This window comes from Talpa occidentalis, unplaced genomic scaffold, assembly GCF_014898055.3.
Source record: "Talpa occidentalis isolate TD23 unplaced genomic scaffold, MPIMG_talOcc4v2.1 talOcc4.6, whole genome shotgun sequence".
Lineage (NCBI taxonomy): Eukaryota > Metazoa > Chordata > Mammalia > Eulipotyphla > Talpidae > Talpa > Talpa occidentalis.
In genome coordinates, this window is record NW_023604972.1 from 26,477,545 (window position 1) to 26,599,440 (window position 121,896).

Sequence of the window (121,896 nt, forward strand, 5' to 3'; positions counted from 1 at the left end):
CCACATGGCACGCAGACCTCTCCTGCTGCTCCCCTCAGCAGTGTCTTCCGTCTTCTGCCTGTTCTGCTCCCTGCTCTGGCTCTGGTGAATTCTCTCACCCTCCTGCGTTTCTGACTGTACCCAGTACTTGTATAAATAAATAAAAATGAATCTTAAAAAAATAAATAAAATCTGGCTCTCTTAACCAACCACACTACACTAAAAAAAAAAAAAAGAATACATGCATATACCATGCATACATGCTTGCTCAGTTACTTAACTATCAGTCAGTGGTAAAGCTCAAACTGATATCAAGATCCTGTTCCCATACTTTTCAGTCTAATATGTCAAGTGAACAAGGCTTTAAAAGCTTCTTGAATTATTCATATGAAATGTGGGCAATCCTGTCCACTGCATAAGAACTTTTCCATTTGTAGACATTAGGACTTAAGACTTTTCTTCCATTCAGCCATCTCAATGACTAATTCCTGTACCATCAATTTCAGCAGTATGCTGGATATGGATCATACAAGTTCATGAAAGTCAGATGGGTGCATTGCTTCCCAAATCCATGTTCAAGGGTATCACACTGTTAGCTTGAAAAGGCCTCGGTAGGAGTACTTACACCATGGAAACAAGCAAATGTAACAAATGAAGGCTTTTAAGTCAGTTGATAAACATTTATCAGCATACCATTATTTGCAGTAGTAAACTTTATGCAACTTTAATATCAAAATAGCTAAAACTATGAAATTATGTCTTTAATATTATGTAAATATTAGGAGAGTAAAATATAGAAAGTCAAAGAAATAATTGTCTTTGAATGAAAAAGTGAAAATAGAGGAGTTGTTAGGTTTAACCATGAGATTTTTTCAAAAATAAAAAGGAACAGTGATTTGACATGTAATGCATATGGAATTTGTGATTGTAGTATATTTTGTTAATTATCTTTGCATATACACACAAGTAAATAGAAATAATCTACTAATACTAAACTCTAGCATAGGAATTCAAGGTCATTAATATTTCAGAAAACTTATAAAGGTAATCTGGCATTCAAAAATTGGGGAAATATGATAATTATTTCAATAGATAAGATGAAGATTTTGATAAAAATTTCAGTGATTAGGCATACTAGCTAAGGAAGCTCCATATAGAAAAATTCAATATTTTCTTTTACGTAAGTAATAATTACAAAATGTACTATTTAGATACAATCAACAAAAATACACTATTTTGAAAAAAAAGAGACACATAGGCCTGAAAGATTATGAAAATATTAACTAAAGATCTTATTTTGGGTAATATATTTTATTGCATTTTTAGACTGTCCCCTATTTATTTTTTTATTTTGGATATGTACTTTTTTTTTTTTAAGATTTATTTATTCATGCATACAAGAACCAGGGTACAGGCCAAATGTGCAGGAGGGTGAAGAGATTCACCAGAGAAAGAGCAGGGAATAGAACAGACAGACTGACTGAAATACACTGCTGAGGGGAGCAGCGGGCGAGACAGGAGAGGTCTGCCATGCCATGTGGGTAGCTCCCAGGCTGGCTGGGATTGAGCCCACACTGCAGAGGCTGCCGAAAGCTTCACAGTGCTATGTTCAACCACTTGTGCCACCAGGGAGGCCCTGTCCCCTATTTAAAAATTTTTTTTTCACAGTGAAATATTTAGACTATACAATGAAAATTATGAAAAGAAAATATAAAGACCAGACCTCATTCATGACAGAAAAAAAAAATTCAAATATCCAAGAGTGGCTTTAGTGAGAAAAATTAGATAAAGGTTAAACTTAGATAAACCTTACATGTAGAAGAATAAACAGTAGCAGGAGAAAAGGAGGAGAAAGAAAGAAGAGAAGAATGATCAGAGAAATATGAATTTTATTAACCTGTTGGCATGGGCAAAACCAGAAATAAATTAAAAATAACTCAGTGGAATGAGCATGTGTGCTTGGTTTTACTGATGTCTTAAAAAAAATGTTCAGTTTTTTACAACATGTAGAAATTACTTTAAGTTCATTTTAATATTTAAAAATACATTGCTTTGTCCACTTTCTCAAATGTTTCAGGGTTTCTTACAGGATGACCCTAAATTCAATATATAGTCCCCATCATTCAGGCTTTTAAGGTGTGCCTTGCCTTTCTTACCTTATATGAACTAGTATAGTCAGGCAGACTGAGCTACATGTCATTAGGTATTTCATTGCTGTGGGATTACTCTCAGAGTACAATCCAGTACATACTCGTCTACATGCTAGATCCTGTTGGGGACGTTATCATATATGCGGACATTTATGCATGTATTGATATATCGTATTGACCAGTGTTATTAAGCAGCACATGACTACAATGATATATACCCCTGTTTCTTTCATTGTTCTTAGCTCAACATTATTTACTTACATACTTATTATATTCTTTTGCCCTCCATTATCATAGGCACCAAGAGGGCAGTGATCTTTTCTGTTGTTTAGCACAATGGCTAGCACATATGTAGGTAATAAATAGTATCTTTGAATGAATAAATATGTAAATGGGAAAGTAAAATTGCAATACAATTTGTAGGAAAAATTGAAAGTCTAATTATAAATTAAAAATTGAATGGCAGTAGCAAAACACAAATATGATTGGTTGCAAATTTTTCTATCAAGAAATGAGCCATTAGTGTCTGAATTTGTTTACATTTTAATACCTCTCATTATTATTTTTCAATAAAATTTGCTAATCCCAAGCATATCACCTAATAAATAAATAAATGTTCTTGATGTAAAGTGAGGACTAGGTTGAAACCAAGGCTGCCTCGTGGGTGCAGTTAACAGCAGGCCCTACTAGTGGGTCTCCTCCCTTGTAACCTAGGACTCTCCCGTTATAACTCTCATGATTTTTCAGGATTAGGAAAACTATGCTGTGAAACATTTTTTATTGAAAGCTTTCATAATAGCAATGAACTTGCTCATGAATTCCCTAATTAGATCATGTCAGTTATCTTATTTTTGTGATTTCCTTCAAGGTCAAGCTTAAATAATCTTGACCCAGATTTGACATGAAACTTAACTAAAAAGGAATATTTTAGTGAATGAGAGTAAAATCCATTAATAATGAACTAGACCAAATATTGAGATCTATAAAGTGTCTGAGCCCCTCTGAACAGTTATTTACTTAAATCTGCTTATTCTCCTTGCTAAGGAATCATTTGGAAAGATGCACTAAAAGGAACCTTATTAATGTTACTTGCTTCCTTGCTTCCTTTTGAAAATAAGATTTTTAATTGCTAAGGAAATATATTAGAATTCTTGTTTATATTATTTGAGTGGAAAATTTAACAAAACTTAAATGCAAAATATGCATCCAAGTGATGAAGTTATTTGCTGCTTTACTGTAATTTTCTACAAATTCTGCAAGCATGGACTTAAACTGCTGGAGAGATGGTACTGGGATAGAGAAACAAAACTATTAAGAAGGGCTGTCTTTGTCTTTACAGACGATATGAAAGTTTCAAGTTTGTGTATCAGTTTTCCTTTCTTTTACTGCAAGGCAATATTGCATGTTTTTTAAAAATCTCAGATTTTGTGGTCATACTATCTGCTAACAGTTACTGATAGGCTCTGGTCTATCAGTTATTAGGTGAACAGTAGGAGAAAGTCACTTAGCTCTTTGTGACTCAATTCCTTTACGAGAGTAATAATAACAACTATCACAAAACATTGTTTTAAGAAATACATTCATTTTAAAAGTAATTTTTTGAGTGCATACTGTCTACCAGACATTGTTTCTCTAGACACTTCAGTTACATTAATGAACAAAACTGAAAAAGACCTCTTGCTATCACAGTACGGACAGACAATAAAAACAAAAAAGTGATAAATGAATAAAAACATGAACTATACCGAAAAGACATAAATTAAGTCACTATGTTTGTCACACATCCACAGGCAATGAACACTTTTACCCATCTTACTACGAGACCTATTTCAAGTAAGCAAGCTATCAGGATGAGAGATGAGTCATCAAAGATCTGTACAACTCATCTGCTTCAAAAGAGAAACCAGTAAACCAAAACCCCAGTCTCCACACATCAGCATCCACTGCAGTATTCTCATTCCTCTCCCAGCCTACCACCACTGGCTGGCCTCAACTCACCACTGAACAGTGATTGGTGATACCAGAACTAGATTTTCCTGTCCCATGTAGGATCCCTCTACTAGTTAACTTTTACTCTGGGCACCCCATTAAACTGGCTGTTTTCTCAGAACTCTGTTGCAATCAAAGGCTCTTCCTTCTTTTCTCTCTCGCTTTCAAAGTGTCAAAATGGCAATGACCAAAAGCCTCTTTCCCTCTCTTTTTTCTCCTTCTTCATTTTTTATCAGTACCTTCTCCAGCAAGTTCCCTGTCTAATTCTGGCACCAGTTTCCTGGAAAATACACATCGACAGAGACCTTTTGATAATTTTACAATTTTCCATCTCGGGGCATCAGTTCTCAAGCTAGATTGGAAAGACAATTCCATATTCTGGGAAACACACGAAGGGTCCATAGAACAACATTCACCACCAAATCTTACTATCAATAAATCCACATGGGCTCAATACTATCAATAAATCCATGCCCCTACCCCGCTGGGGCTACTGTTTCCTTGTTAAAATGAGAATGATGAATTATATTATCTTTAATACTTCCTTTTCTTTTACAATTTTCACTAAGTAAAAAAGAAAGGCAGATAATAAAAATGACAAGAAAAAAACAAAAATATGAGCACAGAAAATAGGGCAAAGGAGATCATAGAAAGATAAAACCAAGAGACGATCTGAAGACAAAGAATACTGAAGTTACATTGCCCTTTGCAAATAGATCTTTTCATAGGTGATATTTTCTATTTTAAAAAATTTTTGGATCTACTCTTGATTTAGCTGGCATAGTTAACAGTAGGCTTACTTTAAATCATCGTATTACATTTTTAGGAATTTCAGTTTGTTAATATCCTCAGGGCTATGTCTATGGTGAAAACCAGTTTCCTGTAATCTCTATTCTTCTATGTATGATCCCCATGGACCCCGGCTGCTTTTCCTCCCCTTTGTTGACAATACACACCCTTTCTCTTTGGTCTCCATTCCATCCCTCATTTGCCTCCTCAGTTTATCCTTTCTGTAGCTCAACATTATCTTGGTATACTTAAAGACAAACATCTGGGCCTCCCCTGGTGGCACAGGTGGTTGAGCGCCGCACTGTGAAGCTGTCCACAGCCTCTGCAGCAAAGGTTCGATCCCGGCTGGCCGGCGAGGGTCCCACATGGCGTAGCAGACCTCTCCTGTCTCGCCCAGTGCTCCCCTCAGCAGTGTGTTTAGTCAGTCTGGCCTGTTCTGTTCTCCGCTCTGTCTCTGGTGAATCCACTCACCCTCCCATGAATCTGGCCTGTACCCCAGTTCTTGTATAAATAAATAAATAAAAAGAAAAAAAATAAAGACAATCATCTGCCTTTTTGGTTTTAAGGTTTTTACTTCAAATCCCTCGGGAAATTGTCAGAACAATAAAAAACATAAGACAATTCAAAGCTTTAGGAAATCTTATGAAGTGTATGGAATCACTGCCCTCTGTCTGTATGACCAGCTGCTGTGACTGCTATGATAAGGCGGCACGCTGGATTCCAATGTATTTCTTTTTGTATTCTAACATTTATCATTTTTTAAAATTTTGTAGACAATATTTGCTTCCCCACAAGCCCTCAGACTGAGTCCCCTTAGAATTTCCTTCCCCAAGGCACCCGTGCCCCATCACCTCAGTCCCCTGTGCTCCTCCCTCCCTCCCTCTCATCCCTCTCCTTTCTCCTCCCCTGCAGGATGTCTTTGATTTATAATTGTCTGTTTTTGCTTTGTTGTGTTTTGTACTGTTATTATTTTTGTATACTGATGTCTTATTTGGTTCCCCTATATTCCTATTATAAGTGAAACCATCCAATATATTTCTTTTTCCTTCTGGCTTATTTCACTGAGCATAATTCCTTCTAGCACCATCCATGTTGCTGAGAATGGCATGAGTTTATCTTTTTTGATTGCTGAATTAATATTCAATTGTGTATATATACCACATCTTTTTCGATCCAGTCATCTATTTGGGGGCATTTGGGTTGTTTCCAGGTTTTACCTATTGTAAATAGTGCTGCAATAAACATAGGTGTACTGGTGCTCTTTTGAATCACTGTTTTTGTGTCCTTTGGGTAGATCCCTAGGAACTCTCCTACATTGCTGGTGGGAGTGCAAACTGGTCCAACCACTGTGGAAAGCTGTCTGGAGGTTCCTCAGTCTACTAAAAATGGAGCTACCATCCTATCCAGCAATTCTTAAAAAAAAAAAAAAAGATTTATTTATTTATACAAGAACTGGGGTACAAGCCAGATGTGCGGGAGGGTGAGAGAATTCATCAGAGACAAGCGGGGAGCAGAACAGGCAGACTGACTGAAATACACTGCTGAGGGGAGCAGCGGGCAAAACAGGAGAGATCTGCCACGCCATGTGGGGATCTCCCTGGCCAGCCAGGAATCAAACTCGTGCTTCAGAGGCTGCGGACAGCCTTCACAGCGCTGTACTCAACCTGCTGCGCCACTGGGGAAGCCCAATTCCAATGTATTTCTTTGGTATTTCCTGCAGCCTCCATCACCCTCCAATACATCCCCTTCTTTAAATTTAAGATCCTCTTCTCCATGGAACATCTTGGTGAAGAGAATGGGATCCTGCACAGACAGTGAGAGGTAAAACCATTCAGGTGTCCACTGTAATCAAATGTGTGTGTATAAACAGAAAGTGGTGTTAGCAGATCCTATTTTCCAAAGATGACACATCTCTCATCTCACATGGTCTTCTATATTAATTGGTAATAATGCCAAGTCTGTAACTTGTCCCCTTGACTCTGGATGAACTGTGACTAACTCAACTCAAAGAATATGGCAGAGATGAATTTATATGACTTCTAAGACGAGGTCCTAAAAAGGAGTGAAACTTCTATCTTGTCTCTTGGGTTATTATTTTATGGTATTATTGAGTGGTCACATAAAATTATGACTACTCAGGCCACCTTGCTGTGAAGAAGCACCCTGTAAAGGTGCTTCAGTTGGCAAACCCAGCAGAGGTGTCAGTATACAGTTAGCATCAATTATCAGTTGAGAATGCAACCCTACTGTGGTTGAGTCTTTCCAGTTAAGGCTCAAAATTTGAAACCCTGACTCATATTCCTGATGTAAGCTCCATAAGAATGATAAAATGTTTTGTTTTAAGCTGCTAAATACTGGCTTAATTTTTAAATGAAAACACAATAAGCAGAGATCAAAGCAATAACATGAGATCCAAGACCTCCTCCCTTCACAGATACCTGAAAACTGCTTCCATTTTTATTTTATTTTATGTTTTATTTCTAAAGAATGACTTTTAGCTTTTGTCCTTGCATAGATTACTAATAAAGCATTTTTTAAATTTAACTTGCCTAATATTGTTTTTATTTCCTTGCAACCAATGAATTCAAGTTGATTCTGCATTTCTTTGTGTTGAAACTGTACTAGTTCTGAAATACATTAGCTAAGAAGCATGTTGCTAGTAACTGAAATAGGAGATACACTTCCCCCAAATCTCCAACTGTTGCAAACCCCTCCAACCCCTTAGCTAGCACAGATAACAATGTAAATGGGACTCTGAACAGTTGTATTTCAATGGAGGAAAGAAAAAAATCATCAATACATGCAGATTATAGTGTCTTTTGCACTTTGAATTCAAGGTTCTTGTCCAAAGTTAATGCTAAAATGATGTCAGATATGACCTGGATTCATCAGGAATTCTTTCTCTCCATGTAAGTTAATAGATCTGTAAATTCATTAAGTTAATTATTATATGGACTTCTTTAAAGAAATTTTCATGTTATCGCAGTTAAATCATTTGATAAGTACACATATAAAGCTAGTTAAAAACACATTTTGTTTATTGCTGCTATAAAACTATATAAACAAGAACATCTTAAAGTTGGATACAGAAAATATTGCAGACCTAACTGAATTTATTCTGAAAATTATTTATTTGATGTGATAAACTGTGATGAAGGCACTATATGACATAATCTTCTTCAGTGAGTTTTTTCCTTTGTGTGCCAAATGAAAGCATAAATTCTACCAAAATACATTTTGTCTATAAATTCTTTGTGTGATGTATCATGATGTAATTACATAGGAGGGTATTATATATTTAGTCTTTCTCTTTTTTCTCACAATCATAAGAGTATTAATAGTTACTAATAAAGCAAAATCCAAACACAGACACTCCACTTCTAAGAGTTTCTCATATATAATGTGATTATCCACTTGAAAATGTATTATTATAATATGTAATATCAGTTATCTATATGTCTATATATGTATATGTATAGACACGTGAGAATTTTGTTTATAATGCAGACATTTTGTATCTGCATATATGTGGACAAATGTATTGATATTATGGCTTTTAGTTATGAATTTAGGATTAGCATATGCATCTAATCTAAGGACAGAGTCCCAGCGTCCTTCCAGAAATAACTTTCCTTCAGTCAGATTTTGCCATCTGAAATATTAATACAACAATCATCTTTTATTTTAATCACAAACATTTCCCCCTAATAGTCCGTGATTGCAGTGACTGCTTGCTTTAATTACCACATGACTCTTATGCACCACAAAGACAATATGCTTTACACACAGACAACATCATTTCCTTCAGGCAAGTGTACTGCTGATTGATGCTGGAGAGCCATTATTAGATCCCATATTGGCTGGACTCAAATACAGACTATTTATAGCAAAACAAGTGATACATATTTAGAAAGGAAAATGTAAGTGACAAATAGAACAAACAGTTGTAAAGCTTTATGGTGTCTCTATATAAATATAAAAAAGACTTACAAATGAATTAAGAAGATGAGATATATATATACACAATAGAATGCTCTCAATTATAAAAACTGATAAACTCTTATCACTTGTGACAACTTGGATGGAACTGGAGGGGGTTAAGTGAAATAAGTCGGAAGGAGAAAGACAAATGCTGAATGGTGTCCCTTATATTTGGAATACAAATTAACAAAACAAAGTGTCAGATAAATCCAAATGGTTTCTGGATTTGGGGTTCCTCATTCTTTGACTATGACTGTGAATGAATTCAAATTCATGTCTAAGCAAAGTAAAATTTATTAGAGACAGAATGAAAGCACACCTGGGAGGAAGTCCAGGCGGGAGAGCTCAGGAAAGAACAACTGAGACAAATGGGGGGAGACTCCTGGCTCAAATGGGTGCTGGGAGCCTGTTCACTCTGACCCTTTCTGGGGTTTCCCATGCAGGGGCTCCTAGGGTGTTGGTTCATTGGTCCAGGCAGGAGTTTCTAAGTCACTCCTTCCAGTGTGTAGTTTTAACAGCCCAGGCAGAAGGCTGGGGCAGGAATCTGCCTCCCCCACACTTTGTTTTATTTGCCTGCCTAGAGGTTGGGAGGGGCACTACCTTCCCCTCTCAAGAGCATTTCTTGTCTCTCTCTGGGCCTCACTGGCTCTGGCAGGTGCTTGGGTCCTGGCTAAAGTTTGCTATTTGATTTTTGTTTCTTTAGTTATTGCCTTCCCTGCTCTAATTGCTTTACACAAATCAATAACAACCCCTAGAAATGTGACTGTAGAATTTAGTCTACAGGGAGGGCGAGAAGGGGATACAAAGGACTATAGTGGAGAACTCTGGGTGGGTGGTGGGTGTGTGTGGTAACATACACCTGAAGTATATAATATTATCTCTAAATCAGGTATGTTGTAAATCAATGTTGGCTCAATTAAAAGATATTAAAAGGTTTAAAAGTGGTTTTTACATTAACAGTACATACTTTATACATATTGAATAAAGCAATTATTCTTATGAATTTTTTTTTTAAACAAGTCTCAAATTAGGGCCTCCCTGGTGGCGCAAGGGGTTGGGACGCAACCTATGAAGCTGTCTGCAGCCTCTGTAGCACGAGTTTGATCCCCTGGCCAGCCAGGGAGCTACTTACATGGCACAGCAGACTTCTCCTGATTCGCCCACTGCTCCCCTCAGCAATGTATTTCAGTAGATCTGCCTGTTCTGTTCCCCACTCTGTTTCTGGTGAATCCTCTCACCCCCTACACCTCTGGCCTGTACCCCAGCTCTTGTATGCATAAATGAATAAATCTTTAAAAAAATTAGTTTCAAATTGGTGACTGGTCGGCTTGTGGCAAAACCAATCTAATCTTTAAGACCAGCATCTCCAGACCTCTCTTTGCATCATCTTTTCTTTTCTTTTTTTTTTTTTTTTAAGATTTATTTTTATTTATTTATACAAGCCCTGGGTACAGTCAGAAGCGCGGGAGGGTGAGAGAATTCACCAAAGCCAGAGCGGGGAGCAGAGCAGGTACAAGGACCGAAGTACACTGCTGAGGGGAGCAGTGGGCAGCAGGAGAGGTCTGTGCGCCATGTGGGACCCTCCTGAGGTGCCTGGGGAGCAGCCAGGGATCGAACTGGTGCTGCAGAGGCTGCGGGCAGCTTCGCAACCCAGCGCTCATCCGCTGCGCCACCGGGGAGGCCCTGCATCATCTTTTCATTGTCTTCTGTGTGTGTCAGAGTTACCTCTGCTTCCTTTTTATAAAAATAAATGCTATTTCATTTAGGGTCTACCTAAGTAACTCAAGATAATCTTTCCAAGATCCTAAATAAAATCACATCTGCACAGAATGTACCTTATAAATTAATATTTACAAATTCCAGGCTGCTATCTTTGGGCAGACATTTTTTTCAGCCTTCAACAAAGACATTAAGCATCCCATGACCAATCAAGCTTACACATAAAATTATTTATCAGTGTCCTTATGAATATATGTATTTGCATTTGTTATTTAGGTAATGTATATAAATAAAGGACCTACCAGAGTAGGTCTCTCTTAACTCAGGAATTTATAAAAATAGCATTTTTTCTTGAGAACAACTTACCCTAAATTGAGACACACTCTAATTAAGTATATGTGTATGTGTGTATGTATGTATGCATATGGATACACACACACACATGCACGATTAATGTAAGGGGGTATACAATAACCTCTTTTTTTCCTGACAGAGTACTCCAGGCAATAATATCAAGAAACAAATTTTGTACTATCTGAATTCTCTCTGTAGAGCAGGCTTTTGCTGCAGACCACAATTGCCCTTGTTAAATATCTGATGCTTCTTGTTTCAGGGATGATCCAGCTTAGTAATTATGAACATGGGAATTGGAATTAGTCAGAAATGGCTTTAAGTCTCAGTACTGAAATTACTAGTTGTATGATTTTGAGTCACTTACTTAATTTTTCTAAGTCCCATCCACCATAATAATAAATGGGTTTGATAACTGTACATATTTCCTTTGATTTTTGAGACTGAAGAGTAATATAGAAAAATATTCAATGGAACTCTTGATATATACAGCAGCCATCCAATAAATATAATCTAGCATAAAATAAAAAATGAATAATTACATATTTATAGAATAAAATCATTTAGTATATGTTTAGGTACTTTCTCAACATGAGACTATTTGATCTTTATCTGTTAATTCCTAGGGTAGACTTTCTTGAGTTCTTGTATGCTCTGTAACTTTCTTTTACCAGATGGCTCTGTGTCTATTTTTAGCCATTCTGTGGGAATATAATTCTTTATTCAATCAATAATAGGCACGAGTTTTAATTACATTTTTTGAAGAGTTCTTCTCACCTTGGCAAAAGTTTTCCCATAGTTCAGAGGCATTGCTACCATGGCATTTCCTGTGCAACACCACTAAACCTTTCCTCAGAAAACCATATGTCAGGGAGTTTCTATTCCATCCCTTTGTACTCCTTGTTTGGGCTGTATTGGCTCCACTACACACTAAACATACTGACTTTTGCTTGGTATTTAGCCCAGCATTGCCACAGGCAGTTGCTATTGCATCAGGCTTGCCCAAAGTCTAGTTTTATCTCATATATTTTGAGGCCTGGAAATGGAATATCAGCTCTTCATTGCCAAAGGCACCACCTGAGGCTGTTGTGTGATGCAAGCATTTTCATCCCCTCCTGCTCTTTTTCTTTGAAATCAGTAAGGTTACGTGTAATCAAAGAACAAATATGATCACTCAAAGGAATTAGTGGCTGGTAAATTTAGAACTAACCCTTCAATGCGACTTCACACAGAGATTGTTTTTCATCTTTCTCGGCATGTCACAGAGTTCATCTAAATGAGAAGTACAAATGTTTTCAAAGACAACTCCACACACAGCTCAAAACTGTGAAATAATGGTGAAAAAGAAGTCTTTGGGTATTATCAGTTCCACCCACCTGACTTTTCATTGCTCTCATGGTACATTAATTATGTGACTTGAGTTTTTAATGATTTTTATATTACTTGAACTGAGTTACATCATTTAGGAAAAGACATTGAAGAATTAAGAACAAGTTAATTAGGGCCTCCCCGGTGGCGCAGCGGTTGAGCGCTGGGTTGCGAAGCTGCCCGCGGCCTCTGCGGCGGCGGTTCGATCCCCGGCTGCTCCCCGGCCACCAGAGGAGGGTCCCACATGGCGTGCAGACCTCTCCTGCCGCCCGCTGCTCCCCTCAGCAGTGTACTTCGGTCCTTCTGCCTGCTCTGCTCCCCGCTCTGGCTCTGGTGAATTCTCTCACCCTCCCGCGCTTCTGACTGTACCCAGTGCATGTATAAACAAAACAAACAAACAAACCAGCAAACAAATAAATAAAGCATGCCTCTATAAAAAAAAAAAAAAAAAAAAAAAAAAAATTTAAAAAAAGAACAAGTTAATTAGTGTATATTAACTGAATATCTACCATATGATAAAAATCATGGTAGGTTTTGGCAAAATAAATAAGATGATGTCTAAGTTACTCAAGCTGCTATAACAAAATGCAATTAGCTGTAGTTTACCAACAATAGAAATTTTTGTCTTACAGTTCTGGAACCTGGAAGTCAGAGAGCAAGGTGCCAGGATGATCAGGTTCCAGTGAGGGCACTTTTCTGGGTTGCTTATGCTAGCTTCTCATTGTATTCTCACCTGGTAAGGGAAGAACTGACTAGTTTTGTGACCTATCCCTAAAAGGGCACTAATCCCACTCATGAAGGCTCCATCCACATGACCTAGTTACCTTCTAAAAGCCCCATTTCCAAATACCACAAAATGGGATTAGCGTTTCAACATAGGAATTTTAGAGAGAATGAAATATTTAGTTCATAATAAATGAATAAAACTAGTTGCTGACCTCAAGGATTTCACTATTAAGTTGTAAACAAATAAGGCATAATTCAATGGAAACATACCTCTAAGGACATAAATTCCTATGTTAAAAACCTAGAGGGCCTCCCCTGGTGGCGCAGAGGTTGAGCACTGGGCTGTGAAGCTGCCCGCAGCCTCTGCAGCACCGGTTCAATCCCCGGCCACTGGCAAGGGTCCCACATGGCGTGACAGGCCTCTCCTGCCGCGCCCGCTGCTCCCCTCAGCAGTGTATTTCGTCACTCTGCCTGTTCTGTTCCCCACTCTGGCTCTGGTGAATTCTCTCACCCTCCTGCACTTCTGACTGTACCCAGTGCTTGTAAAAATAAATAAATAAATCTTAAAAAAAAAAAAAAACCTAGATTAGTTTTCTGAGAAAAATTCTACTTGATAGGTCTGAGTCTGCAGTATTACATGTGTCTGGGAAATACATATTAAACAGAAAGCAATCTTCATTTTTGCATTTATGGTTATGGTATTAACATAAGGAAAAGAAAAGTTAGGAGAAAAACAGAATCCCCAAAATCAGCTCAAGAGATTAAATGTGAAAACAGAAATTTCTGTAAATATCAATGTTTTTCATATCTGTTCCCATCACTTACAGTCTTTGGGGACAGAGACCCTTTTGGCCAGGCCAGACTTCCAGAACTATTAGTCCACGTGTCTCCTTATATCCCTGCTAGATTTTCACTGTGGTTCAAATATTGTCTCTCCGGGGCCCATTACTGACTCCTTCCCCTTCATTCAGTCAGTCTCGGCTCTGTGCTCTACTCCCTTAAATGCTGTCTTGACTTGAAGTTTTGACTCTTATCTACAGCATATTTATATCTTTTCCTTGGTCTCTTTTCCTGCATTATTAATATTTTCATCTTTGCCTTCTCCTTTGCTGCCCTAGTGAAAAATGTAAAGTTCATTATTACCACATGAAACTTTAGAAAACAACTTTATGAAGCTATTACTCATGGCATGAGAGTTGGCTCATAGAAGTGAATTTTATACAAAGACAAATATACATAAGAAAAATCAATAAGCTCCAATTTATTCAAATTAAAATGAAATGGAACAGTACTTGAAAAAGGACTCCATAGCTACATAAAAATGTGCCTGGTGTACTGGCAACTGATCAACTTTGATAATAACTAAAAACACTGTAAGTTTAGTAAAGAAAGACATGTCTGTGTCTAGATTGTTCTATTTAAAATGATCTCATGGGTTGTGAAGAACATCAGTTACAAGCTAAAGATAGAATGGATTTGAAAGATGGATTGGAAAGTGGAAGGAAAAATGGATTGGAAGTGGAGGCTATTCTAGACAAGGGAATTTTGTAATTAATAGTGGGTAGATAATTTATAAACTGAACTCTACTAACAGTAGGGTGAATGTAACTGAGGTATAATTCCATTAAAATTCTAGGCCTGGATCTAGCAATTCCTCTTCCCCTGTTTGTCAGGTAAGCTCCTTGACAGAATATAGAAAGTGTGTGTGTGCGTGTGTGCTTGTGTGTGTGTGTGTGTGTGTGTGTTTGTATACCAACAAGTTTCTTCATGAGGTAATGAGATACTGTTTGACTGTGGGCCTCTGTGCTGACTATGGGGATTGAATTCAATTGTAAAGTAATATAAATGTAGAGAAAAGAATATTACTATATTCAAGAATAAGCTTTCAAATATATTTCAAAGAACACTGTTAGGGGGCTTAGGGGAAATCTCATTTCACTTGCTAACATTTCTAATGCAGGTCAGGTATATAACCTGTTTCTGGAGAGGTAGGGAAAGATATGCTGAATGAGGCTGATTGAGAAGAGGCAACACTGAGGAGAAAATAATGACCCATCTACGACATATATAAGGAGGTTTTTGTTGATATTCACAATGCCAATATAAATATTATATGATGTTTTTACCTCAATTGTTGTTTCCAATTATTTTTATGGAAGAAAAATATCTTTAGGCAAATTAATTGTGTATCTATATATGCTTACATATACATATACATAATCAATTAGGACTTCTGGTACTTTATTTTTCTGGAGGAATTTTCAATATAAGATATTAAAAAAAAGGTAATGCACGCAGACCAATGGAACTGAATTGAAAACCCAGACATTAAGACACACATATGTGGACAACTAATCTATGACAAAGGAGCAAAGAATAAGCACTGGAACAAGGATAGTCTCTTCAATAAATGGCGCTGGTAAAACTGGACTGCTACATGCAAAAGAATGAAACTAGATTACTATCTATCTCACAGAACACACAAAGATCAACTCAAAGTGGATAAAAGGGATGAATGTAAGACCTGAAAACATACCATATATAGAAGAAAACATAGACAAAACTCTCCATGACATACATGTCAGAAACATCTCTAAAGACTGATCCCCCAAAGCAAAGGAAATGAAGGAAAAGATAAATAGCTGGGAATACATCAAACTAAAAAACTTCTGTACAGCAGAAGAGACAATACCCAAAACGAAGAGACATCCTACAGGTTGAGAAAAAATTTCTGCACTTCACACAACTGATTAGGGATTAATATCAAAGATCTACAAAGAGTTTACACAACCCAACAAAAACAAAGAATCCAGTCAAAAGTGGGCAGAAGAACTAAAAAGACACTTCAAAGAGGAAATGCAGATGGCCACCACGCACATGAAAAAATGCTCAATATCACTTATAATCAGGGAAATGCAAAGCAAAATTACGGTGAGATTATCACCTCACACCAGTAAGAATTGGCCCACCTTAAAAAAACTACCCACCACAAATGCTGGTGAGGATGTGGAGAAAAAGGTACCCTTTTACATTTCTAGTGTGAATGCAAACTGGTCCAAGCATTATGGAAAGCTTTGTGGAGGACCCTCAAATTACTAAAAATAGATCTACCATATGACCTAGCAATACCACTTCTAGTAATCTACCCAAAAGACACAAAAAAACATTAATTCAAAAGGAAACCCACACTCCTATGTTCACTGCAATACTATTTACAATAGCTAAAATATGGAAACAGCCTAAATGCCCAAAACAGAATGCTGTGTCAACAGGATGTGGAATGTATACACAATGAAATACTACTTAGCAATCAAAAAAGATAAACTTAACAATCACAGCAACATGGATGGAGTTGGAAGGGATACTGCTCAGCGAAATAAGTCAGAAGGAAAAAGAAAAACACAGGATGGCTTCATTTATAGGAGGAACACAGGGAAACCACACAAGGGATCAGAAAAAAAAAAAGACAAAATGGAAATCAAACATTGTATAAAAATGAACAATGACATAAAAAATATTTTTTTAAAAAAAAAGCAGTAATGAGAGGTGAACGGCAGTCTTCCTCATGATTCTTCATGATTTTCTATTGTGTGAATTAGTGATACCAACCAATAACAGCAATGCTCCATGTGTAAATCACAGAAAAGACATTCGAGCGCACCCAATGATTCTGCTTCTCACTTCCCAAAACCAGCCAACTAGGACCCAAATGCTATGTCTGATTCATAGGTTTCTTCCTGATTGTTGCGACGAGAACTCAAGCCCCCAACTCCTAAGATAAATTCAATAAATAATAAGTCATTCACCAATGAGAAATTTCTATGAAAGTTTGGGTTTTAAAAATATAAATGTATTTTGATTTTGCATTTTGTTGCATTTTCAGAATTTGTTCATTTTCTGCAAGAAAACCTGAATATGAGAAAAAAGTCCAAAACCGTTTTATCTACCATATATGATATGTATGGCTTTTTTTTATATTTTGGGGGGCTTTGGAGTAATTTTTATTTACACTAAAATCTACAGTCACAGTACCCTGGAAGAGTCTTAGATAGGAAGGTCCCAGAAAATAGACAATATATTTGTTTGGCTCTTGATCAGAATGCATTACATATCTTGGCTTTTTGGTTAAGGATTTAATGCTAAATTTATGCAAATAAATTGAAATAATGAATTGCCAGTTTTTATAAATACCAAAAATATGCAGTCTTTATGCAAATATTGAACTACCACTTAACAGCTAACATTCTGGAGAACTTTGAAGAACATGCTAATTGAGGATGTATCTTATTTGTATATTAATCTGATCTATAGATTTCAGCTAGCTCATTTTTGCTGAGCTGTATCCCTATTTGCTATGACACAGAGGAAACTTGTGTCATAAAACAAAGACTAACCTGGAAGTCATAACAGACGAGGCTCAAGCCCTAACTATGCCATTTCTTAAGAATATGACCCTGGAGTATCATTTGTCACTTTTTAATTTCATTTTTCACCTCTGAAAAAGATAACAATAATATTTATTTCATAGGATGATATGGAATTTAAATGAAATGGATATGTATTAATATTTTTCAAGGTCAATATATTGATAGTAATCATATTTAAAAAAATTTAATGTTGGTATACTTCTGAAAATTTAGGATCGGTGATTGTTAGAATAACTCAAGAATAAGGAATAATATAATTGCAAATAATCTCAACCATTTTAAGAAGATCCAGTATACTGCCCAAATCCCAATAAACTGACCTTGCATAGTCAATAAAATGTATAAAAACACATGATAAAATAATTACAATTATTTTCAACAACATAAAATTCCCAGTAAGTTCAGAGTATAGTGTTACAGGAAATGACACAATTTTACTTAGCGAGACATTTCTTGAGATATAAGCAGATGCATAGAATTTCATACTTGATTTGATGTGTCATCTCATAACCACAATAAAATCACCCAATAATTTCAATAAGGCTACAAGACGGAACTGTTATATTACCAATGGGCAAAGACAGCAAGTCATCGTGAAAACAACAGGAGTCGTCTAACTAGATATCCATGATTTCCTTATGCGAATTATATAATATTAGACACATTATTGATTTCTTTGGCCTCAAGTACCTTTTTTATGAAATGAAAGAAATAAAACATAACCAAGAGAGTCAACAGAGAAACATGAGTGAATATGTGTAATGTTCCTGGAAAAAAGTAAGCATCCTTTTAATGTTGCTCTATTTTCATCATCCTGAAAATATTTTGCAATTTTTTAATCTTATACTGGGTTTACAAAGCAACAGTTTTTGAAAAATATATTAGTTTAATTCATTAGCTTGCTGGTAAATAAATGGGATGTGAGAGTGAAAAGAAACAAATATTTCACATGCCAGGAACTGTGATAGTGCCTCGCATACATTATCTTGAAAGTGTTTCTAATATTTTATCATACATTAATCAGAGAATTTGCTTGCGCTAGAAAGAAAAGATTTCCAGAAATTAGAGGCAAATTGAGGTCCTCCTACAAATATAATCTTGATACACTTTTTTGACATATTCCTGAATATAATATTTTATTCCACAAATCACCCAAAGCTACCCTTAGGCTGGATGTTTAAATATTAGTAGTAATATAAGTGACAAAAGCAGTAATAATGACTTCAGTAGTAGTAGTAATAGCTATAATGTGTTGAAACATAATTTCACAATCATGGTAATGACATCTAGTAATTCCAATAAATCTACAAGACAGAGTTGTAAAGTTATTGATGGGCAAAGATAGCAGATCATTGTGAATGCAACAGGGATCTTGTATCCAGACATTCATAGTCCCTTTGTGTGAGTTATATGACATTGAACATGTTATTGAACTTCCTGGCCCACCAGGAATGCCTATTCCCACTCTCAGCTGCAAGAACAGGTGTTTCTTGTGCCCACCCTGCCTCTCTACTATTCCTTATTCACTCCACCAAGTGGGAGCAGAATGACATAACTGGTTCCTATGGAAGAGGGCCAGCATGCATGACTTAGTGTCACACTTTTCTCTTTTGCTAAATGGGTTTGTCCTCAACAAGCACACATTTTTCTCTATTCCTCCATGTTGCCCATGATTGGGAATAAAAATCTACCTATTTCTGAGATTCAAAATTGGCAGAAGCATTGCTGACCATTCAAGTCATATTTACCAATCTGCTCTCTGGAATTTTTTGACCTCCATTTTGAGGCCTGAACTTTTACTCTCAACCACTTCAGATCAGACCAGGATGAAGGGGGTAATATTAACTTTTTAGTGGCTTTGTCGATTCTTTCTCTCCCTCCTCCCAAAATCCATCAGTTATAAATATGAATTTAAACCAAAAGAAATAAATTTGGGGGATGTGTGGTTTAGGCCTTGGAATTCTGACCTTGGTGATTTTAGAGGCCAGCTTTAGGTCCAGATGAGTTTTTGTATTCTCTGACTTCTAACCTTATGCTATCTTGGCTGTGGGAGATGATCACAGCATGCTGTCTTTTTGTCCAAAAGTATCTGGCTATCTTTACCTGCATGTAAATATTTAAACAAAGGCCTCTGGGCATTAGAAGAGGTTTTCAAGGATGATGTCAATGACAAAGGAACAGTAAAAGAAGATGTGAAGTGGGCAACAGATTGTGGGCTCCTGGGCAAGGCAGGATGGGTTTACTCAGCTCTCCCAGTTGTGCAGAGTCTGGCAAAGACCCAAAGCTCCAGGTCATAGGTCCGAAAATGCTCCAGATTCAGGAAGTTGCAGCCCCCTCTGCAGCTGCAGGTTTTCTGAGGTGACGTGGCTGAGGCAAAATTTCCATTCCAAGGAGGAGTTTTTACAGGCTTCCTAGATCACAGTGGGCAAAAGAGTTATCTGCTGCTTTTAAATTTTCAGGCAGTGAAGTCCTACATATGCCTCTGAGCTCTAATGAGGTTTTACCTTTAAATTGTTATTGCCAGAGTTCTTTGTACCAGATGCGCCAAATTCCATTCTATATGTAGGGCCAAGAAAGTGACTATAGAAGGGAAATCATGAAGATTGTCTACAAACTTAAAATCAACCCCTAACCCCTACCCCATAGTTTTCCAGTGGAATTACCATGGTTAACTCCAGGTTGAGGGAGAAAACTTCAACAGGAGGCAGGTTTCTTGGCAAGAGGGACTGGAAACAACCATGATGGCACAAGACTGAAAATGCATATTTATAAGAGATTGTGCACCTGGTGCCTGAGCTGCCACCTTTGCAAACTTCTAAACTTTGTAAGCAGGCTAAGTGTCACTCTCCCAGACAGGAGGCCAGTACATAAATGGATTGTCCCTTCAGAAATGTGATTGCGGAGTACCAAAATTAACTTCTCACTGGAAGAGTTCTCCCAATCGAGTTTAAATTCTCACGTCATAGTTTTGAACACCTGGAACAGCTGAGTGGTGTCCTGGCAAGACTACAATCAAGAAAAGTTTCTTCATCACTCAAAAGGAGCTTCTTCTCTGGTCTGTGACAGTATAAACACTGGATTCTGGGAACTATTTTTTCTGGAATAACTGCTTTTCGAAGTGAGGGTTGGCTTGCTATTCTAATTTGAAGAATATGTTATTTTTTGTCTTATTAACTCTCTGAACTCATTTAAATGTGAGGCGCTACAAATTGTGGTTGAACTAACACAACTGATTTTGAGGCCTAAACTTTTACTCTCAATCACTTCAGATTAGACCAGTATGAAGGGGGTAAGACCAATGAAAGAATTTGACCGATTGTGGAGAGTAACATTGCATGCTGTAGCTGCTGACAAAACTCAGGTCTACCCATCATTCTAGCTGGGACTGACTCATTCTAGCTGGGACTGAACTGAAGAAGCTGGAAAGGATGAATTTTGCAGTCCATTTCTTCAAGCTTTAATTAAAAGTCAAGGAACTTGATTTCTTGAGTATGAAAGTGAGTTATAGAGTTAGACTTTAATTTCTTTTTTGAGCAGTTCATGAGAGTTTGCACTGAAATACCAGCATCTTGATGCTGACATCTTGGAGTATCTTAATGTCATTTAAGCTCACTGCAGAATCTCTAATATGTCGCCTTATGGGGTTAGCTATATTGAATAGGAAATAGAATAGGAAGTGAATGTGAGATTTAGGGACCAAGAAGCCTTGGATTGGGTTGAATTAATACATAATTTTGATCCATTTCAGAATTTTGGGAGCAAAATTTATATAGTCCACATGTGATTCCCAGAAAATGTTCAAAAGTGATTAGTATGTGGGAGTGATATTCACAAACTAAGTGGCTAGAACAATGCTTATGCATATAAAGTACTGCGTTTAAGTATTAGCTTTTTTTGTCAAATTTTTCTTCAATTCTCTTTCAAAGCTATTTGTTCAAACTTGTGAAGATTGTTCTGCTTATTTGAAATGATGGGAATGAAAGAGAGACTAAAAATTCCCAAGACTTTCCTTTTGCTCATGATCCTAACTGAAAATAAGCTACCTATAAATTACCCTACAGCATTTGTGAGCAGGACATTCTGGGAATATTGAGACCTCAATGCAGTTATTTTCTATTACCAAAACTTTACTCGCTGAGATGGTTAATTGAGGGAAGGTTATAGATATGAAGATATGGTATAAAATAGATAACCAGGGAAATGGTGGAAGTGAATGGATTAAGGAAATCTAGTAGGATCTTCAGGTTGCTCTAAGGGCTCATTTTAGAGAAAGAAAAAGAAATTCAGTGGAGGTGCAGTCTAGGTGAGGAACTGCATTTATCCAGGATAAGTGTTTTGAGAGGCAAGTACAATGGTCTCGAAATCAACACTGGCAGAAATAAGAGTAGCCTGCAGAGCTTGGTGAGACTAGGTGTTCCTAGTAAGAGATCCTGGTAAGGCTTCCACAGTTGCCTCCCAAGTCTTCTAAAATGAATGTTAACTAAAGGAAACTATTACTATACCAAAAAACTATTACACCATGACCACGTTGAGTTAATTTAAGGAACGTTATTATAAAATCTGTCAATAGAGTTCAGTATGTTAACAACTTTAGGGATAAAAATGACTATTCCAATAGATGATAAATACGCATATAACAACTTTCAGAAGTTCTAATAAAATAATTAAATTGTTATGAAGAAAACTACTTAGATATAATAAATACCTTATCAAAATCAACAATCATAATCATACATAGACACACTAAAACCATTTTATTTCAATTTAGAAACTGTGCAAGGATGCCATCATCACCATCATCTAATATTGCCAGTTTCTATCAAATGTAGTCATGCAATAAAATCATTTATAAAAAAATTACAAATAAGACTTCTAGATGATTTGATATTTATATACACAAAAAGAAAGAACTCATGCTAGAAGAATAACTGGTAGGATAGATAAGAAATTAAGTGTCTGAAAATTTGATAAACAAATAGGAGTTATCTCAATATTGTCTCTATTTTAGCAATGCACATTTTGCAAAAGAAGGAAAAGGAATATTTTCTCATTCATTCCTCAAAAATTATAAAATGCACATGAATGAATTTAATAATAAAGGCATAGGATCTATATGTATAAAATCTTATTGAAAAAAAAATCCCACAGTCAACTAATTAAACTAGATCATATTCTTGATTTGGAAGATTGAATATCATTGATATTCTAGTTGTTCCAAAATCAGTGAGTAAATATTAAAATAATTCTCTTAAAATCTTAATAGAGTTAAGCTCAGGGAAAGGAAAAAGAGGAGTTTGAGTGGAATTCCCCAAGAAAATTTTGAAAAATAATACTGAACAGAAACATTCTTACCAGGTATCACACACATTGCAAAACCTTTATGTGTAACCCATCACTGGCATTGAAATGGAAAAGAAATGCAGTTAAAAAAAACTGGAAAATTCAGAAATAGACCCCAGTATCTATGAGAACATAGCACAAGGAAAGAATTTAAATAAATGCTATAATTAGCATTACCATCTTTGTGATTCTCATGATCAAAATTATCATTGTCATCATCACACCCTTCCAATATATAGTTCCCGGCATTGAATAAACTCCTATCACAAATATTGCTCAAAAGGAATTGATGCAAAATGAAACATTATTAACCACATTATATAAGAAAAATGCATATGGAGAAATAGGTGGGGCTTTAAACCAGTTGTGGTATATTTGTAGATAAGTGAAGTCATGCATGTGGCACTCTCCACAGATAAAAGTATTATTTTAGTGTTATATTCAACAATAATATTTTATATGTTGCAAGGTCAGAAAAATACGAAACAGTAATGTATACTACACAAGATACATACATGTTGATAAACATCCCAAGTCATTATTATGTCTGTAGGACTAAACAAGACAATCATACATCTCCATAAGTTCAGCTGAGTTTATGTGGGATCAGAAGCAACAGCTAACATTTTCGAAACCAAATCTCTTTGGTAAAAATCTTTGTCTGTTCACTTAGCTCTATGAAAAACCATTCTGAGATAAGGTTACATTTCCCTATTTGATTTCAAGGAACGTACAGGTTTACACAAAGTGAACCCATAATCTGAATTTTTGGCTTGGTTCCATTACATACCACCTCATCCCATCTCTGCTTTCTCAGAGGTAATAAAAGAAAGTAGAACTTGTTCTACATTTGAAGATAAATTACCCATTGTTGATTCCTTATAAGCCACAGCATGTTGTTTACAGGTTGTATTAAGTTTTTATTTAGATCTTAATGGTCCAAAGTATTAAAAATGTTATATAGTCTCATTTACTTCTGATGCTGTTCTATCCCTTGAGATGTCAGAGTGCTACATACATTATTTTACATTTTATTGGCCAGGATCAGTTACAGTCATAGGGAGTAGGAAGTTGAGATAAAAGTTCACTACACTACCTGGTCTCTAAGTGTTATTTTAAGTTTTCAGATTTTATATGCACTTAACATGGCATATTTGGGGGTTTCACAGGAACTTTATTTTCTTGTTCTGCTTTTTCCAATTCTGTGGAAAGACTTGAATCATTCATTTTCAAGCCCATTTGTCATCCTATAGGGGCAATACCATAGCAGCCATAAGACTATTGTACTCATAAGTTTTCTATATTTGTCATTGAGAGTACAGATAATACAGGGGGCAAAATCAATCCATCTTTTTATTGGAAATTGTGTTTAGACATTAACTACACGTTTTAGAACCCAACGTTATTCTTTTATTCTATACCTCCACTTCGGATTGGTTCTGACTTCAAAGTTCCTCAAAAGTTGAATTACTGTCTATTATATGTCAAGTGTTCAAATGCTTCCATACCTGTTGTTTCACTTCTTCTGTACTGACTCCCTGTCATTTAGATATTATCATCCATTTTATTCATGGTAAATCATACTTAATCACAGGATTTTACCTAAGAACTCATGAAAATTGTCCAAAATTAAGTGTCCCTAATTTTTTTCTTTACAAAAATAAGACTACATACAGTCTGAGTTGAGACATCTAAATAATATCATATTCTTTTGTTATTCAGCTCTTGAACATTAAGAATAAATAACCATGCATTTATGTGTTAAAGATTCCTCTGTGGGAGAATTGAGCATGACATACTGTCTTTTACACAGTAAAAGGTTTAATTGATTATGGGGTCTTACTGGCAATGTTTCTGCAAACTAGTGAGGAGGGGCAAACAATAGACTGTGGTGGAGGTATATTGGAGCCTTGGTGTGGCAACATACACCTGAAGTATGAACCTATACTTCTAAATTACATACAGCTTTATAATCCAATATTACCTTAAAAAAAAAAAAACTACTACATTAAAAAAAATGAATAGATTGTAAAAATATTTTTAAAAATCCGTAAATTTTTTCATAGCAAAGGAAAAAAGTATTTCCTTAAGTATATATTTTCATTATTTTGTGGGTTTTGCTACTATATTATCATCAGCAACTAGAGTAATCTTGGTTATTGAAATTAGTTGCAAGTGACAGTGACATAACAGAAATCTATTTAAAGAGCACAAAACTAATTACTTGGCTTACATAACTGCAAAGTTCATGGACAGTTTTCAATTAAAGCTAAATCCAGAGATTTTAAGGCTGTCAGCAAAGCCTTGGCATTTTCTCTCAGTTTTTTTTTTTTTTTTTTTCTGGTTTCATTCTATGTTTGATTGTCCATGTGGTAGCAAAGTTGTCTCCTGAAAATAGTCCTTAGTATTTTTATCTCAGAAGATATGTATGTATAGTGACTGTACCTATTTAAAGTGTATGCCAAGTGCCTGGGTTGCTGTTAGGGCATCTTAGACCTGTGCCTCTTCTTGTAGGAAGTTATCAAGAATGCTTCTGAAAAGAAAAGAAACAGATTTTGGACAGGAAAAGTAATGTACGAAAAAAAATTTGAAAGATGTAGGATGAGCGCCACGCTGTGAAGCTGTCCGCAGCCTCTGCAGTGCTGGTTCGATCCCGGCCGGCTGGCAAGGGTCCCACATGGCACTGCAGACCTCTCCTGTTGCGCCCGCTGCTCCCCTCAGCAATGTATTTCATCAGTCTGCCTGTTCTGTTCCCCTCTCTGTCTCTGGTGAATCCTCTCACCCTCCCGCACATCTGGCCTGTACCCAGGTTCTTGTATAAATAAATCTTTAAAAAAAATTTTCGGAAGATGTAATACATAAAGCATATCATCTATTTTTATAAGGTAAATTTTAGTGTAACAGTATTGGATATATATTGATATATGTATATATAGAATAGGATATATATGTGTATATATATACACATATATGTGTGTGTATATATATGCACACACACATATCTCATGGGATGTGTGTATATATCGTGTGTATACATATATATCCTTAAATCTTTTAAATTTCTCTTTGAAATACCTTTACCATATTCGTTTCCATGTGTAAATGCATCCTAGATTTAACAGTGCAGGACATAATGAGTACATCTAGTGAACCACGTGTTGTTGGGAAGGAGAGAAGAGGAGTTGAGAGACAAAGGTCCTTGTAATTAGTCACCAGTGAAATATATTTGTTTGGTGGTCCATTGTAGAAAGTTGGATTCAGAATTGAAATGCCCACACAGTTCCATTTCAGATTTAATGTAAGGAAATAAATGTGAATCTGGAGATTCATACAAGGCTATTTAGGAAAAAACAAAAAAACTATTAGAAAATACAGTGGAGTTTAGCAAAATGCCAGGAGTTTAGGGAAAGAAATTAGGTGTCAAAGAAATTCATTTAAAAGGATCTGTTATGTAAAGAGATGGAAATATAAAAGTTTGGAATTCTTGGCCTCCCCGGTGGCGGTGGCGCAGCGGTTGAGCGCTGGGTTGCGAAGCTACCCGCAGCCTCTGCAGCGCCGGTTCGATCCCCGGCTGCTCCCCGGCCACCGGAGGAGGGTCCCACATGGCGCGCAGACCTCTCCTGCGCCCGCTGCTCCCCTCAGTAGTGCACTTCGGTCCTTCTGCCTGCTCTGTTCCCCACTCTGGCTCTGGTGAATTCTCTCACCCTCCCGTGTTTCTGACTGTACCCAGTGCTTGTATAAATAAATAAATAAAACTTTAAAAAAAAAAAAGTTTGGAATTCTTTCATCAGAAACATCTTATTTTATAGACATTTAAAACACTGAAGCGTGACATACTAAGGTATTATCAGGAGTGCACTACGCACATATCATTGTTAAAATAAATTTTGTCATTAAAACAAATAAATAAAAGCATTTCTTAAACCCAAAACGATAAAATTCATTCTGCAATATTGTCCTCTTTTCTTCTTAGGATTTTCCTAAGTTTTCACCACCCACAAAAAATATTGTTTCCTAAAGGTAGGATAAAAATTTTCTTAAGTGACATCTTTTTCAAGATTTTTACGACATCATGCAAACAAAAATACCAATCACACAAGGAAAGATTAATTTACTATTACATAAAATTTGGTAGGAAATTTCCTATCTATCAGAGGTGACTTCTTAAGAATTTGAATTTTATACATAACTGAATTCTCTGGAGAATGCCAAACATTCCATTCACTTATGGTTCTACTGATAAATTTTGTAGCATATGTAGTATATGAAAATATGAGGTATATACTTAAAATGCAAAACTTAACCACAAAACTTTGGATTTTTAGCACATTGCCTAGCATATGTGTCTTGTTTTTCTTGTTCGAGAATAAGTGCCAGCATTCTCATAATATAATTATCTCAACTATTTCAGCACATGATTTTAATCAGCAAGATTGTGAACCTGACAGAACTAAGCCCTCTGTGTCAATTAATGGAGATATTAATATTTCCTTTATTTAATTCAGCAATTTTTTAATCTGTTAAACAGATTGGCATTTGCTGTCACAGTTTTATTAATAAAATGACACACCATAATTTTACTTTTAATTGGTCTTAGGTCAACAACTCTGTAATTTTTGAAGCTCTCTCCCGCCAAAGTGAAAAATAATAACTGTTTACCTCCTTGATACAAAGAAAGAATAACACACATTAAGATTCTCAATTGTCTTTCTAGTCTAGATTGATCAATTCCTTCATTTCACAAAGATTTATTTAAAAAAATACTATATTCCCAGGACAAATGCCTACAAAATTTATTTCAACACACCACACTAAGATAAATTGTAAGGCAGATTTAAAAAGGAGGATAGTGAGACCAATTTACTTCCTTCTGTCTTCCAAGTGAAAACCCTTTCCAAGAGACAGACAACTTACCCAATATCTTCACTTCTTTGTCTAAGCATAGGATCACTGGCAGCCTTCTGCATTCTCTAACCTGAATAATTTTCAATAACTTTCTATATGATATAAATCAACTGTGTATAATTACTTGCTCATTTGACACCATTCCAATTTTTTTCAACTAGTTATAAAGCATTTGTGTGAGCACACACTCAAATTTTCATGTGTTTGCTAGATAAAATGGATTTAATTTGATACTTGGTTCCAAGTTATTGGGAATATTTATAGTGTATGTCTAGTGCTATCTGAAATAAAAAACCTAGATCCCACAGAAATAAAAATCTGAAAATAAAATGGAATTACCAAAGAGAAATGTCAAAAGCTCTTCTTTTCTGCCTCTGTTGACATTTTCCCTATATATTGTTACTATAACAACATGTGTTATAGTAATAAGAAGGTTGAATGAAATGGAAAGGTGATGTAAAAGATACTTTCTCTGTACAGGAGTCTACAGAATTGGAGAAAAGGTCTAATTCTATAAATTAAGCTGGGATGTGCAATTTTCAGTTCCCAGGATGCAGTAACCATTCATATATCTATCTTCTTCACATTAATTCAGAACTGTACTGGCATCACAACTCTTAATGCGACCAACTTCTTGGAAATAATAGCGCCTATGAGACAATTATGTACAGAATTGCTGTGGAATGACTGCTTCTTTGGGCATTAGCAAGGCTCATAAGAGGAAGTACCATATTGTTTAGTGATGAAAAGTTTACCAATAAGAGTCAGAAAAAGGGCATATTTCGGGTCCAAAGAGTTCATCTGTTAAGTACATTAAACACATAATAAGGACAAATTAAAAGGTAATATATTTCAGGTGAATAAATTACCTATATTTTCTCCTAGTAATACAAACTTAAGCCCCCAATTTCAATGAATATTTTTACCAACATGCCAATGGAGATGGAATAAGAAAAGGATGGATATATTCATTCAGTAAGTACATTACAATTATTAGGGAAATAATTTCAACTAGATCAATGGGATAATTTGATAAATAAGCATAGCTTTAGGTATTCAAAAAGAAGGACCCAGTTTCCCACAGCTTTCTTAATAAAGCACAGTGGAAATGTAAATCTCTTTTCAGGTTTATTTACTGAAGAACTGTGTTCACAATTCTTACATAAACACTCTCTAGCAATTAAGATCCTCTCACTTCCCATGCCAGCCTGCTTCCTTAGACTGCATTGCCTGAACTCATTTATACTATGCTTACAGTGTGTTTACATATCTGTTCTCAATCACCTACCTGACACACGCCACTACTTTTCACTTACCTGTTGAGAGTTTTACTAGTATTGACTTACCTTTGGGTTATTCCTGCTGTGACACTTAACTAGATCACTGTTCAACTTGCACAATAATCTAGAGAAAGGTATCCCATACAATTCAGTTATTATCCTCCATGGAACATAGCTAGTGACTACCTGGAGATAACACTCTCCTTCTAGAAATACAACTATTTTTCAACTTTATGATAGATTTGAAATTATAAAATTGTGACATTATAGTGACCATTAGGGCATAATGGCTCAAACCATCCACAAGAATGCAAAGCATATAAACCATAAATTTCTACAAGAATCACTAGCTTATTTGTCTCTTGTGTTTTCTGCTGCAATTCTCCCTCCCTCCATGATAGGAGAATGTGTAATCATAAATCTGTGTTGGCTGCAGTGTCAAAGCAAGATTACACTAGGGGAAGAATCAAGTCCTTGCTCTATTGGAGCCGACAAAGACAATAGCATCAATCTGACCCTTTCATAACCTCTATCTCCTGGACACATTCTCTCATCTCTCATGGAAAGTGTGAGCAGATCCACCTATCATGTTTTTGCCCAATAAAGTGGCATGTGTTTGCAGAACATCTTGTTTTCCTCTTATTCATATTTTGACTTGGCATTTATTGCAGCAGTTGGGTGGAAAAAAAAAAAAAGCCACAGTCTGATTTGTCTGCAACAGACAGTCTAATTAAATTGAAGGGGAGGGACAGATGCACAAAGCTGCTGAACTGTTCATAATACAAAACATGGCAGCTTCAGTTTGAAAAAATCTAGCAAGATGTTGCCAACAATTTCTGCTCAGTGAACTAGCTGAAGTATGTAATTATGTTAAGTTCCCTTATTTTAATTCCAATTTCACATATATTGCTGATGCATCTGAAAAGAGCTTAGAGGACCATTATTTGGGCTGTGATAAAAGAATGATAGACACATGATTCACAAGTGCTGTATCTTTTTTTATGACTCAGATTTTTCAATATTAAAAGTGGTATTTTTACAAAATAAATATTTATGCATAGGTTTTTCTTCATGTTTAAAAAATTTTCCCTATATGATTCAAATCAACAGCAGCTCTTTGCTACTCAGGAATGGTATGTAATCAAGAGCACCTTCTGCTTCTGTAATATTGAAAACCTGAAACAAACCTTATGAACATGAGCTCTCTTGAGCAGAAACAAAGACTACTTGGATCTCCAGTGTTTTATAATCTGTACTTCCAGTGTAACATTTTTTTTTTTTTAAGTTGCTGTGAACATTCATTTAGCTACAGTGGAATGCAATGCTGATCTCATGCTCATCTGTTTCTCTTTTTCATTCCATCCTACCTCAAAAGTTATAAAGGCCACAGACAATACCAACTATTATTGTGAATGTTTACATATTTGTAGATAATGCAGGCTGCATACAAAGTCCACTTTTTCAGAATAATTTGCAAGCTTCACACTCTCATTTGAATGCAAAAAATTTTAAGAGTCAGTTGATGCAATAATCATCATTTAAAAACATTTGGGCCTCCCCGGTGGCGCAGCGGTTGAGCGCTGGGTTGCGAAGCTGCCCGCGGCCTCTGCGGTGCCGGTTCGATCCCTGGCTGCTCCCCGGCCACCGAAGGAGGGTCCCACATGGCGCGCAGACCTCTCCTGCCGCCCGCTGCTCCCCTCAGCAGTGTACTTCGGTCCTTCCGCCTGCTCTGCTCCCTGCTCTGGCTCTGGTGAATTCTCTCACCCTCCCGCGCTTCTGACTGTACCCAGTGCATGTATAAACAAAAACAAAACAAACAAACAAACAAATAAATAAAAAAAACATGCCTCTATTAAAAAAAAAATAAATAAAAAAATAAAAACATTTACTGAAAAGTTGAAACAACACAAAGATTTCTAATTGAAATAAACTCCAAATAGTGCCAAATTCTTCATAGAAGAGAAGATATTTATGTTTGTTTCATCTTCAACAAAATTAAGCTGAGAGTAACAAATAAAACAAAAAAATATGACCCATGATCAAGAAAGGCAAGAATCAACGAAGATCTCGTGAAAAAAAATATATACAACATGCATGAAGAAATGGAAGGTTCAACAAAGATGTGGAAGTTATAAAAAAAGGAAATATTGTAAATTATAAATATATCAAAATAATATGTGAGCAAATGCTTACAACACTTTAAGGTTGTTTTAATAGGCAATACAAAATATATCTCCAATAAATAAGAGGAAATAAGGCATATTGTGACGATTTACCTATAACTGTTATTCCTACACAATAAATCTTACACAGAACTATATGAAACCTAATTAGAGATGACAACCTTAACACAAGCCATAGCCCCCACTCCTTGAAAACATATTTAAAAAATCTTTTGAAAGAGGAATAAACCCAAGGAACAAAGAGTGAAACATGCTGGAAGCTACAACCAGATGGAAAAGTAACAACTGATTAAATACATTCAAGAAAACTGCATCTTGTTGAAACAAGGAAACTTGAGAATCCCTCATATGACCCAATGCTTACCAAAGAATCAATGACTCAGGAACCGGCAGTGTCAGTTCTTTTGAGTTGGAATAAAGGTAGTGGAATAACATCAGAAGATTAATTGAAAGATTATTTTTTTTTAATTTCTTTATTGTTATTGAAGTATCATTGTCCCACATTCTTGCTATTGTTTTGACAGTATAAGTTTTCACCTCTCAGGTGTAGACACTGTAACACTCCCACCCCAGAAGCACCCACCATCCTCCATCACAGTCCATTGTGGTCTCCCTCCACCCACTTTCTCATCACTATCTCTCCCCTCCAAAACCACAGATCTATGGTCAGCTTTTAAGGGTTGGTTTGAAAGTTTTTGTCTGATCCTTTGTTTGGTTTTTCTATCTTCCACCTATAAGTGACACCATCCAGTATTTATCTTTCTTCTTGAAAGCTTACTTAGATTTTCAGGTTACCTCCCTTCCTCTGTATTGCTAAGGATCTGCTCCTTCCCCAGCACACACACTCACACACACTGCCACTAGGGAGATGATGTCATTTATTTTTTTTTTTAATTTTTATTTTTTGAGATGATGGCTTTTATTAACAGGAAAGGGAAAATTAAAAATCTCTGCTCTAAATTGAAAACTAGAGTACCACACGAAATTGAAGGGACATTTAAATACTCTATGTATTATCTCACCAGGATTTCAGAACTGGAAGCCATAATTATGTCCTCCAAATGACTTGAAAGAGTTTTCCAAGTAGTCTGCCAGCTCAGGAAAAATGTATTGAAAGTAATGACATCAAGGATCTTCCTGATAAGCAACACTGCTAGATGATCGCATAGGAAAGCCCACATGTGCAGAGTACCCAATTAATTTTTAAGATTCTCTTTTAAATATGAGTCTACAAAGATGAACAAAAATTGAGGCACATCTCTGTTATGAAAGACAAAAGCCAAGACAAACAGAACCAAGTAACAGAGAAGAGAGACTACAAAAAGGGGGAAATAACATATATGCACAAAAGGAACATGTAAAAATCAAAGAAATAAGTCCTTGTAAAATAGATATGTGATATTAGAAACAAACAAATATTGATTGGATGAATGGAAGATAAAGTTAAAGAAATTTTCCATAATATAGAGCACTGAAAGAACAAATAAGAGAGGGAAAAAAATAAGCTATAAGATAGAGGACTAATACAGAGTTCTTAAAATTCAAATAATAGGTGTTTCAAAAAGAGACAACAGAGAAATAGAAAGGAAGGGAAATAAAAAGGCAAAAAAATTCAAGAAAATGTTCTAGAGCTTAAAGTCATACCTGGAACTCTGTGCAATGGATGAAAATAACCTCACCAAATAGGATTGTCTTATGTGGACACTTAGGGCAGAAACAAGTTTGGGGTCAACATCATAGAAAACAATGTCAACTTCCTTTCACAAGTGCTTCTGTATTGGTGCCCTATATGTGTGCACCTCAGGGGCCCCGGTCAGCAATCTATGCCACTATGGATTTTTTTTTTATTTACTTTTAAAAACTTCCAACTCAGTTTCTTTTCTTTTTTTAATTGATTTTTTTTATATTTTTTATAACATTGTTCACTTTTAAACAATATTTGCTTCTCCCCACACCCTCAGGTGTAGTCCCCATAGAGTTTCCTTCATCAATGCACCCATGCACCATCATCTCAGTCCCCTGTGCTCGTCCCTCCCTCCCTCTGATACTTCTCCAGCTTCCTCCCCTGCAGTATGTCTCTGGTTTATAATTGCCTGTTTTTGCTTTGTTGTGTTTTGTACGGTTATTATTTTTTTTACACTGATGTCTTATTGGGTTCCCCTATATTCCTGCTGTAAGTGAAACCATCCGATATTTTTCTTTTTCCTTCTGGCTTATTTCACTGAGCATAATTCCTTCTAGCTCCCATCCATGTTGCTGCAAATGGCATGAGTTTATCTTTTTTGATTGCTGAATAATATTCCATTGTGTATATATACCACATCTTCTTGATCCAGTCATCTATTTTTGGACATATGGATTGTTTCCAGGTTTTACCTACTGTAAACAGTGCTGCAATAAATATAGGTGTACAGGTAGTCTTTTGAATCAATGTTTTTATGTCCTTTGAGTAGATCCCTAGGAGTGGAATTGCTGGGTCATATGGTCGCTCCCACTCTGGGTTTTTAGAACACAGGATAAAGAGAAGATCCCATGATGTTTTTGGGTAGAGGAGGAGGCTTCACGTAAATGTACTGAATTTCTCAACTGCAACACTTAGAGCTCAAAATAAGCAAAGTCTTGAAAACGTGGAGGGAAAAATATTGTCCAACTTAGAATCTTATAAAAAGCCAAACAAGTAATAGAAGCAAACAAACAAATAAATGACAAAGATATTTTCGTTCCTGCAAGTTATCAACTGATGTATTTCCCAATGTGCTGCAGAAGCTCCTGGCCATCTGATCCTGCAAAATCAGGAAGAAAAACAGAAATGTGAAAACCATGAGACCCATGAAACTGCAGATATGAATTAAGAGACAGACAAAGAGAATTCTCAGTATGATTGCATGATAAGGTATTAACATAAAATTCATCAGATCTATGGATGAACTGAAGTGGATAGGAACAGGAAACTTCTGGAAAGTATTTCTTCAAAAATGTGAAATTGACAGAAAAAATGTGATAAAATGAAATAAGACTTTATAAAATTGGGGAACAAATTAGTGATAGATAAGTAATAGGTTTAGAAAACTAAGCAAACATTAAAAATAGCAGTTATTAACGTTAAGGGGAAAAAGCAAAATTATGAAAGTAATCAAAATATAGCACAGCATCGGTTAAGAAAGCAATCACAAATCATGCAAGTTAAATAATGTGACTATTAAATATTAATGTGTGAATCATGATGTAGGATTGTGGGACTGCTCTATTAACAAAGCCTATGAAAATTTCTCTCTTTAAACTGTGTTCAGAATACATGAAAAAAAACTGCAGAAAGTAGAATATCTACATTAAGTATAGTATGTGGAGTCTTCTAATTAGTAATTTGTTGTAAACTAGTGCTGATATCTATGGTAGCTGTCCATATGTACATGGACCACTTTCTCAGTTCTTAATGAACATTTGTGTTTTCTGCATCTACTTGCTGGTCAGTCAACATGCCTAATTCTTAGTACTAGTCCCTGGGATCTACAAAATGTACCCTCAGTCTGCCTAAATCTTTGGGCTCTATTTGAAAATGGACTTTCAGAAACCAGTGATGCCACCTAAATTGATTTCAAATGCCACCTCCACCTAAAAACTTGTAGTTCTTTGAATCCTATAATTAGGACAATGGCAATATCATTTCGTGGTTAAAATCTTTGGGGTGGTTTAGAATCTGCAAGTGGACTACCTGGATTCAAGTTACTACCTGGATTCAGTAGAAGTTACTACTTCTACTGCATTAGGGAGTTGGTTAACCAAACTGAACCCAGTTTGTTGATTTATAAAGTGGGAATAATAGCTACTACTACCTCAAAGGATTAAATGTTAGGTAAAACAATCTAAGTAATGAGTGTATTGAAGTACTTGGCATTTAGTAAGTTCAAAGGAAGTCTTAGCTATTATTTTTATCTTCTCAGCTGTAAGTTTAAAGGTTTATCATTCCCCCTAAACAATCCAGCTTCTTCAATAGCCTGGGACACTGAGTTTCCAGTATTCCCAACTGTCCAGCAACTTGGAACTTGGGATTTTTAGGCAAATGGGTCTACAGGGGCTTCCTGTCACCTTCCAGTCATTCCCCAAAATAAGTCTGCAAATTGGATTAAACAGCCAACTTCGATTACATAGGTGAAAATGGTTTCAACACCCTAAAACACCTTCTGTAAAAAAAAAAAAAAAATACAGGACCATGTTCAAGCATAGTGAAAACAAAATGAAATTCCAAAGTTATGATGTTAACTTTTTATTAGATATATTATGGTCCTACATAATATTCTGGAAAACCTGAAAGGAAAGTAAATATATAAAGAAAATGAAAATTAAAATATTGAACCAATCTGAGCAAAAGAGAAAGAATAAACATAAGATTTAAAGAATCAACAAAAGTTTTCTATCTATAAGGACAGCATAAATACACATAATTAAAAGTCACTAATAACCTAAAATGTGGCTGCAATTTCACTGTACCTTTCTTCTCAGAGTCCTCAAGTACCAAGCACCTGAAAATAATCTGAAATATCTTTGTTTTCTTTTTAACTTTAGTTTACCATTGTTTTTGTTTATAATAAGATGCTGAGAACAAGAAAAGAGGAACTATTTAAAGGAAATGGTGCTAAGGACCTAACAAACATAATTTTAATTTGTGTCAAGGTATCTCAGAGTATTTTTGCAACTAGATGCAATTATAATGCGTAAGATATACCAGTAAATGATGCATATGACATTTTAAACTTGAATCACAGTCTTTTGTTTAGCTATTAAACAGTTTGCTACTGTTTAATAAGAAAAGCCTTTATTTGGTGAAATAATGAGGAATAACATTTTTTTCTCCTCCACTCATGGTTTGGAATCCAAAAAGCAGACTGAGATACAAATGAAAAGGGTAGTTAGACTGCCATCTAGTACACATTTTTCTGTATAGCATAATTTCCAAAGCTGTTTGAATAACATTTCTAGCATTGAAACAAATATGTGCTTAAATATTATTGTTTTTTAATGTATAGAAAATTATATATGGACTGTATTTTTTTACTCTGACAAGTTCTTCTAAATATGAAATATGAGTGTTTCAACTTATTAGTACTTCATTCACTTTGTTAACTGCTATTGTCTCCATGAAGGACTAGGAGAAACCTGTCTCTCATCCAAAGGCCTTTTCAAGTACCTCTGTATGTCTTTCCTTAATACATCTCCTTCCAAGTTGCCCCAAATCCCAGCATGCAAGTCAAAGCCAGAAACGGAAGATTCCCCCAGAGCCCATCTGTCTTCTGTGCAATAGTTTGACCTGATCATGCATCTCCATCCCTAGTTGCCAGTAATTCCCATGCTCAGGAAGTCCTGTTTATGACACACTGGAGCCTGTGACTACATATAAGTGGGGGCAGGGAAAATGTCATCTCCCTTTTACAGAGGTGTGTCTAACAAACTGGCCCAGTAAGAGTATTGTAATGTACTAGGATTTTCTTCAAAAACCTCATTTGAAATATTAACCACTTATTTTCTTTCTCTTGAAAGTATACAAGGATTTGAGCCAGCAGTCTCCCAGGATTCAACATGCTTTGTAAATGTACTTGCCTTTTATAAGAAGGCACTGTTTCATTGGCACAAGAACAGTAATGCTCATGACTAACATTAATGGAAGTATTTCCATTACTGGTTGTACTATTCTGTGACCTGCCATCTATTTGTAAGCCTCCTGCCACTTGCCATATAGTCCTATAAAATATCTACTCTATTTTCAACCACCATGGCTGAAAGACACTGAAAACACCCCAATATTGCATCTGAAATGAGTAAAATAAAGCAATATTTTAGGATGTAGCTTTAACACTTTTAAAGTGGCATTAAAACTTGATAAGAAAATGTTCTCAATTGCCATGAGTTACAAATTGGTTAGAATCCCAAGGAAATTTAATAATAGAACAGAAACCCCAGGTCTCTCATTTATCCTTGAGGCTCTTACTGCAAAAGAAATGCTCTGCTTTGGTCCATGGTAAAAATTTGGCTAACCATGGACATGTATTTCAGGCTATTTAATTTGATTTAAACACACACATTTTAACTGAGGTCCCATTAGGCTCAAGAACAGACTTGAATCTCAAAAAACAAATAAATCATAGTATTTATCATGAGCAACTTATCATATGTTGATAGAAATTTCAGTTGGAAAAAACATTCAAAAGTTTGAAAGGTGAATTTACAATAGCCAAGATACGGAAATAACCCAAATGCCAAAAAATAAAAAATAAAAAGATAAGAGGGTAAAGAAGATGTGTACAAATACACAATAGAATATTACTGAACAAGGACCTTCCTGGTGGCGCAGGCAGTTCAGCACTGCACTGTGAAACTGTCCACAGCCTCTGCAGTGAGGGTTCGATCCCAGCTGGCAGGGGAGAAACCCATATGGCGCAGCAGATTTCTCCTGTCTCACCCACTGCTCCCCTCAGCAGTGTATTTCGTCAGTCTGCCCGTTCTGTTGCCCGCTCTATCTCTGGTGAATCCTCTCACCCTCTGCACATCTGGCCTGTACCCCGGTTCTTGTATAAATAAATAAATCTTTAAAAAAAAAAAAAAACCTCAACAATCAATAAAAGGTAGACTCATGTAGATAAAGCTAAGTGAAATGAGTCAGGAGAAAGTTAAATACCGTGCAGTATCACTAATACATGGAATATAGAGAAACCAAAATAAGAACCAGAGTTAACTCTCCACCTCTTGAAAACTGAATGTAACTGAGGCATCCAAAGCAGGAGGAGGAACATGAAAAAAGAGCACAGGGGGCGCAAAGGTGGTGGACTATGGATGGATTTGGTGGTGCCTAGCCTGTGGGAATGATACCTACTGGGGAGAACCCTAACATTATCATAATTAAGAGAATAAATTAAAATTTTATAAAAAAGGTTGAATAGTCAATCCTCCCTGATTATTTGTTCTAAGTTAGGTAATTACACAATTACACAACTGAAAATATTTCAACAATAGGAAAAAAGTTAGTTATTGTACATGCCAATTTAATACATGGTTCTCTGGTTTTGTTATAAATTGGACCACTTCAATATTAGTCAAAGAAAACAGTGTATTATAGGGCCTCCCCGGTGGCGTAGCAGTTGAGCGCTGGGTTGCGAAGCTATCCGCAGCCTCTGCAGTGCCGGTTCGATCCCCAGCCACCGGAGAGGGTCCCACATGGTGCGCAGGAACTCTCCTGCCACCCACTGCTCCCCTCAGCAGTGCACTTCGGTCCTTCTGCCTGCTCTACTCTCTGCTCTGGCTCTGGTAAATTCTCTCACCCTCCAGCGCTTCTGACTGTACCCAGTGCTTGTATAAATAAAAATAAATAAATAAATCTTTAAAAAAAAGTGTATTATGTTTAATTTAAAGATATAATAGTTTTACTCAATGGCAAAGTTTTGAATTATCAAACACCTTAAAATACTAATGAATGAGGGAATGAGATTAAACTTTTTTAGTAATCTCTGCATTGTAGTGGACTAGTATTAAAACAACTGACAAAATCATAACTGCAATAATTTTAAGATAACTTAAGAATATTTGACAAGTTATTCATTTCATTCCTCTGTGTATTAGGTTTCTTTTCAATAATGTTTTATCTATTGTCAGAATATTTAATTTTGAAAGACAAGTTCAAGTTAGCAACTCTATTCTGTTGCCAGATTTGAGGTAAATCCATTTTAACCTACAGCAATGGTCATCAACAACTTTCATTCAGTCATACTTCACCTCAAGACTTATTTTAATGGAAGGAGTCTGTGAGGATGTGAATCCTAAAAGAAACAAAATTAATTATTTATGCCTATTTCAAAATATTGACAATTCAGCTAAAGCTGGATTCTGAATACACAGGAATTCCTGGAGTCATAGAATGTGTGCAATAGAGGACCTCAGCATCAATGGCATATAGTCGATAAGCAGACTGATGTTCAGATAAATTAAATGATTTGAATAAGACTATACAGCATGTCAATAGCAACTGAGATTTTAACCTAGGACTTTTGACTCTTTTAATTGTTATTAAAATTGTTGTTAAAACATAATGTAGATTTTTTAATATTTATTTATTTATTTATTTTTAGTTATTTTATTTTATTTTAATAAATTTTATTTTTATATTCCCCATACAATTGCAACCCCCTTATTTTGACCCCAATCCCTCCCCTCCCCAGGCCCCGCCCCCCATAGAGTGTCTCTGGTTCATAGTTTTTTGTTGATGTTGATTTTCACTTTCTTATAGTTATTCATTTTCCTGGTCCCTTATTTAAGTTTTCTAGATTCCTGCTATGAGTGAGACCATCCAGTATTTTTCTTTTTCTTTCTGGCTTATTTCGCTGAGCATGATCCCTTCCATGTTGCTGCAAATTGCATGTGTTTATCTTTTTTGAATGCTGAGTAATACATAATGTAGATTTTAAAGTTTGACTACATAGACCTCTAGATTTATGTAGTTGATAGAATTTATAATCAGGAATCTTGCCATTTTTTCTAAAAATTTAGATAGAAAATTTTCCTTTTGTTTAATTTTTTTTCTTTTATTGAGGTAACATTGGTTTAAAATACCATTTATGATTCAGAGGTATAGCATCACACACTTTCAGAGGTTTGTTACCATATCACACCACACCCACCAATAAGGTACCCTAGCCTTCCTCCATTGTCCATTGGACACCCTCCGCACTTTGCTCTGCTCATCACTTTTCCCCTCTGCTCTCAAATTTCTAGGGGTTGTTATTGGCTTGGTTTTATCTCAACCTTTGTTTTGTTTCTCTTGATTATACATGTAACGTGAAACCCTCTGGTATTTATGTCTTATTCTTTCTCACTTACATCACTTAGCATAATCCCCCCAGTTCTAAGAGTTTATCATTTTTAATGTTGAGTAATATTCTATTCTGTATATATGCCACATTTTTTTAATCCTCTCATCTATCCTTGGGTCTAGGTGTTTCATTTCTTGGCTATTATAAATAGTGTGAAAAGGGACTTAGGTGTACAATATAGTCCTTCAAATTAGCGTTTTTTGCATTTTTGAGGTAGATACCTAGGAGTGGATTTCTGGATCATATGGTGGATCTTCTTTTAATATTTTGGGATATCTCCATATTGTTTTCCGTAGAGACTAGATCTGTCTACATTCCTACCACAGTGTATAAGGGTTCCTTTTTCTCCACATCCTTGACAACACACTGTTTCAAGTCTTTTTGATATGGGTCATTCTCACAGGTGTGGGGTGGTATCTTTTTGTGGTTTTGATTTTGATTCCCTGACAATAAATGATTACCAGAATTTTTTCATGTGCCTGTTGGTCATATGTATGCCTACTTTTGAGATATGCCTATTTATCTCTTGTGCTCATTTTTTGCTTGGTTAATTCGCTTTCTTTGTCTTGATTGGTACAAGTTCTTTCGCTTTCTTTGTCTTGATTGGTACAAGTTCTTTGTAAATGCTGTATTAGTCCTATGTAAGATGTATGGTGTGCAAATATTTTCTCTCATCCAGTGGAGTGTCTTTTTTAGTCATCATGCAAGAACTTAAGGTTGGGGTTGCTAAAGGAATTGAAAGGCAAAACTACTAAAGTACTTATGTTTCCCCATGACTCCATCAATAACTCTTCAAGAACTCTAAGTGTTCCAACTAGCATCTGGGTGTGCATTTGGTGATCGTCAGTATAGGATAAGTAAATAAGTGCATGTCTCAAAAGGATAATTCATCAGAAACTAGAATTCTGGTAGTAAGCATAATGCAGTACGTACAGATGCTGATTTTTAAGGCTGTACACCTGAAACCTATATAATGTTTTACACCAATGTTATTTCAATTTAAAAAGGTATTATCCCCATATCAAAAAATCAAATATATTTCCTCAAAATACTTAGTAATCTATTTTAGAAATCTGTCACCACTTTTATCAACCTTTGTACAACAACTTAGTCATTAAAAAAATCATAGTTAAGTTAATGCAACTTGTTTGAACTACCTAACAGACAGATACCAACCACTGTATTATATAAACGAGACACTGAGATGACTATGGTTTGACATTTGTTCTCAAAGTGCTCAAATGAAAAAAATAGACATCCACCAATCTGGGAGATAACGTGGTCCTTTCACTGTGAAATCATAATCTAAAATTTTAATTTATATAAATGCAGTTACGAAGGCTGCAGTACACCTCACTTCACCTAAAACACTTTACATCTTTCATTTAAAAATTTATGAAACAGTAAGTCAGAAGCCAATTCTATCAAAGGGTGTGGCATTAGTTACCAAGGGTTAGATCTTTTTTACTGCTCTGAAAAGTTGAATGTGATTTTCATGCAAAACATACTTAAATGTTATATTAGCATTCCCCAAATGCTTCTCCTTTCCATCTGTGTTGATAAGCATTCAAATATGTCCACCAAAGACATTTTTACATTATTTTTTCGAATGTGAACCAATTTTAATTTAGCAGGCAATTATTTTGAGTGAGTGGAAGCTAAATACATGACTCTTTACCTAATTTGCTCTAGTTAATATTAATTCCTAGCAAGTAATTGCTTCGGTAACTGTAAGTATAAAGGAGCTTGTGGTTCCACATGCCTCCCTACCACACACGCTGACGCAGTGATGCTGAATTTGAACTGCCATCCTCCCAGAGAAGGAATGCTGAGATATCAATGAAACCTTCTGTTCCTTTCATGTAAAATATGCTTTATTTTCACATAAGACTCACCAGAATGAAGGAAGACAGTGGGATTGAAGCATTTCATGACCACAAATTTAAGGAAATGCTGAAAGATGCATTTCAAAATGCCAGATCTGTGACTCATGTCTGTGACTTTCTTTAAGACATGCCTCACAATTTACCTTTTAAAGAAACCTTTCCTTCTACTCCCATCTGTGAGTAAGGTGACCTTCTAGTTTATAGTCTAACTGAAACTGTTGAGAGTGAAATGGGGCTATAAATAACAGGGTTGAGACAACAAGCATACACCGGATTGTCCCTGCTAAACAGGAAAGGATAGCCACCCTGTCCTTGAAGTGAACAATACCCTTCTCATATTTACTGTAGGTCTTACTTATTTGGCATTAGGTATATGCTACTGGTGTTGCTTTTATTTTATGAGTGTTCTGTTTGGTTTATAATGTGCTTTGAGGGAAAAGAAAATGCCTATTAATTGTTTGTTTCTCCATATCTTTACATAGCATGCATTCACTCGTTATGTTTAAGGCAATGAATGCTTTAAGAGTTAATGTTTAATTAATGTTTGCCAAAGCAATCTGTATTAGCTGGAGTTCTCTAGAGACCCAAAGACACAAAGTCAATAGTTTGTTATATATATGAAATAATGAATGAGTGTGTGCATGTGCTATATGTTTATTATTTATGTAAGGAATTGACTCATGCAATTATGGAAGCTGAAAAGTCTCAAGACTTGTAGTTGGTGAGATCCAGATTCAGAAGAGCTAATGGTATAGTTCTTCTTCATGTTCACAGGTTTGAGAATCTGAAGAGCCAATGACATAAGTTTCAGTCCAAAGGACAGATGGTGGGGACCACGTAAAATCAAGTTTTCGATTCAACTTCAAAGGCAGGAAAACACTGATGTCTTAGCTAGGCATTCTGGAAATTCTTCCTACTTGTAGGACAGTCAGGCTTTCTGTTTCGTTCAGGCCTTCAACTGACTGGAAAAGCCCAGCCATTCTGGTAAGGACAATCCACTTTACTCACTCTGCTGATTCACAGACATACACAGAATTATGTGTGCTTGAATATCTAAGAACTCAGTAGCCCAGTCAAATTGATACATAAAATTAATGAAAGTGACTTCAGTTAATGTTAACATATCTTAACCTGTGTGATTGATTTTGGCTAAGTGTAGAGTGGTTTATTTCTACTAGATGATAATAAAATCTTCACTGCTTCACTGGATTTCCCCACAGTACCTGGTCTTATACTTGTTAATGCTATTAATAAAAACAACTTAGGAAGTGTGAAGGTAGAAAGGTTAAGAGGGTACCATTTCTGCCTTCAGAGACCTGAATGTCTTATTTGGAAGAAGAGATGAGTACACATAAAAGTGACTCACTGTCGAGTCAATAAATCATGCAATGTCTGCAATATAAACAGAAAATACAAAACAGCATGGTGGAAAGTGAAAACACTTGCAATCTGACTCCTGTGCTGAGTAACTTCTCTAGCATTTCAGAGCAACTGCCTCTGAATTTACTCCATGAATTAACAGCTGTGTGATCTCTCACTTTCAGAACTTCATTTACTCTGCTGTAAAATGTGAATAGTAATAAACTATCGTCATATAACTCTTAGACTCAAATATATGTGTGGCACAGGCACATAATAAACATTTCAACAAATTGTTATTGTTATTATTATCATTGACATTAACATTATCGTTCATACCAACAACTATGATTTTTCAGCCTGCCTTTCTTCATTACGTTATCATTAATGTGAAGAATAGTACCCTGGAAGGATTGTTATAAAGAGCAAATGATATCATGTATGTTTAAATATTTAGTTAAATTAGAACATTATACTAATTACAAGTACTGTTGTCATTACTGTGACATGCGGTAGAAAAACACCTCAGATGGTATAACTGTGCCTTTTATTCTAGAAGTATTTATAATTGACAAGTGTTTGAACCAACAAATGATTCAAGGAACTGTTCTTTAAAATATTTCCATTATTTTGCTACATTCCTTTCTTATATTCTTTTAGAGGAATGCATAATTGGGCATGAAGCTGAAAATTTCCAAATACAAAGTTGCAACAGCCAGAAGAATATTTGTGAAAAACATAGAAAGTCTAAAATGAGAGCGGCATTGTCCGAAGGCCCTCACACAGGAGGATTTTTCCCTTTTGACCAAAAGCCAGAAGTCATTATCTCTTAGTGGAAAGGAAATATGAAAAATGCATATATAGCAGAAACAACCTAGTAAAGACTATGCTTCAGCTAATAAGAAATAGAAATACAACATCCACAGACATATAGTTGAACTTTCCTTCATCTAAGACTAATTTTTAGCAGATTCAGACAAAAAGTCTCACCTGATGCATTAGAATCTCAGGCCCATTATAAATATGGGATCATCTGAAGCATACCGACTTGCATACCCACACAGTCATGAGGAAAAAATGTAGAAGTAGGAGATGAAAAAACAAGATTCAAAAAAGAGAGGAGTGACGAAATATTAATAGTCTAATTCGATGAAAATGCAAAGTATATTTATAATTGCTGATTAATTATAATGTGGTGTGTTTATATTTAAACCTAATGGCATCTGGAAGGATTTTTGGATTTTCAAATGTAAAATTTTATCTTATCTTAGGGTTGCATGGGAAAGGAGCATGTACTGATTGATAGTATCCAGTAATTGGTTAGCATCGTTAATACATTCCTATTGACATTTCCTTTTTCAGAGTTGCCAATATTCTTTTCAATTATTTAATTTTATTTAAGATCAGTGAATTCTATATCAAAGAGTTTAGAGTCCTAAAGATCTAATTTAAAATTAAAACAATCACACATTTTTTTGACCTTGAGCAGGAATTTGGGATGAAAATACTACCTAGCTTCATAAGGTATTAAGGGGTTAAATGATATACAAAGGGTTTAGGAAAGTGAGTATGATTTAATAAAGTTTACTCATGAGCCATTTTATTATATTACTAGATTTCTAATTCAAAGAAAAGGGATAGGAAAGTCTTTTATCCTTCTAAAGTGGCCTTTAAAAAAAAAAAAAAAAACCCTTTCATCTTATTGTCTTCTCTATACTTTCTATACTTTTCCTCTTACCAATATAAGAGGAAAGGGAGGAGTAGGAGGATGAAGAGCAAAAAAAAGTACTTCACCAAAGATGGTTCATATTCTACAATGGTGCCAGAGAGAGAGAAGACGACACAGAAACATGTAAGGAACAGCTGGGGTGGTAGATGGCAAGAACTGAAAATTGAGTAACACAGAGGTGTGATGAAAAGAAAAGGTAGTTAAACAAAATTCGCATGTGCCTTAATAGCTGAGGTTGACTTAACCTTTAATTAGGAGTTAAATATCTTAAAAATGCTACCTGCCCTTTAATACCACAAGGTGTCTTCACATTCAGACCTTGTGATTCAGATACAAGATGTTGTTGTGGAAGAACAAAATGTGTTCAAATTTCTGTGACTAATGGTTTGGCAAATCCTCAACGGGTTCCCCTTGGACTCTGATCATCACTGGGCAAAGCCTGCTACAGAGTCCTTCCATAAAATGGAAAGCCTTTATTAACACTCAAATATCCTAATGAGTAAATTCCTCTTATATTTCAATGCCTAGAAAACAGATGAGGAAGAAAAAATGAAGGCATCAGTAAAGTTTTGCTTACTTTATACCTAGCTAGAAAATCCTTTTGGTTTCTATCCCATTTAGCAGTCAGAAAATTCTTTCTTTTTTTTATTATTTTTAGAGATTTATTTATTTATTTATACAACCACTGGGTATAGTCAGAAGCGCGGGAGGGTGAGAGAACTCACCAGAACCAGAGCAGGGAGCAGAACAAGCAGACTGCTGAGGGGGAACAGCAGGCGCTGCAGGAGAGGTCTGCTCGCCATGTGGGGGCCCTTGCCGGCAGCCGGGGATCAAACCTGCGCTGCAGAGGCTGCGGGCAGCTTTGCAGCCCAGGGCTCAATCACTGCGCCACCATGGGAGGCCCAGAAAATTATTTCTTATTCTAAAGCTACACCCTCAGTTTATGTCAGTTTAGTTCTTACTTTAAAAGTAAACTAAACATAAGTCATAAGAAGTTCTTCTCTCTGAAACCATTATTTAAAACCATTATTTAAAAAAAAACATTATTTAAAACCATTATTTAAAACCATTATTAAAATATTTTAAATGTAAGTGTAGTAGGAAATCAAGCTGACACTGCTTTGTCCCTAGAGATATATTTGCTAGACTTAACTTTTAAATAATTCCCTATTACACTTGGCCATTAAACACATTTCTTCAAAAGTATAGGGCAGGGGAAAAAATCTGATTCATTGAGAGGTGGCTGTTTTGGTTCCATTTCTTTCACACTTTTTTTGTTCCCTCATCACACTGCCTTCCTTGCACTCCAGAACTCACTGGTGGAAAAGAATGTAGTTTTCTAATATGTCCTAGTCCAAGTAATAAATTTAGCACCTAATCTTTATTCTTCATCTTCAAAGCACTTGGTAAACATTAAATAATTAATCCCCACAACACATTTGGGAAGTAGATATACATTATTATCACCATGACAAAACTGAAGGAGCCCTGAAATTAAATAAGTTGCCCGAGGCTACACATCAAATTATTATCAGAGTTGGAATTAATTGCTGCTCCCATTCTCATTCTGAATCCTCAACAGGTAGGCCACCTCCTGTTCCAATGAAACCCAAGTCCATTTTCTGCACAGTTTTCACTGGATCAACAGTGTGTTGCACAAGTAACTTGTATATTTGTATTAATGATTTAGAACACCATGGTAAATTCAATTTTAAATAAACTATTAAATAATACTGTAAAATAATTTTTATTCAACTTGTTCTGATAGTGACCAAAGAACTTCACCTTTAAACAGGAAATCTGTTCATTCCTAAGGAAATGATGCTGCCGTCAATATGTTCATATTTCAAAAATCCTGTTTTAAAACGGGATATGGGGCCTCCCCAGTGGCGCAGCAGGTTAAGCGCGGCGCCGTGAAGCTGTTCACAGCCTCTGCCACTCTGGGTTCAATTCCTGGCCAATCAGAGAGATTCCCACATGGCGTGGCAGACCTCTCCTGTCTCACCCACTGCTCCCTTCAGCAGTGTATTTTGGTCCTTCTGCCTGTTCTGTTCCCCTCTCTGTCTCTGGTGAATTCTCTCACCCTCCCGTGCCTCTGGCCTGTACCCCAGTGCTTGTATAAATAAATAAATCTTTAAAAAAAGGAATATGCCATACTTTTACCATATTACATATAATGAATTTTTGACTAGATCAGGAAATACCTATCAAGTTTAAAAATGAATTAATCATCTTTTTAGCATTTGTTGAACAACGAGTCCTTGCTATGAACTGTATATGGCAGAGAATCATAATGTAAACCTCCTGGGCTCAGGCAATACTCTTATTAATATTCACATGTAAGTAGCTACAGTTATTCTTGCTAATAAAATCCCCAAATGAAGTGCATGTCATTCCTTCCACAGCCCTGACACTCAGAATCTCACGTGTACATGCTATATCTCCCAAGCTAAGAACCTCTACAAGACAGAGCCATACCCTTACACTTATCAGAGTATTAGCAAAATTTTGCCCTCATCATGTCCAGCTGACAAACAGCCTTTGGTGAGCTGAACTCATGTTGCTGGTGCGCTAATTGGCCAGTTAGATTCATTTGGTGCTGCTGAGCTGCTAAACAAATTAAGGTTAATTGGAATCAGGAATGGATCAGCAACCTCGATACTCAATCTGTTTTGCGGTTGTCTTCAACTCATTACTTTGCTTCTTTTAGTTCCTCACACCAAGTGTGGATCATACTTTCTATTCACCTCTATAGTGACTCTATCTTATTACAAAGTTTCGAAAATGATTATTTGTGGGAAACTGACAAATCACAGGGCATCAGTGTCAACAGAATCAACACATCTAGGACACACTTTGTGAACATCGTTGTCATGTACCTTTTCCAAATAGGTCCTCTATCTGACCTCTCAGTACTTTTCGTTTGTTATTTGGAGTCATCTTTTAGTAAAATAAATCTTAGTCCTGTAGAAGAACTCCGACAAACCTGCTTCTTTAAAGAGCCTATGTGGCATAAGAAATTTCCCCAAACTCCTATACTTTGAGCACTAGTATCTTGGTTTTCTGCTTCATAATTCAATGACTTTCAACTATGCCATACTGTCTTCATGCTATTTCCAGTCTTTACTGGGCGCTCATAATCTTACACAATGGTGAGGTACTTTGTATGCTTTACATTAGTTTTCATAACAGCTTTCACAAAAGAGTATGACTTTTAAAGAATTAACTTGATTCCAGAGTCCCTACAACATATTCAGTAACATGTATTCCATAGAGAGACAGTGCAAGCAATTGTGGGATCCATTACTATCAACTATCAATCTAAACATTTTAAAAATACATTTATTGTTATTTAAGTAAATTATTCCCATCCTTATTAGTGTTTTGACAGTATAAGATTACCTCGGTCCAAGTATAGTCACTGTAGCACTCACTCCAGGGAAACACCCACAGTCCTCCACCACAGTCCATTGTGTGTGAGCAGTCTGGTTGCTTCGTATCCTTACCAACACTTGGTATGGTACATTTTGGACTAATTCTAAATCCTAAAAACATGTAGGAGTTTCTCACTGTGGTTTTATTTTGTGTTTCCCTTTGATTAATGATATTGCTGATACTTTCATGCACTCATTTGCCATCTGCATCGGTAGTGAAATGTCAATTCAAATATTTTGTACTCTACCCTTTTAATCAGGTTATTGACCCTAGATTTTGCAAACATATCAATTACCAAAATGGCAAAACTCGCTCCAATTTATAATTTCCTGAGAATTTTTAGTCAGGATTCAATTTTGATCACGAGAATTTTTTTCTTAATTCTTATGTAAAAACGCATCTATGCCATTCTGGATCAGTTTTGATTGACGTTTCTTCTCATTATGGTTAGCATTTCCTGTTTATTTGCATATATGTAAGTTTTTATTAAATTTTATCCTTAGGATAAATGCTAGAGTTAAAATACTTGAGCCTGGGCCTCCCTGGTGGTGCAGTGGTTGAGCGCTGGGTTGCAAGGCTGCCCGCAGTCTCTGCAGCACCGGTTCGATCCCCAGCCACCAGCAAGGGTCCCACATGGCGCTGCAGACCTCTCCTGTCGCGCCCGCTGTTCCCCTCAGCAGTGTGTTTTGTCAGTCTGCCTGTTCTGCTTCTGGCTCTGGTGAATTCTCTCACCCTCCCGCGCTTCTGACTGTACCCAGTGCTTGTATAAATAAATAAATATTTTTTTTAAAAAAAATTTAAATTAAAAAAAATAAAATAAAATACTTGAGCCATAAGGTTACTAGGGAGACAAACTGGTCCTTTTAGATTTTTTTTTCCCCTTAAGATTTATTTTTATTTATTTATTTATTTATACAAGCACTGGGTACAGTCAGAAGTGCGGGAGGGTGAGAGAATTCACTAGAGCCAGAGCAGGGAGCAGAGCAGGCAGAAGGACCGAAATACACTGCTGAGGGGAGCAGCGGGGGGCAGGAGAGGTCTGCGCACCATGTTGGACCCTCCTCTGGTGGCCGGGGAGCAGCCGGGGATTGAACCGGCGCTGCAGAGGCTGTGGGCAGCTTCGCAACCCAGCGCTCAACCGCTGAGCCACCGGGGAGGCCCCTTGGTCCTTTTAGATCTTCTTTGAGTTTTACTTGGCAAGACCAGGATCTTTCTAGGTAATTTTTCCTTAGTAGTGATGTAAGGAATTTCTCAGTAATCTACTCTATGCCCTATGTATTTTGAGGTTTTTTACTCTGGCTGTTGGAAACAGCACTGTCCTCAACACTGTGTGAACTCCAATTATTATTCCCTCTAATGCTTTCAGATGGTTCTTTAAGACTTGAATAGTTTCCTCACACATGTGACTGGACAAAACTCAGCTGAAAACTCCAGGGAGTCCCTCTCTAGGGCTCTGGTTATTTCTCCGCACAGCAATCTTCTCTCTGGCATCTGCCCTGCAAAACGTAGCCGCCTTTATCTTTCTGAACTCCCACTTCCATTTCCTTAATTCAGGAGCATAGAAATGATGTCCTTCCTTTGCCCCGTCTAGAAACCTTCTTCTGGAAGTCACCTGGTGCAATCAAAGGACTCGCCTCATTTGTTTTGCATCTCTCAGGAGTCACTGTTACTTACTGCCAAAAGCTCAATTTCTTGAGAACTGTTGTTTTGTATTGCATGCCTGGTTGTTCAGCTATTTCAGGCAGGAAAATAATTTTGTTCCTTAATAAGTCATCTAAGTTACTCATTACACCATTTAAGTCAATTTACAGTTTTATTCTCTAATTATAAATCTAGTAAATATTTAAAAGTGGCTTTTGATTACTATTTTGTGCTATTTATATTTAGCTTCTCCAAAATATCTGATCTGCATTCATCATTTTTAGTCAATTTTTATATATAACTATCTCAACTGAGAATTCTAAATTTGCAAAAGTATATTAATGTGATGTGCAGGGATTACAAAATGTATTGATCTCAGACCTCAGGACAGTTTGGATGCCTAGAACATTTGTCTATGTAAAATGAAAAAGATCGGCAAAAACTCTTCTAACAAAGATATCACAAATTCTGAGGTAATCCCCATTCCCCCTTTACAGCTAATAAATTATTCTATAAATATAGTAGATATTAAATTTTTTAAATTATTCCCATGTTTTAATAAGTAGAATGATATTCTTATTTTCAAATTAAAATCCTTAACTAATTTTCTAAACATTTTAAATTGAAATTGTATTTTAGGTACTGTAATATAACAAAAATACAATGTGAACACTTTAGAAAAAATTTTTTTTTCACTATGTTGACTAATATTTTCTAAAACTATGTGTTTGATTTATTTTAGTATACTAACTTCTGATTGTCTTTGAGTAAAGATATTTACCCAATCAGAAAATCATTATGATTTCTCAAGCAAACTGGGATTTCTGTGTCTGAAAAATCAGGTTGCATATTGGCTAACAAAATATGTCATGAGGACCTGGGAAGTAGGTTTCCTTCCCTTTTCATTGCTTTTCTTTCTTTTTTTAAAAAATTATTTATTTATTTATACAAGCACTGGGTACAGTCAGAAGGGCGGGAAGGTGAGAGAATTCACCAGAGCCAGAGCGGGGAGCAGAATAGGCAGATTGACGAAGTACACTGCTGAGGGGAGCAGTGGGCATGGCAGGAGAGGTCTGTCATGCCATGTGGGACCCTCGCCAGCGGCCAAGGCTGTGGGCAGCTTCGCAGCCCAGCGCTCAACCGCTGTGCCATCAGGGGAGGCCCATTGCTTTCCTTTCTTTTCTGCTCCCTGCACTGCCTCCCAGACTAAAAATGCTTAAGCATAAAATGCTCATTAAACAGAATCCATATTTATAAAATAGAACCATATTTGGTCTTACTGTTCTCAGCACCTATATTCAAGTTACTCATTAGTTTAATAGTTCCATCTGACTTCAATGTCTACCTACTCATCCAACTTTAATTTCCTTCTGCTTCTGCATTTCTTTAGTTTTCTCTAAGACATTTTATTGTTTTTAAATGTATTTCTGAAGATGCTAAAATGACTCTCCCTTGAGTAGCTCATACAATGCTTCCAAATTTTAAATTTTGCCATCTGAACTGTGTAGATGGCATTCTACATTCTTTTCTTCGTCTGGCAGCACCACAGATTTTATGTTTATTTTAAATTAGTTCCTTTTAGATCGTCAGCAACATTTTGGCTTTGTCTGACTCCAGGGCACTAAATTCTAATGCTACTAGCAGCAGTACTTAAGATACTATATGTTTTAAAGAGTATTAACCAATGGTTCTATATATGGTTTCCCTGATTTGTCCCAATTGTGCTTTAAATACAGAAATACTGTTGTTTCCATATTACAATATAATAGGTTAATTTTCCATAGTTGGTATGCATAGTTTTTATTGACTATACTCCATATAGTCCAAACATACTAACTAGTCTTTTCAAAACACAGGCACTCTTCTAATAATGAAAGATGGATAACAATAAAGGAGAGTGAATATTCCATTCTATGATCAACTCAGGTTATGCTCATCTGAATTACACTAAGTGTAAGCAGCCAGAATTAGTGGGGTCTTAGTGGCAGGGTTATATAGGAAATGTCCACAGTGCATTTACTGATGTGCTCTAATATCTATTTATATTGATTTTGCCCAAACAAAAACCTAGATTTTAGTAGTACCTCTAAAAGTTAACTTGATAGTGGTCCATGATAAAGATTCAGTCTCTGTGTTCACTCTCTTGGAGAACAACCCAATTTCTAAAGATGACTCTACAACATGCTAAGTCCTGATTTTGCCCATTAGAAACATCAGGAGTTTCACAGCTAATATAGCCACTAAGAGTAAGTACTGAACTAGATGATCTCCTGGTAGTGAATTCGCAGCATCAAAAAAAAAAAAAAAAAAAAAAAAAGGCATGATATACTTTTATAAATTTTTATTAAAAAATTTATGTATATTTTTATAACGTGATAGAAGTCACCTGCAGTTATTTTCAAGAATTAAAAAAAACACATGACTCTTTAGGCAATGTATACATTGTCCTCTCATGAATTTAACATCAGAAAATATATTACTAAGAGGAACAGTCTTTGGGGGAAGGAAAGGGAGACTTGGGATTGTTTTATTTTCATATAACTACCCCTCTCTAAGATGGAAAAAAATACTCAAACCTTCTCTACCATTTATTAACTCAACACAAAGCAAGATATTAGAAGTCTGACATCCAATGTCAAGATGTTCTGTAGCCGTATTTTTCTTTTCTTTCCTTTTTTTTTTTTTAAAGATTTATTTATTTATATAAGCACTGGGTACAGTCAGAAGTGCTGGAGGGTAAGAGAATTCACCAGAGCCAGAGCGGGGAACAGAACAGGCAGACTGACGAAATACACTGCTGAGGGGAACAGAGGGTGGCAGGAGAGGTCTGCGCGCCATGTGGGACCCTCGCCGATGGCTGGGGATCGAACCGGCGCTGCAGAGGCCGCGGGCAGCTTCGCAGCCCAGCGCTCAACCACTGTGCCACCAGGGGAGGCCCTGTAACTGTATTTTTCAATGGAACCAGAGAATTTAGAAATGATTCACTTTAATGATTAATACTTCTGATACCAACTTTTGCAAATAATTTCTTGGGTGAATGGAAAATTTACTTATGATAAGAAGCTAGAATATTTCAAAGGTGTATGGAATATTTCCTGCTGCATGTGTACATGTATGTACATGTGTGTGTGTATGTTGGAAAATACTGAATATTTTAACTTCATTCACCTCCCAACAAGTTTTAATTGAGTCTCTTTATAGAAAGTACTCTGCAAGAGTCTGATATAAAAAAAAAAAGAGTATACAAGTCATTCACTTGCATCAAGACCATGTGTAAAGTGAGGTTTGCATCTCAAAAGTGCTAACTTCCGGGAGCGTCCCTGGTGGCACAAGGGGTTAAGACTCAACCTATGAAGCTATCCGCAGGCACTGCAACATGAGTTCGATCCCCCGGCCAGCCAGGGAGCAACCCACATGGCGCAGCAGACCTCAACTGACTCGTCCGCTGCTCCCCTCAGCAGTGTATTTCAGTCTGCCTGCCTATTCTGTTCCCTACTCTGTCTCTGGTGAATCCTCTCACCCCCCCACACCTCTGGCCTTTACCCCAGCTCTTGTATGCATAAATAAATACATCTTTAAAAAAAAAAAAGAAGTGCTTACTTCCACCAGAGCAGAAATGTTTCACACACTGCCCAAGCCAAATTCACATAACCATACTATGAATTTACTGAGGACAATCCACATTAAAATACCATAAACACACAATTCAATTGGCATTTAATTTGGCAGAGGGGGAAGAATATTAATCTCTCAGCAAGGCTTAGGAGACTGACAAGCAGAGTGGGCAGGGCCCATGGAGGGCCTGGCAGCCATCTGCTTGTCTGTTCTATTTCCCCGTCCACAGGGAGTGGAAGGTCACTTTTCAGGGTGAAAGTCCCTGGTGGCTTTCCCAAAAATCTGGAGAAGGCTTTAGGAGTTCATAAGCATCTCAAATTATCAGAAACTTGGTGCATATTTTTATACCACTTTTCAGAGGCATATGGTCAGGACCACCTGTTAATTTTAATTTAGCATAGTCTCTCTGCACAGCCAGGTTTTTATCAGCCCCTGTCTCTCCAAGTCTGATTATTGGTGTCATCCCATACAAGTGGCTACTTTTTTAATAACTTAAGTTGCTCTGTTACAATTGTCCCCATCTCTCCACCAAGTCAGGGTCATGACAATGACAATACAAATGACGCTATGTTATCTTGAGAAGAAAAAAAAAAGGAGAATGAATCTGAAAAACTAAAGAATAAAAGGAATTTGGGATTAAATCCCAAATAAGTTTAAAAGCCACTTTTCAAATTTTCTTTTTATCCCAGAGTTTAAACAAACTGGGTGACAATAAAAGTCATTAAAATTATCAACCAAACAATACCGAGGCAAACAAAATATAACCTAATTGGAGATTATTCCTCAAAAATAACATTTTAATAGGATACAGACTTCAGTGACTTTGGAGGTTTTTTGTTTCTTTTGTTTTGTTTTTTGAGGGTCAAAGAGATTCTCTAGAAACACTTTATGAAATTAGCTTCATTGTACCAATGTTATAAGACCAAACTATTATATAAACTATTCAAATTTTATAAAAAATTTTTTGGTGGGCCAGTGTGGGCTTGGGAAAATTATTTTAATGCTTCTAAGTTTCTTTCCTCAAACTAATATATATAATTAGTGTACTGGGTGGTTATGAAGATTAAATACAATAATGTGCACTAAGTACTTAATACAGTTTACTAAATAATAGGTGCTTAATTAACCATGTTATTATTGCCACTTTTTATTTCATGTTTTCCAAAGAGTGTACGCATTCCTAAAAAGGTGATTTTCCTTCCCACTCCCCATATTAGAACTATTACTGGAATTGTTTTTAATATATAAAAAATGAAATGGGAAGGCCTTCCTGGTGGCGCAAGGGGTTAAGGCACAAACCTTTAAGCCATCCACAGCCACTGCAGCACAAGTTCACAAGTTCAATACTCGGCCAGGAAGCTGCCCACATGGTGCAGCAGACCTCTCCTGACTTGCCAGCTGCTCCCCTCAGCAGTGTATGTGAATCAATCTGCCTGTTCTGTTCCCCACTTGTCTCTGGTGTATCCTCTCAAAACCTCGCCCCCATGCTTCTGGCCTGTACCCCAGTTCTTGCATTCATAAATAAATAAATCTTTAAAAAATGAAATGGGAATATAGAAAGCATAGCAAATTTCCAAATTAGACATATTTCATTTGAATTCATTTTGAGATATGTTGATCCTGAGAAGTAAAGCAATTTCAACGAAATAATTGGAGGAAAATTTAATTTCACCTTTTTTTTTTTTTTAACTTCTGGGTAAGACATTTATTCTTAAATAGGAATAGCACTATGACTCACAAATTACTAGCTGATACTAGAAAGACAGCTTTTATGAACTGAAGACAATTAAAATCTCTGTAACAAAGAACTGCAGAACATTCTCAGACCAGAGTTTCCAAGTGCAAACACAAGCTGCAATAAAGTAATATATTTTTAAACCAATTAATTGAGACATTTTCTTTTCTCCCGATACCCTGAATAGCGCCATTCATCCTTCAAGACACTGCTTAAATGATAGTCCTTGAATGATCAGGTTCTCCACTTTGATATGTTTCTTCTTTCCACCCTACTTTGGACACAATCAGTCAATGCTGCATTGCCAAATGACTGAGTTCTAACTATTATTTTAAAAATTATATTGTACATTGTATGTATTTATTTCTTCTTAAAAATGTGTTCAGTGAAAGGTAGTGATGTACATAGGCTCTCAGGGAGATCTTCATTATCCTCCAATATCTTTTCTCATTTCTTCAGTTTAGCACTTGTATAATATTGCACAATTAGTAAAAATAACTAACACAATTATCTATAGCACTGAAATTTAAATTTTGTCAAAATGTTGAGTCTCAAGAATGAGGGTAAGTAAAAAGAGACTGGGAGAAAAAACAAACAGGAGAGAGTATATAGCATCTGTGGCTGATGGAAAGAAGTTCAAACTGAGGCAGTCCCTCAGAAAAGAAGGTTAGGCTGGTAAAGCATTAGGTAGGCAGGAAACAAGTACTTACAGACTATTATATCATAAACATCTATTTTACAATGATGAAACAGCCTCATAAAATGTCAGAAATTTACTAGAGTTCACCCAAGTATGCAAATATTAACAGATACCTCTAAATTGATCTCTAAATCCCATCTAATTTTTCACTATTCCGCTTGTTTTGTTGGCAAGTAACCACTAGACTAAGAAAATAATTCACACATATATGTAAAATATAAATTAAGAAGTATTATTTGAATCACTTAGGCTTTTCTTCTAAAACCTACCTCAAAAAATTAGACTGTTAAACAATAGCCTAATTTTGAAATTTATTAATATAAATTCAGGATGAAGCTGAGGACAGGTTAGGCATATAAAGTACATATGTATTATTTACAGAGATTAAATGGGGTTAAGATATCTTCATACTGGGCCTCCCCTTGTGGCGCAGTGGTTGAGCGCTGGGCTGCAAAGCTGCCTGCAGCCTCTGCAGTGCCAGTTTGATCCCTGGCCACTGGCGAGGGTCCCACATGGCGCAACAGACCTCTCCTGACGTGCCCGCTGCTCCTCTCAGCAGTGTATTTCGTCGGTCTGCCTGTTCTGTTCCCTGCTCTGGCTCTGTTGAATTCTCTCACCCTCCCGTGCTTCTGGCTGCACCCAGTGCTTGTATAAATAAATAAATAAATCTTAAAAAAAAAATATATATATATATATATATATATGGATACTACTTGAAAGTATTTATCTGGACAAAATGGGTCACTTTTATGTTACAGACATACTCCCAGACATTTTGTGTCATTCCAATACATGGCAACCCATAGAAACCAGCATTACTGGTAGTTTCGTAACTCAGACTTAGTATTTTGTGGCACAAAGAAGTTTGAAAATGACTGCAAGAAAAATACATTATAGAACTACTTTGAATTTAATGTTGTTTATTTCGATGTAATCACCTTTAACAGCCTGTTACACATTTGTGGTTGGAAATCTTCAATGGTAGTAAATCTTCAAAAGAACGCTAAAAGCTAATTTGTTTTTAGAATGAGAGAATAATCATTCAGAATCATTTTTAATTTGTCTCTAGAGGCATGTCCATGATGTTGATTTGCTCTTATGGCTGAAAAAAAATTACAGAGACAATTCAAGGAATTAAATCCAGCCAGGGGTTGAATAATGGCCATCTCTTGGAACTTCTGCTCCTTATTTCTGAAAAAACAACAATAGTGTCTACCACAAATGGTGAACTTATGAAGATGAATAAAAATAAAGAAGATAATTAATGCAAAATAATGATGAGTACTTCAGGCAAAAAGGAGTTGCTCAACAAATCATAGAGGAGGCTGAAGTGTAAGTCTGACACAATTTAAGGATGTGTTCAACATGAAAGCAAGAGAGCTCAGAGGAAAAGCCAAACTAGTCTTTAAAAAAAAAAAAAAAAACACAATTCTAGAGAAATTCAATCAATTTAATACATACTTGGAGAATGATTCGTGACCCCATACTGATGGAAAAATGCATAAAATTAACAATGGCTCAGATAAAATGTGAAAACGTTGGAGTCAGTAAACATACTATGACTTCAGTCATTCTTTGTACATTTTAAAATTTTAATTGCATCTCATACCATATCTCTAACATCCTGTACTGTCTTTTTTTTTTTTTAAAGAGGCATGTATTTATTTATTTATTTATTTGTTTGTTTGTTTGTTTATACAAGCACTGGGTACAGTCAGAAGCAAGGGAGGGTGAGAGAATTCACCAGAGCCAGAGCAGGGAGCAGAGCAGGCAGAAGGACCAAAGTACACTGCTGAGGGGAGCAGCGGGCGGCAGGAGAGGTCTGCACGCCATGTGGGACCCTCCTCCAGTGGCCGGGGAGCAGCTGGGGATCGAACCGGCGCTGCAGAGGCTACAGGCAGCTTCGCAACCCAGCGCTCAACTGCTGCGCCACCGGGGAGGCCCTGTCTTTTCTTTTATGCCAAGCCATCAGTGTTGAAATCTCAAGACTTTCTAATTATATATTTCTCCTTCACCTACAACAATCAATTCCTTGCACCTTCTGAGTTTCAAATACCCCCATCCTCCTCAGTTCCCTCTACTACCAGACAGTCTAGTGCAGGGCCTTGTTGCTCTCACCTGGATTACCATAATAATGCCTGAGAGTTTGCCATTTACCATCTCCCAATTGTCCAACTTGTATCACAGTGTCACATTAATCTTCAAATAAAAACAATAAAATAACACACATATCATTCCCTTGCTCAGAGACCTTCAATGCCTTCCAGTTTCCAAATAAATCAACTTCTAATTTTTCATCAAGGCACACAAGGTTCTCCAAGGTATAGTTCCAATTTGTCTGTTTGGCCTTATCATAAACTATTCCTATACAAACATTATATATAGGTGCCCCTTTCAGCCTATGGTCGCATTTAATTCTAATATTTATTAACATCAGTTTAATGTTATTTATATGTTAACTATAATTTCTTTTTACATATCTATATTTTTATAACTAATATTAAACTGACAAAATACTGCATAGAAAAATATTACTGTAATTCAGATTTTGATGTTCTAATACTGATGTCCTTGGGATTTCTAATAAACCTGAGGACCCAATTCTATTAAGTCACGAGTCTCTGTCAAAATATATTAACTGGACTTGGATTCAGCTTCCAATTTTATTGATTGGTGAATCCATTTCACACATATTGTCATTTATATTTAGAATCATATGATTTACTTGTTAAGATTATTTTGGCTGGGCACTCCCTGATGGCCTAGGGGTTAAGTCTCAGTACTATCGCCACTGCCTGAGTTTTCTCCCTGGCCATGGAGCTAACCCACATGTGGTGCAGCAGACCTCTCCTGTCTGGCCCGCTGCATTCCTTGACAGTGTATTTTAGTAAATCCGCCTGTTCTGCTCCCCACTCTGTCTCTGTGTATCTTCTTACCACCCCTTCACACCCTGCTGCACCTATGGCCTAGACCCCAGTTCTTTTACACACACACACACACACACACACACACACACACACACACAAAAACTATTTTTGCTGCAAATAACAGGCATTGACACTAACCAAAGCAAATCAGAGATTTATGGGAAGGATTTTGGGGTTACTCAAAATTAAAGCAAACACAGACTCTCCAAGCCTATTAACAACGAAATTAGGACAATCCCAGGAATCTTAGTAGCATCTTCTACCAGATGACTCAATTTCAACTACCTCCTGTCTTCCTGTGTCTCCATGCAATTTTTCAAAAACCTAAAAAGGTAGACTCTGATTGCCTAGAATGGGTGAGAAGACTAATTTTTGCATCATTTTGCCACCTCCAGAGTACAGGAGTATTAACATGGTTGTGACCTGTTTGAGCCTAGTTGTCACCCAAAGTAGTCACTATCTGTTTCTAGCACAGATGTTGAATCTTAAAAGAAGTAATGTTGTTACCCTTCCACCCATTTGTATCTACCAATTGTAAATATATAAAAGAACTTTATAAAGAAAAATCTGTGGAATCTTAACGTACTGTATTTAACAAAAATGTCATTGAAATCACTTAAGAAAATCTAATTAATTCATTCAATTAGTCATTAAAAATCTTAATTATGTATCTAAGGTTTGCCTTGGAGTTACATTTGTAGATAGATAGAATTTATTTATATATTATTTATATATAAATTTATACATATATAAAATAGTACCTTGTATAAAAGTGGGGAAAATGAATAAGTAAACTAGACTTAGTACTATCTATTTGGCAAAGGGAAACTGGATCCAACTGATACTGGAATATCCCTCCTGTACATCTTCCATTCTGTCTGTTTGTGTGTACATTAGAATTTTCAATGAAACATACCTGTCAGACTTCAGCATGGGAAGGACCAAATAAAGACAAGTTCAGGGCAGCTTAGCAACATCAGAAATGTCTACCTAACTGACGTCTACCTTCTCTACTCCTGTTGTCACTATACTCTCTAATTGTATCATTCTCTAAACCCTGACCAAGAAAAGGTATTTTATCCACTAAGTTCACTTCACCAGACAAGCTTCCTGTTTTGCACCAAAACCCACCCAGGAAGCTATAAACAAATAAATCACTTTAATTACAACTTCAGTTCAATTCAGGCACTACTGTATGAGACTTTGTGTACTAGAACTTCATTTGTACTTACTCTTCCTTTCTAAAAAGTACCCTATCTTGGGTTCATCATGATTTGGTTATTTGTTTTATTATATTTTCCCTGCATGGTGAACTCTTTCAGGACACAATCTGTCTTGTTCATATTTGCACCAAATTAAATGAAATTGAATGACTGCATGTATGTGGGCCTGATGCAGTGAGGCCATTCCCCTGGAAAGATGGTTCAAAAACCTGGCAAAAGAAAAAAAAAAAGTCTTATCTTATTATTAGGACAAGAGGAAAAGAAACCCTTTTATGTGTTTTTTTTTCCTATGTGAGAGAAACTCCTCCTCCTCTTCTCCTTCATTTCTTCTATGTTAAAGAAAGCCAGAAAGCCACTAAAGAAACACCTTCGAAAAATCAACATAGGTAGACTGAATGCTTCAAAATAGAAATGTGCTCTTAAAAACGTATTTTTGGAGGGCCTCCCCTGGTGGCGCAGGCGGTTGAGCGCAGCACTGAAGCTGTCCACAGCCTCTACAGCGCCGGCTGGATCCCAACTAGCCAGCGAGGGTCCCACATAGTGCAGCAGACCTCTCCTGTCTCGCCTGGTGCTCCCCTCAGCAGTGTATTTCATCAGTCCACCTGTTCTGTTGCCCGCTGTCTCTGGTGAATCCTCTCACCCTCCTGCACATCTGGCCTGTACCCCAGTTCTTGTATAAATAAATAAATAAATCTTTTAAAAAAATGTATTTTGGGAAATGGAAAACTGAAATTTCTCTATTGTAAAGATTAAGCAAAAGTGATATAATATAGGGCAAAAATAGCAACTTTTTAAAGGAAAACTCTGAATAATACAATAAAGAAATAACATTGAGAGAGTATTATGATCCAGACTGATGAGTGGGGGGTGAAAAGGCAGGTCATTAAATAGAATATGTTTCATAATTAAATCTTTCAAAGTACTTGTATCCAAAATATATAAAAAACTCTTGCAGATCAATAACAAAAGACAAACAATACAGGGGCCTCTCCAGTGGTGCAGTGGGTTGAGCACAGCACTATGAAGCTGTCTGCAGCCTCTGCAGTGTAGGTTCGATTCCCAGCCGGCCCGGTAGATTCCCACAGGGCGTGGCAGATCTCTTCTGTTGCACCCGCTGCTCCCCTCAGCAGTGTACTTCAGTCGTCTGCCTGTTCTGCTCCCCTCTCTGTCTCTGGTGAATCCTCTCACCCTCCCACGCCTCTGGCCTGTACCCCAGCTCTTGTATAAAATGAATAAATCTTTAAAAAAAGAAAAAAGACAAACAGTACAAAAAAATACAATGGGTAAGAAATACTAACAGTCACCTCACAAGATTGAGTCTCTAAGGCTATAATAAAGCAACCTCATATTGGTCTTTTCTCCTTTTTGTCCCTTTCTATTCCTCTCTCTTGTTTTCTGGAACCACTTTCCCAATAAGCAAGCCCTTTTCTCAGACTTTGCTTTCAAGGGAACCAAACAAAAACAGATAGAGATCAAAAGATAAGTAGAGGCTGACTTCTCCACTGATATAGAAGGGACAGAGAAAAATGGTGTAATAAGATTAAAAATAGCCCATCAAAAGATGTTCAAGTCAATTCCTTGGAACCTGTGAATGTTACCTTATCTGGGAAAAGAGTATTTATAGGTGTGATTATATTAAGGATTTTGAAATGAGATAATCCTGGTAAAGCTTTAACTGCCACCACAAGTGTCCTCATAAAGGAAAGACAGAGGAAGATTTGACACGGACACGGCAGAGGTGGTGACGGGAGTGTTATGAATACCAGCCAAGGAAGCTGACAAACACCAAAAGCTAGAGGATGCAAAGAAGGGACTCTCCCTTTGGAGTTCAGTAGGACAAATGACTCTACTGGTACTTTCATTTCAGATCTCTGACCTCCATAACTATGAGATAATAAATTTCTTTTCTTTAAAGACATAAAATTTGTAGAAACTTATACAGCAGTCCCGGGAAACTATGACATAAATTAAGGTTTGTATATGATCAGAGGTAGGAGAGAAGGAAGTTGAAAATATCTTTACCAGGTGATCTGAATTCTTGTTAAAGAAAAAACACATTGGGCCTCCCTGGTGGCAAGGGCTTAAGCACCGCACTATGAAGGACGAGTTCGATCCCCGGCAGGCCAGGGAGCAACCCAAATGGCGCAGTAGACCTCTCCTGTCTCACCCGCAGCTCCCGTCAGCATTGTATTTCAGTCAGTCTGCCTGTTCTGTTCCCCACTCTGTCTCTGGTGAATCCTCTCACCTCCCGCGCCTCTGGCCTGTACCCCAGCTCTTGTAGGCATAAATAAATAAGTCTTTAAAAAACAAAAAAAGAAAGAATGAACACATTATTACCTGAGTGTTAGAGGCCTCTTATCTGCCACAGTGATACAAGATAGCTTTAGGAAGGAATGGGTGAGGAAAAAGATAAAACAAAGGAAAATGATTTCTGAGGAGAACTCAGATACTGTGTAATATATTTATTAGAACTCAGCAAATGTGTAATATATTTATTATAATCTCTTGGAATTTGACAATCAGCAGCAGGGGTGCAAATAAGCAAACACAATCAATCCAGTCTCTTGTTTGAATTCAGGGCTAAACTAAAGGCCACGCAGGAACTGGCAAGAACAAGGCAAGACTCAAATCATGAGGAGCAGATATGTGAATTAAGAGAACTCTACTGTAAGAGCACATATATATACAGACTCCTAATAAAGGAGAGTTTTAGGGAACTTCTGCATTCACAAATCAAAGCAGCTTAATTAACAAGGCAGGTTAACATCAATAATTGCAGGTTAGCATCAGCACCAGAATCCTAAAATTCAGCAAAAGGAATCACAAAAATTTGAGTTGAACTGAATGTGCAACTGAGGAATCAAATGGCTAAGCTTCTTTACAAAACTGGCATTTATATTTGTGATTTCTTGCTTATTTTTTATTTTTACATCCATTTATGACTCAATTGTACTTCATTCCCAGTTTAAGATGATTTGGGAGGAAGAAAAGATTAGGGACAGGAGAAAAGAAGTGAAATGGAGGGGGAGGGAGTGTCCTTACAAATCAAACCTCACAGAAGCTTTACAGTGAATATATAATGTTGGTATTATAGACCCTATTCTACAGAGGCGGAAAATGAGATTTGAAAAATTAAACAGTCCAAAGCGCCTATGCTCCTATTCATTACCTGACCATCCCTTAGAAATCATTCAATTATGATTATTTTTAAATTAATAAGCTTTTTTTTAAAGATTTATTTTTTATATATACAAGAGCTGGGGTACAGGCCAGAGGTGCGGGAGGGTGAAAGGATTCACCAGAGACAGAGCAGGGAGCAGAACAGGCAGACGGACTGAAATACACTGCTGAGGGGAGCAGCGGGCGAGACAGAAGAGGTCTGCCGCGCCATGTGGGAATCTCCCTGGAGGGGCGAGGGAATTGAACCCATACTGCAGAGGGTGCAGACAGCTTCACAGCACTGTGCTGAACCCTCTGTGCCACAGGGGAGGCCCCTAATAAGCTTTTTTTTTTTTTTTTTTAAGTTTTAGGTTTGCAGCAGAAAGCACAGAGTGGTTAGGTACACCCTGTCTCTACCCAAGGACAGCCTCTCCCACTAGTCAACACTTCACTGATACATTTGTTACAATCAAACTACAATAACACTTTATTATCGTCCAGATCCCATGGTTTCCCTTAGGGTCTGCACTTGGTGATGTCTTTTTAAGGATTTTAAGAACCTATAATGAGACCAACATTGTAGTATCCTAGTGAGTGGTTTCACTGATCTTCATATCCTCTGTGCTCTGCCTATTTTCTACTTCCTCTCTCTAACACACACAGGCCATATATTGTGTTGTCCCATATCTAGTTTTTAGACATCCTGACCTCCCTTTCTCTTTCTTTCTGAACCATGAACTTCATCAGCACTTCTCAGTTCCCTCCTCCCTCTAATAAGACAGTATGGCTGGAGTTGGATATTTTTCTTCTACCTTGTGGAAGATAAGAAAAAGCTATAGATGACCATTTTCCTTTCCCCAGCTATATTAGGTTATGACAACATTTCTACAGTTTAGCTTATGGTAAAAACTGTTTTTCCTAAGTTCAGTTAATAAAAGATGCCCTGATACATTTCAAAAGGGTTATTTTTCCTTCCTCCTGTTGGAAGTTAGAGGGAATTTTTCTCCAATATTCTGAGGCCCTTGTGGCATTCAATCTTGGAGGTAAAAGTCACAAAAATATGCACTCCCCCTGCCCCCCATGACTGGGTTCTCTTGGAATTTTTCTCTCAGTTTTGTACATGTTGAGTTTCCAACAATCCAATAATTATAATTCATGTTTCCTTCCTCCAGTGCTGGTCCTGTGGAGGTTTCAGCTCATCGATTTCAGCTCATGAATTTCTGCTTTGATAAGTTATGATTCTCTGTATCTATCATCCAATTATCTCTCCAATACTAGGGGCAGTGGTTTGTCCTGTGACTTTATTCTCTGAAGAATCTAAAGAGAGTTGTTATTTTGTTTGTATGTTTGTATGTTAGTTCAATTTATTTTTTATTTGTTAGGATGAATTAGCAATTTCTAAGCTCTTTATATGCCAGATCAAACCAATTATTTTTATTTTCAATCAGCATACTCAAGTTTCTCAACCTCATACCTTTCCTTTCTAATCTGTCTTTTCAATTATGATCAATTAATTAGATAACTCATGCAACAAAGGTTACTAAATACTAAAATTAGGCCTCTACATTTTAAATAGAGTGAAACTATAACCTGTATACAAAAATAATGTGTTTTTTAAATCTATTTTGTAGCTCAGTGGAAGAAATGGAAGATGGAAGAAACCATCAGTAAGATTCTTCTATTTTATTACCTGGCAGTTAGACCTAGTTAATATGTCATTTCGTCTCTAGATTGGATTATATATTTTGCACATAAAATATGGTGTAATATAAAGAAATGATTACATTTTTAATTAAAATTATTTTTAGAAATGTATGAAGCAAACACTAGGCTAAAACTATTGTGGTCTTTGGAAACAATTTCAATCACAAATTTTAACTAATTTCTCAACAGTCACAATAGAGAAATACATAAACCATAGAAGAACAGTCCACTATGGAGCGATAATTTCAGAAAGCTAAATTTTTCAACGACTATAATATATTTTCTGTTAAATAAGAAATTGTTACTTCAAGTTAATCTAATTTCAGCAAAAACAATATACAATGTTTATTTTTTATGTACTGAGAGGTAGTAGACTATAAAAGCAATTTTAGATTTTGCTATGGCAACAAATGTGCAATCACCATAGTAGTAGGTTAACAGACCCAATTCATAGAACACAACACTCCTTATGATTGCCAAGAGAGTCTGCACAGGGACTAATTCCAAGTATTTTAAATAATCCTACCTAGCCAGGTGGGAAGTTTGCAACAAGAAAAGCAGTTGCAGTCTTTTTCAGTAATTACAATATGCTAAAAATATTTTAATACATATAACTATTTTAACATCCATATTTTCAAATGAATTTTCAACATTTCCTCTTTTATTTATTTCCCAAGTTAAACATCTTCCATAATTCATTAGAAATATTGCAAAATTTCTCTAAACAAAAATGTAGGTGATAAAAGTATTAATCGTGTGTGTTTAAAATTGCTCCTAGTTTACGTGACAGATCTTTCTTGTGTTCATTTTCTCCTCTACAAGAATGATTATTTCCTATCCTCTCATACCAAGTACTCAACTCATTTTATATTCAATTAGAATGTGAATAAGTGTCCCACACTGCTTATTATAGAATTAGTAATTGATTCTCATATGTAACAAAGTTAATAAAATAAAATTGTTTTGTGAGGACACGTTGGTAAATCAAAATAATGAATAGTGTATTATGGAATAAAAATTATGATAAAATTCAAGCAAGCATGTAGTTCACCTATGACTTCCACCTTCCTCAAATGTGTTCATGACCATATATAAATTACAAACCTCTCTCATTTATTCTTACAGATGTAATCTTATGAATATAAAAAAATACACCATCATTTATTAGCCTATTTATTATTTAATGAATACTTAACATGTTCGATATTTCCTAGGTACTGAAGATTCAATAGCCAATTGGACAGATCAGATTCAAGTTCTTTCCCAAGTACTTTATGATCTTCATTTATTCCACTGGTCTTCATTTTGTGCCACTTCCTTATTCAGTTCTTAGTTAAAATACATCTCCCCAGGTTTTCTGCAATTCTCTTATTGAATGCTCTACTAATCCATCCCCATTATTTTTAATCACAGAACAGGCTTTTCTTTGTTTAGTTTTCTTAATTGCTTTTTGAAATCATTTTTAATTGTCTGTTTACCTTTTTCTTGACATTCTACCCATGTATGAAAATCCCATAGAGTAGTTCCTTGGAGTACCACATGTAAAATAAACAATATCTTCTTCACAGTAGATTTACAATAAATGTTTCTAGAAAATGAATGAATGAAAAATTCAATCACAAGATAACACATAAATAATTGTCCCTGCCACTGTGACATTAACTTCTACTGGAGGCTTCCATTCTAGTGTAAAGATTATTATACAGAGGTTATCTGCAGCTGTAACATGAAAAGAGAACTGAACACCATTTGTTGAACAATCTAACTTTTCACAAGTAGCATGCAAGACATTTGCTTTTCTGAATGACCTCCATCTCCACAGATGACCTTACAAAACAAATAGCTATGTCCAATCAGTTATTTTCCCCTAGCCCTGATTCTTCTAAGATTCTTTTCCTAATTAATTAGGGTCTTTATATGTTGATGATTATAATTTTTTTAATGGGTTGAAGGTTATCTAATAGGTGGTAGCTGTGGGATGACTAAAGATGTCAGACTCGCATTCTTCTCTATTTCATCTCCCTCTAAATTGTGGCACATTTTTCCATCCTACCTCTGGAGTTGAAGATGAAGTCAACTTTCCCCAAAGTTTTTATATATGTGATAAAGCAAGTGATGCCAAATTTAAAACTGTGAAATGATTATTTAATAGGCAACTTGCAATGTCCAGCACATCCCTGGGAGGATTAATGATTTTAAATTAATCCAAACTATTATTAGCATAATAATCTCATAATTTTTGTAAAATCCAAGGGAATGAGTATTTATGGTCTGTCCTATTTGCAGGTTTATGTGCTTTAGTGAAAAGTCATCCTATAAAAGAATAAAAATAGGCTAATTGCAACTTTACATTGCCACTTTCAGACCTTGAATTTTTATAGTTCCCTAATGTCCTCTGTAGTTGCTTAATTTCTTCACACTTCAGTGGTCACGGCTAATGCATGTCACATAGCTGTTGGGAATGGAGTGACCTGAAAACTGCCCAAGTCATTGAATGACGAGTAACTTTGTAAAGACAATTAAATACCAGAGACTACTTCTCAGGGAGGGTCAAGTTAAGGCCTTCACAGTGTCCTTGTTAGTTTAGCAGTTATTGGCCTGCCAATGTTGCCTTACTTTAAAGGTTGCTGGATTTAGAAGCTCTTTTTTGTTTATATTTTTACATAGTTATTATTTAAAACCTTCTTTATAAACACAATATGCTCAGTGTGTGGGGGGGTGCTAACTTTGGTTCTGTTGGATAATTATTTATAGGAATCTGTGCGAAAATATTAATCTTCAGCATCAATTTACTTCACTGTTAAATGAAATTATAAAATAAATAAAAACCTATCAGTTATGAATTGAGACAAATATAAAAAGAGAGATAGCTTTTTGCTACTTATGTATTTGGGCCAAATGAGTCACTATTAAATGTAATACTGGTTTAATTTCCCCACTATAAACATAGAGTATCAATTGTGAAAATAAGCTATCAAATTCACGTAATTTATTTTGAAATTCTGATATCCCCCTTGAGTGTCTTAAATCTAAACAAAGCTCAGCTATTTATGTACTTACATTTCCTTTAGATTTTAAAACAACTTCATATTTTATCTAACATATTACTCATTCCATAGTCCATGTTAGTTTCTGATATAAGTAAAGACCCTATTTATTTTCTTTTCTAGCAATTTTTCACCTTTTTTTTAAGTAAAGAACCAATTTCTTTCCCATTAGTTTTTTGATGTTTTCTTATAATAACTTGGGATCCTGGTTCATGTGTAAATATTCTCATCCAAATTTGGAGTTGCTAGTATTCATGACTTTAATTTATTTTTGTCAAAGTTAATAGAAACTCTTTCATTCTCATTACTAAGCAATCTAAGAAGGATTTACTCCTGTATTATTCAAGAACTGGGTGTCTTTTGCCTTGCCAGATTATAACATCAATATAAATTTGCCTTTTTCCCTATGTTTTACATTATATAAAACCTCACAAGTCATTTTTTGTCTATTTTCACATCAGTCATGCTGCAATACTGGAAAGTGTAGTACCAAGGCAGTTGCAGTAAAAGATACCAGTGTGTGAATAAATTCCAGAGAACCAGGTTCCAACAATAAGACATTTGATTTTAATCTCTAGTCAGGAAGACTGAGTGCTTCTATGAAAGGAAGTGGGATCTACAATGATAGTATATATAATTATTCATGGATTCAGAAATGTGCATGAGCATGTTGTCATGGCAAATTGTGCAAAGTTTAACATCTCTCAAAACATAAACCATTAATGATTATGGGATGTTTGAAAAGTAGCAACTGTAATATAATTAGATTATTTCTTCATTTATAAATGCAAAATCCTGTTGCCTTTGATGTTGAAAGATTTGAAGTTAGGCAACCAATCAGGTTTATTTTTTCTTTCCCCAAAGTTAAATAAAATACACATCAAATACACAACACACATCAAAATAGTAAAAATGGATCTATCATATGACCCAGTAATTCCACTACAGGTATCCCCCTGAAGAATCCAAAACCACTAATTCAAATAGTAATATGCATTTCTATATTCATTGCAGCACTATTTTCTTTTTTTTTTCCAAAACACTTGTATGAAATTTTATTTTTAAAGGTATAATCAAACCCCAAGAACAAATAATTAGCATTGTCCAGGTCAAAGTCTTGAATTCCTCCCCTTTGTCCTCATTCTGTTACTTCCAATCCCTTTTCCCTCACCCACTGCCAGAACTTCACCCTCAGACTCTCATGATATAATCTGCAGGTAGAAATACAGCTCACAACATCATTATTTTTATATTATGTGTATTCTAAGAATGATTATTTATATTTATTTTCAGTTTGTAAACAGAAATACAATCACAGATTTTACATGTAATCCCTGATATCATTTATAATCATGTAGTAATATGAAAAATTTAATGCCCCAGCTTTTTTTTTAATATTTTATTTTATATAATTCTTACATCATTTTTCATCTTTGTACAATGTATGCATTTTCATTTTGGTTATATTCCCCATACAATTGAACCCCCTTTTATTTTGACTCTAGTTGTTCCTCTCACCACCCCTCCCTCCCCCCAACCCTCTACCCTCTCCCCGCTGTAGTGTATCTCTGGTTTATAGTTGTTTGTTGATTTTGATTATTACTTTGCATTGATTAGTCTTTTTCCTGGTCTCTTATTTAGGTTTTCTAAATTCCTGCTATGAGTGAGACCATCCGGTATTTTTCTTTCTTTCTGACTTATTTCGCTAAGCATGATCCCTTCTAGCTCCATCCATGTTGCTGCAAACTGCATGTGTTTATCTTTTTTGAATGCTGAGTAACATTCCATTGTGTATATGTACCATATCTTCTTGATCCAGTCATCTATTTTTGGGCATCTGTATTGTTTCCATATCTTAGCTATTGTAAATAGTGCTCATTGAAGCACTATTTTCAATAGCCAAGTTATGGTAACAGCCTAAGTGCCCCAAGACAGAGGAGTAGATAAGGAAGATGTGTTCTATACACACAATGGAGTATTACTCAGAATTGCAAATTCTTGTCATTTGCAACAACATAGATTAGATATATGTATGTGCCTAACTGAATTACCCATATAATGGTTTTCAATAATTTCTCTCTACAATTCCTTAGGATAGTATGGAATATCATCTTTCCTTTTTAAATTGGGTATTAGTATGATTACTAAAGACAAACTCTGTTTCATAAGTAAAACTAATAAAGTTTACCAGTATTGTCTACTATGATACTAGGATTAATGCAAATGAGAAACACTAGGATGTTAGCATAATTTAGATAGGACAAGGTTTTTCTACAAAACCCCTGGAGTATTTTGAGTGAGGGAAGGTCACTTTCCTCAATAAGTAGCTCCCTTTTAGACAAATTTCATGATGTGGGAAACTATGTAAGTTAACAACCCTTTTCACTTCTACTACGCACTCCTATATCATGTAATAACTTAAGTCTTTTTAATAAGGAGGCTAGTTTGTATTATTTAAAATGTTTACTTGTATCTGCTTTCTTCAAAGTCTTAGTAACACATAGGGCCTCCCCGGTGGCGCAGCGGTTGAGCACTGGGTTGCGAAGCTCGATCCCCGGCTGCTCCCCGGCCACCTGAGGAGGGTCCCACATGGTGCGCAGACCTCTCCTGCCGCCCACTGCTCCCCTCAGCAGTGTACTTTGGTCCTTCTGCCTGCTCTGCTCCCCACTCTGGCTCTGGTGAATTCTCTCACCCTCCCACGCTTCTGACTGTACCCAGTGCATGTATAAACAAAACGAACAAACAAATAAATAAATAAAATAAAACATGCCTCTAAAAAAAAAAAATCCTTTAAAAAAAAAAAAAGTCTTAGTAACACCAACAAAAGGTGTTCAATTAATCTAGCCAGTTGGATAGAAACCGGAGAAAATTTCATTGCACAGAAGTTATTTCCATATAATATATACCCTTCCTGGATTTTCATCAATTGAAACTGCCAGAGGCAAAAGTTAAATTCTCTTAGATAATACCAAAAGAAAACATCTTTGCAATCTTTAGACAGGAATGTATCTGCTGAAATGCCTAAGAGAGTTGGTAAAATTTACACAAAACCTTTTATTGAAAAATAATTGGAAGTCCTCCATAGCTCACTATAAAAAAAATTCTCTCCTTTTTAATTCTGACAACTTTCTTTGTCTATAACATGGAAATTAAAGCACAATACTTTTTGCCCAATGTTTGACAATATAGACTCTCATCATATTATTATAAACCCTTATTATTATTCTCTGAATATAATCTCGAATATCTTTTAATATTTTTATTCTTTTATTCATCTTATAATTTCAAGGACCAGCTAAAAGTAGTTTAGACAAATCCCTTACCTGGCTGTAAATGAACACAGTTTTTATATTCACAGGTCATTATATATCTAGTCACAATTTTCTGAGAGAATGAAATAGACTATAGATCAAGAATCAGCAAATGTGACTTGGTTGATAAATCCAATGCATACAAGTATTCCAATGTCAACCAAAAAAACTTATCTACTCTACCAAGTCATGGATCACTTAAGTATTTTTAGAAGATATTGAAAATCTATTTTGTAATTTTCTATGACAAGTATCAATAGCCTATTGAGATAGATACTATGTTGGTCAACATTAGAAGAAATTATCCAAAACAAAATGAAGAAAGAAGAGAAAATTCTTTATTTTTTTGATAATTTATTTATTTTTTTTTAAATAGAGGCATGTTTTATTTATTTATTTGTTTGTTTGTTTGTTTGTTTATACATGCACTGGGTACAGTCAGAAGCGCCAGAGGGTGAGAGAATTCACCAGAGCCAGAGTGAGGAAGGAGCAGAGCAGGCAGAAGCGAAGTACACTGCTGAGGGGAGCAGCGGGCGGCAGGAGAGGTCTGCGCCATGTGGGACCCTCCTCTGGTGGCCGGGGAGCAGCCGGGGATAGACCTGGCAGCTTCGCAACCCAGCGCTCAACCGCTGCGCCACCGGGGAGGCCCTATTTTTTTGATAATTTAGAAAGAACAATTGGTATGTTCTAGTCCTTTACTTCTCTAACTAAATCTTTTATATTTCTCTTACCTGGCAGAAAAATGGAAATGTTGGTAGAGTAATCCCCCTCAATAGCTTTAGATTTGATTTCTGAACACTTTTCGATATTTTCTTTTTCCATTTTCTTATATTCTTAGCAGAGTGGGAAGCTGTTTTTCCCTATAAACAATTCACTGACAGCCACCTAGTTTGTGTGCCATTTTTGTCCTTATCCATCCAAGTTTGAAACGTTATTACAAGATTTCTTCTAAATCACCAAAACTTAACAGGCTATTTTCTCTCTGCTTTTCTACTTGCCACTTACTCTGTACTTAGCTATTGCAATAGCAATTCAAATATTCTCTTTTCTCTCTTTGCCTTACACAGAAGGTTCATCTGTCAGCAAAACTGATAATACTTTTTCATCTTAATATTTAAGAAAAATCTTTTAGATTTGGCTTATCGTTTTAATTTAAAACAAAGTATATTTGTATTTGTTATTTATCACCTAAGAATAGTTTATGAAAATTTGCACCACAGAAGGATGTTCATATGAAAGAGTATTTCATTATTATTTTTTCAGTGATTTTATATCTTTGGTCTCCTTTTATCTCCACAACAGTTGCCTGAATTGGAATTACTGTTTCTCATTTAGAGTATTTCCAATTATGTTGACTAAGTGATAATGGCTTCCATCACTTTTGTTTTGTTTTTACAGGGTGTAAATTCAAGCCTCTATAAATGATTGTTTTCATACCAAGCAAGAGGGATATTTTAAGTTAGATTTATGACAATATAAAAAAATTACTGAAGACAATAGTTTGGAAGAGACTAACTTCTAAATGCATTTGCATGTGAATTGAGAGTTTTGTAATTATAGTTAGTTCCAACATCAGAATATAATTGGGATGTATTTTATAGAAATCGATATTTCCATTTTAAGCCAATTTAGTGATATGCTCCATTGGCAACATAATTACACTTGTAATATATGTGTAGTAAGATATAGCTAGAGTTACTTAAACTTTAGCATAAAGAAACAGCACTCTAAACAGTGATTTTATTTTGGTATATTTCCAATAAAAAATTAAAAGTAGAAACAAAAGAGAGAAAACAAAAATATTAGCTTGAACAAAGCTATTTGGCGATTCCAATTTCTTAAAAACCTGTCATCGTCAGTAAATTCTTTATGAAACAAATTTTAATTCCTCATGAATGAATGCATTCATTTATTTTTCAGCTCGCTTATGCCAGTTCAAGTTCAAGGGTGGCCAGGGCCCATCCTGGCAGTTCAGGGGGCAAGCCTTGACCCAACCTTGGACAAGACACCCTTCTATCTCAGAGTTCACACTCCATTACATCTGCATTCACACAGAATGGAATCATTTTGACAAATCAATGCCCATAACCTGCACATTTCTGAGTTGTAGGGGGAAACTGAGTACCTTTAAAAATCCAGTCAGAATGAGAAAAAATGTACAAATTTCATAAAGACCATGGCTCCATTTAAGAATCTTTTCCCTCATAACATTAGTATGAAACAAAGTTAAACTAAACTACTTTCTTTGAGGACCAGCAAGGTAAGGAGAATATAATCATGCCAAGGGCCACAGTTATGTGTTGCAAATTATTTCTGGTATAATGCAGCTCGGGCTCTGTTTCCTCTTTTTAAGACAATTTTGTGGAAAATTTATCTTCATAGACTGTCTTTTTTACTTGTTTAGTTCTAAACTCTTCAATATCTACCATCAACCTTTACCACTGCGCACTATTTAGTTAATAAATATAAATAAAATATAATTATGAATTCAGTCCCATCCTCCTGGATTTCTCTTAACAATTCATTTTCACTAACCTAATTGTTAAGACCATTTCTACTTTTATCTCTATTTCATTTCATTTTCCCAATCGTTTCATAGCTCTTTTTGTTGTTATCTTTCTACACAATAAAAATGGACATTTTTAAAAGTTCAATCCTCATTTCTATTATATTTTCACTACACTCTCCCCATTAACTAATCCAACTATTTATAAACAATGGAAATTTATTTTTCACATTTTTGGAGGCTTGGAAGTTCAAGATCAAGGTGTGGATTCAGAGTCTAGTGAAAGCCTGCTTTCTGGTCCATAGCTGCCATCTTTTCCCTGTGTCCTCACATGGTAGAAGAGATGAGGAAGTTCTCTGAGGTCTCTTTTATAAAGAAACTAGTGCCATTCATTAGAGCTCCACCCCATGACCTAATCATCTCTGAAAATCCCACTACTGTGGACCAGTGGGCCTTATCAGAGGTTCTAACCCATTGTAAAAGAATTTAATAAGGCAAGAAAGATAGCATTCAAAGGTTTTTTTTTTTTTTTATCAGACTTATGTTCCAATACATAGGAAGTAGCAATGGCAGAGAAGACATAAATCAAGACAGCTCCCTGAGGGGAGCTGGCGAAGGGTTTTTAAGGGGTCTCTTCACCAGGGCCAAGTAGAAGGGAGTAGAGTCATAGCTTGTTTGGGGCTGGGTTGCACTGGTGTATACACAAGGTTACACGCTTCTTCATATATCTCATGCCCGATTAGCATCATAAGTTTCCACCCACCCAATTTACTTAATGAGACCTTGGTCTCTATGCCAGAATTTCCACTAACTGTATATAAGGACCCTTGGCTAGTCTCCCCTTCTAGGGAATAATATATTATTAGCTGTTAAAACAACAGCCTTCATAAACCAAGATATGTGGTATCTTCAATATGGCTCCAGGTTGTGTACCATATATCAAGATGTGGTCGCTTGTAAGTTTGGTGGAATATATCAAAAGGATTATTAAAACAAGAAGTCAGGGCCTCCCCGGTGGCGCAGCGGTTGAGCGCTGGGTTGTGAAGCTGCCCGCGGCTTCTGCGGCGCCGGTTCGATCCCCGGCTGCTCCCCGGCCACCGGAGGAGGGTCCCACATGGCGAGCAGACCTCTCCTGCCGCCCGCTGCTCCGCTCAGCAGTGTGCTTCGGTCCTTCTGCCTGCTCTGCTCCCCGCTCTGGCTCTGGTGAATTCTCTCACCCTCCCGCGCTTCTGACTGTACCCAGTGCATGTATAAACAAAACAAACAAACAAACCAGCAAACAAATAAATAAAGCATGCCTCTATAAAAAAAAAAAAAAAATTTAAAAAAAAAAAAATAAAAAAATAAAATAAAACAAGAAGTCAAGCAGCTCCTGCCAGCAGTGATTTAGACCATCTGTTCAGGCAAGATGCTTGAGCAAATCTTTCTTCCAGCTCACAACTAGTTTACCTACGCTATCACACCACCTCCTAATACCCCTACTACCACCACACTGGAGCTAGAATTTAAGGGGACACAAACATGTGGTCTATAGCTACAGGAATGATGTCTGTATTTTCTTAATTTTTCCAAAAATTCTGGCATATAGTTCTTTTAACATATTATATTATGTGAAAGAACTGAATTTAATGTTTTAACACCTTACTATTTTCATTTGGGGATTTCAGTAAAGTCAGACTCAAACAATCTCTAACATAACTGGGGAGGGAAAAAGTCCAATAGCAAACATGATCAACTTTTCAGATAATTGGAGAAGGCAAAAAAAGATATAAATCAAACCCTGATTGAGAAGTGCTTAGTTCACACATTCAAAAGTTCAGTTTATAGCCCATCTAAATAAAGAGACAGACAGACAGACAGATAGATAATAGATAGATAGATAGATAGATAGATAGATAGATAGATAGGTAGATAGATAGATAGATAAAACAGAAAGGAGTCTAGATATCACATACAAGAAGATGGCAACAATTTGAACTCTGTGATATGACAGAATCCTTAGGATCACTACTTTTCCTATATAAAACTTATTTACCAGGATTAGCTGATTACATGCTCTGGTTAGCCTGGGACATTCGGGTTTTCACTTTTGTCCTTCAATAATTATTGTTATCATATCATTTAGTTCTCAAAACTACCAGTCTAAATGATAAATTATGTGATTAATTTAACACTAATATTCAAGACTTAGTAGTTTATCTACTTTGTATCTCTTTGGTTGCTAATCTGTGACCTTATAAATTCAGACACTTGACACATTATGCTGAATTCAGTGTGACTGGTCTACTAATTATGAATTAATGGAGGGCAAGAATAACAGTTTTCCTTCTCTTAATATGCCTTGCACATTATTGGCACCTCCTAAGTGTTTGTTGAATTGGCCCTGTGTTCTAGGGAGCTGATACAGAGATTCCCATTAAGAGAGTCCCCGGCATCAAACCCTCCATTAATCTACATTTCTAAAACTTTTTAATGATTTTTGCTTTTTAATGAACTGAAGAGGGGTTTGTATAGAAAGAACTTGGATGTCTAATTGAAATTATATATGTCAGCTCATACCAGTAACATTTTAGTTTTTTAAAACAAAAAATGTTCAAAGTACTGATGTTTTTTCCAACAAAGTCACACTTAATACCTTTCAAACCAACCCCCTCCAAGAAGAACCCACTTTAAATACAGTATGCAGAACTTACACAGATACATGCCATCATTTTTTGTTATTTAAGTATTTGTACATTGAGGATGCAACTCACTGAACTGAAGTTGCAAAGCAAAGCAGAGTTTAAAGCACAGAAGACCAGAGTTGATCATACCAACTATCTTCTTCCTTTGAGTAATTTTCAAAACGTTGGAAGTTGATTTTTTTTTTTTTTAAGATTTATTTACTTATTTATACAAGCTCTGGGTACAATCAGAAGCATGGGAGGATTGGCGAGAATTCACTAGAGCCAGAGGGGAGAGCAGAGCAGGTAGACTGATGAAATACACTGCTGAGGGGAGCAGCGGGCGGCAGGAGAGGTCTGCGCACCATGTGGGACCCTGGCCAGCGGCCAGCGGCTGGGGATCGAACCAGCACTGCAGAGGCTGCAGGCAGCTTCACAACCCAGCGCTCAACAGCTGTGTCACCAGGGAGGCCCGGAAGTTGAAAATTTTAAAAAGAGATGTATTCATTTTAGTTTAAACCCTTTGTCATGAACTTATTCCTGAACAGGAAAAAAAGGCATCAGCTCTTTCCCTTACATTAACCCACTATCACTTTTAAGATCTCATTAAATTTAAAAAAAATTAGATGCCTTTGTGGGGTGTACACAATTAAAGTTGTTCAGCCACCAACTCCATTAACCTCTCCAAGAGGACTCTCTCATGCTAATATGATAATGCCCATAAGACTTACATGCTGTGAGGAAGATAAATGAAGATGAGAACAGAAAAATGATTAGAAAGAGAAGAGAAAATTTGGCATCTGCTTTCTAATCTTTCTAATCCACAGCATTGGGATAAATGCATTGGGACCTAGGGGAAAAAAACATACCATCAATCATGTCAATTAATCCACATTATACCAAACATCAAGTAAAGGACAGACCACCTCAGATGAGACTATGTAGAACAAAACAGACATGTTAGAAGGAAGGCTGACCAGAAAGTTTACTTAAACATGTGGTCCAGAATACTCAGCCAGTGTTGCAATAGCCAATTCCAAAATGAAGTCTGACTACCGTAAGTATAACCATACTTGAAATACATTATATAATAAAAAGGGTTTTCCCAGTGCAGGTCCAGAAGATAGCATGGAATTTAAAAACTGAAGAGTTATAGCAAAGAAATAAGGCAGAAGGCACAGTTCAGTGGACAGAATCAGAATTCTGATTTAAAAATCACTTCTTCCCACTTTCATTGTGTTTGCTCCCATACTTTTTGCCTCTGCTGTTTATGCCCAGTTTTGGCATGAGTGAAATAACAAATGCTATTTAAAAGCACTTAAGTCACATTACATGAATTTAATTAATATGTTGGTAGAATAAAAGAGGTATTTAAATGTTTTCTGCTTCTCCCTTAGTCCCAAAACATACCCTCTATCAAACCCCTGTCAATTTAATTACAATCAGCACTATGAAGCAGGAGAGCTATGTGGTCCCTATCCTTTGCTCATCCTCCTACCCTACTCAAGGGGTAACAGAGAGGATGTTGAAATGTGTACATCTACCAGAATTACAGTGTATTGGAATATATTAGCTGGAATAGACATACCCACCTGTGTGTCACATAGTGGCTAGAATAACACTCTGCTAGAATTCAAGATTGACATCTAATCAGCCAATATTCATGTTGGATCTGGCTAGGAGAGTACAACTACTTTAAATTCCCAAAGAATTATTACACACTAAGCATGTCTTAGTCCAGTCCTTCCCTGAAGCCTATCGTTCTCTAATCCAAGATCACAAAAAATTATCTACAATAGTTTCCTGTAGTAGTTGGCTGGCTTCACCTATGAAATTTGAATCCTTGATCAAATTAATATAGTTTTTGTCTGTATATTGTGATGCATCAGCTATTTTATGTTTGCTTTTGTATGTTGATGTTCAGCCAGTCTCCTTAAGCTAGTCAGACTGTCTACTCCACACTGGTTTAAGATCTGGGTAGATTTATTTCTCTATTTTTGGTCTCATATTGGTCTGGAAGGGTGAAAAGAGTTTGCTGGAAGAGATGGTTGAACATTAGTGCATTCAACTTTTCCATAGTTTGTGCACATATTCACCACTTCATACCAGAGATATTATTTTCCTCTAGTTTTTTTTTTTAAAATTGAAGTTGTACTTTAACTTTTAAAAAACTTGTATTTCGTTTTCATTGAAGTAACACTGGTTCACAACACTGTACGTAGTTGAGAAGTGTAAGTTCACACCTCCTCAGATGTACACACCTACTGCCAAAGCACACATACTCCTCTAACATAGTCCACGGGACTCCTTTCCCCTTATTCCTCACACACCCCTGACCCCTGTGGTGACCTCATTTATGCAGTCACATTTCCAGGATTTAGTTTTGTTTTTTTCTTTTGTTTTGTTTCACACAGTGCACCTATTAATGAAATAATCCAATATTTGTCCTCCTTTTGACCTACTGAGAACTGAAGTTTTCCTAGCATTTGTTGTAGCTGTTTTATGAACCACCTTATTTCTGGAAACAGTTCATTTCCCACCAATGACTAGAGAGTTTCTCCTGGTTCATAGTAGTTTCTTTTATCTTGGGGCAGAAAAGAGGCTGCATGAGGGACTAGGGTTGGTGCTCAGGGGTTCTCAGCCAGGTCAGCCAAGATTAGGGAATGATACAGGGGATTCGACATAGCAGCTAGACTATTATTTTTATTTATAAGTGAATGTCTGGGCCTCCCTGTTCGTGCAGCGGTTGAGCGCTGGGTTGCGAAGCTGCCCGCGGCCTCTGTGGCGCAGGTTCGATCCCCGGCTGCTCCCCGGCCACCAGAGGAGGGTCCCACATGGCGCGCAGACCTCTCCTGCTGCCCGCTGCTCCCCTCAGCAGTGTACTTCGGTCCTTCTGCCTGCTCTGCTCCCCGCTCTGGCTCTGGTGAATTCTCTCACCCTCCCACGCTTCTGACTGTACCCGATGCATATATAAACAAACCATCAAATAAATAAATAAATAAATAAATAAATAAATAAATAAATAAAGCATGCCTCTATAAAAAAAATAAAATAAAAAAAATTAAAAATAGGGCCTCCCAGGTGGCGCAGCGGTTGAGCGCTGGGTTGTGAAGCTGCCCGCGGCCTCTGCGGCGCCGGTTCGATCCCCGGCTGCTCCCTGGCCACCGAAGGAGGGTCCCACATGGCGCGCAGACCTCTCCTGCCGCCCGCTGCTCCCCTCAGCAGTGTACTTCAGTCCTTCTGCCTGCTCTACTCCCGGCTCTGGCTCTGGTGAATTCTCTCGCCCTCCCGGCTTCTGACTGTACCCAGTGCAAGTATAAACCAAACAAACAAAACAAACAAACAAATAGATAAATAAGACATGCCTCTAGAAAATTAAAAAAAAAAAAAATTAAAAATAAAATAAAAGTGAATGTCTGCTAGTAAAAAATAGTCTGTTTTAGCTTATCTGACAATGTATTTTGCCATCATTTTTGAGGGGTTGAGGGATTTCTGCTGGATAAAGAATTGTGATGGACAAATTTTTTTCTTTCATGACTGAATCTGTCATCTGTCTATAACTTCATTGTTTCTAGTGAAAAATAATCATAATATTGTCCCCATGTATGATAAGTTGTTCTTCACTTGTAACTTAAGTGACATTTTCTTTGCCTTTGACTTTAAACACTGATTTTGATGGACAGAGGCTGTGTTCAAACACCTCTCTCTCTTTGTACACACACACACACCCCTCTACCTCTCTGCTAATAGAGGAAGCAGTACGTGGGTTGAGAAATGCTTCAAAGTTGTAGGCTGTTCCTTCCCTTTTTTTCTTCCCTTTCACTTTTTACCAAGATTTCCAGTCATCCTTACACAAGAAGGTTTAGCAGTTGATAGTCACACAGAAGGTTTAGAGTGAAAAGTTATCTTACTCCTTCTATGGTTCCCCAACAAATTTCTGACCTGGCAATTGGCACAAACTGGAATGCAACCCTGGGCTAGCACAGTTGCAGATTTTCCCCGTGATGACAAGCTAAATCTGTTGATAATGGCCAACAAACTACTATGAGTTTCACTCTCAATCCAGAATTGTGTTGGCTCCCCAGGCAGTAGAGCCTCTTGTTTGTAAGGCAAAGTTATGTTTTTACCAGATTGACCCCGGTATACAGGTTGGGCTGTGGACAGAGAAGTGGACTATTACTAGGCAAAAAGGCCACTGTGTGCCAGGATTATTATTTGCAGCTCATAATTTTTTAAATAATTCCTTTTTAATTTATTATATTTCTTTAATCATGTCTAATGCCCTAAAATGGTTACTTTTGACCATTTAATCCAATTTTTAGACTTGTTGTCTACAGAAAGGAAACACTTAGCCCTTTTAGAACCATTATTGGAAGTGTGATCACTCTTAAATTTTTGAATGATGTTCCATGAAGCTGCTGATAAAAGCGAAACGCTATATGGAGGCAAAGAGGGAAGGTGAAGGGACCAGGCTTCCATGCCTTAAACGAGAAATGACATTTTCCAAAAGCATAACCCCTAAAATCCTACAAAAATGCTGCTTACTTTACTTCACATTTTTGTAATGCTGTGGCTCATAGTTTGGTAGAAATATATTTTTTTCTGCTAGTTCCCCCCAAAAGTCTTTAACATATTATTTCAAACATACAAATTAATGGACTCTTCTCTGCATCACTGTCACTCTTGAATGATGCAAGATAAACTAAACTAGCAAAATGTCACCATTACCTCCTTTTCCCTCTTTGTTCTTATGTATATTTTCATGATCCTGAACTCATTGTTATATTGTTGGTGCAAATTGCAAAACTAGTGGTGTAACAGATATGGAATAGCAATTGGAATAGTCTATATGTATTCTGTCCAATATAATCTCAGACTTACTAGTAACCCTATTAGAAATTTGGAGATTTATTTTTTCCTCTACACTGGGGAAAATGGCGCAATTTAACTGAACGGAGGAAAAAATTTCCTTGACGTTTTTTCTAAGCGTTATCTCCTATTATATTAAGAAAGTGTGGCACCATTTTATTGGAATCAGCAAAAGTGATAATATTTTTTGCTTGAAATCTGAATCTTTAGTCAGGAAAGGTCTTTATTATTTAGCCTTCAGGAAAATGAAAGTGACAGATTGCAACTGTCAGTAGATACTGACTCCCTTTATGTTCCCTTGCTTTGCCTATTCCCCATAGAATAAAGAATTGATTAAACTCTGACTCCAGAATGTGAAACCAGGAAATTTCATAACCATGTGAGAGCCTTTAGCAGGCCTGAGTGTTGCCATGGAGATCAGAATTTCTTGAACTTGACATTATAAACTACATTAGCTCCTCTGAAAATGGTTAAAAAGATGTAATAATGTCAGAAAGTTGATGATTTCAGTGGTATGTCTTAAGTCTCTTCATTCACTCTGATTTTTCATTCTTACTAAATTTAGTTTGCTGTTTCCATTATTGCTACAATATCCATCAGAGAACAAGAATGTGGATATATATATATATATATTGTACATACACACATACATATATGCATATATATAATTAAACTGTCTATGTGAATAGGTCAGCAAATAATCTTTTAAATTCAAAATCAGAAGTCCCTATTATCAAAATCTCTGTGCTACAAAACCAACAGTAGGCCAGTCACAAGGTACGAGACTTTCTTATTCATGCTTGACAATATTTGTTTATTTATTCACTAATTTATCTTTCTTTCTCTTGCTGAACTCAAAACCCAAGTCATGCTACATTTCCTATCTATCAAGTTTTTAGTTGAAGAACTTTAGCATCCTAGTGCACCTGATAAGTGCTTCCTGGAACGCCTTCCCAAAGTCATGGATCAGTCCAGTGAGCATAAAGGATAAACAAAAGAAGTGTACTCTATCCTGGAATCAATCATAACAGTACACTTGGCAGTGAAATCACAGATAATCTTTATTTCCACCCTAATCAACATCATATCGTGATTCCGATATAGTTTTTTGTGTGCTAAATTCTTTCTGTATTCAGATTACAACAAAGATTTTAATATAATTCTTTTGAAGATTCTTTGGTTGAGCAAAGCTGTAGTTTTATTATACATGTAGAAGAGGCTTTGATTTTCAAAGAAAAGGCATATTTAAAAGCCATTTCTAATTGACTGACTCTGCCCATCCATTGGTCTATTTCTGTATTCAGCTCTCTGTTCTCATAGTGTAACTGTGTCAGTTTCTTCATGACTACCCTTTTTTATTCCCTGCCTAGATTTGTAAGGTCTGAATCTTTTCTGTCTACTTTCTCCTTTAGTGAAATATGTATCAGAATGTATTAGAAAATTCTTTATTTTTTGCTGTTCAATATACTTGCCAGTTTCTGAATAAAAGACAAGATCCACATTTCAAATACATACCCAACTATAGAGCACAGTCAGGCTGTATAGCATGTTAAGACTTTAAAATACTTCCAGTAACATTTTATTCATATTCAAGTCATTTAATTCACAATTTGTATAACACATTTTCAAAGATATTTACTAATATTTGCATAAAATGATTCTTAAAGCTTAAATGATTAATTAGGTTGTTCTATCATATATTGGTAAGTTTGAATTTTCAAAACTGAATACTTAATACCAAAGACAAGAGAGAGTTATGGGAAAGAGAGATTAAAATGTAATTTAATAAAATTTTAAATGTTAGCCTTTTACTTCCAGTAACAATTTCTGGAACACATGGAGATTCTAGGGCATTGCTAAGTAAAGATTTTCAGCAGCATAGGGAACTGTTTTTAGCAAAATCAGCACAGATTTCCCATGAAACATTGGGAACCTTTCTTAATATACCCAGTACATAGGGATATGGTTTTATGTTAAGATATGAAAATAATCTGAATTGCTAATTGTCTGGAGTTGTGTGTTGCAAATGATTTCATGAGGAAGAGTGGTCTACTGGTTCTTAAAGTGTGGTTGTTGATCAGCAATGTCAGCTTCAGCTGAGCACTTGCTAATGCAAATTCTCTGGTACAACTTCAGACCTACTAAATCAGAAACTCTGGGACTGGGACCTACTAATTTGTTTTAACAAGTTCTCCAGGTGAGTCTCATACACGCTAAGCTTAAAGAAGCACTATTCTAACTTAATAATTATGTCAACCATGTGTGAACCCCAAAGTCATCTACCTTTCTGGACTGGAGGAAATAAAGCAGTGACATCATCAAGAATCTCCTAACCACTGAAGTTCTAAAAATTATTAAATGTCTGGCCATCATGAATTTAAAAGCTAACTTTATATTAACTAAAATAAAAGGCTAAAGTAATTTTACTAGTGAACAACCACGATAAGTGCTTTTCTTTTGTCTGCACAAAATAATTTTCTGTTGTTTAATTGTCTATTGTTTAAATCACCCTGTATCATGGTAGTTTATTGGAACAGCCCCAGCAAACCAATACAGCTAGTTTACACATGGCATTAGAATCAGGGAAGACTGATAAATCTGCCCACCAAAGAATTTTTTTTTTTTAAACAATAGCGTTGATGAAGATATTTACTGGCATTTAACATACTGATACTCCTCCCCTGTATAGATCTTTGTATCTAAGTTTCGTGCACAATTTCTGCTACTCTTGGGCCCACCCCTTTCTGATGGAAATCCTAAATCTACCATAAGAGGAAAATTATATCAGGCCTCCCCAGTGGCGCATCGGTTGAGCTCTGGGTTGCGAAGCTGCCCACAGCCTCTGCAGCACCAGTTAGATCCCCGGCCGCCCGGCCACTGGGCGAGGGCCCCACATGGCGAGCAGACCTCTCACACTGCTCCACTCAGCAGTGTACTTCATCAGCCTGCCTGTTCTGCTCTCTGCTCTGGCTCTGGTGAATTCTCTCACCCTCCCGTGCTTCTGACTGTACCCAGTGCTTGTATAAATAAATAAATAATTCTTAAAAAAAAAAAAAAGAGGAAAATTGTATCAGTACCTCAGTATTCACAAGTGAATTATGAACTGGCTTTGACCTCCCCCATGTAAATTCAAACTGCTTATATTTACAGAGAGTAGTTATTAAGGGTCTTCTAGAACAATGAGAATCGTAAGGACAATTGTTAATCATAATAGAAATAATTTATAAAGCTGATGCTAAAATAATTATAATATGCATGCATAAAACATAGTAGTAGCATTATGCTAATAGTTAGTCTGCTTTTATGGTTCAATAATCAAAGAAAATAAAATAAAGGAAATGAACAAACTACAAATTGAGAATATTTCCAGATTGGTTTATATGTATTTGTGTCTATATGAGATGAAACATTCAGAAGATTCAGTGGATTGGCTAACAATTCACCAAAAGCTCTTTGTCTTAAAACCAAAAACCCTCTTGCTGATTTAGTAAGATTTTTTCATTCAGTAAGTCTTAGATACAGCAGCCAATCAGAATCCTATCTATAGGGTAAATAAAAAGAATTGTTAGGGGGAAAGGATGTCCTAAAGCTAATTCCATACAGGTTTTGTGGACTCCACCCCCACTGCAGACCAAATCCAAAAGACATTGGGAACTCCAAATCCCATCACCACCAAAGGGAAGGTGGCTGGAACCTGAGGGTGGGGTTAAGCAGCAAGGTTTGTTATAAAACCAGACACGTGGTCTTTGTTGGGGGGGGGGGGTGTCCCTTTTTGGCACTCCGCCAGCTCGCAGCGTCTGGCCAGCTCTGAGAGTATCTTTGGGTTTCCAGGTCCACGGATCAGGTAGGAAACATTAAAGACTTTATTTCCCTATTTTCTCCCTGAGTTGTACATTTCCTCAATTCCCTTTGCCTTGTAAATAAACCTTTTATTAACCTTCTGTGTGTGCCTGGGGTAGAGTATTAATAAGTCCCTTTTAAGCACGCAGGTGAGGACACACAGCCAGGCAACCCGTTTTATATCGGGTCTGCTCCGTAACAGTATCAGGCTTTTCTGCCCTCCCGCCATTAGGAATGATGATGGAACGCTGTGGTCCTGAATGCACACCTGATGGCAGGCCCCTGGAGTAGGGTATGGGCATATGTAGATGGGATTCACCTGAGCTGAGAGACAGGGCTTATAAGGGCAGTGTTACAGGGACACCAGAAGACCAGAGCACAGCAAAAGGAGCGGAGAAGCAAAGGCCATGAGGGAACACCCAAGAGCCCAGAAAGAGTGAAGATTTGCTGGGGGCTGGGAGGCCTGCTAGCATCCCAGGCCCCCAGCACCTCCTCCTGCTGTGTACCTGGTAAATCCCAATAAAAGCCTGTAAAAGCCACTGAGGGCTCCAGGACTCCTCCTTTACCACATCTGCTTGATCATAGAGATCCTGCTCTGTCCCATCCTGCCACTACACCATCTTAGAGACAAAAGACATAAGGCAAGAGAAATGATTTTCACCTCAGTTACATCAAACTAGCTCATTTGCAAATTAAACATCTTCATTTCAAACTCAAAGATGTTTCAACCTAACTTGATGACAATCGATCAAAATAATTTATGGTAAAATGGGAAACTTAGTCAAGAATCATAGTCTTCAACAAGAATAACTAAAGAGGAAAGATGGAATACCTCATCTATATCCACACTGAAGATAAAATGCCCCTGTGCTTAGCAAAACACAGAGGACAGTGAAAAATAGATATTTTGTAACTAAATTGTGGTATAAAAAAGGTCAAGTTGTGTTTACATACCTGTATACATGTGAGGGTAACTGAATAATTATTCTCTTGAAAATTAGATATTTTTTTCTCCAGTAGTTACGTATGCATGAGCTTAATAGTTCTAAATTTTCTCAGTTACAAAATTATTTCTCTTGTTTTACATAACCTCTTGTTAGTCTGTTTAATTGTCCATTTGCTTTAATTTCCCATGATCTTCTTCTCTAGCTCTGTTTTTTTGTTCAATTCACACAGAGTTGTGGTGCACTTCCGTTATTAACCTCCGCAGCTTAGCATAGCCCACCCCTGTTGTTACTAACATTTATTATCTCTGCTGGAAACCTTGTTAAATAAAATAAGTCTCTGTCATTTACCTACCTATCTTAGGATTTCAAAAGATTTATCTTTCAAAATAGACACAATATATAATTTTCCTATCATTATTTCGGTTAGATGTAAAGGTAGTTGGATAGATGATATAGGTAGGCAGCTTGATAGATAACTTATAAAACACAAATCAGAAAATTTATTTCATATTTGTCTAACATGTGTCGAACTTTCACATTTCAAAAAATTTCTGTATTGAGAATCTATCAAACTAGAACAGGTCAAGAAGGGATTCACATATAACCTGGACTTGGAGTAATATATTCTCTGCAAGTTTGCCATAGTCTAGCGAGACAGGCAAAGATAATGGTTCCAAAGGCCTCATTAGTGTTTATGCTAGCATTGCACTTTTAAGAATAGTAATCAGACTTTATCACTGACCCATTATTATGCTGATCCTCATAGACCAATTGTAATTATCATTGCTCTATACATTGCTTTATGAATGTTGTTGTCTAGTATCCTGCTAAAATAAAGAAATCATACAGAAAGAGTGAACAGTAGTAAACCAAATTAAGAATTATAAATAATTACATAAAGTAAATAAATAAATAAAGCTTTACTTGAAAGGTGAAAGTCACAAACATGGAAGAGGAAGAAAAAATACCACTTTTTTTTTTCTTCTCTACTTTAATAAATCTTTAGCAAGGAAAAAAAAATAAGCAATTGCTGCCAATAATCTTTGGAAGAATCAAGTAAACTTAAAAAAAATTACTAAATACCTATCATTTACCCATCCTATAGAATTTTCATTTTCTTTATTCCCTATTAGGTCTGTAATACTTACACATCATATTTTCCAAGTGTGAGCTCTTGATACTACCTATTTTCATTGATTTCTTATCTATAATCAGGCTATACTGTTATGAGTTGACGTCATCCATCCTAGTGGCTTTATATACTACCTATATAGTGATGAAAATAAAATTTTTATCACTGGCTCCTACCATTACTTAAGATACCATTGATGTATAAATATACATATGTTTGTATATTATTCAGCAGTCATATTTAGATGTTGAACAGATAGCACAAACTTAACATACCCCAAACTAGATAGCTAATTTTACTCCTTATGTATGTCCTATATCCACCATGCTCCGTACATCAGCAAGTGGCATAACTGTTCCCTTAGCCATTCAGACTAAAAACTTCATTTTTTCACATAGTAAATCCACTATGTATTGTAAATGCAATTCATATCCACTGGTTTTCAATCATAGTTGTCCCTTTTCCTTATCTCGAACATAAACATGCTTCTACCTTTGATTCTGTTATTCTATTGTCTAGAACACTTTTTTTCTAATATCAGCATAGTCCATTCAACTCATTGTGGTTTTGCAAATGCCATTCTCTCACAGAGGTCTGTTCTCACAGTCCCATCTAAATTAGAACGCTACTACTTTTTTTTTTTTTTTTTTTGGTGGGACCCTCGCTGGCAGCGGGGTTCAAACCGCACTGCAGAGGCTGCGGGCAGCCTTGCAGCCCAGCGCTCAACCGCTGCGCCACCAGGGGAGGCCCCCTACTACTTTTAAAGTTAGTTCAAAACATATTTTTTTTAAGACTTACTTATTTACTTATTTATACAAGCACTGGGTACAGTCAGAAGTGCGGGAGGGTGAGAGAATTCACCAGAGCCAGAGAGGGAAGTGGAACAGGCAGACTGATGAAGTACACTGCTGAGGGGAGCAGCGGGTGAGGCAGGAGAGGTCTGTGCGCCATGTGGGACCCTCGCCGGCGGCTGGGGATCGAACCAGCAGAGGCTGCGGGCTCAACCGCTGTGGTACTGGGGAGGCCCAGTTCAAAACATATTAATGAAAGAATATAAGGCATAGTAAGGCCAAGAGAGCAAAAGATGACTTCAGTGAAAAGACAGTATCAATCATCATTTCTGAGGGGGAAAGAATATGCCACACTGTGAAGGCAACATAGAGAACACCAGCATTGGTCAGGAGACAAAGGAAAAGGGCAGAGGTATTGTGGACAAGAAGCTTTATTGTGATTTCCTCAGGAAAAAGCAGGTGAGAAAAGGAAAGTAGACTCAGTATTGGCTAACTGTAATAATTTCAATAGTCTCCAGTGCATAAACTGTCCCTTACTATAGAGTATGACAAAAAACAAATTGATTCTAGTTCTTAAAGAAGTGTCCAACTCTGGACTTTGCAGCGTACTTTTCATTTCCCTATTTTTTACTTCCACAGCCCCTAATGGCTCTTATTTCAGGGAAGCCTTTTGCATTTCCTTTTATTAAATTCTGGCAGCTTAACTGTGTGCTTGGTGCCCAGCTTTTCTTATCCTAGACTCTTCTTTCTTCTTGCACTCAGCTCTACCTTCCCCTGACTTTTCACTTTCCATGTACATATTTTAGCTTTGTCATCTTTATGTCAAAGATATCTGCTCAAAGTGAGTCAATCTCATTATGAAACATAAGAGATGATAGTCCTTCTTCAAACCACTCACTTCTGATCAATAGTCTTTTTAGAATTCTACTGGCAATATATGTCTGCTTCTATCTCATTTAGCAAGAAAGCATTGATTGGCATCAACCCAATTATATTAAGACGTGAGCTTTTATAAATATAGGCAAGTAAAATTTAAAGCAACCGGAAATCAAAAAGCTAATACATGCCACTAAGGAAAGAAACCTAAATATCTAAAATTATGCTTTTGTACCTTTCAACAGGAAGTCATATATCATACTTCATCATATTCTAATGGTATACAAAGGTTGTGGAAATGAGTATCTTAGAAAGACACTACATAGTCGAGAACAAATTGCCTCGCCTTCTGATGATCCAGATGCACATTTCTAGTGTCTTTCAGAGCCTGGTATCCATCTTCCAGGGTATATTAAAGCAACAAATCCTTTCAGAATGAAAACTAGATCAAATTCAGTCCCAAAAGTGTCAACTTTGCAATAATACAGAATGTAAGGACACTTAGAGATTTCAGAGATGTTTCACAAACATGACATAGATAATTGCTATTCACAATATGACAACAATATCTGAGAACTGGGAAAAAGGGAGAATTGTAGGCCCTACTCCATACCTAGTGAACAAGATTCTGCGTTTCATGGCATGTTGGATGATACATAAGCAAAGCAAAGTTAAGGAATCACTAGCCTAGTACAACAGAAGGACTAGTAAAAGGTCTGGCCACTACTGTCAGAGACTTGTCAGGTCCCATGCTTTATGTCTCTGCCAATACATTTCCCATCATGGCACACTGACACCAGTTATGACTCTTCGGCCATCACTTTCTACCACAGTGGGTTTTGCCACTTCTGCAATTACTGGCAGACTCTGTGTTGTTAGGCCACATTTTTTTCAGAGAAATTGAAACAATGTACCTGGGCATATCTTTGCAAGATATATCACAATCCAGTTTGTTTCATTTATTTATTTATTTATTTATTTATTTATTTATTTATTTATTTATTTTTAATGGAGGCATGTTTTATTTATTTATTTGTTTGTTTGTTTGTTTGTTTTATACATGCACTGGGTACAGTCAGAAGCACAGGAGGGTGAGAGAATTCACCAGAGCCAGAGCGGGGAGCAGAGCAGGCAGAAGGAACGAAGTACACTGCTGAGGGGAGCAGCGGGCGGCAGGAGAGGTCTGCGCGCCATGTGGGACCCTCCTCCGGTGGCCGGGGAGCAGCTGGGGATCGAACCGGCGCCGCAGAGGCTGCGGGCAGCTTCACAACCCAGCACTCAACCGCTGCGCCACCGGGGAAGCCCTCACAATCCAGTTTGAAAGAAGTACTGAACTTCTCCATTGCTTGTCCACACAGCTCATGAACAGAAGATTTGAAATAGTAAAGAAGTCCAGGATACATTTACTATTTCAGTTATATCAATTCCATTTGCTCATAAAGTGTTAGTTAATGGACCCAGAAGACGTAAGAGTTGGATATGAGAAAAGAGGAGGCATTGCCTTGAGGAAGAAGTCCAGATGTGGCATAGTGTAAAGAAATACAGGTTTACTACCAGCAAAAGAGGTGAGTCAAACACAGACTCCAGTACACTATAATCACATTAAATGCAAATGAACTAAATTCTCCAAACAAAAGAAATAGAATAACTGAGTGAATTAAAAAAAAAAAAAAGACCTATCTATATTTTTGGCCACAGGAGACCTACTTTAGATGGAAAGACACAAAATAAAAGTGCAGTGATAGGAAAAAACATCCCTACAAAGGAAAACAAAAGAAAACTTGTGAAGTCATACTTATCAGACAAGTAGACATTAAAACAAAGATTGCAACAAAAGACAAGGAAGGATATTACATATTGATAAAAGGATCAATCCAACAAGGAGGTATAATAGTTGTATATCCTGTGTAGACTCTATGCAGTGACAGAAATTGCCATAGTCACACTAAACATCAGCAATCACCACCCTGATCAATCAGCAGCCATCAACATCAAGTTAAGACTCTCCACCAGCAAAGACATTAAAACTCACAGAGGGTGGCAAGGATGGTTAGCATTTTTTAATAGTGAGGTATTTTTTAAATTAAGGTATGCTCAGTGGTTTATTAGACCTAATGTTATTACACACTCAATAAGACTACAGTATAGTGTAAACCTAATGATTATATGTACTAGGCAACCAAAATTTCATGTGATTAGCTTTATCAGGATATTAGCCTTATTGTGGTTATCTTGAATCAAACTTACAATATCTTCAAGATTTGCCTGCACTTTTATTTGGGTGTCACACATTGATGCTCCTGGATTACAGGCCTAGGTGACATTGATGATGGTCTTCAAGTCTTTCAACATTGTCCAAGACCAAGTTAACTTTATTTTCTATGTTTCTCTCTCTCATTCTTACTATTTTTTTTTTTCATATCAGACAGAAAGCAAATTTTTTTATGTATAAATCTTTTATGTTTCAATAAAGTTATATCGAAAAAGGGCATGGTTTAAACCTGTTCTTAAGTTTTAACATCCTCATATCTACCATATTCTGTGTACAGATGTAAAGTTATACCAAAAAACACTTTGGTCTTTCTCAGGAAAGATATTCTAGGCAGTGAAATATTACATAATCAAAATATTTTAAGTATCTCAACAAGCAATCAATTCTGATATGACATTCTTCCTCATGAGTTCAATAGTCTATTATTTTTATACATGCTTGCCTCTATATTCATTGGATCAACTCCTAGATTTTTTTCTCACCTCAGTAATGCATAAAATATTTTATAGTTCTATTCATTTAGATCAGTCTTAAGTACAGTTGAGAGAAAACTGCACTCTTCATCATATAATATGCATACTATTTGTAATTATATGTCATGTGGCCAAGCAGTAAATGAAAAATGTTTTGCAATCTGCCTTTTAACAAAGTATAATTGTTATTCTCCTTAAAGAAAACCAGATTCTACTATTTTTGAAATGAAATCTCTCATCTTTTTTCAACTATCTTTAAACAATAACTTAGGAAACTTCTTTTTACTCATTTGTCCCAAGATTTAACACTATGTTTAGCATTTCTTGTAGAACCTGTCTTACATGTTTCAAACAATACAAAACCTGCAAACTTGTAATAAAACTTAAGTTTCCACTCAATTGTTTATTTCAAGTGTAGCTTTTCTTTCATAATAGCTAAACATTTTAAATTGTTCATAATTACATTCTTTATCATTTCAAACCCCAAATGATGCTTTTTGTCTCTCAAATGTATTTTAAAATTGATTGAGTTAATGAGTTGCATGAGTAATTGAGTTGCATGAGTCAGAGCACTGTAGTAGAACTGACTAGAGCTTTGCATAAACACATGACTCTTGTAATTAGAAATTTAATTTGACTTTCCCCTTGTCATTATTCACCAATTGCAATGCATTTTTATCATTTTATAACCTTTGTCCTATGAAATGTGGTCACACTGTTCTTAATTCTATCTCAATCTTAAAATGTCATTGTTTTTCTTCTTTCACGTTAAATTCTAATTATTATTATTTATTTCTTTTTAAAAATCATGCATCCAAGGCCCCTTGTTCAATTTCTGGCAATTCAGTGCTCCTGCTACATAATTTAGTCTTCTGGAAATCTATTAGTGATAGCCCCGGTACTCTTTTTTTCATGTCCTCTAGCTCTTCTTTGATCATTGCTCTTGCAAATCTTAGTCCCTTCAATTATGTTACTACCTTTGTGGCACAAAATCACATTAACATATCTCTGAGTCTAGTTTTTCTATTAAAGAGTACCTGATTTATGCCTTCTTTCAACCTTATCGATTTTTTTTTTCATATCACAAAAGAGGCAACATCTTTCTATGTGCTTAGTTTCAATAAAATTTTATCAGGAAAATGGCATCGTTTAAATCCTCTCTTAAGTTATAGTTCCATGATATGAGTAGTTCATGTTCTTGTGAGCATTACTTAGGAATCTGCCTTATTTCCAAACATCTTGTTAGATAATGCAAAAGGAGTATCAACTTGAGCCTCAAAATACCATTCTGTGGTAGTGTATTAATCTAGCAATTTAGTTTCCCTTTCAGACTCCTAGAAAGTAATTATGCCTATCAAAGTGAAAGAATATTTGAAGAAAACCTAATCACGGGATACACATAAGCATTGACTTTAGGGTAACTCAACCACACAAAATTAGATAAATTTGCAAAATTTATTCTATTGTTTTCACTGGAGGATTGGAAGTTTTCTAATCATTTTGTATCTCCAGGTAAAGGAAAATCGACTACCAACAGCAAATGAACAGATGTAATTTTCCGGCTCTAGTTTGAGAAATTAAGGTAGAAAGAGGCATGTCTTATTCACATCCATATCCAACACATAAAATGTGTGTTTGATGAATTCAAGTCAATGTTATTAATGTTTTTAAATTAAATAATGATGCCATAACTTGGTTGTTTTACAGGTATTAATGTTTATAATTTTGTGCTACCGTTACTGCACATAATTCTCAATTATTTTAACATCATCAATCATTGTGCAAGTATCAATGGAGAGAGATAAATATGGAGCAGATGTTTTCCTAAGCAGTTCTTGACTTGAAAAAGAAGTGTGCCACAATGAAATATTAAAAATATGAAATTGTATGAGCCATTCTCACAGGTGTGAGGTAGTACTCTCAAAATTGGGGGGAAAAAACAAAGTTCAAATAGCTAATTTGACCAAAGGCACCTAGCCAATGATAAAAGAGATGAGCCATAATTTTAGACTTCATTTAAAAGCATAACTGTTTCCACTGTGTGATGTCTCAAAAACAGAACATAAGCAATTGTCCTAAATTTTGCTTTTTCAACTCTACCTACCCTATACCAAATTCCAAGGGAGCTAAAACCAAGAGCCCACTGACATGGAATCAAGAAGACAGGAAGAGGGACCACCCTAGAAGCATTCAAAAACAAAAGGTATATTCAGCAGGAAGATTCAGTCATTTGAAAGACAACCTTTTCTATAAGCACCAATTTGTAACTAGACAATGAATTTAAACCACATCCACATTCTTTTGACCTGTGTTCCTCAGACAATGAAATTTAACTCCTTGTTCTCAGCCCTGCTTCCTAAAAATATAAACCCTTTTATTTTCCTAGAGGTAAAGATATAGATTTGAGTTTTGGCTCTTAGGCCCCTTTCTATTTGCAAGAAAGGCAAATAAACCCTCTCTACTCTCAAATGCCTGTGTCATAATATTATCCTCAATGCACATTGGGCAGTAAGCCCTTTGGCTTGGTAGCAGAAACTTTGAAGGTCTTTCCACTGCCAGCAGTCTATATGGTAATATTTACAATGTAAGATAACAACAAATATTAGAAAGGAAAAAAGGATATTTTACACTGCAATTGAAAATAAACTATCCAGGAAAACAATATTTAATTATGTTCACTAAACCATATCAAAATTCTAAAAATCTACTTTTAAGTATCTTCATAGTTTTACATGTATATGTATATTTATAATTCAAGGAATTCATATTTTTTTTGCAAAAAAATGAGAAAATTCAACACAAGAACTTTATGATCTTAACTTACTCATTTCTTCATTTGGTAAAAAGCAAACAGCAAAACAGGTGCCCTAAAGTCATACTGACAAAATGAATTTTCTATTAGGTATTTCCTAGGATGTATATACACACATATATATATATACACATATACATATATATGCATACGCACACACACACACATACACACACACACTTGTCCTCAAGAACTGAATCTTGGTAATCACTCCATGGTATATGTAAGTCAAACCATTATGCTGTACCCATTAAACATATACAGTGCTCTGTAAGGCTGGGGAAAAAGAACTCACCCATAAGATTACAACCCAAATGCCCAAAAATAGATGACTGGATCAAGAAGATGTGGTCCATATACACCATGGAATATTACTCAGCATTCAAAAAAGATAAACACATGCAATTTGCAGCAACATGGATGGCGCTGGAAGGGATCATGCTCAGCGAAATAAGCCAAAAAGAAAAAGAAAAATACCGGATGGTCTCACTCATAGCAGGAATCTAGAAAACTTAAATAAGGGACCAGGAAAATGAATAACTATAAGAAAGTGAAAATCAGAATCAACAAAAAACTATGAAACAGAGACACTTTTGGGGGGTGGGGGGCGGGAAGGGAGGGATTGGGATCAGAAAGGGGGGGTTGCAACTGTATGGGGAATATAAAAATAAAATTTTTTATTAAAAAAAATAAATGTATAATATCACACAAAAAAAAGATTACAAAGAAATCATTCACTGTGTTGGTTACCAAAATCATTGTGTCAGAGGTGCACAGTAGTATGATTATGATATGTGTAGTAATTAATTTGGTCTTACCTAAAGAGAGTTCTGGCTTTTGTTTGTCCTGGGTTACTGGAAAGCAGTCTCTTTCACTCTTGGAATATCCTAAGTACAAAAAATGTAGCTGTTATTCTTGGAGTGGCCCACAGATCACACCTGCTGCTTTATGCTAATGAAGTGATGAGCTGAAGTATAACAACATTTATGTCATTTTAATGTCCCTGCCTTAATTGATTATGGCCTTTTGAACTATCTCTGAGCATGACTATATCAAAAAAGAAAGTTTCTACTCCACAGAAAACTATTCCTCCAAAGAAAAATATAAGCTACCGTGTCGTGTCTAAAAACAAGACAAATGGCCCCAAGTGGAGTTGTTTATTACTTAGCCCAACATCACCAAACTGTCTCAATTACAGTTTTCACCCTCTCAGATGTATAATTTGAAGCCAGTCAATCAAGAATATCCTGATCAGCATTAGTTAAGTGACCTGCCTGACGGACTATTGCCATCTGCTAAAGGAAAGTAATCTTGCCAGAACCAATCCACTTTTTGTGCCTACTGTAACATCCTTGTTCTTGCCCCTTCTCCATATAAAAGTTTTTACCTTATACAGCTCCTGGGAGGTCCTTTCTGTCTGTTAATTTAGGCATTGCCTGATTTGATTTCACTCGAAAGAGATTGCCTCTTCTAAGTTAGAGCAAGGAGAATACTGTGAGAGAGAATATGGTAGAGTATGTTTCTGTTATAAAGGTTTTATTTGTGTTTTAGTGGGTAGTTAACCAGGAAGTGAGAATATGCATTATTAAATATAAAGACCTAAAAATTTTGAGTATTTCCCTTTCTTTAATGGATTGATACATTCAAGTAAAAGATACTTCAGAGATGTAAAAGACAAGAGTGGTTGTAAACAAAAGAGCACTGTGTAGATAAGCTTGCAGATAATGACACATTAATGGAACTGTTTTCATGTTTTTAAACAGACAATCTCAATATTGGTTAAGTTTTATAGCAAGATAAATTTAAGAACTAAGTATTTTGTTTAGCTGTAGCAAAGGATGAAATTATTTCCTTTCTCCCCACCTTTCTTCTTTCTTCTTTCCATCCTTCCTCTCTTCCTCTCACTCACAATCCTTCTTTTCCTCCCCACCACTTTCTATTTTTCTTTCCAAACTAAGCGATGCCTCTACGGTCAATCTCACCGATTATCATTTTATTCCTAAGGAGGACAAATAAACATGACTTCAGGACACTTAGAAATTTGGATTTGAGCAGCATAAAAATGAGCTTATTCCTCTAATTTTCATGGTCATTTTTAAATACAAATTGCTTCAATTATTTACACTTGGAATTAGCATATTTGATTTCTTGCTGTAGATTAACAAGTGCCAATTACAACTTTCCTCCTAAAATTCATTAGCGAAAAAATTTTGTGACACAGAACCTAGGATAGTACACTTACCTCTTATTGCACAGTGTAAAAATAAAATTTGTAATTTTATCTGTACTTATCCCTCTTCTAATGCCTTCTAATCCCTCTTCTAGTTTATCCCTCTTCTAATCCCTCCTTTATATAAATCCACATTTCTAACATTTTACTTTATGATTTGTCTAATTCTTAAAGAACTTCTAGTATTTCTGGCAGAGCAGCTCTGCTTTCAGGGTTTGTCTGAAAATATTGTTTCTCCCGTATTTTAAAAGAGTATTTCACTTGATAGAGATAGCATTATATGTTTTCTTTCAATACTAAGTATTTCACTCCAATCTCTTCTTGATTGTGTGATTTGAAACAAGAAGTCTAATTCTTATGCTTATTCCTTTATAAGTTGCTTCCTCTTTCTAAACCACTTTGACTCTTCCCAAGACTTCTTTAGTTCTCCTTGTTATACGATTTGACTATGATGGACCCAGGTATGGGTATTTTGTTATTGGACCTGCTTGGTGGTCTCTGAACTTTCTTATGTCTCTCATTATGTTTGGAATGTTCTTGGCTATTATTACTTTAAATGTTTCTTTCTGTTCACTTTGTCTTTGTCTTTTTATTAGGATATTTCAGGTAGTTATGCTACACCATAACTTAGGTGTTCCTTTCTTTTTGGTTTTGTTTTTTATTCTTTCTTCTCTTTGCATGTCAGCTTGGGAAGCTTCTTGTGACTTATATTTTTTCCAAAGCATGTTTATCGAGGTAAAGTAGGTTTACATCTTTGTATCTGCTCTGGGGGTTAGAGGTTCAAAACTCATTATTAGTTTCCTCAGCTCTAGAAATCCACTCATCAAAAAGCATAATTTATTCTATTGTGGTTTTGATATGTAGCATTTCCTTAGGACTCCTTTTTTAGAATTTCCATCTCTCTGCTTATAATATGGTCTCTTATACGCTGTCTACTTTTTCCATGAGAGTACTTAACAGGATTCTATCTCTAATTACAGATATTTTAAATTCATAGGTTGATCATTCAAACATCTGTGCTAATCTCTTATCCTGAGTTGTTTTGTCTCTTCCTGTTTTTCTTGTCTTTCCAGTCCTTGTAATTTTGGTGCTGTTGCTAAAAGTCAGACACATGGTATCTATCAGATAGTAAGATAAAATAAAAAGTTTCAGTGTTAATCATGCTAGGAGTTTGGCTAGGACTAATATCTGCTATAGCTATTGGTGCCAGAGGCTTGTCTTGCTGGTTCTCTTTCAACTTTTAAGTACTCCTCAAATAAAGTCTGCAATTTACAGCTTTTTAGATGTAATACATTGTTGTTACACAGAAGCCATGTTAATACATTTGTAATTTGTGAGGAAGATATATTTTTTAATCTTATGACTAAAATCAGGCTCTTAGCGGTCCTGTGATACTAGCTTATGACCTTTGCTGAGTGTTTATCTTTATCTCCCTTAGCTGATACAGAAGCACAGAGTGAGAGAAACTTTCTCCTCCAGGTAGGATAAGATTCTGGTAAAGACTTTTACTCTGGAGAGCAAATCTTTGTTATGGATCATGAGTTGGAGTATTTCATTGATTATTCTTCCCTTCCTCCTGTCTGAAACAGGAGGGCTCCCTAATTAGCTCTTCAACCTGAGATCTTGCTGGGGTTCATGGAGGTAAAACCATTGAAGGTGTAGGGTCCCCTGAGACTGAAGCTCCCATGAGTTTTTTACTCTCTTGCTAGTCCTAACTCATCACAATTATCATGTAAGTGTTTCTACCACAGCGATTTTTGTTCCAGGTAAGCAGATTTTGTTAGTCTGATGTGTTCAAGAAAAGTAAATGATTTTCCATTTGTTCAGCCTTTTCTCACTGTAAAGACAGGAGTGACTACTTCCAAGTTATTTATAAGAGGAACTAAAATTGGAAGTCAAGAAGATTCATAGCAGAGACTTACTAAATAATTTTAAAGATGTTATCGACAAAAAAGTATTTAGTCTATTTAAGAGAGAGAGAGCAATGTATATGGCTTGGCTTTAGCCCTCACGTCTTCAAATTTATCTAAACTATTACTTCCTTAGAGAAACCATCTAAATGATTATTTTTAATTTCTCCTATCAAGGCATTTCTTGTTACACTTTACTGGTGTTTTTCTCCAGCATATTTAGGATATGTATGTGTATACATGCATATATGTAAATACATATATATCAAGTTTACGTAACATGTATCTTTAACATGTGTGTTAATTTATTCCCTTTATTGTACATTTAACATATATATGCTTATTTAACATATATATGCTTATTTAACATATATGTTTATCTCATATATGTTTACCTAATACATACATATTCATTTCTGTCTCAAATATAGCATACAATCTTCACAAGGATAAAACTGTTTTGTTTTCTACTGTATCCACAATACCTAGAATAATTTCTGATTTATAGTAAGCCCTCATTAAATATTTGTTGAATCATTGAGTTTTTGCCCTAGCTTTAATCCTCACTATCCATTCTCCTGACTTACACCTTCATTAGCTTCCTCTTGGCCCTTTATAGTCATGTGCTAACTTGGGTCCCTGTGGTAAGTTTCAAACTCCTATGGCTCATTATTCCTTATGTGAGCTTTCTGAATCATATTTGGCTCATAATTTCTTGCTCAAAAGCCTTTTCTTACTCTCCACTGTCACATAGTTTTCCTAAAATTCACAGCATCACGTGATTCCTCAACCTACAGCTTCCAAGGTCTCAACCAAAACATTTTAAATATGAATCTTTAAAATGAGGCTATGGTATAATAAGTTTTAAGAATCACATGCCCAGAACCCTCAGGAAAACCTCTGAAATAATCCAAAAAATTGATCTCAATCCTCTCTTCCACTTTATCAAGAAAGTACAGATAACTAAATAATGTATGACTTTGGGTTATAGGGAGGGATTCTTTCCTGTGAAATAGGAAATAAACTGGTTAAGGAAAATAACATGAAATATATATTCATCTAAAATCTTTAATATTTAATTTTTAAAAAATAAATTGCCAGCTCTTTATGCATAGCTAAGTAGGAAAAAAATTATTATCTGGTATGACTCATCACTCTCAAGCACGTATATTAAAAGTACACACAGAAAGGTTAAATTTTAGTTTGTAAAAATACAAATAACAAGGATAGCATCAAATTGGATTTTTTCATTGTTAAAAAGTGGTTAGAAAAATTTTAAATTTAACTTAAGATAGGAAAATAATCTACATATTTCTCAAATTGAAATTTCTGCTTGATAATGAATATAAAAAAGAGATTCCTAGCCAGACAAAACTAGTTGATATTAGCAGGTTTACACATGAAGGATTTTAATTATTCATTCTTTAATAGAATTTTTAAAGTACAGTAATAACACAGTACAGTAAATAATACAGCATTATTAAGTATAAAGGGAAGATATTCATCATAAAACTCAGGACATTATTAACAGACTGACTTCTAGAAATTTCTGCCCACTTCCCTCCATGTGAAATACTACTGTGTTGCAGGAAACGTTTTGCTCCTTCCATTGATTCAGTACTTTGCTTCCTGTTGCTTGCAATTTCATTAATTTATACATTTAAATTTTAATCTCATTCTCAAGAGGCTATTTATTTCTCTGTTTGTATTCCCTCTGTAATCTGCATATTCTGTCAGGACATGAATCACCAGCTTTACTTAGAGCAGAGCGTTATTGCTCAGCCAGTCTGGCTTCCTCTAAGAATGTTTATAAAAAATCATTTGCCTATAGTATCTACCTAGTCTTCATATTTTAACTCAATGATATCAGAATCTCAGAAGCCTTTCCATATAACTTGTTGCCTATGGAATATCTGACCAGAGAAAATTAAGCAACATGAAAACCACTAGAGTAAGACAAGTATGTCTACAGATTGGGGCACCCACTAAATTTCTTTCTCAGATTTAAAAATTTGAATATTGAGACATTAGCTAGCAAAACAGAATGAGAGAGAGAGAGAGAGAGAGAGAGAGAGAGAGAGAGAGAGAACATAGATAAGTGAAAATTAAGTTAGAAACTAGAATGAAGGGCCACAAAATTCCAGTTGTTTGGCACCTGGCACTAACCCAATTATGACTTTCTAAGAATTAGTTTTTCAGTCTTTCTGCATTTCTGTGAGACTTTTTCATTTTCTTCCTTTGTTTGAGCAAGGCTGGGTGGATTTTTTTTCTAATTAGTCAAAGATCAACCAAAGGATCCCAAGGACTATAAAAACATAACTTGTTCAATTTTCCTGCTGTGTTTCCATGAATAATGTGTGAAATTTTCTACTGTTTATTTTGGTATGTTTCAGTGATTTTTTATATTTTTCAAAAGTAGAAATCACTGTATTTTCTTAAACTGAATAGAAATCACAAAAGGACAATAAACAATAAATTCATTTTGCTGTTTATTTGTTGTTGCTGCTTTGGAGCTTTTTGTTTTTGTTTTGTTTTGCTCTTTTCTTTAACCTGATATTTAAATCTGATATTATTTGGGGCATTTCTAAAAATGTTGAATTTTTAAAATATTAATTACTTCTTAACAGAGGAGCAAAAGCTTTGTTTTATATGCCAATTAACCTGTGTCTGGAAATAGCCCAATTGCCAAGCCAACACCACCCTTAGCAGGCATCAAGGGACAACATACAACTGAGTGCACAGTATTTAGAAAAATAATAGAAGTCACTCAATAAGGAAATATCGTATAATCAAATCATGACATCAAGCATTGCCTGGTGACTTAAAATATTAAGCAGCTTCTCTAAAACAAGAATATTCCACAGAAGATATTCAGGTGGCACAGAAATTAGGGCAATCTGTTTATATACACATATACACATATATAATTTGAACATCTTAAGACTATGATCTACAACAAAGGCCCATATCTAAATAACCAAAAACAAGTGCTGGTGAGGATGTGAAGAAAAAGCAACACTTTACATTGTTGCTGGGAATATACACTGGTTTATATGACATCAGGTCATCAACTTAATCTTTTTTTTAAAGATTTATTTATTCATACATACAAGAACCAGGATATAGGTCAGATGTGCGGGAGGGAGAGAGGATTCACCAGAACACAGTGGGGAGCAGAACAGGCAGACTGACAGAAATACACTGCTGAGGGGGACAGTGGGTGAGACAGGAGAGGTCGGCCGCACCATGTGGGTATCTCCCAGGCCAGCCGGGATCAAACCCACGCTGCAGAGGCTGCAGACAGCTTCACAGAGCTGCGCTCAACCGCCTCCGCCACCAGGGAGATCCATCAACTAAATCTTTTCTCAAAATTTTAGCAGCAAGTCTCTGTCATTTTGAGTCTGCATATCTTAATTGTGTTCAAATCTTCTCTTAAGTACCTATGCTCTGTGTGCATGTGTCCCTTTACTGAAAAGTCTTTTCTTTTTTTAAACCTTTGGTAAGATCAGGAAAAAAGGCTCCATGTGACTATCATTTCTGTTTGGGGGATATTTCAAAATAGGAATCAATTTAAAGAAGTGGCTATCTGAGTGCATTACAATCATCTAGCATTCAAAACCAGTCTTGGAATTTCTACTTTCCCTCAATAACACTTTGGTAAGGACAAGATTTGGCTGCAGTCTCCAGCACTCCATATGTTTGATTTAGAATATTTTCCATGTTGTCACTATTTTTTCACAGATGCACAGATGAAAGGCAAAGTGGATTAAGCTGCCATAAAATACTAAGCTGTATTTTACAACAACCGCACAATGACTACCAATGAATCCCTGCTGAAAATTGTCATGAGCAGGCCCTTCTTGTCTGCCTTTCTATTTATGTACCATAGAAAGAAAGGGTTGGAAGCAACACAGAAGAGTCATTCAGTATCTTATCCTGTCTTTACTGAAGCTTAAATTTTGATCTGTTCCTCCCCAAAAAGTTAATTTATCTTTCTGCTTTGTTGTGCACAGAAAGTAAAACTTGGTAACATTCTAGTGTTAAGACCTTTAATTTGCTTTGATACCTATTGATTATCTATGTCAGGTATACAGAAAGGAACACAGTTATGGTCCTTGCCTTAAAAAAATCTCATAATGGGTCCAACACATACTTTGCTAAGAACAACAAATGCCAGATGCTTTATACATTAAAGACCTATAAACATACCTATAATAATTATTTTCTCATTTTATAGTAGAGAAAATTAATTTCTTCCCCAAAAGTACATAACTGAGTGTGCAGAGTTAAGATTTACATCAATGTATTCTCATTCTAAAACCCATTCTCTGATGGTAATGTAAGTTGGTATAGCTGTTACGGAAGGCAATATGGAGATTCCTGAAAAAATGAAAAATAGAAATTACATATGATCCAGTTCTCCCACTTGTGGATATTTACCTGAAAGAGACAAAATCATTAATTTAAAAAGATACTTGCACCACCATGTTTAGTTCACCATTATTTACAAAGACCAAGATCTGGAAACAAACTAAGTGCCTATTGACTGATGATGGATAAAGATGTGAGATACACACACACACACACACACACAACTTAGTTATTTTGAAAAGACAAAATTCACTCACACACACAGTGGAATATTACTCAGTTATTAAAAAAATAAAATTCTGCTATCTTAAACATGTTAAGACTCTAGAAGGAATTATACGTAGTAATAAGGCAAAGAAAGAAAACAAACACTGTATGTTTTCTCTCATATATGGTATATACATAAAACAAACACATTAAGCCAAATAAAACAAAATTAAACTTTCAACTATAAAATAAATCAGTGGTTAAAGAAAGGGAAAGAAGGGTAAAAATCTGAAAAACGGGGAAAATGGCATGTTGGAAGAATAGATTTGGACTTTAAATATTGAACTTATGTAAGATGCACACGTTGACTATTAATGAACACAGCATTGTTATAACGCAACGTTTCAATAAAAAAACAATGAAATAAAATCCATTCCCATTCCACCATTCTTTGTTGCCACTTAACCAGTGCCATCTCTTTTCTTGATTTTCAAAGCTGTGAAAGTGAGTAGTGACTTAGGTCTGGACACTTGCAAAACACAAACAGTTCTTGGCTGTGTTTAACTGTCTAAAAGTGACTTCTGGAGGCATACAGTCTAAAATAGTCACTAAAAATTTGACAGTGATATAATTCAAACATGAATTGATCTGTTGCGCCTTCTGAATTCATTGCACACACAGCTACTCAGGCCTAGCCAAAAAGCACTAGGTGGCAGGACTCCTTTCACAAGGCACAAGTACATCAAGTCCTCACAACATACATTGCAGATAATGTATAACTTTATCAGTTAAACCTCTTAAACTGAAAAAAAGGGAAAGAAACTTAGCCCCAACTTCTTTATTCACATAGAGCCAATGTTTATCATTAGCAAATCTTCAGAATTAACATACATAACGAAAACTGTTTGCTGTGCTGAGTCCAAATTTCCTACCTCCAAGTTTACAGGTATACTGAGCACTCTATAAATCCTTAGTAAAATGTTTAGTACATGTAAATTCAAGTTATACAGCAGCTAGAATTTATTCTCAATTATGGAGCTTCTTCACTTTGATATAGAATAATAATGAGGGCTTCCCTGTTGGCGCAAGGAGTAAGCACAGCACTATGAAGCTATCCGCATCCTCTGCAGCATGACTTCGATCCCTGGCTGGCTAGAGAGCTACCCACATGGCACAGCAGACCTCTCCTGTCTCACCAGTTGCTCCCTTCAGCAGTGTGTGTCAGTCTGCCTGTTCTGTTCCCTTCTCTGTTTCTGGTGAATCCTCTCACCCCCCCACACCCCTCTGACTTGTATCCCAGTTCTTGTATGCATAAATAAATCTTAAAAAATAAATAAAAAAGACTAGACCTAAAAAAAAAAAGAAAAAAGAATAATTATATCATACGTTTCTGATGAATCTCCCTTTGTTTTAAATAACCCTTTTCACTCCTTGAATTCGTGTAATTTCAACAGGGATTAGTGACAAAATCTAGGCCACATCAGGATGAGTAGGAGTTTTTGTGTAGAGGTGTTGATCAAAAGTCTCTTGTTTACTTGGAGGAAAATACCCATGCAACAGGTGTGAATTTATTCAAGAATAACCAAATACAATAAATGTCACATTTGAGGGCCTCCCCTGGTGGCGCAGCAGTGGAGCGCTGGGCTGCAAAGCTGCCCGCAGCCTCTGCAGTGCCAGTTCAATTCCCAGCCACTGGCAAGAGTACCACATGGCACGCAGACCTCTCCTGCCGTGCCCACTGCTCCCCTCGGCAGTGCGCTTCGGTTCTTCTGCCTGTTCTGCTCTCCGCTCTGGCTCTGGTGAATTCTCTCACCCTCCCGCGCTTCTGACTGTACCCAGTGCTTGTATAAATAAATCTTTAAAAAATAAATAAATAAATGTCATATTTGAAATCAAATTATCCTGGCTGACAGCCCTCTGCAGGCATTCTGCAGCGGACCCCACTGAAATCCTGCCACATCACAGAGTAGCCTGGGAGATAAGGAACAACCTCTGCCATCCCTCCATCATCGCAGAGAAGCTTGTCTTTCCCCTAGTTCATGTCATCCCCTCTCACCCCGCTCTGGCTTTAGCACAGTGCAGTGCTGTGCAACCCAGCAGCCACGAACTTTATCCAGCCCATAAGCACATGTAATGCAGCCACTGTGCATTAAGTGCTCTGTGAGTATAAAAAAACAAAACATATTTCAAAGACTTCTTATAAAAGCAAGAATATTAAATACTTTACTAATAGTTACTGTCTTGATTGAATGTTGGAACAATAATAGTTTGGGTATTTTGAGCTAATTAAAATATATTAATAAAATTACTTTCACTTTTTTTGGATATGGCTACAAAAATGTTTAAAACTATATGCAGGGCTCCACTATATTTCTTTTTAAAAGTATTTTGTTGAAGTACCATTGGTTTGCATCCTTATTAGTACTTTGGAGGTACAGGATCTCTCCCTTCAGGAGTCGCCACTGTAGTACACCCACCACCAAAGCACACATAATCCTCCAGTATCGCCCACTATGTTCTTTTCCCAGCCTGTCCTTACCTCTCTCCTCCTACCCTTCTGAATACCTCAGTTCTATAGTCTGCTTTCAGGAAGGTGGTTTTAAAGTTTGTCTTTATCAGATCCTTTGGTTTCTCTCTATTCCACATGTACGGGGCACCATATGGTATTTCTGTTGGATGGTGCTGTGGAGGATAACTCCAGCTAAATTTATTAATGAGCCTGCTCTTAGAAACAGTGACTAGGATTTTTACTTTTGTTACCCCAAACAAAGAGAATCAATTATCATACATTTTCTCACCAGATGCAGGACTTGGAAAGGCAAGATTTGGACTATCTGAGACAAAGTGCAAAAATACTCTTTTTTTTTTTTTTTTCCTAGAGGCTATAGTGAGAAAATCACAAAGGATAGCTCAGTGAGAAGTATGTCAAAACTCTCAGCACAACTGTGAGACAGCACATGGATCCAAGGTAAGAAAAATAACTTCTGTGTTATAATAAGCGATGAGGCCTACTGTTTTCTGTTCGGAGTTCCTCTGGCTTTCAGTTTCCATCTCTCAAACACAAAGCAGGCAGTTCAATGCTTTGCCATCTAGAGCTCCCGTACTCTCGGAAACTACAACTTTTCCCATGAGTTTAGATGGAGAAAAATTAGACTGGCAGAGAAAATTAGGTTCCATCAAGAGTTTTACTTTTATCTTTAAAGAAATTTCAGCTTTCCTAACACAATGGCCATGATACATCTTGATATACTGGGTAGTCAGATTATAGCAAAGCGAAGTTATTAGACTCTGGGGTATGACCAGTTATTTTTATCATTCAAAAAAACTTACATTTACATTTTATTCTCTTCATAGCGTATGACTGCTTGCACCTAACTCTCTCAGTATCATTTCAATCAAGTGGTTGATTTCTGTGTCTGTATCTGTTGATTTCTGTGTCCTTGTGGGGTTCATTAAATGGTGTGATATTTGTTAGTTGGGAGGTGAGAAACAGAATGTCCTGATCCAGTGTCCAAGTTACACAGCTTGGAAGATGACCCTTTTCTGAAGGTAGATGTTTTTCTTCACAATGAAATGTGATGATAATTTTAATTATTATTACCATAGTCAATACTCATTTTTGAAAAGCAAACTGAAAAAAATTTTCATTGAAATTAGAAATGTCTTAAAAGTCTGATATTAATTGATGTTTACTATCTTCTAACTTACACCTGGGGTGGGGAGGAGTCAGAATCTAGTATTATATTTGCATTTCTTAAGATCTGGATAAAAGTTTGATTTTTAGTGCTTAATTTTCCAGAAAATATTACATTTGTAAACATATCTCACATTGAAAATGGTACCAAAACTGATATGGCTTAACTGAAATTCAACAAAGTAAGATGCTATCCAAAGACTTTCTTCATAGAAACATCAGATACGTGACTCTCCATTAAATCTTTTTTTTTCCTGGCAAGCATTTATACTAGGTAGTTATAATAGCTTATTTATGAATGTTTTATTTATCAATGCTAATGTAGATATTATTCTAGGGATGTTTGATTTTTGGATATTGACATCTCTCCATTAAAATATTAAAGTAGGTAGTTATTAATATTTCATGAGAGGTTACACAGAAATGAACTTGAATTCCAGTAGAGAATAATAGAATTTTGGAAGCACTGTTCTATTTTCGAGTCATATTAGAGAATGGGAGTGATTATACAAAATCCTTCCTAGATATATTTAAAAATTACATTGATGACTGATGCTTTAAAAATCATCATGAAGAAAAATACTCTAATGCTTTAATTGCCTTCAAATCCCATGGTTGTGTTTTTAATAACAGAAAGGACAAAATATGCTGTTTTGTCCAAACAACTAGCTAAACAGTGTTTCATCAACTGAGTTGAGTGAATTGTCCAGAAATAAATACAACAAAGAATTTGTGATAAAACCTCCTAATACTATAATCTATACTAGCTATCTTTACTCCAATATTTGCCAACTCAATGTATTGCTTCTGCCCCTAATCCTCTACCAAAATTATTTTCAATAAGACCACCAAGACACCAATGTCCTCCTAATATTGAATGGCAATTAATAGGCTGCATTTATTGATTCCATTGTCAAATAACTTCAGTAAATGATTACTAATTTAAATTCCATTTTCTTGTGTGCAAATACTTTTTCGTAGCTTTACTTGTATCTCTGTTCATTTTCAGACTTCTTTGTGTGCTTCCTGGATGATTTCATTTATAGGAGGAATGTAGGGGAACCAAATATAAGGGATCAGGGAAAAAAAATTTTTTTAAAAAAGATTTATTTATTTATTTATACAAGCACTGGGTACAGTCAGAAGCACGGGAGGGTGAGAGAATTCACCAGAGCTAGAGCGGAGAGAACAGGCAGAGTGACATGAAGTACAACGCTGAGGGGAGCAGCGGGTGGCAGGAGAGGTCTGCTCACTATGTGGAACCCTCGCTGGGGGCTGGGGATTGAACCGGCACTGCAGAGGCTGCGGGCAGCTTCACAGCCCAGTGCTCAACTGCTGTGCCACAAGGGAAGCCCAGAAAAAAATAATTTTAATAAATAAAAAAACAAAATTCTCATGCCATTTGCAGCAATGTGGATGGAGCTAGAAGGTATTATGCTCAGTGAAATAAGCCAGAAGGAAAAAGAAAAATATCAGATGGTTTCACTTGTAACAGGAATATAGGGGAACCAAATAAGACATCAGTGTAAAAAAAATAATAACAACAGTACAAAGCACAACAAAGCAAAAACAGACAATGACAAACCAGAGACATCCTGCAGGGGAGGAGGAGGGAGAGGGATCAGAGGGAGGGAGGAGCACATGGGACTGTGGTGATGGTGCACAGGTGCCTTGGGGAAGGAAATTCTATGGGGCCTCAATCAGAGGGGGTGGGGTGAAGCACATATAATCTAAAAAAAAAATGTAAAAAATGATAAATGCTAAAATTAAAAAAAATGAACTGTAAAACAAAAATTAACAGGCAACTATAAATCAGAGACATTCTGCAGGGGAGGTGGAGGAAGAGGGATCAAAACAGGGGAGGAAGAGCAAAGGGACTATGGTGATGGTGCACAGGCAAATTGGTGGTGGGAATTCTATGGGGACTACACCTGAGAGGAAAAAACACTGTACAAAAAGGAAGAATGATGTAAAATATATATAAAATAAAATAATAGTAAAAAATAATAAATAACAAGAGGGACTTTATTGAAAGCAGTATTCTCAGAAGTGTTAGAGGGAGTAAGATAGAAATTGAGCACCCAGTAATGCACAAGAGAAGGCAGACATTACCTAGGATGGAGAATGGGAGGAAACCATGGTCCATGAGTTCAGAGAGAACTGGAATCATGGATGAGGGACTAATGGATGGCTTTCCTGCAGAAGGCGGTAACAACTGCTAGAGAGGAAGGGTGAAGATGAGCAAGCAAGGAGAAGGGCCAATTGCAATCTTTCTCTGCTTTCTTTTCTATAATCTCAATGGCTCCCACTGGTCAAACTTGAAAGTCAAAAAAGAGCATGAGGGATATAATCTCTAGAAGGTTGGCAAACTGCTTAATTTTTTTGTGAAATATGTACTGGTTTATTTTGTCAACTTTTTAAAAGATTGTTTCTTTTAAAACAAATTAATTGTGTCAATTATATAGGAAAGTCCTCATCCTGCAACTAACCAGCAGCATCAATTGTTAGTAGTTTCTTATGTATTCTACCAGAAAATTTATATCCACATACAGACACACATGTATAGCATCGTCATTAAAAAACTTAAACTCTAAATACAAGAAAGTGTATCTCACAAACTCCTCAGCATCTGTTTAAACCAATAACAAACTTTTGTTCATTTTCATTATATTTTAAGTTTTATTTTCTTACCAATACATATCTAACCTACTCATTTTATTTTTTTAAAAGATTTATGTATGTATGTATGTATTTATTTATTTATACAAGCACTGGGTACAGTGAGAAGCGCGGGAGGGTGAGAGAATTCACCAGAGCCAGAGCAGGGAGCAGAGCAGGCAGAAGGACCGAAGTACACTGCTGAGGGGAGCAGCGGGCGCCAGGAGAGGTCTGTGCGCCTGTGGGACCCTCCTCCTCCGGTGGCCGGGGAGCAGCCGGGGATCGAACCAGCGCTGCAGAGGCTGCGGGCAGCTTCGCAACCCAACGCTCAACGGCTGCACCGACGGGGAGGCCCCTAACTTACTTATTTTAAAGAATGTAACACTACATTATATATATACAAATATATATTATGTATATAAAATATTTTGTTGGAAAAAATCAATTACCACTGAAAACTTTGCCTGATTTTCTGATATTACAAATAGTTCTACACATAATACACATTTTTGCAATGTTAGCAGAACTGATTTAGGAAATTGATGGCTGAGAGATAGTTAAGTTTGAGCCTTGATAGTTATTATCAGGTGGTAATTCAAATAAAAGGTGCCAATTAACAGTTCATTAACATTAAGGAAGTACTTGTGTTGATCAAATATTTAAAATTTGCCAATAAACAAACAGAATATCATAATTTTAATATTCACATCTTTGAGTCTCAGTGAAGTTGAGCATATTTCAACATTTTTAAAGGTATTTGTATTTATTTTTTCCTGCAAATCGTACATAATCTTTTCTGGTTTTATGTATATTTTTGTAGAGGTATGTACATTTATATTAAATCTATATTATTGATTTAATCTGTATTTTTACTTTGTACAATTCTTATTCACTTGGTTTTTCTTGGTGTAAGAAAGGTAGACAAATCAAAGGAGCAGAAAGAGAGACTAGAAATAGAAGCAAATACATATGGGGATTTAGCAAATAGCTAAATGTGACATTTCATTTCAATAGGGAAAAGATGGATTTTATTTTTCTTAAAGTATTTAGAATGCCTGCTAGCCACTGGGAATAATAAAGCTGCATCCCAGCATCATTCTTTTTTACCAAAAAGTGTTTTTGAGAGATGAAAGGTAAAAAATGTAAAAATTAATCTCATAGGAAATAGAAAAAATTCAGTGTATTTATTCATTAAATGTGAAATAACTTTCTTCATAAGATACATATCCCCCAAAAGTATAAAGTACAGTTAGTTATATATATCAAATTATTCAATGTTAGTAAAGACAAAAATGGTTTTAAAAAAAGTACAAATGGAGGGGCCTCCCTGGTGGTACAAGGGGTTAAGCACAGCACTATGAAGCTATCCACAGCCTCTGCAGTATAAGTTCGATCCTGGGCCACCCAGGAAGCTGCACACATGGTGCAGCAGACCTCTCCTGTCTCACCTGCTGCTCCCCTCAGCAGTGTATTTCAGTCAGTCTGCCTGTTCTGTTCCCTACTCTGTCTCTGGGAAATGCTCTCATCCCCATCTCTGGCCTGTACCCCAGCTCTTATATGCATAAATAAATAAAATCTTTTAAAAAATACAAATGGAAATAAAATTAGGGCTATATTTCACTAAAATAAAGCATTGTATATATTAGAATAAATGGGAAACATTATATACAGAAAATCCTTTTATCAATTTATAGAGCTCTCTCATAATTTATTTTGTATTAAAGGTTTCATGTTTCTTTGGATAAATGCCCAATAATAGGATCACTGGGTCACGTGGAATTTCCACATTTAGTTTGTAAATGTTGACTGCTTTCCAAAATGGGTGTACCAGTTTACATTCCCACCAAACCATGTAACTGAATAAGGTATACAAGAAAATGACAAAAGATAAAGCATAGGAGTTATGCAGTGTCCTTTGATGTCATGGTAGCAAGTTCAGATTTTATCTATAAGTCATTTCAGAGCTGTGTGTGATTCTATGATTTTACTGAAAACCTTTACTCAAATACATGCAGAGCCTGAGATATTGTCAGTCTGATAATTCCATTAGCTACCACCATTACAACCCTCCTACAACTATGGTAGCAAGAATTGGTTGGTTGCACACAAGATTTTTATCATTTGAGTGTTGATTACTAGTAATTATAGGCTTCTTTGCTAATTATCAATTCTGTTTTATTGATGTATTTTTAAATTTATTTCTATTACCTTATTCTTGGTCACACTAAATGCTTGTTAATAGCCTTTATTTTTAGAGCTGTATTTGTTTTACATCAAAATTAAGCAGGAAGTACAGTTCCCATATAGCCGCCTGACCTCACAAATGTATGTGCTCCCTATCAACATCCTGCACCACGGAAGTATATTTCTGACAACATGGACCTATGTTGACACATCATTATCACCTAAAGTACAAATTTACATTAGGGTTCACTCTTTGCTCTCATTCTTCATCACTGCCTCTCCCCCAATCCATGGCAATCACTCATTTTTTACTATCTCCATTGTTTCCCCCTTCAGAATGTCATATAGTAGAAATTATACAACATATAGTCTTGGGCCTCCCTGGGTGCGCGCGGGTTGAGCACAGCGCTGTGAAGTTGTCCGCAGCCTCTGCAGCGCCAGTTCGATCCCAGCCAACCTGCGAAAATCCCACATGGCGGGGCAGACCTCTCCTGTTGCACCCGCTGCTCCCCTCAGCAGTTTATTTCGGTCGTCTGCCTGTTCTGCTGCCTGCTCTATCTCTGTCTCTCTCACCCTCCCACACCTCTAACCTGTACCTCAGTTCTTGTATAAAAACAAATATATCTTAAAAAACAAACAATGGGCCTCCCCGGTGGCGCAGCGGTTGAGCACTGGGTTGCGAAGCTGCCCGCGGCCTCTGTGGCGCCGGTTCAATCGCCGGCTGCTCCCCGGCCACCGGAGGAGGGTCCCACATGGCGCACAGACCTCTCCTGCCGCCCGCTGCTCCCCTCAGCAGTGTACTTCAGTCCTTCTGCCTGCTCTGCTCCCCGCTCTGGCTCTGGTGAATTCTCTCACCCTCCTGCGCTTCTGACTGTACCCAGTGCATGTATAAACAAACAAATAAAATAAATAAATAAAACATGCCTCTATAAAAAAAAATTAAAAAAAAAAAATAAAAAACAAACATATAGTCTTCCCAGATTGACTTCTTTCACTTAGTAATAGGTATTTAAGATTGCTCTAATTTTTTTTATGGCTTGACAGCCTTTGTCTTTTTAATACTGAATATTTGATTTTATGGATGTGCCATAGTTTATTTATCCACTCACGCACTGAAGAGTATCTTCTTTGCTCCCAAGTATTGGCAACTATGAACAAAGTTGCTACAAACATCTTTGTAGATTTTGTGTGGGTGTGTTTTCAACTTGTTTGGGTAAATACCAAAAAGTGCAATTGCTGGATCATAGCATAAGAAATGTTTAATCTGAGCTCCCCCTAAACCTGACACCCTAGAATTTTTAAATCTCAGATTTGCCCACAGCTGTGGTTTATAGTCATTCTGTTTCTCCTTTTCCTAATATTATCTTTAATATGATTGTTATATTATTTTTATAAAAGTTTTTGAAAAGGAGAGCATTATTACCAAAAAAAGTAACTTTAAGGCATTTTGAGGGTTGTATTCTATTGCTATAGAAACAATCATACAGATGCTATTTAAAGAAGCACTAACTTTTGTAAGTGTATCTACCTTGAATGTGAATTAAGAACCTCTCCATTATGTAATAACTTGATAAAAATGGTTGGTATTATTTGTTCAACTCTGTTCTAAAAAGTTTAGATCAATTTTGACAGCACCAGCTAATAAATACATCACCTTGAAGGAATGTCGTAGATAGGATTGTTTTCAGCAATACAGTAAAACTGAAACAAAAGGAAAATTTCTGAAGTGTCTTATTTACTTATCAAAATGCAGAAAAAAACTGGAAGAGGCACATTTCATCCCAGCTGTGTCTACAATGCTCTGCTTGCTCATAATTCTCTGACTCATTCATTCACCAAATATTTCTGGATTGACAGTCTCTCAGCAGGCACTGTGCTAGATACTGCACTTCTTCTTTGCATTCTTTGAAACTGGCTTCCAATTATTTCTCCTGTGCTAAAAATATAGCTATTATAGTTATTGCTACATGTTTATTTTCTCTTTACTTCTCTTGTCTTATGCTTTAGCTCTAAAATTTTTGCCACATATATAACCCTAAGTAGATGATGACAATAATTACAAAAATCTTAAAAAGTTCACTGGACATTTCAGGCAGGCTAATACAAAATTTCCAAAATTTAAGTAGACACACACACACACCACATAAACACATATTAAGTATCTGATAGGGAAGAAACTTGATTAGTTACAAATTTCTAAAATAGAACTACTACATATCAAGAATACAAAAATTAGCAAAGAATATAACTGAATTAAAAACAGTAAAACAATCAAATAAAATGTAAAAGCTTTACTTTTGAAAAAACAAGAAATACAAGATGAATTTCTATCTATAATATTGGCATTTAAAAAGTGTTACTACTACCTTACGTGGAGTTTATAGACCACAAATGGATACAAATTTTTGTTGAGCAATTTGGCACATGCACTGTAAATTTTAGTATTTTTATAGGAGTTGATTCAGAATTTTTTGTTTTTAAGATAAAATCCCAATAGATAAACACTAAAGTAAAGAATTCTCAAAATAGCATTATTTAGAACAGTGATAAAGGAGAAAACATTTTAAATTGCCAGCTCTGGGGATAGTAAATTATATTATGATACATTTATGCATAAAGTAGAGAATTAAATTTTCTTTAAAATTTATGAGGAATTAATATTATTCACATGAGAAATGTTCACTATACAATGTTGGGATCAAAAGCATAATAGGGTTATGGTTACAGAAGTAAAGTGATAAAGTTTTGGAAAAAACACCAAAATGTCATTATCATCACTGATGAGACCATTATTAGTGGCGACTCCCTTCTTTTTATGTTTTTGAGTATCACAAATTTCCCTTTAGTGATTACATTGCTTTAAAAATAAAATACAATAACATTTATTTTTAAAGGTATCGTGGGGCTTCTGGTTCAGGACAGCTTGCTAAATACAAACATCTTTCTTCCCTCACCTCAATATTCCCTAAAAGGGCTAATACAGAATAAGTTAGTTTACATAATTGTAACAAATAAGGTGGGACAAGGGCTTTTAGCAGAGAGATTTATAAATTTATATCAAATTTATTTGATATATTTATATCAAATTTGATATAAATGTTTGATTTGATATTTACATTCTAGGCCACCCATCCTAGAATATAAGAAGAAGAGGGCTGCAGAAATTCCAGGGAACTGATGTTCAAGATATAACTCCTCTTGTAAAAAGGCTTAAACTAGCTGCAGGTTTCTTCTCTATTACTACGTAGTGCAACCCACCCAAAGATGTAAGTGGAGGCCGATTTCTTTTCAATGAAATAGGCAGTTCTCTGTGGGCAATCTGGCATCTGTCTCAAGAGCAATCTGAGACAGTCGGTATTTGTCCTGTCAACTTTTAAGATTTTTGTGGATATTGTCATCATCTAAATAGGTTATACATATGGTCAAAATTTTAGAAATAAGTCATAAACACAACAAAATAATAAAGAAAAGGAACATGTACCAATAACTATAAGAGTTGTATCCAGCACAAGAGAAATAACTAGAATAATATTTAAGTACAGGAAAAAAAATTGCAAAAATGTAAAAAAAGAGCAGTATCGAGCGCACTGCTTGCTGAGGGACTGTAAGTCCAATCAAAGTCTACCATTCAGAAAAATCTCAGTTCTTTGCTCAGATATTCTAAAGTGAAGTCTACCAGTTCATAAGTCCCAACCATACACTGACATTGCCAATCATTCTCAATATGAAAAAGTATTCAAGAATTGCTAGAAATAGAATAAAAACCTGCAGCAAGAAAAAGATCAGGGTAAACAAATTTGAAAGAGTTACCACAGTGGGAATACCATTGTTCGAGTACTGAGAGAAACGTCTTTTAGTATGAATTTTAATTCTTAATCACAGTTTTGGCAAGGTTTTGCAATCCTCAAAATGGTAACAGGGTGGTACTAGAAATAATTGCTGAATATTCATTTACCACACAAAGTCATCCACACACATTGGCTGAAATGGATTAATCAAAAATATCAATTTAAGATGTAGAAATACAAGAATAATTAAAAACAAATTTTAAAATGTAAAATGGTTTTAATGAAAGAAAAATTAAAGACAGAAGGAGGTAGGATGGGAGACTTTTAATTTCATGCTTCTACACTACTTGATTTTTTTGATACTGTGTACTTATATTACTTTGCTACAAATAAAAATAGCAGAAAAATGTGTTTCGAAATGTTCTCAAATTAACAAGATTTCTAAACAAAACTAAGGTTTCTAAATTCATACTTATTTTCTTACTCTAATTCTGAGTAATGAAAACAGAAGTGGAGGAGAATTAGCTCTGAAGTATTAACATGAATGATATGTTTTGTTATTAAAATTCTCCCTAGTCAGACATGAACTCTGTGTGTGTTCAAAAATGAGAGGAAACTTCAGGGTTTCAATGTTAAATAAGACGTGTAGGTGAATGAAATTCCTCAAGCATTTTGCTAAGTATCTATAATAATGCCAACAAAAATCAAGTCACACTTTAAAAATGGTGATGACTTTCAGTTAATTCTCCTGTCTTTTCTGCCCATGACTGCTTGCATCACAGCCATTTGTTCACATTGTAAAGCACTGGTAATTCTCTGGTCACAAGTTGGCTTCCATAGCCTTTATGTTAATAATGTTCCTCAGCTCAATGCCAGGAATTCCCTGCTGAAATCAGTTTCTTTGACAGCCAGGATTCCTCAACCAATTCAGACTACAAAATAGCTTTAGACCGGCTGTTCCAGCTTCCACTGCCTAGAGAGCAGGCAAGACAGCATGTCATTCCCACCCTGAGTTGGCAAAGAGCATGGCTGACTCAAAAATATGAAAGGGAATCTGTTGACTAGAGCATACTGGACAAAGAGAATAATGTCTCAAAATCAAATTAACTAATGCACAAGCCTGCAAATGCTTCTCTGACATTGTGACATCCCAAGACTACCCAAGCCAAAAAAAAAAAAAAAGTTCATTGGAAAAGGTCAAAGAAAATGCTTGGTAAAACGACTACATCAAAACTGAAAATTCCCTTGTCAAAACTATAGTGAACAAGTTCAAAGGGCAAGCAACAAAGTAAGAAAACAACTGTAACATGTTTGAAAAGAAATGATACTTTACTATAAAAAGATTTCTCACAGTAAGACAAAAATGTTGGTCAGAAAAAGATGAAAATAATGCAAAAGACATACATACAATGTGATCTATTTTAAGATCTGATACTATTAATAATCAAAGAAATGAAAATTAATATACATATGACATGGTATATTTACTTCCAGGTTTTCAATTTTGCATTCTTAAAAATTAGATTACTAACTGGAATAAAGTATACTGAATTATATATAATGCTGAAACTACTATGTACAACAGGTGGAAGCTATCAAAATTTTTCTAGAAAGCATCTTGATAATATGTATCAAAGTTTTGAAATGGTAATACTTGGTAAATTCTCTTTTCAGACTCTATTTAATACCAACCATGCAGATTTGAGATGTGTATAAGCCTGCTTAATACAGTATCATTATTAATAGTAACTAAGAACGAATTTATGTACAAAACAGAAGTGACTTAGCTAGATTCTGGAAAAGTTATTCAAAATATGCAAGCTTGTCAAACATGACACAACACATTTATTTAATAAAGTCTTGCCTTCGTACAGTAGATAAGGGTATTAAATATACATAAAGCCCTTAGAATGATGTTGTTAACCATTATTACTTAATAATTAATATTAGAATTATTCACTGATGAAATTGAAATTGAAATTTTTATGATTTCTCACACTAATTAGAATGGTAGAGAGGTAAAAGGGGAAGAGTAAAAGCTTTAAAATGCAACAAATGGGAAAAGTCATACAAAGATCACTTGTTTGGGCCTCCCTGGTGGTAAAAGGGATTAAGTCACAGCACTATGAAGCCATGGCCAGCCACTACAGCACGAGTTTGATCCCTGAGGGAGGTGACCAACATGGCGTAGCAGACCTCTCCTGACTTGCCAGCTGTTCCCCTCAGCAGTGTATTTCAGTCGATCTGCCTGCTCTGTCCCCCACTCTGTCTCTGGTGAATCCTCACACCTACACACACACACCCCTCTGGCCTGTACCCATTTCTCATATGCATAAATAAATAAATCTTTTTAAAAATCTTTTGTTCAATGAAAATAGTAAATATAAACCTTACTTATGGAGACCAAAACATCCTAATACTCAAATAAAAGGCACCTAGTCATTAATGTTTATCAAAAAATATACTATAAATTCACTAATTTTATTGTGGGAAATTTCAAAAGAAAGATATAAATATAAAACAGAATTAGAAAATAAACTCCCATGCACAAAATTCTAAGTTTCAAAAGTTTCAGAGAAATGTACATTCTTGTTTTATTTATAGATCCACCTCCAAGACACACACTGGATTATTCTGAAGGAAATTCTAGACAGTATTTTTTTTTTTTTTATAAATGTCTCAGGGTATATCTCTTAAAAAAAAAAGAAGTCTTTTTATTTTTAACATAACCAAAATCATCACATGTCCAGTCAATGTTCAAATTCCCCAGAGTTTCAAATAACTTTTCTTTGAATCACAATCTAATGGAGGTTCATACACTGTAATTTTGTGTCTCTTAAATTTCACTTAATATATGTTCTTACCCACTTCCCCTTTTTCTTTGCCATTTTTCCCCACAGGAAACTAGATGTTTTTTAAAAGAGCTCTGCAATCTTGGGTTTGCTTACTGCACCCCCAGGGTGTTGTCCAAACTGTTCCTTTATTTATTCCTTGTAAATTAGTAGCTAGATTTATAGGCAATCTTTTTTTTTTTTTTGGCAATAGTAGTCATAGATGGTATTTGTTTATCCACCATTAGGTATACGGTGTCTGATTTTCTCTCTCCCTTTTTTTGCAATATAAGTAGCTCTAATTATTCTCAGATCCAATTTTCACTTGAAGGGCAATATTCTAATTGTCATTTTTCTTTACTCATAACAGCTAGAATAATATGGAAAGAACTTCCAACTATTTGCATAGCCTTTGATTCCAGTTTGTTTTTTCTAATCCTGTTAAACCAATGCTTACTGTAACACAGATACAAACCAACAGAAGCTTGCCTGTAAGTCTGGAGACTACTCTCTAGAAATCCAAGTTCAGAGATGCCACCACCAGCTAAGTAGTGCCTCTTCTACAGAGCTCTAACTGCCAGTTTTGTGACCCCTCTTTATGCTCCCTGGTTTTAATAATTGCAATTTATCCCCTTTATTTCCCTGGTCACAGATGGTTGTTTTCTGTAGTTTCTACCTGTGTGATACCTTAGTATCCCATTTTCTTCTAGTTCAATGATTTCAAATTTTAAATATTTACATCTCAGAATGATTTGGAATCAATCTTGTGAAAAGTACCAGAAATGGGATTAGTTTTCATCTATTTCTCCTATGGTTAATGAGTTAGTCCAACACTACTTATTAAAAAGTCCAGGTTTTCTTGGAAATTGTTTCTTCCAAATGAATTGTATAATCAACATGTCTAGTTCCAGACAAATGCAGTCAGCACATGATAAAGGCAGTATTTAAATCAGTGGGAACAAATTCTTGTTGTTGGAGGGAAGAAGTATGGCTGTTTTGACATGCAAAGTAACTGGAGGCAAAACAAAAGGGCTTGCTTGTTTCCTTTATTTTCTCTTCCACGCACAAACCTCAGGATAGCGCCCATGCAGGCAGAAACTAAAAGAAATCAGTGAGCAAACAAAAGTTCTTAGAGACACAGACTAGACTACTCCAGTCTAGTCAATGATAATACAGAACTTACTGGAAAGAGGGAAGCTTTCACTCAGACACATCAGAGTGAGTAAGACCCCCTTCCCCTGTGCGCTGGACTGGACAGTCAATGACGGGTAAGATTGGGGGCAGACTAAAGAAGGCACTGGCCAGCCTCATGTCTGTGACTCCTGAGGACCTAAGACAGGCGCAGTCCCCGAGGGGCTTCATCATGATAAACTTTGGCGTTCAGATCAAACAAGGCACACATGCCTATAAGCCTAATTTAGGCAACAAACCCGCAGTAATTAACCCCTCCTTTGATGGAAACAAGGCTGCTAAGAACGTCACCTGCAAACAAGCCTGATGGAATTACCTACAAAGCAGTTTTACCATTAATCAGATAGCCATTGTTTCAGAAATAGTAACAACTTAGCAACCTGCCTATAATCATACTACTTTTTCACTTACTTTGCTTTTTCTTTATATGTGTACAATCAGTTTCAGGAAATGCATGATAAAGAAAATAGTGTGTGGCAATAGTAGTTTTATAATAATCATAATACTTCTCACATGAGACAACACCATAAAAATCAAAATGCTTACGTAGAAAATATATTGCTCGTGATCACTAAAAGTAGAAGGTGCCAGTAGGTAAATATCAATGTTTTTGATCATTGTGGTTTTGGGATACGAATCAAGAAAAGCTAAAGAATGCTGTTCGGTGTAAGCTAAAATGATTGTGTAGATTCAGTACCTGGAGATCGTTTACTGTGCCATGTCATGGAACAGCGATCACATGCACATGAATAATGAAGTAGATGTCTTATGCCTTACAAAGTATTTTATGCTGAGAAAGAATTAAATTGTATGAAATCATCCATTGTTAAAATAGGTATAAAAGTGTATGATGATTTTGAGCAAATTACATTCAGATCTTCACTCTTGAAGTGTGTCTGTTTGTCATTTGTGTGTCTGTCTGTCATTTATGCGCCGATTCCTTGAGCATCCTCACAGTTTCTCAATCCTGAGACAGTCCTGCAAGTCTACCGCTGCGTTGGTCCGCGGCAGTGGGCTTTGAAGCTGAAACGTAAGAATTTAATAACTGGTTATATATGGTGTCTTTGGCTATTACAAGAGTGTTGTGACGCATAACATTGTGAATATAGTTTTTTATATATTAATATTTGCCAGTGAGTTTTGAGATAGGTTCTGAGAAATGAGATTGCTGGGTGAAAGGATTAATGCAGTATATTGCCAAACTCTCTTCCAGGGAGATTTACTACTTTGCATTCCCAACTGCAATATCTGACAGTAACTGTTTTCCCTCATTCGCATCAGCATTACATCAAACTTTGGGATTTTTGCCAGTATGATTGCTGAGGAACTGTATTTCAGTCTAGCTTGAATTAGCACATTTCTCTTTGATAGACAGTTGTATTTTCATATATATAATACTACATGCTTTTTTTTTTCTGTTCCTGTCTCTTTTTCCCATTGGTCTTTTACCTTTCTACCTTCATATGGCATTTATATGTTAGTGATAGTATGTGTTTAAACTGGCATAATACTTTTTTCTGATTAGTTATTTGTGATTTTTACTTACTAGATTTTTGTAATACAAAAGTTATTTATGGTTAAATTTATGATTTTTTTTTTCTTATTGCATCTGTGTTTTGATTCACAATTAGAAAATTTCCCTCACACTATGTTCTAAATTCTCTCATAATTTCTACTTGGATAATTACATTTTTTGCTGTATTTATAAATCTAAATCAGTTGTACTTTATCCTATGTATGGTATCAGAAATGGATACAATTTAATCTGTTTTCCTGATGGTTACTAGTTATCCTACACTACTAAGTCAATTCCCAAATATTTAAACGCTGCCTTATTTGTATGTTCATATGCAATAAAGTCTACTTAAGGAATCCCTATTCTACTATTTTAGAGGCTTCCACTTGTACACAAGAGCATGGTACTTTAGAAACAGAGACTCTGGAAAATGTTTTAATAAGAGGTAGTCATTACTTCTGGAATTTGCATGTCCTGATTTTTATTTGCTCTTCTAAATTAAATTTATAATTATTTTGACAAGTTCTGAAGATAATTTTTTAGTATTTTCTTATAGAAGTTTTAATGTTATAAATTAAGGAGACCGAACCAAGATGTCATCAGAGGAATTTCCTTGCTTCTC

General features: G+C 36.0%; 1 long non-coding RNA gene across 2 annotated transcripts; it reads right to left on the bottom strand.

Annotated features, from left to right (window-relative positions):
• Positions 1-32,781: 32,781 nt before the first annotated feature.
• On the bottom strand, positions 32,782-103,060 carry LOC119260934 (uncharacterized). Of its 2 annotated transcripts, none has more exons than XR_008549245.1 (3): positions 103,044-103,060; positions 95,513-95,581; positions 32,782-33,970 (listed from the first exon to the last, which is right to left on the bottom strand). It is a non-coding gene; the product is annotated as an uncharacterized LOC119260934 (long non-coding RNA). The 2 variants fall into 2 exon arrangements; XR_005128859.2 differs by lacking the exon at positions 103,044-103,060 and adding an exon at positions 96,082-96,278.
• Positions 103,061-121,896: the final 18,836 nt, after the last annotated feature.